General features: G+C 38.6%; 1 protein-coding gene across 3 annotated transcripts; it reads left to right on the top strand.

Annotated features, from left to right (window-relative positions):
* The first annotated feature begins 36,347 nt into the window (after positions 1 to 36,347).
* On the top strand, positions 36,348 to 129,349 carry UGT8 (UDP glycosyltransferase 8). Of its 3 annotated transcripts, none has more exons than XM_043971816.1 (6): positions 36,348 to 36,677; positions 71,810 to 72,633; positions 115,665 to 115,807; positions 118,798 to 118,874; positions 125,160 to 125,379; positions 126,968 to 129,349. In XM_043971816.1, exons 1-6 carry the CDS (start codon positions 36,557 to 36,559, stop codon positions 127,329 to 127,331), a joined length of 1,749 nt encoding a protein of 582 aa, XP_043827751.1. In that variant the 5' UTR covers positions 36,348 to 36,556; the 3' UTR covers positions 127,332 to 129,349. The 3 variants fall into 3 exon arrangements, with proteins under 3 accessions (XP_043827751.1, XP_043827754.1, XP_043827753.1); XM_043971819.1 differs by lacking the exon at positions 36,348 to 36,677 and adding an exon at positions 36,825 to 36,895; XM_043971818.1 differs by lacking the exon at positions 36,348 to 36,677 and adding an exon at positions 38,944 to 38,964.
* The last annotated feature ends 14,830 nt before the right edge of the window (positions 129,350 to 144,179 follow it).

Genomic DNA, 144,179 nt, shown 5'->3' with positions numbered 1-144,179 from the left:
CTCAAAACACTCCTGGAAGGTGCTTGCTATGATTATCACCATTTTATAACTGAGGTAGATGCATGTTAAATGACTAGCCTAAAGTCACAAGGCTAGTAAGGACCTGAGGCATGATTTGAACTCTCATCTTCCTGACTTGAGGCCTGGCATTCTATCCATTGAGCCACCTACCTGTCTTTCAGGGCACAATAAAGAGTAATGGTGACCATTAGTGATATGACTACAGAGAGTGGAACACAAAGACAGGAGGCAACAGAAGATGAGGTAAGACTACAGAGAGTGATTGAAAGAAACAAACATGTGAGAAATGTATTTGTTTCTGTACTGATGCCTCTCTATACTGTTACAAAACCTTTTTTATAGGTCAAACTCCTCATAATAAGATTCATTTAGTATTTCAATAGCTAAACTCTCCTGTCTGAGGTCCAGGATGCTTCCTTTATGACGTTGGAATACACTCTAATGTAAACACAATGTTGTAAAGAGGTTCTAGGAAAGATTAATGCCATGTTTGTAAAGTTCCCACATATAGATGAATCAGCTAGGTTTTTTTTCCTTTAAGGAACAAGTTCTTCCAGTTTACTTTGGAGGGAAGGGAGCAAGGGACCTCAGACCAGGAAGATCAAACAAGGAAAATAAATTGGAAGAGATGCCTCCTAATGTTGAGATTTTGGCTCTTGTTTTTTTTTTTTTTCCATTAACACTCCACTTACATAACAATAATCCTCTTAAATGTGTCAAACTGTCAGGTGTGTATTTGGCTCTGAGATTTCACAAGTTATAATAAGCAATTTGTAGATACAGGTGTGGTAAACACAGTAAAAGGAAAAATGAATACAAATACTCTGGTACCAATCTAATTTTCCATGATCTTTTCTGCCTTCCATTCCAAGTAATTTCATTCAATATTGGCCCACGTGAGGTTGTGTGGCTTTAAGACACATCAGGAATTGTGGTGAGGAATCAAAGAGATGAGTAAATATGAAAAACACAATATCAGTTATGTGATTTCCTGACTGCCCTGGGTTTAATTATTTTCATAAAGTGGAAAGATTCCCAGTGATAGCACCTTGTTTTTGTTGTTGTTGTTGATCATTTTCAGTCATATCTGACTTTTCATGACTCCCTTTTCTTGGCAAAGATACCAGAGCAGTTTGCTATTTCTTCCTCTAGCTCATTTTGCAGAGGAGGAAACTGAAGCAAACAGGGTTAAGTGACTTGCCTAGGGTCACACAGCTAGTAAGTATGTGAGGTCAGATTTGAAATCAGTTCTTCCTGACTCCAGGCTCAGTGTTCTATCCATTGTGCCACCTAGGGGCAGCTAGATGGCGCAGTGGATAGAGCACTGGCCCTGGAGTCAGGAGTACTTGAGTTCAAATCCGGCCTCAGACACTTAACACTTACTAGCTATGTGACCCTGGGCAAGTCACTTAACCCCAATTGCCTCACTAAAAAAAAAAAAACAAAAACAAAAACAAAAACAACATTGTGCCACCTAGCCACTGTTGTGATAATATTCAGAGCACTTTAAAATGTGCATCTATTCTGAGGTTTTTCATGAGATCTATTCTACAATTTTACATGTAAGAGGCAAATATAGTTCATTTATCAATTAAATTGTGTCTTGTTCTTACTAGAGTAAGAATATATATAGAGAGTAAGATATAGATATCTTAGAGAAGCAGCAAAACATAGGACACACAAGACCAGAATATGACTGACCTAGGGTCAAAGAATATAAAAATCCCTAGTCAGAATGCATTTGGGTGATCACATCAATGGCAAAGAAGTAAGGCTGATAATGACCCAATGAATAATGAAGAAGCATTTATTGAACTCTTACTGTCTACCTAGCACTGGGGATATGAAAATTAAAGCAAAGTCCTCCTTAAGAACCTTACAGTATAATACCAGGTGACAATACTTATTATGGGAGTTGTGACTATGGAGGGATATTTTGATTTGGAAAGCCACAGGGAGGGTAAGCAGAGCTATAGGGAAATGGGTTGATAGTCTCTTCCTAGTAGCAATGGTAATATTGATTTGACTATGGTTCTAGAGCTAAGGATGGGGTGGGGAGTTGCAGGGTGGGATAATGAACTCAGCAGTAGGCAAGATGGCCAAGGTGGAAAGTGAATTAGCCTTGTGAGACATTAACCAGCCAGAACCATGGAGACCTAGGATGGAAGTTCCAGGATTGAAAGGTTTAAGACGGCCACAATGTCCTTCATATATTGAAGTCTAGCCAAAGTATCACATGTTATGAATGACCTGGAATTTCCTTCAACCTTATCACCAAGATGGGGCACAGTATAATGGAAAGATTGCTGGATTTGGAAACAGAGAATTCAAGTCCTAATTCTGGTTCTTCTACTTTCCCTTTATGACTTCTCAGCTTTTTTTTATTATCTTCTGTAAAAGGAAGGCATTGGGTCAGAGGAAAAATGCTTGGTGATAGATGTGGTAGGGTATAAAGGGATAGGGATGGAAGGAGCAGGTAAATGGTCCAGCCAAAAGACGTGTGTCTTCAAATCTGAGGACCTCAGTTCAGGTCCAAGTATCCTCACTTTCAACCAATTAATAAGCATTTATGACTATGTGCCAGGGACTGTGCAAAGGGCTGGGGACTCAGAAACAGTTCCTGTCCTCAAGAAGCTTACTTACTTACTAATTAAGGGGGAGATGTATGTGTGTGTATACACATATATGTATATGCATATATAGGTATCTATATACATACATGTGTGTGTATATATTCAATATATTGCACAAGATACATACAGTATAGAAGTGGAATGGGTGGAGGATGGGGTTCCTGCCCGTAGAAGGGAAGATCTGCAGAATGTGGCATTTTAATGATAGCTTTCAGTAATTTAGCACTTACTATGTGCCAGTGCTTTAAAATTATTCCCTCATTAATTCCTCACAACAACCCTGCAAGTTGGTACTCTTAGTATCCCCATTTTATATATGAAGAAACTGAAAACAAATGCTAAATGACTTATAGCTTGTAAGGCCAAATTTGAACTTAGATCTTCTTGACTCCAGGTCAAACATTCTAACTGCTGTGCCCAGAGTATCAAAGGAAGAAAAGGATGTCAAAGGGAGAGAGTTAAGGATGGAGAATAGTACAGTCAATGCTAAAACACAGAGATTACAGAAGGAAGAAAAGTAGGCATTGTATTGTTGAAATAGAGTAGGTTGAGGAGAGTTAAGCGTGAGAGGACTGGAATGATAGGAAGGACCAGGTGACAAAGAACCTGAAATGACAAACAGAGAAATGCTTGTTTGTTCGTTTTTAGTGTTGGAGGTAATGAGGAGTCAGTAGAATTTATTATGTAGGAGCAAAACAAAGTCAAACTGAGCTTTGAGGAAAATCTCTTTGACAGCTTTAAAGGATAGGTTAGAGGAAGGGAGAGTTAGAAGACTGTTTCAACAGTCTAGATGGGAGGTAAGAGGATCATAGATTTGGAGCTGAAAAAGACTTTAGAGAGCATGGAAAAGAGCCTCTCATTTTATAGATGAAGAAAGTGAATCCAAGTGGTTGCCATTCGCCCCTAGTCACACAGTTAGTCTCTGAAGTGGTATTTGAACCCAGGTCTTTCTGACTCCAAGGACAACTATCTATCCACTTAGATCACACTCTGTCCTGTGAAGAGGTCCAAAACTAGGATGGGAGCCATGTTCATAGAGAGAGTAAGAGAACAGAGATGTTGTGAAGGCAGAAATGACAAAGTTTGGCAATAAGAATTGATATGTATGCTCAGTGAGGGTGAAGGGTCAGGATGATATCAAAGTTATGAACTTGAGTGTCTGGAAGTATGATAGCAATAGGGAAGTTTAGAAGAATGGACAGGGGCTTTTTTTGGAGGGGGAGGAAATGAAGAGAATGAGTTCTAGTTTAGACATAAGAACTTTGAGATGCCTCAAGGACACTCAATAAACAACTGGAGTTGCGGGATTGGAGCCAAGAAGAAAGACAACTGTTGGATGTGTGGATATGAAAATCATCTGCAAAAATATTATAATTTAACCCATTGGAGATGATAAGATCACCAAGGGAGATAGATAAAGAGGTGATAGAAAAGAGCCTAGAACAGAGTTTTAGGTACCACCCACAGTTAGGGACCATGACAAGAATAAGAGCCAGCAAAGGAGCCTAAGAAGGAAAGGTAAGACAGGTTGGAAGAAAACCAAAAGAAAGAAATGTCCCAAAAACTCAGAGCAGAAGGTATGTCCGGCAAAAGATGATCAATGACATCAAATGCAGCAGAAAAGTTGAGAAAAGTGAAGAGTCAGAGACATCATTGGTAACGTTGGAAAGAGTAGTGTCAGTTGAATAATAAAGTTGGAAATCAGACTAGAGAGTTTGGAAAAGAATGAGAAGAGAGTGAAAAGTAGGATCATGTTAGGTAGGAGGCATTCTCAAAGAGTTTAGCAGAGAAGGGAAGAAGAGATATAGCATTAAAGGTAGGAGCATTGATCAGTTCAAGTGAGAGAGTTTTTTGAGGATGGGGATAATGAGTTGGATAATTTTGGACAGAAGGAAAGTAGTGGGGGTTCTAGTGGGGGGGGGAAATTTGATGGAAAAGATGGGAGAGGATGGCATCGAGGATGCACATAGTAGGGTTACTCTTCACAAGGAGAAGGGATGCCTTTTCTTCCGAGAGTGAAGTAAAGGAGCAAGTGGTAGGAAGTGATATCAGTGGATTGTGAGATTAGAAGGAAAGAATATATATGTGTGGATCCATAATATATTATGTTGGTGTATATATATGTATATGTATATGTGTATGCATGTATATATATATATATGTTTATGTGTGTACGTGTGTACGTATACAAGCATATATACATATACATGCTATATACAGTGTGTGTAAATTATCTTCTCCAGTAGAATATAAGTTTTTTAATGGCAGAAATTGTTTAAAGTTTTGCTTTGTATCCCTAGGTCCTACCCAGGATAGTGCCTTGAATGTAAAAAATTCTTAAGAAATGCTTGTTGATTAATTGATCAAATCTTTTGAACTGGTAGAAAAGTCTTAACCTGTAAAGAAGTAAAGTCCTTTGTTTCTTCTGCTTTGTTGCTACAACAAAAACTAAATCAGCGGCAATTGTGGGTAATACAGTATTATTCCATTGACTAAATAGGATTAGTCTAAAACAGAAGAAAACCAAGCACTGAGGATCCATAGTCTATATATGTCCCGCTCAATATTCATAAATGAGCAAAAAAAGCAGGATATTGTTCTTGTGTTGACATATCTATTCATAATTGATTGTGTATTTAACTGATGTCATCTGTCTTCCATAGGGCCTCTTGGTACATCAGAATTGTCTGTTGGTCTTGGAAAACAGTAATAATGAGTCTCATTTTATACCTGAGAGAATGAATTGCCAGAGAGGATAAGGGTCAAATGATATGTCCAAGGTAACATAGCTAGTAAATAACATAATTGGAATCTAGAGGCAGGAGTTTTGACTCCAAATTCAGTTCTCCTCTGATAATACTACGTTGCCAATTACTCTTTTGCTCTCAGTAATAACTAACATTCATATAAGGCTATAAGGTTTATAAAGAGTTTTGCATATGTTATTACATCTGTCTATCACAACAGTCTTATCAGCTAGGATATTGTTATTAACAAATATTTTCTATATATGCAAAAATATACATATGAAATACATGAAAATAAACATATACATACATATATTATGCATATTATTAGTATTCCTCATCTTCTAAATGTAAAAAGAGAGACTCAGATATTAAGTGAGTAGCCTACAGCCCATTGTTTTAAAACCAGTTAGGGGGCAGCTAGGTGGCACAGTGGATAAAACACCGGCCCTGGAGTCAGGAGTACCTGAGTTCAAATCCGGCCTCAGACACTTAACACTTACTAGCTGTGTGACCTTGGGCAAGTCACTTAACCCCAATTGCCTCACCAAAAAAAAAAAAAAACAGTTAGTAAATCTAAGGGGTTTAAAATCTATATCTCTCTGGCTTCCAGGTATAGAGGTTTTTCCATTACATCATATTACTTCTCATTATGTGTTGTTCTTGAAGGTGACTGCTGAATTTATAACAATTTTTCAATGTATTGAGTTCCTAATTAGGCTAACTGAATAGCTAAGCCACAGGATTGAGAATATGTGTATTAATCACTAGAATCATAAAACTATTAGGTTTGGCAGTCTTCTAGACCAATTCACAATTTTTGCAGATTTAGGAAATGAGGCCCAGTAAGTGCAAGGTCACGTGGTCACAAAGTGGAAGAGCCTGACCTTGTCTGTTTTTAACTGTGGTAATGATTACTAACTCTGGCTTATTTACTCCAGCTGAAACATGATAGATTCTTCATCCCCCTTGTTTTAATGTTGTGGAAATTTTTGTGTTACAAGAGTGTTTCTTGTAAACAAGATACAATTGGATTTTGCTTTTCTCTATATTTTGGATCATGCTATCACTTTTCACCAGGGTGAACTTAGGACTTCCCAGTCACATCCCAGAATCCTCTTTATCCTGGAAGATTTCAACCCTGGAATTCATACTTCAGAAGTACTCTCCACATATGTGGGCCGCTCCCTCTTGGATGGCTTTTCCTAGAACTTCTTTTAAGGAGGACGGACACCTAGGCCAACCATCTATCTATTTCATTTCAATTCATTTACTAAGCATCTACTACATGTCAGGTACGGTGCTAAGCACTGGGGATACAAAAAGAAACAAAAGACAGTCCCTGCCCTCAAGTAGCTTACAATCTAATGGAGAGTTTTTATTTGGGGGCTTCTTTCAGAAAGTAACCAGTAGATTCTTTTTATTTTCCCTTTGTCCTCTGGTTGTAATAGATCTGGACAATTTCCATGTGTGATTTCTTAAAATATGGCAAGAGAATGACGGAACATTGATCCCATCACGCCATTGTACATACCCTTAGCTATTCCATGGCAATAAACTAGAGAGAGAGAGAGAGAGAGAGAGAGAGAGAGAGAGAGAGAGAGAGAGATCTATATATAGAGAGAGATATAGATATAAATATAGCTGAAGGGTAACTTAAGGTCCTTCAAACTCTGAGTAATTAAATAATGTGTTAGAATAGATGAAGCTAACATACAAGAAGTTCCTTCAGTATTTAGGGGAACATGAAAGGGTATTTCAAGCTGTATGGTCAGGCAACTGAATCTTCTTTCCCTTTCCTTGAGAGCAAAGACAATACTTCTTTAGTTTTTCCTACATTTTCCTATAGCTTAGGACTATATACTTATGGGTGTTCAATAAATACTTGTTGGGCCCCCTTTTCAAAGTTTTACATGAAATCCCCAATTCAGACTTATTATGCTGAATACAAATCTGGTCAATTTAGCCTTTTTCACAAATACAAGCTTCTGTCTTTTTCACCTGATAATTTTGGTGGAGATAAAGGAGTGGCTCAGTGGTTGGACTATCATACAGAGAGTATATCATATACCTTTAGAATACAAAACATAAGTCATAGTGGGGTGACATGCAGAAGGTGGTTGCATCAGATTTCTTTCATCCCTGTGTTTGGTATTTACAGTAGATGTATTGTGTGACAAGTTCATGAAAGACCTATTGTAATGGGTATGCTTGAGGGAGTTAACAATGCAGTGGGCTATGACTCCACATTTCCTGGTTTTTATGCAACTGGAATTGCAACTCAAAATATTATATTAATAAACTCTATTTCTTTAAGTAGTTCTTTACATAATGCTATATGGTCTATTGCTCCAAGTACTGTTTTGGAAACATCGGGTTTAGGTTTCCAGGTCTAGCATTAACCTACTGTGTGACTATGGAAAGGTCTGTCCCTGGCTTCCTAGGCTATAGTTTGTAGAATTCTCTTAATAACCCCAAAGTATTCCCTTGGGAATGAGGAAAAAAATGTTTATTAAAGTTCTCTGGGTGTTATTTTTTTTAATGAATCACAGAGTATATAATATGCATATAAGAGGGCATATCCTTGTGCAAATGAGAAATTATGAAACTAATTATTGTGCATTCTCAAATGACAACAAGAAGTAGAATCCTGATTGTCTTAAGAAAAAAGTATTCTGGGGGCAGCTAGGTGGCACAGTGGATAAAGCACCACCCTGGATTCAGGAGTACCTGAGTTCAAATCCAGCCTCAGCTTTGACACTTACTAGCTATGTGACCTTGGGCAAGTCACTTAACCCCCATTGCCCCACAAAACAAACAAAAAAAAAAAAAGAAAGAAAAGAAAAAAGTATTCTTTGTCAAGTGTGTAAGTCCACCAAATTATGTACTGGTACAAAAACTCATCGTTTTAGTTGCAGTCTAATATACTCTACAAAAAGACATTCTGAAAGGATATTAAATACCGCATTTTGATAAGAAATAAACATATACACTTTTTGTATAGGCTATATATTACTTTTAGGCCAAGTCTAAAAACTAATCCTATCTTCTTGAGTCAAATGAAAAGTAATTTAAAGCAGAAGCAGTTAAAAAAACAAACCCTGTAGAATACCTACCCTATCAGGAAGCAGAATAAACACAAAAAATGTGACTGTTTCCAGGTGCAGAATGCTTCTAAATTGTTCATTTTGCATGAGTATAAACAGAGAAGTGGTTTGAACAAACATTGTCATCAAAGAAATCAGGTGACTCCCAATGGCCCAAGAAAAGGAGACATTGGTGTAAGGTGGAAGAGCACCCTTATTTTGTAGTACAAGGACCTGAAATAGGTAAAAGGGGCTTTGGAGTGGAGTCAGACCCTGCCTCTATCATTCAGGTGACTGAAAAAAATCATTTGATCTTCCTTCATTTCCTCATGTATCAAATGAGGGAATTAGACTGGATCAGGGGTTCTTAACCTTTTTGTGCCATGGTTCCCTTTGGTTTGGTAAAGTCTATGGACCTAACCTCAGAATATACTATAAAATGTCATACATAGGATTACAAAGGAAATCACTTATATTGAAATACAATTCTCAAAATACTTTTTTAAAAAAAGTTCATGACCCCTAGCTAGGTTGAGCAGTGGATAGAGCACCAGCCCTGGAGTCAGGAGTACCTGAGTTCAAATCCGGCCTCGGACACTAAACACTCACTAGCTATGTGACCCTGGGCAAGTCACTTAACCCCAATTGCCTCACTTAAAAAAAAAAAAAAAAGTTCATGGACTCCAGTTAAGAACTCCTGGACTAGAAAGATGGTCTTTGAGGTCCCTTCTAGGCCCTAATCTATATTCTTTTAAACTCAGCTCCAAACATGGCTCTCTCACTTATAAGTCATGTATCTAGGCTTCTATTTCCTCTTCTGTAGAAAGAGGGGATTGGACAATGTGACCTCTTGTTGCTTAAAATCTATGGTCTTATGAGCACCAACTCTATTAATGTCCTTTGCTGTATAAATTACAAGATTAAAAACAATATTTGGGGGGAAAGGAAATAGCTATGTTATTTTACCTTATTTCCATGCCATGTTAAATTCAGGAGCAAAGCTTCCAGACTTCCCTCAGGGATCTCTGATTTCAATGGCATGTGGGGTAACACTCCACTAAAGTAGATTAAAACTCTACTGTGATTTAGCCTTTCTTGCCAGTTTTTGGGGAGGGATGGGGTAGGGTGAGGAGGAAGTTCAAGACCTATGATTTCATTGATATAGAGAACACCTAGTGGAAAATCTCCCTGGGCCAATGCAAATATGCAGCTGCTTTGCACATTTGGCCTAGGGTCACTGGGAGAAGGAAGGTGCCCAGGATCACACAGCTAGTTTATATCAAATCCGGGTGTTATTGACTCTGAGACTTTGTCACAATCATTTCCTAAACTGAACTGAAGATAAATGACAAAATTAGTTTGTCTACTTAAGATGTCTAATTATGTTGTATTGTGGATCTTGAACATGGGATTAATGTCAGATTTATAATGAGATGTGGAAGTCTCTGGCAATAATGAGCTGGTATTTAGTCTCAGATGCCTTACAGTAATCATGATTAGAGCATATTAAATATTATAGTAGGTAATAAACACTCCTCTAGAGTCTGTCTTATACAAATACAGAGCCTTTTAATTAACTGAATTTTTGAGCATGTCGATTGATATAAGTAATTTATTATTTCAGCAATTCAAGGTTGCCCACTAGAAGAAAAAGCTGGGATAACTCTGGATCATGCTAGTTGGAGAGACAACTTATTTAGAGAGCTGTCATTCTGTCTTAGTTCTTCAGGGCATATGTAATTAGGTAATTAACAATGAGTACCAGAGTTGCTCCAGACCTGCAAAATTGTGGGCATTCATTAGTTGCTATTGCATAAAGAGGGCCCAAGTTTAAACTAGGCTTTGCCACTTACTACCTTTGCAACCCAGATTTAGTCTGTTAGCTTCTCTGGTCTCAGTTTCCTCCTTTGAAAAATGAGGGAATTGGGCTAGATGAATTCTAAATTCCTTACTAGATCTGTATCTATGATCTTGTCATCTTTAAATAGGATATTAAATTCTGTGGCCTTGAACCAAAGGATACCCAGAGACTTCATGAAAATCACGGTAGTGTTATAATTAAAGCAAAATAGTTTCCTTTCCCTTTTTCTTTTCTTGAACCTCAGTTTATAAATACATGAAATGAAAGAATACACTTCTCATGATCATTCCAAGAACTTTAAAAAAAAAAAAAACAGACCTGTGATTTCATCAGTGTAAGAACTCCTAAAAAGGAATTTCTTCTATCAATTAAGAGTTTCAATTTCTCTGGAGCTAATAATCTTTTTTTTTAATTTAATTTTATTTTACATATAAGGTATTTTATTTTTTCCGTTACATGTAAAGATAGTTCTCAACTTTTGTTTATACAAGCTTTACGATTTCAGATTTTTCTCCCTCCCTCCCCTCCCTCCCCCCTCCCCTAGACAGCAGGTAATCTGATATAGGTTATATCTATATATCTATATATCTATATACATATACATATAGATCTATCTATACACACATATATATACACATAATAACATTAATCCTATTTCTGCATTAGTCCTGTTATAAGAGAAAAAATCAGAGCAATGATGAAAAACCTCAAAATAGAAAAAAAAAACCACCAGCACCAAAAACAAAAGAAATAGTATGGTTCATTCAGCATCTATACTCCACAGTTCTTTTTTTTTTTTCTTGGATTTGGAGATCCTCTTCTATCATGAGTTCCCTGGAACTCTTCTGTACCATTGCATTGGTGAGAAGAATATAGTCCATCACAGTAGATCAACACTCAATGTTGATGATACTGTGTACAATGTTCTTCTGGTTCTGTGGAGCTAATAATCTTAAGAGAGTTGCTTAGAGAACTGAAAAGTGAAGTGAAGTGAGGAAATAAGTATTTATTAAACACTTACTATATGCCAGGAACTGTGACAATTTAAAAAGTTTGAAGAGACACAGTTTCTAGATAATTTAATCATTTGTTTAATACGGCCAGCATGTTTATTAATAAAAGGATGGTCATTTAGCCATCTCTCTTGGACCAAAGACCCCTTGTGCCTGTGGGTTCACAGTTTACATGCCCTTTGAAGAATAGGGGCTCCTCAGGAGTGGCAATCAACTCTGATTGGTTCCAGTTAATGAGAAAATGAATATTAGAATGAGAGGCTGGGCTATATTACAGTGAAGGTCTTGGGGTATGTGACTTGGGTCACCCAAATCTTGATCAAAGGTCAATTTCCATATCACCTATCTGGCAAAAGGGAGAATCAACACTTCCCCAAACCTTTCTGAGCACACACAATGAGCAAGAATTAACTCATTAGCCCAAACTTAGAATTTCTTTTACTGTCTGATTAGATCTTGGCCTAAGTAAATCTCTGCCTAAAATTTCCCACACTAGCTGATTTATGGATGAAGAAGTAGAAAAGGGAGAATGCCTTGTTCTTAATTATTAAATAAAAGAGAAAAATATTCATTTCTCACAGCACTATGGTAAACCCTTTACAAATATCTCATTTAATCCTTACAATAACCCTTGGAAGTTGGTGTTATTTTCTCCCCCTTTTTATACTTGAGGAAACTGAGTCAGGCAGCAGTTAAGTGAATTGCCAAGGGCACATGGGTAGTAAGTGTCTGAGGCAGAGACTTGAACTCAGGTCTCTCTGAGTCTAAGATTGTAAAATAGCTATAGATATAGATATAGAAAAATATTAGAGATAGAGAGATAGATATAGATATATCTCACATATACTACAATCTTAGAGTATATTTACATAAACATATATCACATATACACACATACATATATACATACACACATATATAAATGTATGTTTATACTTTACTGTGCTACCTATTCTTAGTATTATGTGGTAGTGATAATATCATAAAATAAAAAATTAGATAACATTCTGTAATAAAATATTCCTCAAAGACCTTGTCTATTTGAGGAAATATGATTATTTTAGGGTTAAAAATGTCAAAATAAATCAAAGCTATCTATAGTCATATAAAAAATGTTCTAAATAACTACTGATTAGGGAAATGCAAATTAGAACAAGTGAGGTACCACCTCACACATGTCTGATTGGCTAATATGACAGAAAAGGGAAATGACAATTTCTAGAGGTGATATGGAGAAATTGGGACACTAATGCACTGTTAGTAGAGGTGTGAACTGATCCAACCATTCCATTGACAATTTAGAAGTAGGCCCAAAGGGCTATAAAATTGTGCATACCCTTTGACCCAGAAATATCCTTACTAAGTCTATATCCCAAAGAGATAAAAGAAAAAGGAATAGGTCCTGTAAGCACAAAAATGTTTATGGAAGCTCTTTTTGTGATGGCAAAGAATTGAAAACTGAGGGGATGCCCATCAACTGGGGAATAGATCAACAAGTTGTGGTATATGATTGTAATGTAATTTTATTGTGCTATAAGAATGACAAGCAGTATGCTTTCAGAAAAACCTAGGAATGCTTAGATGAACTAATGCAGAGTGAAGTGAGCAGAACCAGTAACAGTGATATTGTACAATGATCAACTTAGCTTTTCTCAACAATACAATTATCCAAGATAATTCTGAAGGACTTACAATGAAAAATGCTATCCACCTATGGAGAGAGAACTCTGAGTCTGCATATATGTCAAAACATACCTTTTTACTTTATTTTTCTTGGGGGTAGGGGGTTGTCTGTTTTCTTTTTTCAACATGGCTAAGATGGAAATACGTTTTGCTTAACTGCACATGTATAATCTATAGCAAAGTGTGTGCCTTTAGGAAGAAGAAGGGGAGAAAGGGAGGGAGAGAATTTGGAACTCAAAACTTTTTAAATGGATTATGAAAAAGTGTTTTTACATATAATTGAGAAAAATTAAATTAAAAGAAAAGAAAAATGGCAAAATATCCACTTGATAGTTGGAGCATATTTGAGACATTGAGACATTGAGCTGGAACCTGATCTTAGATCTTTCTGCCTCCTAAACTGGTTCTCTATCCAGACTGTTTCTCCTTAGTAGATGCTTGGTAAATGCTATTTGAATTGGAGTCCTGAAGTCAGAGCACCGATATTCTTACCAGGCAAGACCCCAAATGGCTTTTGCCCCTTTCTAAAAACTGAAACCACCTCAGAGGCCAAATATTTGTCAACACTAAGAGTATTGGAAAGTAGATTCTGGAGACTCTAAAAGCAAGTGGCAAAAAATGTTTTGACCAACAGCAAGCAGCATTATTGAATGTGTCTAGCCCCTAGAGTAAACTATTTAAAACTAACACTCATGTCAGTTTATAAATTCTTCAGGGTTTGCAAATAAATCATGTTAAAAATACATAGGTATACCTCATATATGAGTAAGTGGCACTTTGGAGTATAACCCCAATTTGAATGAACATATTCTTTGTACTCTTATATTGGATTTATCTAAACTTTGAGGAAGCCTTCTTCTGAATCTGAAGATCCAGGTATAGAGATGTTCACATTGTGACCCCATTTGGGGTTTTCTTGGCAAAAATACTACTGAGGGGGCAGCTAGGTAGCATAGTGGATAAAGCACTGGCCCTGAATTCAGGAGGACCTGAGTTCAAATCTGGCCTAGATACTTGACACTTACTAAGCTATGTGACCCTGGGCAAGTCACTTAACCCTCATTGACCAGTGCAAAAAAAAAATACTACTGTGGTTTGCCACTTCTTTCTCTAGTTCATTTTACAGATGAGGAAACTAAGGCAAGTAGGGTGAAATGACTTGCTGAGGGTCACACAGCTAGTAAGTGCCTGAGGCCAGATTTGAACTCAGGAAGATGAGTCTTCTTGACTCCAGGCCCACTGCTCTAGCCATGGCACTACCTACCTGCTCCTTGGGAGGTTATGGTGCCAAAAATTATATTAAATGAACATTGAACAGAAGCTGCATTCATTAGCTCATACCTACCTGAGAATATATATCAAAGGGAACTCTGAGGTGCTGAGACAGTTATTAGAAAATCCTGTAAGTCAGCAATACAATGATCCAAGACAACTCTGAAGGATTTATGATGAAAAATGCTACCCAACCCTGGACAAAGAACTGATGGTATTTGAATACAGATTGAAGCATTTCATTTTTTACTTTATTTTTCTTGAGGTTTCTTTTGGAGGAGGGTTTATGTTTTCTTTCATAACATAACTAATATGGAAATATGTTTTGCATGACTACACATGTATAACCTATATCAAATTGCTTGCCTTCTCAATGAGGGGGGTGGGGAAGGAAGAAAAGAGAGGATTTGGAACTCAAAATTCTTTTTTTTTTTAATTAATAAAGTATTTTATTTTTTTCCGTTACATGTAAAAATAGTTCTCAACTTTTGTTTATACAAGCTTTACAATTTCAGATTTTTCTCCCTCCCTCCCCTCCCTCCCCCCTCCCCTAGACAGCAGGTAATCTGATATAGGATATATATATATATATATATATATATACACATAATAACATTAATCCTATTTCTGCATTAGTCATGTTATAAGAGAAAAAATCAGAGCAATGATGAAAAACCTCAAAATAGAAAAAACAACAGCGTCAAAAACAAAAGAAATAGTATGGTTCATTCACCATCTATACTCCACAGTTCTTTTTTTTTTTTTTTTCTTGGATTTGGAGATCCTCTTCCATCACTAGTTCCCTGGAATTCTTCTGTGCCATTGCATTGGTGAGAAGAATATAGTCCATCACAGTAGATCAACACTCAATGTTGATGATACTGTGTACGATATTCTTCTGGTTCTGCTCATCTCACTCATCATCAGCCCTGGCAAGACCCTCCAGGTTTCTCTGAACTCCTCCTGCTCATCATTTCTTACAGCACAATAGTATTCCATTGTATTCATATACCACAACTTGTCTAGCCATTCCCCAATTGATGGGCACCCCCTTAACTTCCAATTCCTTGCCACCACGTAAAGAGCAGCTATAAATATTTTTGTACATGTGGGTCCCTTTCCCCTTTCCATGATTTCTTTGGGAAAAAGACCCAAAAGTGGTATTGCTGGGTCAAAGGGTATGGACAGCTTTATTGCCCTTTGGGCATAATTCCAAATTGCTCTCCAGAATGGTTGGATCAGTTCACAGCTCCACCAACAATGGATTAGTGTTCCAATTTTCCCACAGCTTCTCCAACATTTATTATTTTCCTTTTTTGTCATTTTAGCCAATCTGATAGGTGTCAGGTGGTACCTCAGAGTTGTTTTTATTTGCATCTCTCTAATCATTAGAGATTTAGAGCATTTTTTCATGTGGGAATAGATAGCTTTGATTTCTTCAACAGAAAACTGCCTGTTCATATCCTTTGACCATTTCTCAATTGGGGAATGACTTGGGTTCTTATAAATTTGATTTAGTTCCCTATATATTTTAGAGATGAGGCCTTTATCAGAAGTACTGGCCTCAAAAATTGTTTCCCAGCTTTCTGCCTCCCTTCTAATTTTGGATGCATTGCTTCTGTTTGTACAAAAATTTTTTAATTTAATATAATCAAAATCATCCATTTTGCATTTTATAATATACTCTACCTCTTGTTTGGTCAAAAACTGTTTTCCTTTCCAAAGATCTGATAGGTACACTATTCCTTTCTCTCCTAATTTACCTATGGTATCACCTCTTATGTCTAAATCATGTATCCATTTTGACCTTATTTTAGTATAAAGTATAAGATGTTGGTCTATGCCTAATTTCTGCCATACTATCTTTCAGTTTTCCCAGCACTTTTTGTCAAATACTGAGTTCCTATCCCAGAAGCTGGAGTCTTTGGGTTTATCAAACACTACATTACTAGTGTCATTTACTACTGCATTTCCTGAGCCCAGCCTATTCCATTGATCTACCACTCTATTTTTTAGCCAGTACCAGAAAGTTTTGATGACTGCCGCTTTATAGTAAAGCTCCAGGTTTGGTACCGCTAACCCACCTTCCTGTGAATTTTTTTTCATTATTTCCCTGGATATTCTTGATTTTTTGTTTTTCCAGATGAATTTTGTTATTATTTTTTCTAGCTCTATAAAATAATTTTTAGGTAGTCTGATTGGTATGGCACTGAATAAGTAAATTAATTTAGGCAGTATTGTCATTTTTACTATTTTAGCTCTGCCTATCCATGAGCAATTGATATCTTTCCAATTATTTAGATCTGATTTGATTTGTGTGAAGAGTGTTTGGTAGTTGTGTTCATAGAGTTCCTGGGTTTGTCTTGGCAAGTAGACTCCCAAGTATTTTATATTATCTACCGTTACTTTAAATGGAATTTCTCTTTCTATCTCTTGCTGCTGGACTTTGTTGGTCATGTATAGAAATGCTGATGATTTATGTGGATTTATTTTATAATCTGCTACTTTGCTAAAGTTAATTGTTTCAAGTAATTTTTGAGTTGATTCTCTAGGATTCTTTAAGTATACCATCGTATCATCTGCAAAGAGTGATAGTTTTGTTTCCTCCTTGCCTATTCTAATTCCTTTCATTCCCTTCTCTTCTCTGATTGCTAAAGCTAACATTTCTAGAACAATATTAAATAATAGGGGTGATAATGGACATCCCTGTTTCACCCCTGATCTTATTGGGAAGGCTTCTAAGTTATCTCCATTGCATATAATACTTGCTAATGGCTTTAGGTAGATACTGTTTATTATTCTAAGGAAAGCTCCCCCTATTCCTAAACTCTCCAGTGTTTTTATTAGGAATGGGTGTTGTATTTTGTCAAAAACTTTCTCTTCATCTATTTAGATAATCATATGATTTTGGTTGGTTTTCTTATTGATGTGGTTGATTATGTTAATAGTTTTCCTAATGTTGAACCAGCCCTGCATTCCTGGTATGAATCCCACCTGGTCATAGTGTATTATCCTGGTGATCACTTGGTGTAATCTCCTTGCTAATATCTTATTTAAGATTTTAGCATCAATATTCATTAGGGAAATTGGTCTATAATTTTCTTTCTCTGTTTTTGCTTTGCCTGGTTTTGGTATCACCACCATATTTGTGTCATAAAACGAATTTGGTACAACTCCTTCTTCACCTATTTTTCCAAATAATTTGTATAATATTGGAATTAATTGTTCTTTAAATGTTTGGTAAAGTTCACCCATAAATCCATCTGGCCCTGGGAATTTTTTCTTAGGGAGTTCATTAATGGCTTGTTCAATTTCTTTTTCTAATATGGGTTTATTTAAGAATTTTATTTCCTCTTCAGTTAACCTGGGCAGTTTGTATTTTTGTAAATATTCATCCATTTCATTTAGATTGTCAAATTTATTGGCATACAGTTGGGCAAAATAATTCCTAATTATTGATTTAATTTCTACTTCATTGGTGGTAACATCCCCTTTTTCATTTTTGATACTGGTAATTTGGTTTTCTTCTTTCTTTTTTTAAATCAAATTAACCAATATTTTATCTATTTTATTGGTTTTTTCATAAAACCAGCTCTTAGTTTTATTGATTAATTCTATAGTTTTTTTGCTTTCAATCTTATTAATTTCTCCTTTGATTTTCAGGATCTCTAATTTAGTATCTAATTGGGGATTTCTAATTTGTTCTTTTTCTAGCTTTTTAAGTTGCATTCCCAATTCATTAATCTCCTCTTTCTCTTTTTTATTCATGTAAGCATTTAGAGCTATAAATTTTCCCCTAAGCACTGCTTTGGATGCATCCCATAGATTTTGGTATGTTGTCTCATTATTGTCATTCTCTTGGATATAGTTATTGATTGTTTCTATGATTTCTTGTTTGGCCCATTCATTCTTTAGAATGATATTATTTAGTTTCCAATTGATTTTCATTCTACTTTTCCCTGGCTCTTTCTTACATGTAATTTTTGTTGCATCATGATCTGAAAAGGATGTATTTACTATTTCTGCCTTTCTACATTTGACTATGATGTTTTTGTACCCTAATACATGGTCAGTTTTTGAAAATGTGCCATGTACTGCTGAGAAAAGGTATATTCCTTTCTATCCCCATTCAATTTTATCCAGACATCTGTCATGTCTAACTTTTCTAGTAATCTATTCACCTCTTTCACTTCTTTCTTATTTATTTTTTGGCTAGATGTATCTAATTCTGAGAGGGGGAGATTCAGATCCCCCACTAGTATAGTATTACTGTCTAATTCCTCTTGTAACTCATTTAACTTCTCCTCTAAGAACTTGGATGCTATACCACTTGGCACATACATATTCAATATTGATATTACTTCATTATCTATAGTACCTTTAAGCAAGATGTAATTTCCTTCCTTATCTCTTTTAATGAGATCTATTTTTGCCTGTGCTTTGTCTGAGATAAGGATTGCTACCCCTGCTTTTTTTACTTTAGCTGAAGCATAATATATTCTGCTCTAGCCTTTTACCTTTACTCTGTGTGTATCTCTCTGCTTCAAATGTGTTTCTTGTAAACAGCATATTGTAGGATTCTGGTTTTTAATCCACTCTGCAATTCGCTTGGAACTCAAAATTCTAAAAACAAGTGTTTAAAATTTTTTTACATGTAATTGGGGGAAATAAAATACTAAATAATTTTTAAAGTTAAAAAAGGATAAACAAAACTAGTATAACAAATATACACAAACATAAATAAAACAAATTTCCACATTGGTGAAAGAAAGAAAATAAGAAAGAAAGGAAGAAAAGAAGGAAGGAAGGAAGGAAGGAAGGAAGGAAGGAAGGAAGGAAGGAAGGAAGGAAGGAAGGAAGGAAGGAAGGGTGAGAACCAGGATGCCTCCCCTGTCAAGAAAGACATCATGAGATGACCTTTTTCTATCTATTCCGTTTTATTTTGGTTTTCTTGAAAATATCTTATAAAATCCCTTGTTTCTGCCCTACAGATTGTTCACTTTTTAAGGAGTTCCTGACTGAAAAAGAAAAAAAAAAAGAAATGACTGCCTTGATAGAGAATCACTGAAATAAGATATCAAGGTTGAGTGTAGAAATGTTACTCAGGGCAGCTAGGTGGCACAGTGTATAGAGCACGGGTTCTGAAGTTGGAAGGACTTGAGTTCAAATCTCACTTCAGATACTTCTAAGTTGTGTGACCCTGGGCAAATCACTTAACTCCAATTGCCTTAAACATCCGGGGCCATCTCCAGTTATCCAGATGTCACTGGACCGAGATGACTCTGGAGGAGACAGTAAGGTTGGTGACCTTGAACAACCCTTCCTTACTTAAATCCAATTTAGTGCAAGCCATGACAACATCCAATATCATGGTCCTCTCCAAGAATGAAGGGCAAACAACAACAGACATGTTATAACATATTTTCCAATGTCAAGTTTAGGATGCTTATGGGACTTCATCTTGAAAATATCAAATAGGCTCTTTGTAATAGAAGACAGCAGAGACTGGCCAGATATGTAGATCTGGGAGTCATCTACATAGAGATGAAAATTGAATCTATGGGAGCTTGAGACAAACGGGGGGTCATGATCAGGGCTAGATCCATTGTCTGTATGTAAACAGAACTCATTATCTCCACCAGCACCTCCAACTCACCCCTCTTCCAAATTTCTTTATTACTGTCAAGGGTAACCTGGTCACCCAGGCATATAATTTTGGTTTAATCCTTAATTCCTTATTCTCACTCACCTCATATATATAGTCAATTGCCAAATCTTTCTACTTCTGCTTCTCTCTCACTTGCATATATCTCCTTCTCTCAATTCACACAGTCACCATTCTATTCTTGTTCCATTCACCTCCCTCCTGGACTTTTGAAATAGCCTCTCATTTGGTTTCCCTACCTCAAATATCCCTACTCCAATCCATCCTCATAGCTTCCAACTTTATATTCTTAAAGTGCAGAACTGGCACAGCCTCCTTCAACAAAGAGACACTCAAAAAAAATCCAGTGCTTCTTTTTTACTTTTAAGATAAAATATAATTTCCTCTAGTCAGCATTTAAATGGATATCTTCCACAACCTGCCCCCTTTCTACCTTTGGTCTTTTTGTACATTATCATCCTCCACGTAATAATAATTTCAGTCCTGTTTTCTTTTCTACACACATGAATCTCCATCTCCAGTCTCTACACCTTTGTATGTGGCTATCCCTCATGTTCAAAAACTGCTCCTTTGTCAAAAACTGTCCTCCTTTTAGGAACCCCAGTTCCCTTCAAGATTAAGTTCAAGTACCACATTCCACATGAGGCCTTGTCTGATTTCTCAGGCTGTGGGCATTTCTCCCCACTCCCACCACAATTACCTTGAATGAAACACCTTCAAAAAAGGATCACGAGAGAGAAGAGTTAAGAGGAGGAGAGTGGACTCCTTTCTTTCTTTCTTTCTTTCTTTCTTTCTTTCTTTCTTTCTTTCTTTCTTTCTTTCTTTCTTTCTTTCTTTCTTTTTTTTGCAGGTCAATGGGGGTTAAGTGACTTGCCCAGGGTCACACAGCTATTAAGTGTCAAGTGTCAGAGGCCGGATTTGAACTCAGGTACTCCTGAATCCAGGGCCGGTGCTTTATCCACTGTGCCACCTAGCTGCCCCAAGAATAGACTCTTAAAAGGTGGACTGAAGCCCTGGAACCAGAGGTAGGCAGGGGAGCTAGCTTCCATCATGACCTCTGACTTTCAGCACATGTATGTATGTATGTATGCATGTCTAAAAATTAGTCTCCTCTTTGTAAGATTATCCTCCTCTCCTGTAGAGCTAAAATCTTAACTCATTCCCACATTATTTGAATTTACATAACCCATTTTTTATTGAGCTGGAGTCAATTAGAATATTCAACATAATTGTTACTATTAATAGTGCAAATTCAAATACATTTGACCACTTTGAAAGATTTATTATTCACTCTAATCCAGATCTAAAAGTATCTGCAGCATTTGAGCACAGGGCCTGGCCTATCATAGGCCTATCATAAATACTGTTGCTCATTCCTTATCCTTTTGACCTTAGACAAGAGTTTTCATTTCTCTGAGATTCAGTTTCCTCATCCACAAAAGGGGAAAAATACTTACCACATTGGGTTTTGAAGAGACTGCCCCATTTTGAACCTTAAAGATCCATTTAAATGTAATTTAATATCATTGACCAGTTTTTATTCCCTTATAATATAAATCTAAAGTTCCATGTATGCCTGTAATCTCATCTGAGATGGAGTTGGGGAAAATGGAGGGGCTGGCTGGCAGATCTCCTGAGTTGATGAGTGCTGAACGTCAGTGGACGATGCCAGACTGAGTGTGGGCACTCAAGTTGCCTAAGGAAGCATGAACCAGCCCAGGCAAGTCACTTAACCCCCATTGCCCCACACACACACACAAAAATCTTCACTGATACTTATGTAAGAGGCAAAACAATATAATAGGGCTGGTGAAGTGTAGTTAAACTATTACTTCACAATTTTGCATAATGTCAAACCTGGCTAAGTTTCTAAATGAAATAACAAACATGAGCATCATTACATGCAGGGAAAAGGAAAGAAAACAAACAAAAAAACATCCTGCACCAGGAATCAGGACCCGGGTTCTCTTTTTGAGAGTTGTGTGGCTTTGGGCAAATCACTTCTATCTCCCTAGACCTGCCTCTTTATCTGTAAAATAAAGGAATTTAGGTTCAGAGGTCCAACTCTGAGTCCAACCCCTTTCTTTTTTACATGAGGAAACTGAGGGCATGCCTGAGGTCATATCAGTAGTTAACAGAAGAACTGAGATTTAAACTTGGACCCTATGGATCCAAGTCATCAATGCACTTTCCACAGCACCACAATGCCCCCCCCCCATCAAGATCTTTTCTGATTTAAAAATGCTTGTTTAAGAGTGAGCTGGGGGGGGGGGGGAGGGCAGCTAGGTGGCCCAGTGGATAAAGTACCGGCCCTGGATTCAGGAAAACCTGAGTTCAAATCTGGCCTCATACACTTGACACTTACTAGCTGTGTGACCCTGGGCAAGTCACTTAACCCCTGTTGTCCTGCAAAAAAAAAAAAAAAAAAAAAAAAGATCTGACCATATAGGTAGTGTGTATGTGCACATGGGTTATCTAAATAATTATGGGGAATCCTGGATAGATAGTATGAAATCTTGCTCATTCCTTTCCAACAGAGACCTTGATTCTTGCCTTCTGTTCTCCTCTGAGGTGGGTGGGAAGAAAGTGCCAGACTAGAATTATACCTATCCTCCCTCTTTAATATTGTTGATGTAGTGGAATGATTTTGGGCTTCCGGCCACTGCTATAGGCACTATTCCTTAATGGAGGAGCATATCCCAAATGCATATTGACTGGCTTGGTCCCTTTTCTCTGAAAGATAGTTACATAAAAGACCATAACCAAGAGGATCCAAACAGATAGCAAACAGAAATTGAAGAAATTCTATAGATTTTTTCAATACCAGAAAATGCACAAGAGTGAATGAGGTTTTTTTGTTTGTTTGTTTGTTTTTGTTTTTTGTTTTTTGAATGAGCTCTTTAGATGGGAACTAGATTAGATTTTCAACCAAGAAAGAGCCCCCAATCTCAGTGAAATTCTTCACTCTCTAGGGAGGCAATCTGTTGAAAAAGGAAATAGGAATGTCTCTTCAAAGCTCTCAAACAAATGTTTTCTCTCAAATAGCACAACAACATCGAGTTATTATGCTCCATCACAATTAGGAAAGTTATATGCCAAGTAGTTAGCTGACCAAAAGCTTGGCATGACTTGAAATGGAAACCAGCCTTTCCCAGGACCACTGTTGACTCTTCCTCCTCCTGCTGTAGCCTGAAGATCATTGTGTTCAATGTTCAGATGCCCTGAATGTACCCTTAATTTTCCCTAACCATGTTTCTGTTGTTCAGTCATTTCAGTCATGCCTGACTCTTCATGACCCTATGTGGAGTTTTCTTGGCAAAGTTACTGGAACAGTTTGCCGTTTCTTTCTCCAACTCATTTTACAGATAAGGGGACTAATGTAGTAAGGGTCTGAGGCCAGATTAGAACTCAGCTCCTCCCGACTTGAGGCCCTATACTCTATCCATGCCCTATACCACCTTTTCCTACCTGCATAATTCTTCTTGATTACCTTTTTCCCTTTCTGGGTGTCTCACTTGGGACCTTTGGCTTTCCTTTGTGTGAGCTGATACACTTGTAATAATGGTCTGATTCTTTTAGTAATACTGGCTAGTTTGCTTCTTCTATGATAGCCTCTATGTTCCCAAACATCTAGAACAGAAGACATTAGTAAAGAAATTGTAGTTGATAGTGTGGGAATGAATGAAGTCACAAGAGAGAGCATAGAATAGGATTCCTTAATCTTTTGTTGTTGTTGTTTCGTGAACCCAGGAGTCTGGTGAAGCCTATGGGCCCCTTCTCAGAACAAAGTTTTTAAATGAATAAAATAAAATGGCATTACAACAGAAGTCAAAGTCTATAAATTTCACCAGACAGCCAAAGGGTCTGTAAAACAACAATAAACAAGGTAAAGAACCCTTCTAAAATCTGGAAGAAGGACTAAAGCCATATCATGGGAAGAGTGGTGAAACATGGGCCTGGCCACCACTCCACTTTTTAATTGAGTTATTTGGACAAAGTAAGTCTAATGGGAAGGAGGGGTGTTTATTCAGTAGCCATTATATTATACTTGTCTTCCAGGGGGGATCTAAATCACAGGGTGATCTTCTAAGTCTTATAGGGACTACATAAGACCCTGCAGAAAGGGTCTTCACTAAGATGTCAAAAGGATACTCCACTGGCAACTCCAAATTCAGTTCCTAAACTAGGCAGCAAAGTGGTACAGTGTTTACAGTGTTCCACCTGGAGTCAGGAAGGCCTGAGTTCAAATTCACTCTCAGATGCTTACTAGATTGTCATCTTGGGCAAATATTATTTATTAAAATAATTTTATTTAATCCTCATAGCACTTGCCTTGAAGGATTGTTGTGAGGATCAAATAAATAATATTTGTAAAGTGTCTGGCACATAGTAGGCATTATATAAATATTTGTTCCCTCCCTTGTTTTTTCTCCCAAGGGGATTTAGTGTACTGTTTGAATGCTTTGTGTGTTTCTTTATCTGTTTATGCGTTATTGTCCTATTTATTTTCTGCATTTTCCTGTGGATGCAATAGTGGACATCCTGATTATATACAATGATACTTGCAATGCCTGTATGGGATCTGGGTACCTTGTTAACCAATTCTGTGGAAACCCAGACCTTAGCTTTACCCTGGAAGTTTCCTGGAATAATTCTACATGTGTGTGGGTGGAGAGGCAATAAACTCAGAAGAGAAAATAATTTGTTTTAGAATCAATTGAGAGTCTTGAGTACATGGAGGTAGAGGTTAACTACACTAGTTAATGAAGACAAAATTTTTTCATAAGTGATTAATTAGGTTAAAAAACACATTTAATTATTTATGAGCTGTTTTGTATCATTTCATTCTTCTTTTTATGTTACTTAGAGTTTTTAATTCATATCATCAGGCTAAACTGATAACAATATATGCCTCCATTGAAGACCTAAAAAGTCAATAATGAAATGAGCTGCCTCATGAATTGTGACATCTATCTCTGAGAGTATTCAAGATGAATACACAATCTACCAGGCAGGTTATAAACAGAATTTCTGCATGTTATAGGACTATTGAAGTAGAGGATCTCTAAGGTTTCTTACCATCCTTAGATTTTAATTTTTCATATTTCTTTAGTCCTCTCTTTTCTCCTCTGCAAATAGAAGCTTTTAAAAACCCTGAAAATTTTATGATCCTCTCTAAGTTCAGAAAATGTAAATAAAATTATTTATTATAGCTAGCATATTTTTAAAAATTAGTAAGTTTATGATGTAGAAGAGTTGTACTTTTATGTGCAGTGTGTATTCAGTATATTGGTACTCACAGAGATGGAGGACATTGTCCCTAGCTACTACTGGAGTCTGGAGAGTCCACTTGGAGGTTAGAAAGGCAACCAATGGGGTCTCTGGGCAAGGAGACTATCAGGGAACTAAGGCAGGAGTAATATGCCTATGAAAGGAGCCAGTTGGCATTAGAAAAGTAAAGCACAGGTCAGTTGATTAGGCAAACTAGTAGGTGGGTATGGGATATGGGGTATGGGACACCAGGGGTGTCTTGACAACAGGTAAGTATGTAGATTTACTCAAGCAAATAGGCAAACAGAATCATTTAAGTATGACAGATGAGTGTACCAGAAGCCAGTAAATGACATCCTGTCAGGTTGGTGTCTGATGACAGATTACTTTCAGAGATGCAGGAAAGCAGTCAGTCTATTCCAGGGAAGCCAAACAACAAACAGGACGGCTAAGGGGACTGCATTCAAAGACAGGATACAATTTTTGAGAGGACTGAGGAAAGAGCAAGACTTATAACTGGGTTACAGATCAGGTAATCAAGGAAGATAGGGAGCTAATTGCTGGAATGACACTATAGGCTGGGGTGTGATGTCAAAGAATAAAGTGAGAACCTTGTTACTAGGACCTAGTCTACTTGCTGCTTTCTCAAATTGGAAAAAAAAAGTGTTTTCTGAGATTTACATGAACTGATGCTGAGTGAAGTGAGCAGAACTAAGAGAACATGGTACACAGTAACAGCAACATTGTGTGATGATCAGCTGTGTTAGACTGAGCTCTTCTCAGCAATACAATGATGCAAGACAAATCCAAAAGACACATGATGGAAAATATTTTCCACATTCAGAAAAAGAATTGTGGAGTCTGTAGATCAAAACATACTATTTTCATTTTTGTTTTTTTTTTTGTTTTGTTGCTTCTTTCTTGTGGTTTTCCCCTTTTGTTCTGATTCTTCTTTCACAACATGACTAATGTTTAACATGATCATACTGTGTAACCTATATTATATTGCTCACTATCTTAAGGAGGGGGGGAGAGAAGGGAGGGAGAGAAAAAAATTTGGACCTCAAAATTTTACAAAAATGAACACTGAAAACTATCTTTACATGAAATTGGGGGAAAATCCAACAAGATAAAATACTATTGGGGGTGGGGGTGGAAAGTTAAGTGTTTCCTGAATTCCTCAGTTGTTAGCTGCACCTCCCCCCATTATTCAGTATTTATCTTGCATATGTAGTATTTATGTTAACATTTGCATCCCTCCAAGTTGATGTAAGCTCTGTCTTTGTATCCTCATTGCCTGACACAATGTTTAGCATAAAACAAACACTTAATAATAAATGCTTACTGCAGATTGACCATAGTTGATTTCCGTCCTCTTGAAGATGACCAGGTCCAAAGTTCTGGTGACTTCTCAGGTGATAACCTTGATTGAATGCCATGTTTGTCTTTGAATTCCTCTGGGTATTTAGTGAGAAACCAACAAACTATTTTAAATTATAAATAATAACGTTTATAAAAAGACTAGGCCATGAGCATCATAGAAATTCAGGAAAGCTGACTATTGGAGGGTATGTACAGAAAGTTTAACAACAGTAACACATTTATATAGTATTTTAAGATTTACAAAGTGATTTTCTTGCCAGAAAAAAAAAAGATTTAGATTCTTTAGCCAATCAAAGAGCAGCTTTAAAATTTTCAGACAAATGAGAATTCTACTGACACAACCTTGGCTAGATTATCAGGAATTGCCACAAAAACCTAACCTAAGATAGTACAGCAATGGAAAGGACATTGGTTCTGGAGCCAAAGGAGCTGAGTTCAAATCTTAACCCACCAACTTACTACCTACATGACTTTGATCAAATCACAACATCTCCGGATGTCAGTTTTCCCATTTGTAAAATGAGGGGAATTATACAGATGACCTCTAAATTTATGAGCCTAAGGATTAGGAAAGAGCAAATGTGATGTAAATTAGAAAAAGTACTGAGACAAACATTTAACGACATTAATGTTCTAGAGTGGATAGAATACTGGGTTTGGAGTTGGAGGACTCGGGTTCAAATCTAGCTTTAGTATTTTAGTATTTAGTATCTTTGTGACCATGGTTGTAGGGACCAAATTTAATACAGGGAGAGTTAATTGAATGTCTCACCATAATATTGGGGTCCCAGAAATAATGAGGGACCTCTAGGTCCAAAGCTCCCTCCCCTCCGAACTGCCTTTTTAGATATTTCTCCCAGGCCAATGAGAAAGGAGCCAAACAGCCTCTTTTCCACAAATGAATCAGGTTTTATTAATGGTAATGAAATAAACAGCAAAGGTGAAATTAATAAAATCAAAGACAAGGGAATAGGGGAAAAGAAATACAGATAATTCTCCTAACTCTAACCTAAATCTATACAATTCCCAAACTCACTTCCAGTTCAGCTAATTCAAAAGAGCAGGGCTTGTATGTTAATTCACCACCTGGGGTCTGTAGCTTCAATGGGAAACAGCCAGGGCTGCAGGACAAAACTACTAAGAAAGAACCTCTTTCTCATCTGCTCCTGCAGCTCGCCCCACCGGAAAGAAAGTGACTCCGGAAACAGACTGAGCTCCCCTCAGCAAGCGTTTACTCTCCCTCCCCCAAAAGGGGAGGTACTTCAAACTGCCTGTGGAGAGCGGTTTCTCTTGCTGACATCAGCAGCATACATCATTCAGGGCAGGCCAGATGCGGCCCATCCCAATCAGTCTGCCAAATTCCAGTATTTTACCACATTCCCCCCTTTGTTTCTTTGAGGAACACAGAGTGTTTTTTGATGAAACAATGGACAAGTCACTAAATGTCTCTGGGGCTCTGTTTTCTTATCTGAAAAATCAAAAGTTGTATTAGATGTGTGAGGTTCCTTTTAGTTTTTAATTTTGTGATAACATATTCCCATTTTATTAGTTCAGGAAGAATATGAGAATGCTTCTAATGTCTTCCCCCTATATGTTTTTATAAAGTAAATCTTGTATTCATTCTACAAGTATTTATTAATACCTACTATGTGATAGAAATTTTGCTGGGGTGGGGGGAACATTAGACAAAGACAAAAATAAAACAATTCCTGCCCTCAAGTGAGTTAGAAAATAATGACAGACACATGAAAAAATGTTCTAAATACTCTAAATTCTAAAAATGCTCTAAAATGCACTATTGGGTAAATCAAAACAAGTCTGAGGTACCACCTCACAACTAGCAGATTCGCTAACATGACAGAAAAGGAAAATGACAAATGCTGGAGGGGATGTGGAAAAATTGGGACACTAATGCACTGTTGTTGGAGAACAATTTGGAACTACTCCAAAAGGCCTATAAAATTGTATATACCCTATGACCCATAAATACCACTACTAGGTCTGTATTCCAAAGAGATCAAAGAAAAGGAAAAAGGACCTATATGTACAAAAATACTTATTGCAGCTCTTTTTTGTAGTGGTAAAGAATTGAAAATTGAGGGGATGTCCATCAATTGGGGAATAGCTGAACAAGTTGTGGTATATGATTGTGATGGGATACTATTATACTATAAGAAATGATAAACAAGATGGTTTAAGAAAAACCTGGAAAGACTTCTATGAACTCATTCCAAGTGAAAGGAGCAGAGCCAGAAGAACATTGTATATAGTAACAGCAATACTGTAAGGATAATCAATTGTGAAAGACTTGGCTACCCTGACTAAAACAATGACCTAAGACAATTCCAAAGGACCCATGATAAATGCTATCCACTTAACTTCTTTATTTTTATTGTTTTATTGTGTTTATGCTTTCTTTTGCAACATGGCTAATATGGAAATGTTTTATGTGACTTCACATCTATAATCAATATCAAACTGTTTGCCTTCTCAAGGAGGGAGGACAGGTGGAGGGAGTGAGAAGATTTGGAAGTCAAAATTCAATTCCATGTAAAAAAAGTTTTACATGTAATTGGAAAATATTTGATGAAATAAAAATAATTTTTAAAAGAAAGGAAAAAAGAAAATAGTGTTAGAAGGTGAAAACAGGAAACCAAGTTTTAAAAAGCATACACTGGCTTTCCTTTTCTCAAAAGGTATATAGGGAGTAGATGTTATCACATCAGCAGCTATTCTGAGCTGCATTTTAAAACAAAACAAAAAATCCCTCTGTCACCAGAGTTCTTAATTCTTTTGGGGTTTGTTGTTGTTTTGTCATGGACCCCTTTGTCAGTCAAGTTAAACCTATGAACTTCTCAGAATAATGTTTTTGCTTTTTTTAATACATAAAATAAAATACATAAGGACACCAATTATATGGAAATAAAGGTCTCAAAATATTTTGCTTTTAAAGGAAGTTCATGGACTCCAGGTTAATATCTCTCCAGGTAATTCTTGAGAATTGTGAGATAGGTGGGGAAGTGCCCAATGACCTGGAAAGGATTACTATTGCACAACAGTTTAACTGTTCAATGTTCAATAATTTTTTTGGAATGGATAATTGCTTCACGTGCATCCAATGAAATGGTTTTCATGACTTGCCATGGTTAAACATTTCAACCACTCTACATCCAACCTGATGATCCTTTAAGAACCTAGCTTGGCTGGGTCCTCAGAAAACAGGCATATAGACTGAGACTTTGCTGAGACTGAACTTGAATTCCTTCCTTTGATCCCAGTAGGATTTACCACAAGTTGTGCCCTGATGATGGGGTCTTTGAAAAACCAGGGTCACCTCCAAGACACAATGAGTACTGCTTCAGAGCATTAAAAAACCTTTAGATTTACTTAACATCTGGATGCTGAAAGAATCCAGCACTTTAGAGGAGGGAGGAGATTTAGAGATTATCTCACTCAATCCCATCATTGAGGAATATGAGGTTTAGGGAGAATAAGTGATTCGCCCAAGGTCACTCAGTTGTCCAAGGTCATGTAGACCTGGCTCCTTGCCTGAGACTCTTTCCACTTGACTGTGCTTTCTTTCATAATAGAAGAAAAAAAAATTCTCATAAATATTTTCACAGTGTTTTACAGATAATGGTTTTCTTCCCAAGGAGCAAAACTTGCATGAATCTGCTCTCTTTTTTTAAATGGAGACAAAGTGACTTAGAAAATTAATTTTACTTTAGCAAGTCTATTATTTTGTTATATCTTGCTCAAGGAATAGAGACATTTTACTGAACTGGCTTAATAGTCATACTGTTCAACACTTTTTAATAATCATAGTAGTCACTGGCACAAAACAGAATCACAGTATAATAATAATGAAAAAAAATCTTCTGACTCAGTTAACCTATGAAGCACCCATATGCCATGTTCTGTATTAGACTATGGGCAAACAACGATCAAAATGAAGTGGTTCCTGCTTTCGAGAATGTTATACTCTACTAAATTTCTATTCTTACCTTCTCTGAAGCCCTTGTGATTTCTCCTCTCCTTTCTCAGCAGGGGTTTTCCTCTCACAGAATTACTGGAGCATAGATTGAATACTGCAAGAACTCTTGGGAGATCAGCTACAGTCAGAAGGTAAGATCAGGAGCCAAAGTGCAAGAAATTGAGGAGGGGGAAGGAAATAGAGGCATCAGAGATCCATTTCTTAGAGTTTGGCTGTGGAAAGAGATAAGAAGATGGTAGGGTGAAGTAAAGGTTTCCTAAGCATAAGTGGAGATGTTTGTAGATAGATAGTCTAGACAGTAAATGTCTAGAGAGATGGAACATTGGATAGGTGAGGAGGGGGACCAATTGATGGAGTAAATTTAGGGAAGAAGGAGGTATAGAATGGATTGAGAGTACAGGGAAAAGAGTTGGCCTTGGGAAGAAGGCCCACCTCTTCCTCCAATATAGGAGTAAAGGTGGAGGTGATGGGTAAAAATGTAGGTAGGTTTTACAGTAGGGAAGATGAAGTGACTCACATTCTATTTTAGTGAAATAGAAGGATATAGAAGGTCAAGGAGGAGGTCATTAGCAGTGATCTTTTAGTTGCTTAATCATATCTTTTTTTGCAGGGCAATGGGGGTTAAGTGACTTGCCTAGGGTCACACAGCTAGTAAGTGTCAAGTGTCTGAGGCCGGATTTGAACTCAGGTACTCCTGAATCCAGGGCCGGTACTCTATCCACTGCACCACCTAGCCGCCTCCCATATCTTCTTTTATCTAAAGCTTATGAAACCACTGGCCACACTCTCTTCCCTTGGCCTGTGGGCCTCTTCTCTCTCCTAGTTCTCCTCCTACACCTTTAACAACTCTTCAGTCTTGTTTTTTTGGATTCTAATCCATATCTTTCCTTCTTTTTGTGAGATTCTAAAGAGCTTTCTCCAGCCCTTGACTCCTTTATCTCTTCACTAACTCCCTAGGAGACCTCATCTCCTCTAATAGATTGAGTTTTCATCATGCATTTCTTTATGTTCATCAGGAAAAATGTACGTTCTTTGAGGTAACAGACTCTTATTTTATATATATATATATATATATATATATATTTTTTTTTTTACACCACTCAGTTCAGAACCTCACTCACAGTAGGCTCTTATTGTTTGACAATTGTTGACAAACAATACTCTGTCAAGTGTGGACAATATTGTTGAACTGAAATTTTCCCATCAAACTAGTTGGATATTACTCATGAATTATCCAGTTCTGGAATCCATATTTAAAGATGAAAGGGTCTGGAGGTGAGTCTTAAAGATAGTTAAAGGTTTATAAAATCAAATCCATAAGGATGGATTTAAAAATAAAGTGAAATCTTCCTTAACAAAAATCACTTCCATAGTACTTTTATTATTTAGACCAGACTTGTGATTTCTTTGGTAATAGGTTATTTTTGTGAGGAAACTCCCTCTGCAGATGCAGAGTTGCTTGGGGGACACAGAAATTAAGTGACCTGCTTCATTCAGTCACACAGTCAGTTTGTGTCGTAGGGAAATGTTAAGCCCGTTTTATAGAGGCTGGTTCTTATAATTTCACATTTTAAATGTGTGAATCTCACTTCTTCCAGATGTTATGGTTTGCCAATATAGTGAAGATTAGAACTATGGGAAATAAGAGAAGACATATTCTCTGTTATGGGAATGAAGTGGGACCCCAAGAAACCTAAAGCTCCCAACTCTATAAGGAATCCTTGAGCTCTCCCAGGGGAGGGGCAGCTCTGTCTCCTACCTCAGGAATGGGTGTTGCAGGGCAGAGCCCTGGTACACTGATATGCAAGCTATAGATGGGTGCTACATATCTTACAGATGCTGAATTATTCCAAAATCTGCTCCCAGCATTTCTCTCCTACTTCTTTGTAATGCCCTTCCTTCCCCTTTGTTTTGCAAAGATATAAAAGGCTCATCTCTTACTCCAGAGGTACAGACACCAAGATGGTTCCCCAGTCCTCTCCTTTTATCTATCTATCTATCTATCTATTTATTTATTTATTTATTTATTTTTTGCAGGGCAATGAGAGTTAAGTGACTTGCCCAGGGTCACACAGCTAGTAAGTGTCAAGTGTCTGAGGTCGGATTTGAACTCAGGTCCTACTGAATCCAGGGCCAGTGCTTTATCCACTGTGCCATCTAGCTGCCCCCCCCCTTCCAGTCCTCTCCTAATAAATCTTTTTTTTATTTTATAAGATTTCTGATAAGCCTCCAATTCTTTGGGTGAACTAGCCCCCCAATCCAGGTCACAAGTTCCCCCAAACCTGTCCTCAGGAGACTTGATATCTAGAGGTGAAAGTGGGCTTGCACATTAGTGGTGAGAACTACAAAATTTACTGAGAACTGATTCCCCACCCAGTCCCTTCTTTCCCAGACAAATTAATTGCCTGGGGCTGACTGTCTTTGTCATTTCCAGACTCTTGATGGACTTATGGACCTTCCCCCAAGCAACTTATCCCCTCCCAATGTTCCCCTGGACTTTATGGTATTATGTAAAAAGGGTCCACCTATATTAAATAGTTTCTATTCAGAGTCAGTAACACCTATACTTAACTTAGGAGCAGTTCTATTATTTCTTTTGTCAAAGGTTCATTTACATTAAGTAGCTATATGTCACTCTGGAGCATTCTTTTGGTTCCCTTTTCTGTTACCCCATAAAAACCCTGTCCTCTGTTCCCATCTTTGGGTATTCCTAGCTTCTGAGCTTTGTGATACCACAAGCTATAGTTCCTCTGTTCTGATTAAAGACCTTATTTCTCCTATATTGATTGTTTCCTTAATTTCCCGGTTAACAGTGGACATACTCATAAATGATTATCTCATATAGTAGTATAATCTTACCTTTCTCAAGCATAGCTGAGACTCTGTAACTAAGTGGGGTGGGGTGACAGAAGACGATGACCAACCAGCCAAACTAACAAACTTTGAGTAACCAGGATATTTAAAAGTTCGTGTCAAGTTGTGGTATATGAATGTAATGGAATTCTATTGTGTTGTAAGAAACGATGAGCAGGAGGAGTTCAGAGAAACTTGGAAGGACTTGCATGAACAGATGATGAGTGAGATGAACAGAACCAGAAGAACATTAAACACAGTATCATCAGCATTACGTGTTGATCAACTGTGATGGATTAGATTCTTCTCACCAATACAACAGTACAAGAAAGTTCCAAAGGACTCATAATGGAAAAGCCTCTACAAATCCAGGAAAAAAAAAAAAGAACTATGGGATATGGATGCTGATTGAACCATACTATTTCTTTTGTTTTTGGTGCTATTGTTTTTTTTTGAGGTTTTTCCTTTTTTTGCTCTGATTCTTATAACATGACTAATACAGAAATATGTTTAATGTTATTGTATATATATAACCTATATCAGATAACCTGCTGTGTAAGGGAGGGAGGAGGGAGGGGAGGGAGGAAGAAAAATTTGAAATTGGAAATCTTATATAAACAAATGTTGAAGACTATCTCTGCATGTAACTGGAAAATAATAAAATACTTTTATCAGGAAAAAAAGTTCATGTACTTTACTGATTGTTGAATCTAAAAAGTTCTTACTCGGACAATTTATTTCTGCTTCATAAGCAGTATTAAGCAGTTTGGTTATCTGGTTTCCTAGCTAAGAGATCGAAACAGCAAATTTTTAAAGTTGTATTGGTAGCTTAGGTAGAGCCATAGTGCATAGAGTTCCATACCTGAAGTCAGGAACATACATCTTCCTGAGTTCAAATCTGGCCTGAGACACTTGCTAGCTATGACCTCGGGCAAGGTTAACCTTATTTGCTTCAGTTTCCTCATCTGGAAAATAAGCTACCACTACAGTATCTTTGACAAGAAAACCCCCAAAATAGGGTCATGAAGAATAGTAGAATAATAGGAGACTGAAATGAAAAATTGGGCCTAAGAGATTCAGGCACAAAATCACATCCATGAGGGAAGAGATGAAAAAAAAAGTAAAGCAGTAACATAACCTCCCCGCCCCGGCTCCCGCCCCCCCCCCCCCAAAGTAGAGTAGTCTGGAGTTATTTTGGAATTAGGACAAACATCCCTTGGCATCCCCTGAGCCAGTGGATACTCCAATATTTAAAAAGCAGTATGAGGTAATTACACAGAAGTATGAAAATTTCTTTTGTGATTTCCAAAACAATGGCTTTGAAGGAAATTCCAACAGAAGTTTCAAAAATGTTCTTATGACAGCACTGCTAAAATAAGTATACAGTGTACCAAATTGATATTGTTATTTCCACTTACTAAAGCAGATTGAGTTGAAATTACTTGCTCAGCATCACACAGCTAATAAAAATATATGAGGTCAAATTTGAACTCAGGTCTTCCTGATGTACTTTTTAAAAAATGAAAACTGCATAGTGAATTTGTTTAAAAAACAACTACAAAACAGTTTCATTACCTTATCAATGCTTTGCAGAAATTGCTATTCACAATGATGACATTTATAAAAAGGTTAAATTATATTCGGCATGTTCTATTTAAGAGAACAGAGTCCTTTTTTGAAACTACTTTCAAATATGAAAAATGAGTAAAGGTTTTAAAAGGTTTACAAGTGAATCTTGTAGAAGCTGGCAAGTAAATGAAGTGTTTTGAAAAGAATCTCACAGAACCACTTGGATAGGTTTACACATTCATTTTCAAATGCATTATGCTTGATGAGCTATACTTTAATGAACTTTAGAGAAAAATAATTTAAATATATAGTTAATCATAATGCTTTTACGTTTGGAAATTGACCAATGCATACTCAAACTAGTTGTTTTTCTGGCCCACCTGCTCCAAGTGATCACAATCACATGCAGCAAGTTCTGTAGCAGAAACCTAGAAATACCGTACATACAAATGTAAGTAATTTGGGAGATGGGGAAATCAGTGTCACAGGGTTTCAATTTTGTCCAACTCTTCAGGACCCTTTTGGAATCTTCTTGACAAGGATACAAGAATATTGTGCCCCTTTGTTCTTCAGCTCATTTTCCAGATGAGGCAAACAGTGTCAAGTGACTTACCAGTAAGTGTATGTCCGTGGTTCTATGTGGTGGAAAATCTAGGTAAGGTCTAGTAATCCTTACACAAGGGCAATGGCCTCAAATGCCCCAGGTTACAAAGGAGCCTGCAATATTTTTTTTATATATACCCCAGTGATTTCCTTAGGACATCATTAATGATTGTTAAAAATGATTTTAAATTCTTTTAATGAAAACTTTTTTTAAAAAGCTAGAAATATTCTCTGACACGACAGAATTAGGAAATTTATTTATTTAGTGAGGCAGTTGGGGTAAGTGACTTGCCCAGGGTCACACAGCTAGTAGGTGTTAAGTCTCTGAGGCCGGATATGAACTCAGGTACTCCTGACTCCAGGGCCGGTGCTCTATCCACTGCACCATCTAGCTGCTCCGGAAATTTATTACTTTCAAATCTCTAATACATAAAACAATAACAACATTTATACAACACATTAAGATTTTGGTGCATCAATTCTCACACTTCCATTACAGAAGGGTCCCAGGCCAGGCTTCACTGTCCCTTATGGACTTTTTTTTTTACCAGTACCTTCCCCAACTCTTCCTTTGGTTTATTGTCTTTTCTCTGGAAACTATAAGCCCTTTGAGGATAGAACTGTCTCTTTATTTGCATTTGTATTGTGTATTTGCACTGCATACAGTGTACTGGCTGGTTGGCTCTTAACATTTACTAAGATTTGGAAAAAAATTGCTTTCCAAACTTTAACTCCGTTTCTCCCTACAGCCACGCTGGGAGGCCAGGTGCAGTTAGGAGCAGTCCCGTTTTACAGAAGAGGAAAGCGAGGCCGACTTGGCCCAGACCGTGCGCGTCTGCAGGCGGCACCCTCATTTCGTGATGCTTTGCACGGGTAGGGGTGCCTCTAAGCCCTGAAACCCAATGCTCGTCCGTCCTGACCCTGGCTGTGGAGTGATGGAGGGAACTTTTGCCCAGGGCCCTGTTCTCTGTGAACCTCTTGTCTCTCCGGGATGCCCAGGCCGGACCCTGCTCTTCTCCCCAGGCAAGGCTGCGCTGTCGCGTCCGAGCACCTCGCCGGCCCGCGCCGCGGGGGGCGGGGGGAGGGGAAGGGGCTGCCAGCGGAGCGCCCCGCTCTGGGGGCCGGTCGGGGGTCGGCGCGCGTTCCGGTGCGGCCACCGCCCGTCGGTGACGCCCCCCGGCACCAAACGAAGCAACGGGAGAGGGTCTGGAGCTTGACGCCTAACTTTGCCGGAGCCCGGGGTAAGTAAGCGAGGGCAGCCTCCCAGCCCCCTCCCGGGGCGGACGCCAGCTGAAACTTCGCCAACGCCCCCGATCGAAATCTGAGTCAGAGTCGGGGTCAAGATCCGAGGTGCGCGCGCCCCCGCCCCGCCCCGCCCCGCCCCGCCCCCAGGGGGCTCCTTTCAGTCTCTTCAGGAAACTTTCCGAGGGGGGGCGGGGTAGAGAGGAATGGGCAGGTAGAGGGAGCCGGGGAGGAGGGCTCGCCTCGCCAGGTGAGGGGCTTCTGGAAGGGACAGGGGCGGGGGGGTAAGAGAGGCGAGCGTCGGGAGCGGCGCGGTGGCCGGCGGGGCCAGGACCCGCCTCGCGGGGGTGGGGGCGGGGGGCAGGGGGCGGGGCCTCGCGACTGTCCCAAGGTTCGCGGCAGGGAACGAGTCGGGGGCTAGACTCTCGGAGCAGCTCCCTGAGGGGGCGCGAGGGGCCAGTGCGGGCGCACCTCCTCCTCTTCCTCCTCCAGCCCCTCCTCCTCCCGGGAGCCCCCCTCCGTCAGTCCGTCCGAAGGTCCGTCGGAGCTGCGAGCGGCCGAAGCGGCGGCGCGGGCCGGAGCGGAGCCGAGTCCATGCGCCGGGCGCGCGGCGAGGCTGCGGCCGCGAGGAGCGCCGGCCCCCGGGGGAGGCGCCGCTGAGCGCCCGCCGCCGAGCCCCCAGCCGCGCGCCGTACGGAGCCGCAGCCCGGCCCGCCGGAGGGGCCGCAGGGCACTGGGGGCCAGGGTCCCGGCGGCACAGCAGGAGGCAGGGCCGCCCAGCCGCCACCCCTTCAGCTCCCGAGCTGCGGGGGGCGGGCGGCGACGCCTGGAACCCGAGCCGGGGAACGGGCGCCTCCCGTCCCGGGTTAAGATTACAGAGGCGGGGGCCGCGGAGCAGCCTCAGCGGCGGCGGCGGCGGCGGCGGCGGCGGCCGGGAAACGAGGTGAGGAGGGGAGCGAGACCCCCCACCCCGCCCACACCTGCGGAGGGCGCGCGGCCTCGTCCCCGAGCCGTCGGCCTCGGGGAGTGTGTGGCGACAAGTCGGATGGAGCGGCTGCCCGGCGGCCGCTGTCACCCCCACTCCGCCCCTCAACCCGGGGGGACTTAAAGGGCCGCCCGCTGCGGCCAGGCTGGCGGCCCCGGGCGCGAGCAGTCCCTCGGGCGGGACGCACTCGTGGCCGCCCGGGAGCCGAGGCCGCGGGTCAGTCAGGCCCGCTTCCCCGAGGGCACGTCTGAAGTTCCAGGGTCCCCCTGCTAGAGGGCCTGGAGGGGAGGCGGGGCGGGGGGGGCGCAGAAATTAACCGAGGAAAGCGAACTAGCCCCAAACTCTCTACTGGAAACTCTGGGGAGCAAGTTCTTGGGGGCATCGTCCTTACTAATGCTGTTTATACCGGCATTGGGAAAGAGGCCTATTAAAATGCACGTGGGCACGGTCGGGGGCCCCGGAATGAGCGATGGGAGGAGAGGGCCCAGGTCCCTTGGGCGGTGCAGAGGTGGCGGGGGATGGCGCAGTGGGAGAGGGGAGGGTGAGGCCGAGGCCAAGATGCTCCCGGGCTGCGGGGCGTGAGGGCAGGTGGCTGCTCGGGGGTCCTGCGGGGGACGGTGCTCAGGGCTTCCTCGGGTGAGGGGGCCCGGTGCCTTCTCCCGGGATGCTGCTTGTGCCGCTGGTCCGTCCCTCCACCCCTTCCCTCGTCCTCCCGTGAGAAGCCTGTCCCCACCTGTGGCACGGATGCTCATCAATTTTACGGGCACACCTGTATGTCCCCCCTCGGAGCAGGCTCTTTGCCCCCTAAGGGCCTATGGCTCCTAAGCTCGAGTTTATGCTTTTCCTCTTGGAGCCCCTGCTGGGCCCCCACCCTTTTACATGGGAGGAAGTTGGTCGGGAAGTGGTTTGAAGATTCATCGCACTACATTCCTTTTGATGGAAAAGCTCAGAAGGTGTGGCTATTGGTGACTTGCCCACGGTGACCGAGATTTTTTTTTTTTATTTGCGTTATGGTGTTGGTCAGTGCTGTCCTTAAAACTCTCAGGAACTGAAGTGAGCTGCTCCCCAGGAGAAAATTTGTTGGTGAGTTTGGTTCATAGATGGAGGAAGGGAGGAGAGCACTTCTTTAATGAGTGTCTTAGCCCTATGAGGAGAGACGAGCCTTGATCCCTTGTGGCTTTTAATTACTTCCAGATTTGTATGCTCTAATGTGGCCGTGTGGGAGACATAAGTTCATTGTTAATTTAATTAAATGTCCCTCCAGGTCCTTTCCATCTCAGGGCTGTTTAAGCAACAAACAGCAAGTTAAGCATTGGTTTTTCCTTAGCCATTTTAGGTGGTTTTAATATAACAGGGTGTCTGTGTCGGGCAGTCATGATAGATAATTCCCGTGGGAAGAGCTTATTATTACTTGTTATCTATGAGTGGAAAGTAACAGTTATCATAGTGATCTGGTAGGCAGGAAATTATTATTAGTAATAATAATAGCATTTGTGTAGTGCTTGAAGGTTTGTAAAGCATTTTTAATATATTAACAAATTTGATCCTCACCAACAACCCTCTAAGGTAGATGCTGTTTATCATCCATCCCTACTTTACAGGCGAGGAAACTGAGGCTGAGATAAGCGAATTGCACAGGGTCCCTCAGCTAGTAATGTGAAGCTGGATTCAAATTGGGGTTTTACTAATTTGAAGACAAGTGTACCACACTCAGAAAACCGACCATGAAAGTATGGTCCCACCATAGGACATCCAGAAAATGCTTGAAAATTGCTTCTCAACTTGTTTGTAAGGCAGGAAATAGTTTTCTTGTGGAAGGTAATTGAAATGGTTCATCTTTTTTTTTTTTAAACAGTTAATTCTCAAATAGTTGGTGCCATTTCCTCTTAACATGACTTATTTAGTGATAGGCACAAATTCAGTGACTAAAAATACTAATAACATACCCTGTTTTAGTAAAAGACATTTTTGAACTGGGCAAAAACAGAAACAGTCCAGGGTTTTTTAAAAACCTGGGATCCATGAATTTTCCATTTTGATAACTTTCAATCTAATTGATTTCCTTTGTAATTACATAAATTTTATTTTATACACTCAAAACATTATTTTGAGAGGAGGTCCATAGGTTTCTCGAGAAGACCAGAGGAGTCCATGACACATTCCACAAAAAAGGTTTAAACTTCGTCATCTAGTGGTCTGAGGGCTGGACCTGGAGTTAAGAAATAGGGGTTCAGATCCTTCCATCAGACATATGCTATATAACTGTGGGGCAAGTCACTCTGTCTGAACTTCATTTCTTTACTCATAAAATGGAAATAATCAGTCATATTTGTATCAAGTTGTAGAAGAGGTACTCATCAAGAAATTGTTTCCTTCCTGGGAGTTTTGTACACCAGGAAATAAAAGATCCAATCTAAAAAACAAACAAAAACTTGCATGACTTTCTCCAGGGTCGTGAGAAAATTGCTTTGTAAACTTTGGAGTCTAGGTTAGACTTGTGATTGTGATTTCTTTGGTATAGGGATCTCTCAAGGTAAAAAAAAAAACAAACCCTCCTTATCTATTTACTATGATTTATGGCCTGTATTTGAATGTTACTAGTCTGGAGAAATGCTCATGGAAAGACTGATGGATTTGGAGTCTGAAAATGTGGTTTATAGTCTTGACTCCGCCACTTAGTACCTTTTTGACTTTGGGAGATTTTGTTTAATCTCCCTGGGCCTCAGTATCTACATCTGTGAAACAAGGATGTTGGACTGCAGAAATCTCTGTGACCCTTTCTATAATAAATTTATGAAAATTTAAGACTCAGTGCAACTTTTTGGGGGGGGGGCGGGGCAGTAAGGGTTAAGTGACTTGCCCAGGGTAACACAGCTAGTAAGTGACAAGTGTCTGAGGTCAAATTTGAACTCAGGTCTTCCCGAATCCAGGGCCTGTGCTTTATCTACTTCGCCACCTAGCTGTCCCCCCGACTCCATGCAATCTTGAGAAAAAAACTGAATCCTATTAAATTCCATCAACATTTTCAGGAAAGTTAAAATAAACAAACACCACCCCCATACCCTTCCCCTTAAATGCACAACCCTTATTCGAGTACATTTATTTAGTCCTTTTTCTATTACAAGTGCTTTCCTAGGTTGATTGAACATTTTCTTTTAACTTTTACTGTCAAAATACAACAATTTTTCTTATTTGTGGACTCCTAGGACTACAAATATTTCCAGATAACTAAAACAGCCCCATAAAGACCCACAGCTTTTCTTTTAAAAATAAACATTTCTTGGGGGCAGCTAGGTGGTGCAGTGGATAGAGAACTGGCCCTGGATTCAGGAGTACCTGAGTTCAAATCCAGCCTCAGACACCTAACTAGCTGTGTGACCCTGGGCAAGTAACTTTAACCCCAATTGCCTCACTTAAAAAAAAAAATAAACATTTCTCATGGAAATTGTTTTTCCTAAAATATATTACAATCTGAACCTTGAATTTTTATAACACAGTTTAAACTTTTTATGACTCAGAATCATTATGAACAACAGGTTTTTTGAATTGTTTGCCCCTATATTAAGTGGCTCCAGTTTTTAGTACTGCAGTACTAGAAATTGGACATAGTAGAAATAGTCTGCTCTTTACATTTTTTTCTGTTTCCCTTGGTAACCAGATGTGACTGCCCAGATGATGCAATCTTCCCCACCCACTGTTGTGTGAATGAGAGTGGGGTTCTCAGTCACCTGTAGAGCTGAGTACACTAACGTTGTGACAAAAGTTTGTTTCCATTATTCCTTTTAAGCTCATTTTTAAGGTGGAGGTATCTATTGCGGATATCAAAGAATTCCAGATAAGTGGAGTTAGGGTACTAATTTTTGGAAGTATTAGGTTTTTTTTTTTGCTACTATGTCCATTCTTCATATGGCTCTCTGATTCCCTTAAATAATTGATCAGTCATTAAACATTTATTAAGTGCCTATCTTAGCCTGTTGCAAGCAAAAGAAAAAGCAAAAGACCTGACCTTAATGAGCTTAAAATCGAATGGAGGGGACAACATGCAAACAAATACATTCAAAGCAAATTATGTATAGGATAAATAGAAAATAATTAACAGAAGACCAAGAATCAAGAGGGTCAGGAAAGGCTTTACATGACAGTGGGGATTTTAGTTGGGATTGAAAGGAAGCCTGAGTGGTCAGTAAGCAGAGCAGAGGATGGAGGGAGAATGTTTAAGGCATGGAGGGCAGACAGAGAAAGCCTGGAGCCAAGAAATGAGTTTTTTGTGGAATAACCAGGGAGCCAGTGTCCCTGGATTGAAGAGTACCTGTCAGGGCATAAGGTATAAGAAGACTGGAAAGTTAGGAGGGGACTGGGTTATGAAGGGCTTTGAATGGCAAACAGCATTTTGTATTTGTTTCCAGATACAGTATGGTTGCCCTGGAGTTTATTGAGATGGGGGGGGGGGGCGGGTCTGGTAACATGATTGCATGTACTCTTAGGAACCTCAATTTAGTGGTTGTATGGAGAATGGATTGGACAGTTAAACAGTTAACATAGTTTTGGAAAAGATAAATCCTTTCATTATTAGGATCAGAATAATAGAGCTACGTATTTTATTTGTTATCTATCAATATCTTCCTTTTCAAAGGTAATAATATATTTTTATAGAGTATGTAGAGAGCTGGAGCCAGGAAAGACCTGGGTTCAAGGTGCTATCTTGATTGTAAATAACATCTGTGTGACCCTAGGTATGTCACTTAACTTCTCAGTCCTAGGCAACTCTAAGACAGTGAGCTACAGAGAAGCTGCTGACCTGAATTTAGAGTTTCTTCATCTGGGAGTTCCCTATCAGTGAAGTCCCTATCAGGAACTTAAATATAACCTTGTGTGCATAATAACCAAGGCTAGGCCTTTCTGTCTGTATATCTATGTATACATACATAAATATGTACATATATGTTCACATGTATATGTAATACAAACAGGAAGAAACTAAAAAATTTACTAAGGCTTGTGTGTGTACCTATGTAGAGATAATACACATGCCACATTTACATTATAACTACATGTACAGGTTCTGAAGAAACTTAGTTTGCAGGATGTCTCTAGTTAATCAATTCAGTTCTCTTAGATGCTTTTTTCCATATAAATATTTTATTTTCCAGTTACATTTAGAGATAGTTTTCAACATTTTTTTTTTTTTGGTGAGGCAATTGGGGTTAAGTGACTTGCCCAGGGTCACACAGCTAGTAAGTGTTAAGTGTCTGAGGCTGGACCTGAACTCAGGTACTCCTGACTCCAGGGCCGGTGCTCCATCCACTGCACCACCTAGCTGCCCCAACATTTGTTTTTATAATATTTCTAGTTTCAAATTTTTCTCCGCCCCTCCCCAAGACAGCAAGTAATCTGATATATGTACAATCACAATAAACATATTTCTGCATTAGACATGAGAGAAGAATCAGAGCAAAAAGGAAAAACCTCAAAAAAGAAAACAACAACAAAAACAATAGAAATAGTATGGTTTGATCTGCATCCAGATTCAACAGGTTTTTTTGTGCGTTTGTTTTTCTGGATTTGGAGAGCATTTTACATCGTGAGTCTTTTGGAACTATCTTGGACCATTGTATTGCTGAGAAGAATCTTAGATGCTTTTGTAATGGGAGAAAAGATTATTTGATTGAATCCCGCTAAATGTGTTTATTTATAGACAAAACCTGAGTTTGAATAATTTGGCTTATCTAACTTTATACATTTTTGTTCTCTTATATCATAAAAGTGATGTTCTAAATTTCTATTGTGAATTTTAACTAAAACTGGGCCCTTGAAGTCAGCATGTATAACCCCTAATACTATAGGCTTAAAACAGTAATGAAATTTAACTTTGTCCTACCTACAGACGAATGAACAGACTACAGAAAAACATATACATGTAGCAGTTTATTGTTGGTGGCGGTTCTTCCGTTCTGGAAGAGGACCATAACATCAGGGTGATGTCATCGCTTGCATTAAATTGGATTTAAGTGAGGGAAGGTCGTACAAGGTCACCAACCTCATTCTCTCCTCCAGAGCCATTTGGGTTCAGTGGCAAGAGATATCTATATCTATCTCTATCTCTATCTCTATCTCTATCTCTATCTCTATCTCTCTCTATCTCTATCTCTATCTCTATCTCTATCTCTATCTCTATCTCTATCTCTATCTCTATCTCTATCTCTATCTCTATCTCTATCTCTATCTCTATCTCTATCTCTATCTCTATCTCTATCTCTATCTCTATCTCTATCTCTATATCAAGACAACTGGAGATGGATGGCCCTGGATGTTTAAGGCAATTAGGGTTAAGTGACTTGCCCAGGGTCACACAGCTAGTAAGTGTCTGAGGTGATAATTTAACTCATGTCCTCTTGACTCAGGGCCAGTGCTCTATCCATTGTGCCACCTAGCTGCCCCAGCTGTTTATAATGCATTTAAATTGTGTCTACATACATAGACTAGTTTCTAATCACTCTTTATTTTGTAGTTGCTTTCTCTATAGTGTAGTATTTATATAATTTAATAATCTTGCCAAATGAGCTGATGTTTGTAAAGCACTTAGCATAGTTAGTACCAGAAATGTGGTAGGCATAATAAATATTTGTTTCCTGATCTAGTAGAGAGGGGGGAAATTTTCTTTACCCTTCAGAATAGAGCTTTTTGGGGAAATCTTTCTTGATTTTTGACATTGACCTGATGATCAGGAAGCAATTTAGAAAAGTGGTGTGGATGGTTCAGTGGATAAAACAATCTAGGTCAAAGGATCTGGGTTCAAATCCTGCCTCTGCCACTTATTTCCTATGGGACCTTAAGAAAATTTATTCTACCTCTCTGGGTCCTTGTTTCCTCATTTGTAAAGTGATGGATTAGATGACCTCTAAAGCTCCTTTCAGATGAAAACAAAAAACCAAAAGAAATTGTCATTTTAAGATAAACTATGAAAAGGTCTCTGGTCTTTGCAAAATGTATTTTGAAGGTTTAGTATGGAATATCCTGAACATGTATGTCCTGCACTAATATGCAGTAAAAACTACTTTGTTTCTTTTTGTTCAGTTATTTCAGACTTTTTGTGACCCCATGTGACTGGAGTGGTTTGCCATTTCCTTTTCCAGCTTATTTTACAGATGAGGAAACTGAGGCAAAGACAGTTAAGTGACTTGGCCAGGGTCACATAGCTAGTGTCTGAGGATAGATTTGAATTCAGGAAGATGAGTCTTCTTGAGTCCATGCCTGGCACTCTTATCCACTGCACCACCTAGATTCCCCTTTGTATGTTTCTCCAAGAGAGAAAATTGTTCAGATGCAAAGTATAAGAACCTTAGACAGAAGCCTAGATAAGAAATCAGGTTTGATCTATACAGAAGTACAGCTGACCCAGCCAGTAGTGAAAGTTCTCATCTTTTTGGAGAATGAAAGATTTGGAAGGAGGGTAGGGTATAGTTTGGATGATTCTCAGTGGCTGCATCCATGGATTGACACTGTCTCATGTTGAACGTTAAACTACACTGTTCCAGAAGGGCATTTGGATGAGGTATTTTACCACATTCAACTCATAAATCTGTCACTTCCTTGGTTCAGTCAGTGATGTGCACATTCAGGGAAAGCTAGCAAGCATCTTTTAGGGCACTAGTGTAAATGAAAAAGGGATGTGAAAGTATATTTTTCTCTTGACAGTTAAAAAATTTTATTTTTCAACAAGGACAGTTTTTAGGTAAACATTTTGGGCAAAATTAATTTGTAAAGTTGGCTGTTTAGAAAAAAATTATTAAATTTAAATGAGTTAGGGGCAGCTAGGTGGCGCAGTGGATAAGGCACAGTCCCTGGATTCAGGAGGACCTGAGTTCAAATATGGCCTCAGACATTTGACTAGCTGTATGACCCTGGGCAAGTCACTTAATCCTCATTACTCTGGGGGAAAAAATTAATGAGTTATTATGAACTAATAAGGGCAATTGTGACATAAATAGATGCCTTTAGATTGATGTAGATATTGGTTCAAGTTCCCTGGTGACATTCTTTGTGCCACAGGATTCCCCACGAAACTATAAATTGTAGAAAACAGGCCAACTTTCATCAGCTGGAGTTTCCTCTTTGAGAGTTTTCTGCATCAGTAAGATCAAGATCATAGATTTTGATCACTTAGAAGTGATCTAGACCAATCCTCTTATTTTGTAGATGAGGAAACCCAAGGCTCTGGTCTAAAACATTTTTTTCAAATTATTGTTTGAATTCATCCAGTAGATTTGGAAGAGTTCAATATAGCTTTAATGTTAAAAATGCAATTACATTTACATTGTTCAAATTTAAGACCATCTTGTCACTTCATTTGCAAGTAAAGATAAACAAGTCTTTTGCATATCTTTTGGGAGGCAGTGTTGTTTAATCAAGAGCATGGGACTTTTAGGTCTCCGGACCTGAGTTCCAGTGCTAATTCTGCCAAGTAGGGTTTCTTCTATACTTTGAAGCCCCAGAGGTTAAAGGAGTTGTCCAGTTTCCTCACCTCCAAAAAGAAAGGGTTGAGATGGTATTAGTTTAGTGATCTTTACATCACTTTGAACTCTAATTCTTTGAGTATATAAAATAGAAAAACAAGATTTATTGCATGAGAAAATGCATTAGGTCTTCATAATAACATTGCTAAGTTTTTTTTTGTTCATTTGTTTCAGTTGTGTCCAACTCTTCCAGGTTCCATTTGGGGTTTTCTTGGTAAAGATACTGGAGGACTTTAACATTTCCTTCTCTAGCTCATTTTACAGATGAGGAAGCTGAGGCAAACATGGTTAAGTGACTTGCCCAGGGTCACACAGCTAGTTAGTGTCTGAGGCCAAATTTGAATTCAGGTCTTCCTGACTCCAGGACCACTAAGCTGCCTCCTTACAATGTCGGAGGTGCCTAAAAAAATAAAAAAAAAAATCACTTAGTAGCTTGGTGACCTTTAAGTGAAAGTTGATAGAGGTACTCAGTGAACCATCTGTATTGAATCAATTATTGAACTATCTGGAAGAGAAAGTATTGATTAATAAGGAGTTCTGACTTAATAGAATACTCGATAATAGTATTTAATATACTTCTGATGGTGATAGATATCCATGGTTTTCCTTTCAATAAATTAATGTGGTTTTTTTTGTGTGTGGGGGCGTTGGGGATTAGTGAATTATTATTAGTGAATTACTGGATTTATATATTTTAAAATGTTCATGAATCAATTCCTGGTACTTAGGACACATGTAGAATGTGTATACAAACTTTGAATGATCATCTTGATTCCATATCATCTTTTAATTGATCCTGTTTACAGTTAATTGAGTTTGTCCTGTAACTGCTTAAATTATGGTTGTCTTTAATCTGTCCTGTAACAAGTTAAATTTAGAAACCCAGTTCCCCTGCTAATCACTGTTGTATTCTGGCTGTGAGGAAATCTGCTGTCCTTGAAGGCTGTGGATGGACACCTGGGAGTCTGTCTGGTCCAGTGTCTATATACCACTGAGCTATCCTTCAAGGATGTCTGATTTGTTATCTAAAGAAGACAGCTTCACTATCTCTAACCTTGCAGGTACACTCAAACAATGAATAGTTACTAGCTCCTCATTCTCAATTTCCAATCATTCATGTTAGCTATACTTCAGTTCGGTAAAGAATCATTGATTTCACCATTCATGATGTGCTTGACTTTTTAACCAATCTTGTTTGTTCTGTACTCATCAAAACTATAAAAAAAAAAAAAAGAATTGTCCCCCTCATTTAGGGTCTTAGCTTTGCTAAGGGAGCTGAGATCCCATTTATTGGTAAATTAGTGCTTTACTAATAAATTGATTATATTTAGAATTTACCCCTACTTTCAATCATAACTAATAGAGAATAAAATTTAGACAACTGGTGATTTATCAAAGTTTATCACAGCTTTCTAACTGGTTAGAAATAAATTGTTTGATTAAACAAATTCCCACCTCCTCTACCTTGTTGAGATGTGTATAAACATGTTTTTATTCTGGTCTCCCAGAAACACTACAGGCCTGAGAGTCAGAAGACTTGAGTACTAATCATGGCTTTGTTCTTATAAAAAAAGTTATCTGTGACAATCTTCTCTAGGCCCCAGGTTTCTCATCTGTAAAAGGGGCTCTCCCCTGAGGGCTATGATGCTGAGTCTTTAGAGGAAGAATTAAGTGGTGTTAAGGGCTAAAATTCTAGCTAAACTGTCTAAAATATCTAATGAGTGGTCGCCAATAAATTATAAGCTTTAGCAAGAGTTAGACTTTTAAGCATTTATTAAGGAGAATAAGAATTTGGTAAAGAGAGAGAAAAAGGCCTAGATTTCTATCTATTAAAGGGAGAACACATTTCTAGCTCCCTTCTCCACCAGAGTCCAGAGGAAAAGGCCCCAGAGTCAGCGCCAGTCTCTTCCTTCCTCCTCCCACTAGTCTGCGTCACTTCCTCCCGCCAAGAACTCTTCTACAGTAAGTATCCAGCAGGTGGCGTCATTCCAATTGTTACAGTCCCCCCTGTTGTTCCTCAAGAAACAAAATGTTTCCTTGACGGAACAGTAAAAACAATATAATAACTATTGCTAACTAATAATATGTGAACAACAATATAGAAAAGGAAGAGAGGAAAGTTTTGTCCAGAGGGGCGATTTTTTTTTTTCTCATGAACCGACGCTTTGACATTAGTCTTGCAAAGGGAGGGCCTCTGCAGAGAATACATGTTACAGATGGTGCATATTATAACAGAAAGAGAAAAAAACCAACAAAAAGAACAAATCAAAACTGTTCATTTAAAGTCTCTGAAAGTCTTTTCTCAGATGTCCTCTAGGTGTAGTCGTGGAATGGAAGTCTTTTCAGGGGTTGATGTGTGGATGCTGGTAATCAGCCAGGAAAATTTCCTACAAAATTGAGCTTAACAGAACTTTAAAATAGCTTTGTCAATAATCAAATCAAACAATGAAAGTTCTCAAAAACATGTCTAAGGGAATTCAGAATCTTAGTTGTTACACATGAAACATATAATAAAACAAAAATTGAAACATTCTTTAAAATTATAATCTTACTATAGTCCCCCCTCATGGAGGGTAATTGAGAAGACAATTGCTGCAATATTAATTAATAAAAATAATTTTTATCTTTGTTTTATCACTTTTTGCATCATCTGCCTAATTATCCTCATGCCATTATGAGAAATTTAAAAATCTAATATAATTGGTAACAGGTGTCAAGGCCAAATTCAACACTGTATTTATCATGACACCTGAGATAATTATGGGGGTTACCATAAAAGAACAGAGAAATGATGGGATATGAGCATTCCCACACTTGAGCAATATATACTGCCCATACAGTATGCCAGGCTTAAAATAGGTGGATGGAATATATGTCCATGCCACCGAACATATTGGAAGAAACTGAGTCAGACTTAATCAGATGCATGGGATTGAGATGTCCATGGCATCAGGCATATAGGAGGGAGCATAGAAGCCAGGTGTAGAAGTGAGATGGGTGGGATGAATACTTCCAGCCATCTGTACAATATTGTGGGGAAAAATAAAATAAAATATTAAACCAAGAGAATCCAACCTCAACATTTGTCAAAAGCCGTTCCCTCGGCCATACCTTAACTTCGTGCATGTCTCCCCTCATGTAACAGTTCAATGTCTGCTCTTTGCATGTATTCCTCTTGTGATTGGATGGCATCTTGGCCAACTGGCATCTGATAACTCAGAATAAAGGCAATTAATGTCTTAAATGATAAGTTCCCATAATCCAAGTCTCATATGGATTTAAAAATTGAGGATAATAAATGATTGCAAAAAATGTGAATACATCTTAACTCAGAACACAATATATAATTATGCAACAATTTCAAATAATACCCCTTTTTTTTAACTTAGTATACAATTACTTTTTTGAAAAATCTGAACATATTTAAATACAAGTTAAAGCACAACAGAATCTCAAAGAACTTTTTTTTTTTTGAAAATAGAAAACTTTTACAAATGTTCCCCTCTTTTTTTTTTTTTTTGGAATATGCTTATCAAAAATAATACTTCTAGAATCAATTTACACTTGCCATGGCAAACAATTTGCCAGAGAAATGCTTTAAAGAGTTTGATCAAATAATCAGTTGAGAAAAAAAAATAACAAAAACAAACAACTCAGAATATGGGAGCACAATACTCCTAGAATTAACATTGTATTATGAAATCAAAACCATCTTGCAATGTTTCAAAATTAGATAGACAAATGAATAGAAGAAAATACACATGGAACAATAAAAGACAATGAAATTCAAACTAAGGAAGTCTAAATGAATGTGAACTTAATATTAATAAGAGTATTATAAAATATAAACTTGATCACATGACTATAAAAAGCTTTTACAAATATTCTCCTTGTTTTAAAAACTAAATATAAAACACAATCTCAAAAGCATGAAAATCTCTATGAAAATAAACCCATACCATTAATTTCAAAATGTATATGTAATAGCATAGAAATCCTATGTAACCTCTGAACTGATACTATTAATAATCTGAGTGAATTTAGAACACTTTTGATTCCGATATCTAAAATCCCCAATACTCATATCAATACCTTGCTGCTTACTTCTACATTTCTGTAAAATATATACCCTTCCATGGCAAAAGAAGCGGAGTCTTGAACTATGTTGATGATTGTCATTCTTATTCGGCTTAAGTTTTTCTTCTTTAACCCCTCTATATTGTCTGTCAGTCTTTTCACCATACAAATGCTTTATAAGATTACTAATGAAAGACAAAAGCAGGTTAGCAAAATTATGAACAAAACGAGCATATCTGGAATTTAAAGAGTTTTCTAAGATTGTCTCAAAAGCACAGCCAGGGCGGGGAAGGGCTGAGCCTGAAGCTGCAAATGCAGTTAGAGAAAGTTGAGCATGCGCATTAGATCTTTGGACTTCCCGGGCCAGGGAAGCAATGGGCTTGGCCATGGGAGGAGTAGAGGGTGGGGTTTGGAGAGGAGGGGAGGGACCAGAGCAATTAGAATCAGACTTGATTTTGAACTCAGGCCTGGATTCCTCTTCCCCCACTTGGCCTCCAGGTGCTAGGGGATTAAAAGCTTCTAGAGGGTGGGTCATTGCCTCCAGGCATGCAAAATTAAAGCAACAATTAGTGTTAGAACTGGGAAAAGCTGCAGGAATCTCTTCAGGTTTCTCTGAAAAAGCATGGTTGGGAGAGGGAGAGATATTTCCTTGTGTGAGTAAGTTGCTGGCTCTTTTAACAAAAAGAAAAAGAAAAATAGAAAATCCACAAAAACAAAGCATTAACATGATCTTATCTCCCATTTGTCTGGTTAAACAGACTAAAATCAAAAATAGGGTAATTAGGGAGTTTAAAAGGTCCATTCGAAAAAATTTAAAGGGAAAACACAGCCAGTGCGCCAGTACTTAGCAGTTTAAAGGGTAGGGGAAATTTCTTACCCAGCCAGAAGATCAGAAGACAGGTTTAGCTTTCCTCTTCGTGGTCAGCCATCTGTTAAGGGCTAAAATTCTAGCTAAACTGTCTAAAATATCTAATGAGTGGTCGCCAATAAATTATAAGCTTTAGCAAGAGTTAGACTTTTAAGCATTTATTAAGGAGAATAAGAATTTGGTAAAGAGAGAGAAAAAGGCCTAGATTTCTATCTATTAAAGGGAGAACACATTTCTAGCTCCCTTCTCCACCAGAGTCCAGAGGAAAAGGCCCCAGAGTCAGCGCCAGTCTCTTCCTTCCTCCTCCCACTAGTCTGCGTCACTTCCTCCCGCCAAGAACTCTTCTACAGTAAGTATCCAGCAGGTGGCGTCATTCCAATCGTTACAGTGGGTAGGTGTTATTATGTGAAGCATATGTTCCCAAAGGTTTGTCAGGAGTAGTTTCCTACTATGTTTTGGTGATGTACCACTGTTACTTGGTTAACCAATTTATGAAATAATCCTTGTCTGTGGGCATTCCGATGGCACTTTATGTAATTGTTCTTCCGGCTCAACTTCAGCTGAGTGGTGCAGTAGCTTCTAAAGAAGATGATTGATGAACTGCCATTTAAGGTTGCCATTGACTCATTCATTATGCACCTTTTAAACACAGCAATCCATTCTTGGGCAGTTTTCTTCCCCCTCCTGTGCTCCACACTCTCTTGTGATGGGTAACATGCCAACTACCTATTGATTTAAATAGGAGTGACCTATACAGATTAGCATTGAGGAGTACATATCTGAGGAGAAGAAAAAATCCCTGGGCTTTCTAGATTTATGAATGGAATCATGAACAAGGTAGTGTAACTGAGCCAGTACCTTTTGAGACTTATGTAGTATAGTGATATTTGGATCAGAGCCAATCATTGTGTAAGCGGGAAAATTCCATGGGCAGTGTGTGGTTTTCTAATGGCCTTCTCTAAAATGGTTACTATCTTGATTGATTTCCACTAAAACGACTGACCAGTTTTTGGGAACTTTTTTTTTTTTGTAATTGTACACAATTTAAGGGTTGTAGTTTAGTGATATTAGATATGTAACTGCTTTTGGAAAAGTCAATTTGATGTTTTTTTGAATATCAGCAATAAATACAAACACATACACATTTAGTTTGCTGTGACATGCAATAATCAGGTTATTGTTAACACATAGAGGGATATATGTATTAAATTGAACTTATTTTAAATAAACATGTTATGTTAAAGACAGCCTGGTGTAGTGAGAGTTGATCTTGAAGTCAGAAAGACCTGGGTTCAAGTTCTTCTATGGAATATAACTTGATATTTGACCCTGGACAAGTAATTTAGTCTTACAGTGCCCCAGGTACTTCCCAGAGCCTAAATGGAAGAGCAGAAAGAGCAGATTGCTGCGCTGGCACAGGGAGTTTCTTTACTGGAAGTTTCTATAAATCATTGAAATGACAGGTCTCGTTTCCTTCTCTGAGCCCCTGCCCCCAATAAAAATTAAAGGCATCCTTCTAAACCAGATTTTAAGTTAATATTTACTTAACTAAGAAACTAAAATTATAATTTACCTCAATTTTAACGAGTTCCTGAAAAGAATTCTGAACTTTGTTAAAAAAAGAAAAAGTTACTCTGAACTTACAGACCAAAATAATGTATAGGGGCTAAAATTCTAGCTAGTCTGTCTAAAATATCTAATGAGTGGTCACCAATAAATTATAAGCTTTAGCAAGAGTTAGACTTTTAAGCATTTATTAAGGAGAATAAGAATTTGGTAAAGAGAGAGAAAGGCCTAGATTCCTATCTATTAAAGGGAGAGCACATTTCTAGCTCCGCTCTCCACCAGAGTCCAAAGGAAAGAGAGCGAGACTGATCGCCAGTCTCTTCCTTCCTCCTCCCACTAGCCCGCGTCACTTCCTGACGCCAAAGAAAAGACTCCTGGTCTTGCCCTCAAAGACCTTCGCTTCATGGGAGGAACTCTTCTACAGTATAAGTCTCCAGAAGGTGTCGTCATTCCAATCGTTACAATAATGAGCATTTCCATTTAGGTAGAAAAAAAATTTAAAAAGATAACTGAATCTATGTTTCATACTGCTTTTTAATGTAATAAATTTCACGTTACCTTAAAAACTGCCCTGCTTGTATCTTAAGTTTCTGATCTCTTCTGTGTATTTTTTAAAAAAAAGTTTCCTTGACCCTCCCCCCCTTTTTTTGGCTGCCCTATTGCAAACCTCTTTTTTTTTAACATCCATTTAAAAACCAAGAGAAAACACGCACAAACACACATACATTCAACATTTTAACTAATAAACATAGTCCAGCAAAATGAAGATTCATGGTTTCCAAATACAAAACTATCTATCTCCTTGTGGCACTTCTCTTTCAGGTGGGTAACTCGAATCATCTGGAGACATGGTTGGCCACAGTGTGGGTCAGAGTTTTTATGTCTTTCAAGGTTGTTTCTTTTCTTTACACTGTTGTTTTAGAAATTGGTCGGCTAGTTCTCGATTCAACCAATCAATGAACATTTTAAAAAAATCTATTCCCTTAACTCTTTGAGTTCGTATTACCCAGAATTCTTTAAAATCATCTCTTGTCACTTCTTCCTATACAGCAAGATGCCATTATATTTATATGCCCCAATTTATTCAGCCATTCCTCAAATGATGGGCAGCTTTGATTCCAGTTATTTGCTCTCCTACTCTTCCCTTCCCTCCCCCCTTGCCCCTTCTAATTCCTTCATTATTGGGAAGTTTTTCTTTGACATTAGGTGAGGCACTACTGGAACTTTGGGGGGTTTCTTAGAGGAGGTGATCACTATATTCTTTCTTTGTGCTCTAGTTCTAAAATATCTGGCCATTTTCATCTACCATTTCTTGCAATTAGTGTCCTGCCTTTTCTCCCTCCATGTTTTTCTAGATCAGTTGTTTTCAACATCAGATGCCTCATTTTCTTCAGTCTCTTTTGTTTTGTTCTATAATTTCTTTCTGTCTTGTAAAATCATTGATTTCTGTTTAGTCTTATCTGGTTTTCAAGGAATTCATTACTTGAATCACTTTCTCTTCTGATTTATTTTTCCTTTTCCTTTTTAATCTCCTGCTTCATTTTGTTTAGGTATTCATGTATTGCTTGTAGAAAATCTATTCTTTTAATCTCAGCTTGCAGTCATTAATTATGTAGTTACTTTCCTCTTCTAAGCTGTATTTGTAGGCATCTCTAGATCTATAATAATTTTTATACACATTACTATCTTAGCTTTAATCATTTTTTTTAAGCTTAAGTTTCTCAATTGGGGTTTTGTGCTAGAGGCAGCATGATTGGCTCAGCTTGGTCTTGCCCTGGGTACATGTCCCTGACCTTTGCCTCTGGGGTTAGATGACCCTCCTTCTCCAATCTTTGAGGTTCAGACCCCCTGGCTAGTTAGCATTATTTGTGTGTTTCAGGATAGAGTGCTTGGATTGTCCAGGTATGAGGAGTGGTTCCTGTCACACTCTAGACTTCCCTATGGATTTCTGACCACCCTTGACCTTTCTTGGTCATTATTAAAGGAGTCTTTCATTCTTGCTGCCTCTGGACAATCAGCCTTAAAAGCTTCATTTTTGATGGTGTAGGTCTGTGGGACTGCTTTTTGACCAGATAAATCCAGTTATTCCTTTTTTATTTACTTTGTAGTTTTCAGGACTGAATTATTACCCTTCCTTACCCATGGAGAAGGCAAGAGAAGTAAAGCTCGTCACAGATTTGTATAGGCATGCAAAACAAATAATTGTGTTAAACCAATAAGAAAATATGCTTCAGTCTTTACCTCCCTATCTGCAGGTGGATAGTATGCTTCATACATAGTCTTTTGGAATCGTGATTGGGGTGTGTGTGTGTGTGTGTGTGTGTGTGTGTTGGGGGCGGGACAGCTATGTGGCACAGTAGACAGCATGCCAGACCTGTAGTTGGGAAGAGCTGAGTTAAAATCTGACCTCAGACTCTTACTAGCTGTGTGACCCTGGGGAAGTCACTTAACCCTGTGTGCCTTAGTTTCCTCATCTATAAAATAAAAGGAAATGGCAAACCAGTCCAGTATCTCTGCCAAGAAAACTCCAAAAAGGGGTCATGAAGGCAACATGACTGAAACGACTAAACAATTGTGTCAATCAGAGTTCCTAAATCTTTCAAAGCAGATTATCTTTACAATATTATTATTGTTAATATATTGTCCTCCTAGTTCTGCTCACTGTAATTTGTGTAAGTTCATACAAGTCTTCCCTGGTTTTTCTGAAACCATCCCTTTCATCTTTTCTTGTATCACAGTAGTATCCCATCACTTCTTCATTCATTCCCTAATGTATTGATAGCCTCTCAGTTTCTATGTATGTTAGCCTCCACAAAAGAAGAACTATCGATATTTTTGTATATATCTGGTTCTTTTTCCTCGTTATTTGATTTCTTTGTGACATAGACTGAGTAGTAGTATCTCTGAGTCAAGTTTAATAGTTTTTTTGGACATAGTTCCAAATTGCTTTTCAGAATTGTTGGGCTAGTTCATGGTTCTACATGTGCATTAAAATACCTATTTCCCCATAGTTCCTTCAGCATTTGTCATTTTCCTTTTTTGTCAACTTTGCCAATCTGATTTGGTACATAGTAGTACCTCAGCATTGCTTTAATTTTCACTTCTCTAATTATTAGTGTTTTTAAATTTACTGAGGGAGCTTAGTCCTTTTTTTTTTTTTTTTTTTGCAGGTCAACGAGGGTTAAGTGACTTGCCCAGGGTCACAAAGCTAGTGTCAAGTGTCTGAGGTTGGATCTGAACTCAGGTCTTCCTGAATCCAGGGCTGGTGCTTTATCCACTTCACTATCTAGCTGCCCTGAGCTTACTGCTTTTGTAAAATGAAACAGTCAGCCTCAAACTTACCTGTCTTATAAGTTCATGTTTTCATTTGACCATTAAGAAGAAAAAAGGAAAAAACAAACCAACTGTGGTGTACCCTCAATTGCCTTTTGAATGCAATTTAAACTTTGAGAATTACTTCACTAAAAGTTAAAATAAAATATTTTTTTTTTTTTTAGTGAGGCAATAGGGGTTAAGTGACTTGCCCAGGGTCACACAGCTAGTAAGTGTTAAGTGTCTGAGGCCGGATTTGAACTCAGGTACTCCTGACTCCAGTGCTGGTGCTCTAGCCACTGCGCCATCTAGCTGCCCCTAAAATAAAATCTTTACTGCTGACCCTGTGTAAAAATGGAGCCATCAAGCATGGATGGAATTGTTCTTGAGTTTCTATTGCAGCAATGCCAGGAGAATATTTAGGAGTAAATGCTTGTGTTGTGAATGGCCCACTCTCCCGTTACCCCACCTCCTCCATCAAAAGAACATTCTGGATTCAGTGGTCTTTCCTCCTCAGGCTTTGAATAAGTTACAGAGCCTTTGGTGCTTCCGTTTAAGCACTTACAATCAACACTCTACTTATATAATCTGCACCACCTAGCTGCCCCTAGACTCTCTTGTTTTTATAATAAGTGCAAGATAGTTGTGTTAGTTATTTCTCCCTAACTATACTATGTGCTCCTTGAGGGCATTGGGATCTGCTCTGGATGAAGAGGAGAAAATGTCCCAAGCTTTGGGTTTTTTGTACTTCTGTTTTCGGAGCTTGTTCTGGCGATCTGTAAATTTTCATTTCTTCCAAGGTAGTATAATCTAAGGAGAAGTGTGTACACTCCTTTCCTGGCCTATGCTCTGGTCTCTGAGCTACCACAAGCACTCTTTTCCAACTTGGAACTGTGACTCAGTTCCTGCTAGAGCTCCTTCTTGCCCTAGGACTCTGACCTGGAACCCTGTATGGGCAGCGCAACATTGTCTTGCACCCAGTGCCAGGAAAGGTTCCCCAGTAATCTTCTGATCAGTTGTTTGACTTCCTTAGCCTATGGGCTGAGAGATCCAGAAGCCACTGCTGCTGATTCAGCCGTGCCCAAGGCCTGCTGCTGGTTTGCTGGGGGTGTAGCCTGTGCTCCACTCTTACCCCACCCACTGAGAAAGACTTTTCCTGCCATCTGCCTTAAGTTGTCTTGGGCTGGAAAACTGTTTCACCCCGTCTTTTTGTTGGTTCTGCCTCTTCAGAGCTCATTTTGAGGTATTCTTTCAACGTTGTTTGGAGGAGAATTGGGAGAGCTCAGGCAAATCCCTGCCTTTATTCTACCATCTTAACTCTGTCCCCCTCAACTATCTTCTCTATGCAGATGATTTCCGGATATATCTATCCCTCATCTCTCTTGTGATTTCCCATCAGCAACTGCTTTTTGAACGTCTTGAATTGACATCCTGTAGGCATCTCTAACTCAATATTTCCAAAACGAAATGCACTATTCCCTCTACCATCCATCCCTTTCACTCCAATTTTAGACATCCCCAGGATCTCCCCAGTCACTTAGGCCTTGCAATTTCAGTGTCATCCTGAAATCTTCACTCCTCGTCACCTCATAATTCAGTTTGTTACCAAATCTTATTTCTGCCGTCACAACATTTGTGGTTATATATCCCATTCTTTTTACTTAAAGAGACAGCAACCTAAGTCTGCATGATTTAAATAGTCTTCTGGTTGGTCTCCCTGCCTCCAAGTCTCTCCCCAAACCAAACAATCCTCTATTTGACTCTTTTTAGCACTCCATTTCCCCAGTGCTATACATTTTTCACTAGGTGTGGCCCATGTCTGGAATTCCCTCCTCCCTCACCACCTCAGAAGAAAAGGATAAAGTCAAAACAGCTATGTTCAGAACCTCAAAGAAAAATGTGAATTTGTTTCAGGCCCAAAAAATTTCCAGGAAGAGCTCAAAAAGGATTTTAAAAGCTGAGAATTTATTAAAAAATAGAATTGGCCAAATGGAAAAGGATGTACAAAAATTCACTGAAGAAAATAATCCCTTAAAAATTAGAGTTGGGCAAATGGAAGTTAATGGCTTCATGATACACCAAGAAACAATGAAACAAAAGAAAAAGAATGGAAAAAAAATAGAAGAAAACATGAAATATCATTAGAAAAAACAAATGCCCTGGAAAATAGATTGAAGAGAGATGATTTAAGAATTATTAGACTACCTGAAAATCATCGTCAGAAAAAGATGATGGTTGAACACATGAGATCTGATGAGATCACCAGTTTATATAACTATCAATGAAAGTATAGATCCAGTTCCTTTTAAGACTAGGGCAGCTACCATTGTTGAATGATAGTAATGGTGATCACCAAATTGTCAGGCTAGTAGGGGAGAGATTTCTGACAAGTTAGGGATTGAGATGCATCTGAAATCATACTTTGTAAGTGGTTACCCAATCTGTCTCTTGTGGAGGCTTACATACTTCTAGTTATTTACCTCTATGAAAATAGTATATAGTATATTTTCCTACTATAGAATCATAAATTGATAGAAGGGATTTTAGTATCTAATTCCATTCTATGTGCATGCATTCTCTTGCCATTAAATGATCTGATTGCTGAACATTATTAAATGAAGTGAATGAAAAAGCATTAAGCACTTGCTTATTAACTAAGCACATTGTGCCAAGTGAAACTAATTTAATCATGGCATAATTCCTAAATTCTACTTTGAAAAAAATTATTAATATATACTTTTTACATTCATGTTTAATTTACATATATTTTTAAACTGAAAAAGTATAGTATTAAGAAACTCAGGGTAGTAAAATATTTTCCATAATTTGCCTAAAGGCAATGTTGAGTTATAATTCTGTAGTCTTAAGCCACTTCCTAAACTTAATCCCAGTGTTATTGTTTTAGGTTAGGTGCCCAAAGATATGCTACTAATCAGTTTTTTTGGTTTAACCTCTCAAATATTTTTTGAGAAGCAAATGATATATAGTGACATGGCTTAGAATTCATGAGTCCTGCCTTGTTCCAAATTGAACCCCTAACTACCTATTTTACCCATAGCAACCTTTAAAAAATTAAGCCTTGTTTCCCTATAGATATAAGAAATGAACTAGATGATCTTCCCCAAACAAAAATGAGTGTCTCCCATTATGCTTGTAAAGTTACAGGGCTCAGAAATCCTCATAGGCAGTAATTTGTTTATACTATTTGACATGCATTCCTTATAATATGAATTATTGACATTTATAAAGTACCTGATGGGATACTCAACACCGATTGTTTTATTTGATCCTCACCACAAGTCTTTGTAGTAAGATCCCATGTTTTTCAGATGAGGAAACTAAGAGCTTTCCCTACAACAGCCTCGTGAGGGGGTACTGGTTAACCCTCAACTAAGAGGAAACTGGTTGATAGAGGAAAATAAATTTTACTGGTCACGTAAAAACACAGTGGTATATCCAGAATTTAGGTATATTTTTCACCAAATCTACTATACTTTCCATTGAGCCACATTTCTGTACCAGTTCAGTGAAGATCCAGAGCAAGAGTTTTTAACCATTTTTGTGCCATGAATCCCTTTAGCAAGACTCATGAAACCCATAGACAATTCTAGCATAATGATTTTAAATACATAAAAAAGTAAGTAGAATTGCAGTGGAAGGAAAATCTTTGCCATCCAGGTTCATGGACCACCTGAGATCTACCCATGGACACCTCAGCCTGTGGGCCTGAGGCCCAGAATGGAACCCAGCTGTATCAAAAGAAAAAATTAAAACAATCCTGTCATTAATAATATAATACTTTGCATTTAGAGTTTGTTTTTCTGCTTATAGGACATATCAGAATCTGATCCTCAGAGGTGCTCAATTTGTTCCTCAGATCCATAGCATTTTTCCCTCCAGTTTAAAGAGCAAAGTAATTGGAATAGATTCACAAATGATGTTCATTCATTAAGAAAAGCACTGATAATTTCTGAGACTTTTCATGAAGTAGGACAAAAGAAAATATGGTGTGATGCTATTTCATGGTGGGGGATATTGTTGGTGGTGTTTGTGTAGAAACTGATAGGTCCATACCTGGTATTAGCAGGGCAAAGTAAAGTGAAGGCCTTTTTTTTCTAATTTATTTAGAAAGTAGATTGCCAGCCTGGATAATTTAGGAAATCCCTAAAAGCTATTGAGATTGGAGGGTAGAAGGCAAATAGAGCACTAAAAAAGGACAAAGCAAATAACCTTTGGGGGTGGGGGGAGGTAGAGCTTTCAAAGAAAAAAATGATTAGTAACCATCATAGTGATTTTAGGGAAAAAAAATCTAAGTATTGAAAATCAAAACTTGAAAAGATCAGAATACTGTTTGATGGGGTAATTAGATTATTTTTGGAGAATATGAGTTTTTGGCCAGATTTTCTCTTTTCCCCAGAATACTTCTGGCTTCCCAAAATGATAATACTGACTAAGGGGTTTGAGGAGGAAGACCAAGATCTTGCCAGAGATATACTAAAGCAACAATCCTTTTAATTATTTCTTTCTAGTTATAATACCTGATAGAATTTAGAATACATTATTTCGTGAGTCCATTCATGTGATTTATTAAAATTTTTTTGTCACAAGATGACATCAGAAGCTAAACAAAGACATTCTTTATCATTCTTTGAATGCTTGACAGTCAATGATTGTGTGACATAAGGATCACTTGTACCAAGCTGGTCCTAGCTGGGGGATGGGGGTGGGGACAGAAGCTGCCTGCATCTTATTCTGTAGGGTCTGCATATACAAACACACATATACCTACATATGTGTGTATAGTGTTGTATGTAATAGCTTAAAACAACTGATTTTTCTAACTGTATATGCATAATATGTATATGTGTGTACATGTGTGTTCATTTGAGTAGACAGTTATAGAATATGAATGCATAGATACATGTGCCTGTGTGTCTACACATGTATGCATGTATAGAGCCAGTGTAATAATTTATACTTGTTCATCCTGGATTTTCTTGGTATGTTCTGACATACAGTCCATAGGAGATCTAACTTACATTCTGGGTGCCATTCTCTGCATCTCTTGACTTTGCATGGATACCAGTAGACATAAATGTCAAACTCACAGCATCCAGGGAGCCTCTGGTGGCCCGAATCATCTTAAAATATAATTGAGAAATTTTTAACAAAATACAATACAGCATATGTAATGCTAATTGGACTCCTCACCCTTTCCATAAAATCTTCTAGATGGCTTTTAACATCCTTCATAATCTGTCCCCTTCCTACCTTTCCAGTTTTCTTACATCTTACTCCTCTACACCTTCTCTGATCCGGTGACTATGGTCTCCTTTCTGTTTCTCACACAACAGACTCCCAATTCCAAGCATTTTCCCTGGTTGTCCCTCATGCCTAGAGCTCTGTGATCTGTAAAGCTCCCTCCTGGCTTCCTCCAGGTCTCAGCTAAAAAGCCCCATATTCTGCAATAAATCTTTCCTGGTCCTCAATTCCATTGCCTTGCCTTTAAAAGTTTATCCTGTGTGTACCTTATTTGTACATAATCATTTGCATGGTAGCTCACTGTGTTCCCTCTGCTCTTTGACTCAGACTTAACTGTTAAGGCTAAAATTCTAGCTAAACTGTCTAAAATCTCTAATGAGTGGTTGCCAATAAATTATAAGCTTTAGCAAGAGTTAGGCTTTTAAGCATTTATTAAGGAGAATAAGAATTTGGTAAAGAGAGAGAGAAAGGCCTACATTCATCTGTCTATTAAAGGGAGAGCACATTCCTACCTCCCTTCTCCGCCAGAGTCCACAGGAAAGAGAGAGTCAGAGCGTCAGACTCCCTCTTCTTCCTCCCACTAGCAAAGGTCATTTCCAGATGACAAAGAAAAGACACATAGTCTTGCCCTCAAAGACCTTCACCTCATGGGCGGAGCTCTTCTACAGTAAGTCTCCAGCAGGTGGTGTCATTCCAATCATTACATAGCACAGTGCCTGTGGGAACAAATACTTGCAAACTTAATTTGTAATTTGGCTTTTTGTCCCATTGCTTAACAGAAAAACTACTTTCCTCAAATTGCCAATCCAATTGGGTCTGATGATTTTTTTTTCAGTCTTAATCCTTCTCAACCTATTTGCTGCATTGGAAAGTGTTGGACACCTCATCCTGGATACCCTCTCTTTCTCTGAATTTTTGTAGTGCTCTTTGGTGTGTGTGTGTGTGTGTGTGTGTGTAACTTTGGTGAATACCCACAGTTAAGGGTGGATGGTGGAGATGATGAGTCAGCAAAGGACACTGAGAAGGAGTGGTCAGATAGGTAGGGGTCAATCAGGAGTACATACTACTTACACAGAGCTTAGGTATTTTCTGCATGTAGCCATTTGTGATTCTCCCAATAGCTCTCCTCCAAACACCTTATGTTTGTTACATTGTGTGTAAATATTAACTTTATGTTAATTTTATACTTTTATATAGACTTTTTATCTCTGGCCCTGCTTTTCTTTCTTTGTATATACTAATTTTTTTTTTTTTGTGGGGTAGTGAGGGTTAAGTGACTTGCCCAGGGTCACACAGCTAGTAAGTGTCAAGTGTCTGAGGCCAGATTTGAACTCAGGTCCTCATGAATCCAGGGCAGGTGCTTTATCCACTGTGCCACCTAGCTGCCCTATACTAATTTAAAAAATCTTTTTATATGCACTTTTCATCTCCCCCTTTAGGATGCAAGTAGGATTTTTTCATTCTTTGTAATTGTAATTCAGCATCTAACACAGTGACTGGCATGCAGTGGGTAAAAAAATAAATATTGATAGAAATGTTAAGGGAGACAAGGACTGAGAAAATGATATTAAAGCTCCTCATCTGAGTTGTTTTGAGGATCAAGTAAGATGATATATGTGAAAAAGTCTGTTACTTAAACCTTAATTTATAAGTAGTAGAAGTTGTTTAATTTTCAGTAAGAACTCCCCCCCCCCCCCCACCTCGGCTTCTGTGTTTCCAAGATGACATCCTTATATAGCAGCATCTTGAGGAACAAACTTCAGGTGGCCCTGACATTTTATATTCTGTTGATTTTATTTTGTTGTAAATATTTGTATTTCTCCTTTTGAAAACTGGGTAGCATAGCAAGCACCTCTGACTGAGAAAGGGCTGCTACATCCCATGAACTCCTTTTATTGTCCTGACCCCAGTCCTTTTGTCCACAGCCCCCAGAACACCTGATTGCTTTTCTAGCCTGGAAACTGAAAATATTGAATCATGCAGAATTTTGTAGAAAGATTCAATCATTTATTGCAGACTAGATTTAATCATTGGCTGAGTAGCCTTCAAATGTCCCAACCTACAGATTTATTGTGTACTGATTGAAATCAATTCAGAAAATCTTAATGAAGCCACACCATCATTGTTGGAGGCAGTCTGCTGGATTATCAGTGGAGAGAGATAATTCTTAAGTGCTGAAAGGGTATCTTAAATGAAATTTTCTTGTGCCTATTTTTTTGTATGCTTAACATGGTGTAATGGAGAGGAAGGGAACTTTTATTCTGAAGTCAGCTACTGGGTCGGTGTCTTGACTTTGCTACTTACCACTTCCTTAGTGACCTACACTCCTAAAATCATTACCTGTGTTACCGTGAGTAAGTAAGTTGTTAAACTCCTCAGAGCTATAGTTTACTCATCCATTGAAAGAGGTGATTGGTCTAGATATTTTCTATAACTCTTTCTTAAGATCTCTGGTTCTCTACATGCAAATTTATCAGAGGATGGGCCTTTTTGGGAATCATCCAAGTGTATTTATTTTCAGATATAGGTGGCCTAACCTTCCAGGCCAGCTTATAGTATATGAATTTGGAAGGCTTCTTGGCTGCAGGATACTATATAATCAGGAACCTAACCCTAAAAATAAGGACATTTCCTAAGGGATTGATTTCTTCATTAAAGCATTCTAAAGTAATAATTGGTTTCAGATTTACATATATGAAACAAACCCTACTCAAGCCTCATTAATCAGATTTCAGGACTGTTTCCCAAAAGCATGTTTCAGGAATTTGAGACCTTTAAAAATAGTTTTTATTTAGTCGTCTGATTAGTCATTAAAACACGTTCAACCTTTACAGCTCTCTCAGTGTCCAGTTAATGAGTCAATAATAAACCTGATGCATAAAATCAGTCATTCTGCAGCAAGCCAGTTTACTCTATCTGGAATTATGGGAAGGGAAGCTCTTGGCTTCATTTGTGTAGTTAAAAAAATAAATGTATAGTTTCATAAGTTTTGTTGTGAAGACCACTTTTATATATCTTGGAGCAAGTAGGAATTGTAAAAACAGATATTTGCCTTCTTTGGTGACTTATTTTACCAGATAGCTGGATGGTGTACTTGTTAAGAGTGCTGGACCTAAAATCAGGTAGACTTGAGTTCAAATCCTCTTTCAGAGACACTTGCTGTGTGATCCTGGGCAAGTGACTTAATTTGTTTCAGCTTAGTTTCCTCATCTATAAAATGAGGATAATAATAATGTACTATGGTGGTTGTGATGATTAATTGAGATAATATTGTACAGTGCTTTTCAGAAGCTTAAAGTGATATATAAATGCTATTGTTATTACTTTATTAACTAAAGAGCTTTCCAGAAAGACCCTGTCATGATACTTAGTACAATGCAGAAAATATTTTTAAAGCATTTACTTTATACAGAGGTCTGTGCTAAGCTGTTGGGAAAGACAGAACATTTAAATATGACATTGCTTCTCTCCTCCAGAAATTTAAAATCTTGTAGGGGGATGTGACTCATGCAAAAATGGCAAATATTCAGAATGACATGGTTAAGATAATTAAATTAGGCAATAAAATATTATATGACATTAGGTGGATGGTTCTTAAAGGAGACGGATTTTTTTCCTCCACTTTAAATTTTTATTTGAAAAATAATTTATTATTCACTTAATTTAAGTTTCAACAAGTCCAAATGAGCATACATTTACAACTAGTTATTCCTATCTTTAAACATAGTAACTCTAAGTATGTTTTATTTTTTTATTTAAAAATTTTTTTTTGTGGGGCAATGAGGGTTAAGTGACTTGTCCAGGGTCACACAGCTAGTAAGTGTCAAGTGTCTGAGTCCACATTTGAAATCAAGTCCTCCTGAATCCAAGGGCCAGTGCTTTTATCCACTGCATCACCTAGCTGCCCCCCCTGATGTTTTATTTTTTAAAATTATCAAGCATTTATCTTTCTCCCCTGCAACTGCTGATAGATGGAGTGGGGAAGAAGGAGAGGGAGAAAAGGAGAGAAAGAGAGGACAAGGAAAGGGAAAGAGAGAGACATAGCCACACACAGTGTAGTATGTAAGAATCGTCAAGCAAAACAAATGATCATAATTAATCCATCACTTCTCTGTCAAGAGTTGAACATTTTTTATAAGTTCTCTGGAATCATAACTTATCATTGCTTTATTTATTGAGTGTTTAAGTCTTTCAAAATTGCTTTTTTAAAAAATCCCCAATATTGTTACTGTATATATTGTATTCTTGGTTCTGCTCATTTCATTCTGCATCAGTCCATGCAAGTCCTCTAGATTTCTCTGAAAATATTCCTTCATTTCTTTAAAAACTCAATACTATTTAATTATATTCCCATACCATAATTTGTTCAGCAGTTCCCAAAAGAGGAATGAATGGGTTGTATGGGGAGGAGAGCTAGCAAAAGACATTTAAGTTGGGTTTTAAAAGCTGGTAGAAATTCATTAAGACCAAAAGGGAAATAATAGTTGTCCTATGGAACAGTTACTTCTTACAACAGTAGGAAAGAATGGATTGGAGTGGGGAAGGAATGTAGTGTTTCATCAAGGAAACACTACGTGTTCCTTGAAGGGTGGAATGTGGTAAGATTATTGGAATTTGGCTGACTGATTGGGATGAGCCAAATCTGGCCTGCCCTGAGGGAGGTGTGCTGCTGATGTCAGCAGGAGAAACCACTCTCCACAGGCAGTTTTTTGAAGGACCTTCCCTTTTGGGGGAGGAAGAGTAAACCCTCTCTGAGGGGAGTTCAGTCTCTTCCGGAGTGATTTTCAGGTGGTATGAGCTTGACTGAAAAGCTGTTTTTCCTTTGAAGCTACAGACCCCAGGTGGTGAGTTAACATAGGAACCTGCTCTTTTGAATTAGCTGAACTGGAAGCGAGTTTGGGGATTGTATAGACTTAGGTTACTGTTAGGAGGATTATCCGTACGTATTTCTTTTTCCCTACTCCCTTGTCTTTGATTTTATTAATTTCACCTTTGCTGTTTATTTCATTCCCATTAATAAAACCTGATTTGTTTGTGGAAAAGAGGCTTTTAGGCTCCTTTCTTATTGGCCTGGGAGAAATATCTAAAAAGGCTGTTTGGAGGGGAGGGAGCTTTGGACCTCGAGGTCCCTCATTTCCGGGACCCCAATATTATGGTGAGACACTCAATTCTCCATATATTAAATTTGGCCCTCACAGTAGTCAGGAAGAAATGAAAGCAGCCTATTGTAGCAGTTTGGTGGTAGGGAGGAATTTCCTAGGATGGTGAGAATCCGGATAGAGAAAGAGAGGGTAAGCTTGCAAGACACATTACAGAGGTGGAAGCAATAGGTCCTGTTCAGCAATTAAATAGGAGGTGTTTGGGAGAGGGAAAAGCCTAAGGTAATATAAAATTTCAAGCATGGAAAACTGGGAGGTGCCCTAATCAAAGAGAGGAGACTGTTTGAGTTTACTCTTAAACGTGTTAAGTTTGATATACTGGTGAGAATCACAGAGAACTATTTAGTAATGTGATAGAGAGAGAGCTCTGAAGAAAGATTAAGTCTGGAGGTAAACATTTAGGAGTTATGAATGTGTGTGTGTGAGAGAGAGAGACACACACACACACACACACACACAGATAAAAACAGACACATAGATTGACTCTGGGTATTATAGGGTTATGGATGGGTGTTTGGTGAGCATCGATTTGAATGGGTTGAGGGGAGGATTAGTGATAACAGCAGGTAGACTATTTCTGTCCAGATGAAGGAAACATTAGGGGTAAGCATTGTAGAACTCATTTACTATACTCAAATTGGATAATTAAAGTGAAATAAGCCTTTAAAAAACCTCATTGCTAACTTGTTCTTTAAAAAAAAAGTGCCTTTGCATATGCAGGCCTATTTAGTTTTTTAATTTTTTTTTTTTTGGTGAGGTAATTGGGGTTAAGTGACTTGCCCAGGGTCACACACACAGCTAGTGTTAAGTGTCTGAGGCTGGATTGAAACTCAGGTCCTCCTGACTCCAGGGTCGGTGCTCTATCCGTTGCACCACCTAGCCGCCCCCTCCTATTTAGTTTTTGAAGAAATATGTCTTGGGTAACTTGTATCACCAAAACCCTCATTAAAAAAAAAAACTGTTTCTACCATTTTCTTCTTTTTTCTTGTTGCTTCCCTCTTCTTCCTCCTCCTTTTCCTCATTCCTTTTTTTTGGGGGGGACATGATGACTTGTTAATATAATTTTCCATTATGCCTGAAAAAAAACGGGCCATTAATCTCCTTCCCAGACTCTGATCCGGGCTAAATGGGTTGACTTGCTTTTCTCTGAGAAGACTGGTACTCATCATGGTTTTATAGAATGCCTCTTTCCAGGCTCTGCCTAAGGGCCACCTTTGACATGAAGCCGACCTAAACTCTGCTGCAATTGTCTTCCCATTCAAAGCTGCTTGGCTTTTTTTTTCCTATTTATTTAGAGATGCACTTGTGATTTTCCTCAAAAGAATATAATTCCTGGAAAATAGGAATTACTTAATTGTTAATTACTTTATCACTTATAAATTAATGTTTATAATGCTTAGCTTATAGCAGGCAGTTAATAAATACTGGGATGAATTAAAACTTTACGATGATACATAAAATAATTAGAACTTATTCATCAGGAAGAGTTGGAAACATGGGAATTATATTTTCAGTAGAATGTTAACATATTAGCAAGTGCATATAATGAGTGCTTTTATTATGTTTTTTTTTTCATGAAAGCTAAGAAGAATCCTCAATTATTTCTTCAGTAGAGATAATAGAATAGTGCCTCCATCATCAATACATGCTAATGGAATCTTTAGCATTTATTTTTAGCTATATACCAGGCTTGGAATCAGAAAGATCCAAGTTCAAATTTGGCTTCAGACACTTCCTACCTATGTGATCATTGGCAAGGCCCAGGGCTGATGCATGGCTCAGTTAATATGATAATTGTAAAACACTTAGCAATGCGTACCACTGCCAAATCAGGATTTTTTTCCTGATTGCTGGTGACGGTGGCTATTGATGTTCCTGTTGCTTCTATCCCTTTTTCCATTGTTGAGGTTAGCATTATAACTGTTTGGACCCCCTACCTTTCATTGCCACTGGAATGAGACCAAGGATAGCTGCAGGCAGAATGATAGCATGCAGGGAAAGGAGAAGAGGGTGAGGAAAAGTTTTACCCCATTCGCTTCCCCCTTTTCCCCTCTACTTTATTTGTATCTCTATCCTACTTGTCCACCTTTGTGGTTTGTAATGAACTGAATGCATTTCCATTGGACCAGCTATTTACCATTAAGAACCTTCTTGTGTTTTTTGGGTTTTTTTTTTGCAGGGCAGTGACTTGCCCAGAGTCATACAGCTAGTAAGTGTCAAGTGTCTGAGGCCCGATTTGAATTCAGGTCCTCCTCACTCCAGGGTGGTGCTTTATCCACTGTGCCACCTAGCCACCCCCAAGAACCTTCTTAATGTGTATTTTCACAAACGTGTATATTTAGCTAACCTGGTCCTTACTGTGTCCCAGGCGCTGTGCTAATAAGTGCTTTACGGTTAGTATTTCATTTGATCCTCACAACAGCCCTCGGAGGTCGGTGCTGTTATTATTATGCCTGTTTTGCAGATGGGGAAACTGAGGCAAACAAGGTAAATGACTTTCCCAGGGTCTCACAGCTGGCGTCTAAGGCCAGTTTGAATTCAGGTCTTCCTGTGTCCAGGCCCTTGTGTGGGGCATTCATTTATTTAAATTGCTGTAAAAGGCAGTGTCATTATATCTGAATAGATAAAGCAGCTATTAAATCCTTACTGTATTGTAGGCACTGTTTGAAACTCAGGGTGTCGACACAAGTAAGCCAGACAGTCCTGGTCCTCAGGGAGTTTTGTATTCTGTTGGGTGAAGGCACCGGACATGAGAGAAAGCTGTGGAAAAGCCTTGAGGAGGAGGCGTGATGGTGTTATGGGGGAAATGGGGTGGGGGGTGGGGTGGGGGTCCTTAGGAATTCCTCTTTAAAGAATTACACCCTCTTGCACACAATTCCAATAGAATAAGATAATAGTTTATTTAGGGGCTGGGGAAGGAAATCCTTGGACTTCTTCTCATGGGGAGAAGGCATGGCACAGAGCCTGACTCTGAGATACCGATCTCCTCGAGCAGGAGACAGGCAGATAAGAGGACTGATGGGAGTGATCATCTGGCTGTGTAAAGTTCTCTTATTGAGGGAGGACTATCCCCCACTGGTGGTGGCTGGGGGAATTGGGTGAGGGGCTACTGCGGATCTCTCAAGCCATCTATCTCCTCCAGCAGCCACAAAGGCAGCAGCCATATCTAATCTTATCTCCCCAGGGGTGAGGGAGACTGGAATGAAGAGTGGTCGTCCGGGAGCTAGCTCAGTCCCTGTCTTACCTCTTTAGGTGTGTCTGTCCTTTGGTTTAGTTTCTCCAGGAGAAGGTTCTTTGATGCACCCCAGAGAACTTCTGGGGTGGCCTGGGCCCATAACAATGGGGAGGCCTGATTCTGGGCAGCTAGGTGGCACAGTGGATAAAGCACCATCCTGGATTTAGGAGGACCTGAGTTCAAATTCAGCCTCAGACACTTGACACTTACCAGCTGTGTGACCCTGGGCAAGTCACTTAACCCTCATTGCCCCACAAAAAAGAAAAAAGAAAAGAAAAAAACTGAGATGAGGATCACTTCTCAGAGTTCTGCGCTCTAGGGGAGGTCTTTGAGGAGGATGGCTGAGTGCAGGTCTCCTGGTTTGGAAATGACCTTTTTTGGAGTCTGTTTTTGGTGTAGGGTGAGAACCTGAGGTGAAATTCAGTGGCCATTAAAGCCTTAGTCAAATGCCTGCTATTGCTTGTCTCCTAATGTGCTAGAGTTCTACCATGTAGAGAAAGAAAGTAGAGCTACGAAGAACGTACGTGACAGGAGTCAGTGCAGTTAGGGGATGTATGTATACAAAAATATTTTTAAAAACCTTTCCTCATCCCCCAGAATTCATGTTTATGCATGTGTATATTTAATATGTGCCCATACCCATGCACACATACATGTGTATGTGTACATGTATGTAGACATTCTGATTTTTAGGTAGAGAGAAGGCACAGTACCCTCCTTGTAATCTCCTTAGAAAGAGAACAGGATATTTGCTGTTCGAATAGCCACGGGAATGTTTGCCGTGTCTTTATGTAACCTAATCAGGTGAAGTGTGGAAAAATAAGGCCTTCTGGGTGGAGAACTGCCCTCCTGGGCTTTGTTTGTACCTTCGTCACAAACAGGCCCTTTAAGGGCATGTAGCTGGGGGGCAGCTGTGATCAGTAGCGACACTATTCAGCTTCATTCCTGGATCCATGTCCAGAGTTATGGGTTTATTGACATAAACGCTAAAGGGGGAAATGCCAGGGCACTAATAGCAATCAGGAGCGACTACAGTGCGTTTTAGAGAACAAAGTCAGCTTGGAGTAGTGGATAGAGCTGACCTCAAAGCCTATAATATCTGGATTCCAATCTCGCTTCTGACATAGACTGCTGTGTAACCCTGAGGAAGTCATTTAACTTCTACAATTGTTTTTGGTAGAAGGAATGTCCTTATCTGAGAGTCTCTGTCTATGAAATTACAAATCTTAACCCTGTTCCTGAGTAGAAAACAGCTTTGGGTATAGATACACCACTGTTAGAACAGGTGAACTTTGCCCTTCAGCTATGACCCATAACTATCCCTATTTTGAGAATTTGTTTGTATAATCTCAGAATAGCTAGGAGTATAGCTGTTGATTAAATGTAAAAATGGGAAAGATGATTCACAGGCTAGAGATAATTGAATAAATCTTGTGAATAATATGAAAATAAGAAATAATTTGAAATAATCTGAAAAATCACAAATTGTGGATTTTCTTCCTCATTAACATTTATGTTCTCTGTGACAATGAACAAAGTTGTTTATTATTTAAAATACTTATCTGTGGATGGAGGAATATTGTGATGTTTGTTACTTAACATTGAAGGTCAGCATGTTTTTGTCTTTTGTGGGGAAAGGGGGAGTGTCAAGGTGCAAAACTTATATGGATACACACAAACTATGAGTATGTTTTAGTTTGTGACAGCTTTGTCCCTCATAAATGTATTTAAATTTATGAGGCTAATCTGATATATTAAGTTAAATATTTATAAGGGGATAAAAACATTTGTCCTTAGAGGATAAAATACAGTCACTTTATCTGAAATGCTGTGTCACTGGGAATGTCAAAACTAATTCTGTTGTATTATATTTTGAAAGTCTCAAGTCTCAAGAACGGTAAACTGTTTTAAAGTTATTTTCTGGTTGTCATTTCAGCTATGAAGTCTTACACTCCATTTTTCGTACTCCTGTGGAGTGCTGTTGGACTAGCAAAGGCTGCCAAAATCGTCGTTGTGCCGCCAATTATGTTTGAAAGCCATATGTACATTTTCAAGACCTTAGCCTCTGCCTTACATGAGAGAGGCCACCAGACGGTGTTTCTCCTGTCCGAAGGCAGAGACATCATGCCATCTAATCATTACCGACTCCAGCGCTATCCAGGGATCTTTAACAGCAGCACCTCAGATGCTTTCCTACAGTCAAAAATGCGGAATATTTTCTCTGGGAGACTTACAGTAATAGAACTATTCGACATACTGGACCACTATTCTAAGAACTGTGAGATGATGGTTGGCAACAGTGCCTTGATGCAGGGCCTGAAAAAAGAAAAATTTGATTTGCTGCTGGTCGACCCTAATGAGATGTGTGGATTTGTTATAGCTCATCTTTTAGGGGTGAAGTATGCAGTATTTTCCACAGGTCTTTGGTATCCTGCTGAAGTGGGGGCTCCTGTGCCATTGGCTTATGTTCCAGAATTTAATTCGCTTCTCACAGATGATATGAACTTTCTGGAAAGGATGAAAAACACCGGCGTTTACCTCATTTCCAGATTAGGGATCAGCTATCTAGTTCTTCCAAAATATGAAAGGATAATGCAGAAGTACAACCTGCTGCCGGTGAGATCCATGTACGATTTGGTTCAGGAGACCAGCCTGTGGATGCTGTGTACAGATGTGGCACTCGAGTTCCCAAGACCCACTCTACCTAATGTTGTCTACGTGGGAGGAATTCTAACCAAACCAGCCGGCCCACTACCAGAAGTAAGGTTTGCTGAATCCTAGGGTAATTTTTTCCTACTATAAAGGTCAATTTTTGAGGATTGGTGGTATGGGAGATTCTTAAAAATGTTTTCTAGAGTGTTTTGTCAGGAAATTGAAAGGGATAATTGTGATAGCAACCAGGGACAATTTCTAAAACAGGGATAGACAGCATAGAGCTTCACAGAATCCACATGAGTGCTTTTATTCATAGCTGCTTACACTCGTCCCTGTTCTGAAAGAGGCATCTGTGTAATCCTGAGGCTCTGCCGTGTGCTGGATTGGCTGGGTCTCAGAAATGAAAGTGTCCTGGCCAAGTAAAAACTCATGTAATGAAAGGGGAATGTGACCATTGGATGGATGCTTATGTGTGCGTACATGTGTTCCCCCAAACCCCCCCCCCCCAAAACCAACCCTCAAACCACAACTGTTGTCGCCAGTTATGGCTCCCAAGCATCATTGTCCCTAACTTAAAAGTTGAGAGTAACATGATCCTAAGAATATGTTGACAGTTGTACAAATTGTAGATTGGAGGGAACAGAGACTGAAGGAAGGGAGGCCAATGACTATTTTAATAGTGAAAGTGAGAGGGAATGAGGGCCAGAATTAGTGGGTGTTTGCAAGAGCTCCTGGACTCAGAAAATTAATCTTCAAGACTTGGCAATTGATTGTAGGTGGGGGAGGTCAGGGAGAGGGAAGCATCACAAATAATGTCTCTTCTATCAAGAGCAGGTGCTTGGGATTACCTTGATGGCTACTTTACCAGGGGATTTGGATGTATGGAGGGGGTCAAATGTAAGTAAGAGGGATCAAATTGTTTGCCTTCCTAAGGAGCGGGGTAGGAGAAGGAGGAAGAGAATACAAGACTCAAAATTTTTTTTACAAGTTAAAATTTTTGTTTTCATGTATTTGAGAAAAAATAAAAATTAAATGTTAAAAAAAAAAGATATAAGTTACCATTTGACCATCCAGGGTATTGCCATCTGGCTTTTGCTGTTTTTGGACCTCCTCCCCCCCCCCAATCCAACATTTGTGACTATATGAGAAATATGAGAGCCTAGACTAATATAAAATCTGGGAATAATGCACGGGACATTACCTTGAATGCCATTGTTTCTGAAGAAAAAACTTACACAGTTCAGAAAATACAGTTCCCAGACAATTTGATTAAACAAATAAATGTGAAGAACCTGTTCTTGTTTAAGGTGAGAGGCAGTTTGCTGTATTTGGAGAATGGGCCTCATAGTCAGGAAGACCCAAGTCCAAGCCATGCCATTGACAGCTATTGGCACTGATTCTGAGCAAGTCATTTTAGGCTCTCAGGACGTCTAGGCCCTATTGAAAGGGGAACATTATGGAACATTTCCTTATCTCCTTTAGAGATCAGAAAAATTTGTGTTTCTTTATCCCATGGAATCATGGGTCCAGCCAGACTTTTAAAAAAATTGTTCAGCATCTGTGATACCTACTAAAGGCATGTCCTGGTTAAACGTTTAACAGCTAGCCTACTGAAAAAGAAATGTGTGTGTGTGTGTGTGTGTGTATATATATGTAAGACACTGAAAAAATGTGCACAAGATATACTTTTTTTGGGGGGTAGGGTGAGGCAATTGGGGTTAAGTGACTTGCCCAGGGTCACACAGCTAGTAAGTGTTAAATGTCTGAGGTCGTATTTGAACTCAGGTCCTCCTTACTCCAGGGCCGGTGCTCTATCCACTGTGTCACCTAGCTGCCCCCACAAGATATACTTTTGAAGTTTGTTTTACATTATTTCCATTTTCTCTCATCCATTCTTTTTTTGTTTTTGGTGAGGCATTTGGGGTTAAGTGACTTGCCCAAGGTCACACAGGGAGTAAGTGTTAAGTGTCTGAGGGCAAATTTGAACTCAGGTCTTCCTGAATCCAGGGCCAGTGCTCTATCCACTACGCCACCTAACTGCCCCATATCCATTCTTAATTATAGATACTCAGCAAAACAATAAATCAAGACCTCATTTGTAAAATTTTATGATTTCTGAAGTGTAAATGCTTAACAGTTGTCTCTCTTGAGTAGGTTTGAGCTGGCTCAAGCATGTAGGATTAAGTTTTTACCAAAAGATGAAGCTTGGCTTGATGGAGCATATATTTTATTTGTGGTGAGATTTGACTATGAAGTATATCCAAGGGAATATAATATGAGGCAAGATGATGAGGATGTGTGGAGTAGATCCATATAAATTATTATAGGAAAATTTGAGGGGTAGGAGTACACAATCAGCTGGGGGATCAGACATAGGCATAAAATAAAATGCATAATATCATAAAGGGAAACTGTTGAAATACAATTATCAGAATATCTGTGAATAGAAATTAATGTTCAGCTCCCCAGGTTAAGAACCCCTGTCGTAGAGGTCAGGTTTATGCTAGCTTATTTTGATAGCCATTTATGGGTCTCCTATTCATGAACATTTTGTGAAATAAAGACAAAAAGCTGCTCCTGTCTTCCAGGAGATTACATTTTAATCGGGTGAGATAACACGTAAAGTGGAGTTCGTGTTCAGTTCATGGCAGATGTAAAGGCCAGGTAGTACCTACAGACAGATGATAAGGCCCATAAGATCTTGTGGAGACATGGCTGGACAGATGGTCAGCCACCTGCCAGTAACTGAAATGAGGCTTTGTATATTCAGTTTTGTGAACTTGGGAAATTGAAAATTAGTTGTACTACATTTGAAGTAGACTTTGGTGTCCTTGGCATCATTAATGATCAATGAACTAACTGCCATATGAAGATTGGTTGAAGGAATTTAATGTATTTTGGTTAGAGAAGATCAGGTTTAGGGTGGATAGAAAGAAAGATAACTTATGGTATTTAAAGAGTTATTATATAGAACATTTATATAGAACAGTAAACATTTATTAAGTTCCGACTATGTGCCAGGCACTGTGCTAAGCATCAGGGATACAAAGAAAGAAAAAAGGGGAGTCCCTGAGGAGCTCACAGTTTGGAAGGATCAGATTTGTGTTAGTATCTAACTATGGGAAGCAGAATAGAAAAGAAGATTTCTGTTCGATGTAAGGGAAAGCTTCCCAGCAACTAGAGATATCCCAAAGTGTGGTGAATGTACTCTAGTAGAAAGTCAATGAGCTCATGTTCTGTGTCCAAGGTCTGTCTGTCTGTCTGTCTGTCTTTATTTATTTATTTATTTACTTACTTATTTATTCATTCATTCATTCATTTATTTGTTTGTTTAGCGGGGCAGTGAGGGTTAAGTGACTTGCCCAGGGTCACAAGGCTAGTGTCAAGTGTGTGAAACCAGATTTGAACTCAGATTCTCCTGAATCCAGGGCCGGTGCTCTATCCTCTGCACCACCTAGCTGCCCTCATGAGGTCTTTAATCCAAGATGAGATTGCCACTTCTCAGGGATGTTGTAGATAAGGATTCGTGTTTTAGCTCTAGATTGAACACGGTAAACTGGAAAGGGTCTAGGATTTGGAGTCCGAAGTCCTGAGTTTGAATGCTGAGTATACCACTTGCAAAGTCACCTTTGGCAAATGACTCAGGCAAGACCAGACTGGATTATTTCTGAGATCCATACCAAATTTAAATCTGTGTGCCTATGAAACTGATATATTATTCCATCAAGGGAATCAAGAATCCAAGTGGGAATTTGGGTACAGTGCTTATACATAAAAAATGCTGATTTGTGGGGCAGCTAGGTGGAGCAGTGGATAAAGCACCGGCCCTGGATTCAGGAGGACCTGAGTTCAAATCTGGCCTCAGACACTTAGTAGCTGTGTGACCCTGGGCAAGTCACTTAACCCTCATTGTCCCACAAAAAAGAAAAAAAAAAGATCTCATACTACCATGGGGCAGCTAGGTGGCACAGTGGATAGAGCACCGGCCCTGGATTCAGGAGGACTTGAGTTCAAATCCGGCCTCAGACACTTAACACTTACTAGCTGTGTGACCCTGGGCAGGTCACTTAACCCCAATTGCCACACACACACACACACACACACACACACACACACACACACACACACACACACACACACACACACACACATATGATTTGTGAGAGCATCAGATCTAAGAAATGAAGACCTTTCCAGCCAAAGGTGCTCCATTTCTAAATTATTGTACAGAAATATTAGTCACAATGTAATTGAAATTTTTTTTGGGGGGGCGGGGCATTGGGGGTTAAGTGACTTGCCCAGGGTCACAGAGCTAGTAAGTGTCAAGTGTCTGAGGCTGGATTTGAACTCAGATACTCCTGAATCCAGGGCCAGTGCTTTATCCACTGCACCACCTAGCCGCCCCCAATGTAATTGAATTTAAAGATGGAGACACAAGTGTAACACATTCTACTCAAGGCACTCAATTACGAGCCTCACCTTTTTTCCCCCCACAACCACTTTCTTTAATACTTATTCCCTTCCCTTCCTCCCATCTTGAACTACCTGATAGCACCTTATTGATAATGCAAAGCTGTACCTTTGTGCTTGGCAGTATTATTAAACAGTATTTGCTAAATGCCCTCATCTACATATACCTTCTGGTCTTTCTATTAATGATTAAACAGAAAGGCTATATGGTCTGTGCGAGCCTGTTATTGTGATAACCTTACAAAGTTCTCTCTGGTTGAAAAAGATTCTGGCATTTATTTTGACTGAACAGAGATCAGGATTGAAGGTTTAAGTTGCTGTTTGGAATTACTCATGAAGTGGTGGAAATTTCTCTGACACCTGTTAATCAAATGAGATCATATTTGTAAAGTATTTGTCTTGGCATGTAGTAGGTGCTTTATAAATGCTCATTCCCTTTCCTTTTCTCTTGGTAATGCATGGTTGTATCTTTTGCTAATTTTATTGTGTGAACTTGGCAGATTTTACATAATGGCAGAGAGTTTTGTGGGTTTTTTTTTTTGTTTGTTTTCCTGTTTTGTTTGTTTTTCCATATGGGGGTCAGGGGAAAACAGGACAGTTGATAAGAGCATGGGAGCCCTGGACACCTGCCAAATAGAGAGAAAGGCAGTGGAAAGGACTGCGATTGGGTGCTAAGGGCTACTTGGCTTTCCTCACAGTTTTATTGGATGCTGGCCATGTGATAAATCACTTGGCAGAATCTCACCATGTTCTTCAGGATTGCTTGAAATTTTGTTTATAAGTGATGAGAGAACGGACTCATTTTTCTTTGTCCATCCATCCTCCCATGGAAGGAATTCTATAGTGCAAGGGGCAGTGGTGTATGCTTTTATATAACATTAAGCCCTGGACTGTGGCTGCTGCAGATTCATTGATTTATTCCAGCCTTACAGTGTTAGTAAGACTTTAGAGATGTAGGAAGAATCTGTGCAAGGCTGCCTACCTTGTCTACCCCAGGCTCTCCATTGCTCCCTAGCAGAAGGGATTGGAATAATGTTTTCAAGGCAGTAGAATAGAGGTAAAGAACAGCCATTGTAAGACAGTGAAATCTGATTTGCTTGTTCTACTGTTGCTCTGCCTGTCATCCATCTCATTATATTGTTTATAGTCATTAGCTGAGTGATTGCAGCTCCAGAACTAACAAAACAATCCTTTGCTTTTTGGTAGAATGTATGCTTGCGCAGCACAGCAGTCATGGTAGGCAGTACTTTCCAGAAATCTCTTCCAAGGAGATCCTTGAATCTGATTATATTGGTTAAAAATACCAGTGCATGTCAGCTGGGATAAAGTACAAAGGTGGCGAGTTTAAAGACAGATAAATAGACAGATAGACACACAGATGGGCAGTCTGTGGGCCTTGTCTTTAAAGAGTTGATATAAAGCATTATCAGTTGCTATAAAAGTGGTCAAAGATTATTAATTTATAACTTGTCTTTATTTAAAGTACTTTTTGGACTAAAGAAATGGAGGGGAGGATAGAGCTTGGGTATTAGGCCCCCACCTTTCTTTGGAAATAGGCAGGCATGTTATTTACTTCATAGCCTTGAAGGCAATAGCTATATCCTTCTATATGAATGTACATTTTCTAGGAGATCCTGCCCTGATAATAAGCTCTTAGTGTCCTCAAAGTTACCATAAGGTAAGTTATTACTTTGATTTTAAGCGATTCACAGCAGCATAGTCATGGATACAGCCAGCCTTCTAATCAGAAAGGCCTGGATTCAAGTCCTGTCTCTGCCAAAGAATAATTGTGTGATCTTGGGTGAGTCTCTCTACCTATGGGGTGGCCTAGACAACTTGTTTAAAATTGTAAGTTGCAGAGGAACCTATGGAGGAGATTTCAACACTGGGAGTAGACCCTTATTTCCCCTGCTGTTCCTTCCTCCCCCCTCACCCCCCCCCCAAAAAAAAATTCCCCAAGAGGAGTTATTTATTACTATGTTTTCTTTTAACTCCAGGTGCCTAGCTTTGGTTAAACTATTAACCAAATATTAATTAACCATAAATTTATTTGGTTAATATATAAACCAGTTCTGGTGCTGGTGGGTGTCCCCATCCTGTTGTAAGTAGTAGAAACGTTTCCTCACTTAAGTAAGGGATGAAAAGTGGTTCCTAGGATCAAAGACTGGATAATTATAGTAGGTGTGACTAGTGATACTTTATTGTTAGTTTTCTGCAGAAGATGGTGAGCATTTTAAAACTTATGATTAGATAACAATTCCCAGCAGCAAATATGCAGTTCACATCTTCCAGTCAACAAGCATTTATTAAGCACTTACTGTGTTCTCTATGCTTACCTGTCCTACTGATCAGAAAGCTGAGAGAATCCAAAGGATCCTGAATGCCTTCTTCTGAGAGATGCTGTCGGCATATATCCAGGATATATTGCTGCTTAGCTTGGGGAGCTGGTGGAGGTTCTCCTGGGAAACATAGATTGAAGAGATTATATGGAAATGTTTACTCAGTATCTGGGAAATGTATGGTTAGTTTCTTGAAAATGAAAAGATTGTAGAAGGTGTAGTGAGTTTTTTGTTTGTTTTTAATGAGATACTGGACAGTTCATCCCTCAGAGCTTTGGGTATTTTGGCATAATTTTATTTCACACCGAAGTATATGATTCTGGTGGTGAGAAAGGAGACGCTGTCCCCAATACCTGCCAAGCTCTAGCACCTCATGTCAGGTGTCTGAAAGTGGTGATTTCACCTGGTGACCAAGAGATTGAAGAAAACTTACCCAAAGAATTTAGCATCTATGTTTTTACATCTTAAAAGTTTGACAGACAAGTAATGACAAGAAGTCTGAGGAATAGCATAAATAAAAGTATCAAATAAATTTTGATTATGACATCTTTGTTACTGATTTGTAAGGCAGAAATCATCCAGTTATCCTGCTGATCATTTTCCCAGTTATGTTTCTTAAGTTCTTTTTATCTACAATTTCAGCAAAAATTAACAGAAGGAAAAAAAAAGGTGGAAGAATCATATTATGGTTAAATGGAATTGTGCTCTTTGTTCTGTGTGTGTATGTATATATGCATTTATATTACATATATTTTATAGAAAATTGAGTAGAGTAATTAAGCTTTCACAGTGAATTTTTAAAATAGTACATAGTAATTTGGTAATTTGAATAACAATTAACTTTAATTTTGAAAGCTTGTTAATTCTCCTGAGTTTGTTCTGAAATTAATTTCCAAATATTTCCCCCTAATTAAAATAATGTTATTGGAAATCATAAATTCAATTTTGATGTATTTTTCAACTTTCTTTAAGTAGAAAGCATCAGTGTTAATAGATTGCAAAAATCACTCAGCTCTCACCTATTTTCTTGAGTATGTGTCATTGTCCATAACCAAATTCAGAGAAAATACATTGATAACACTTTACTTTGGACAGCTCAGCAGTGAAAACCTTGAAAAGTTTTACAGCCAGTTATGTTTGTATTTGTGCACTTTTGTTTATCTGGGAGAAAAAAAAATCAGTATTAGGCACTACTGGTTACTGCCAGCTGAGGCTTCACACGAAGGCTACAGCTGTGCATTTAGTTTTTAACCATGCTAAGAATAGCTAATTAGGAAAATGAAACAGAACAAAGCTCACATAGTGGCATTGGTACAATACCATTTTTGTTAGCAAATCATAAAGGAGAAATTATTTTTCCATATATTAGTGGCTTTAGTAATGAACACTTGTACTAAGAGGACAAAACAGGCAGATGTTAAGAAAGTGCTATCTTTTCAATAACATGGTCTTTCTTAGACGAGCATAAATTCAGGGCTATCCCTGGGCAAAATCTGGAAATTTGTCTGTGGCCTTGTGGCTACCTCCCCTTTCTATACTCTTTCTAATTTGGACCCCATACTTTCATTCTCTCACCCTTCCCTAGATTTTAGCAGCCTATCCAATCTACTCTGATTGTATTTCCAGATTAGTTCTACTTTATCAAAATTCCTGTTCCCCAAGTGTTTGAACTCATCTGGCTGTCACACATAGGGGCTGCTCATCATCTTATGCAGATAAAAGCATTCATGATGTATTAACTCTCATGGAATCAAAATGTAAATATGATAGAAATTTGAGGCAATGTGTGGTACAGCTGTTGGGGAAACAAGGGGGCACATTTTGGCTCCTTTTCAAATGGGAGGACATAGGCCTATTCATAATGCCAGCCCTATAGGCATATCTTTAAGTGCATATGGTGGTTTTTTGAGCCATATATTTAAAAGATTACCTGGCTGTAAGTCTCAGAAGACCTGGGCTCTTGTGTTTCCCTTGCTGCTAGCTTGCTTTTTTCAGAGGTTAACTCTTCAGGCAACCTCTCTAGAACAAAGCTGAGAACCAATAGCAGAAAAGTCTCTCTGAGCCCTCCAAGTTGATATCACAAAGTCCTTATACTAAATAAAGCACATGTTCTCTCTTTATGAGAGTTCCTCAGGCTCTTACTCAGAACTAATAAACAGTAGCAAATGAGGAGGGATGAGATGGGCTGTTGGAACTTTAGGGAGAAAAATTGCATGATTTCAGGGCAGTGATTCCTAATATATTTTGAGTTGGAAGATGCTTCTGTGTTAGCAATCCTCCATGTGAAACTAGTTGTACTCTCTGAAGGGGCTGAATGAGAAAATTCCCAGTGACCAAAAGCTATGATGAAATCAGTAGAGATGGAGACTTGGCCTGTGGTTTCAGTGGTATAGGAACTCCTGGGTGAGAGAGCTCCCTGTGCCAAGGTAGTAGATGCTTTCTCTATGACTCGAGTCTTACAGCTTCAGTTGCCTGCCACTCTGAAAGGTTACTTGGTCAGAGTCACAGAGGTATTAGAGTTCAAAGGGGAACTTGAACCCAGGTTTTCCTTCCAAGGCCAGGTCTCCATCTGGGATGCTATGCTACCTCTCAGTGGGACCTTTCAATGGATTTGCATTTTTTAACAACATGGGAACGTTTGAATAATAGTAACATATATTCTCATGAAGTATTAGTATACAGAGAATATTTATTATACAAAGTAATTTAATGAGATGGCCAGTACTTGTTTTGCCACTTTTAGAGTCGTAGTATGGTTGAAATGATAAGAGTTTTGACCAAATAGCTGATTTTACATTTTGGATTTGCATGTCTTGTAATAACTTTCCAGTTCCCCAGTTGGGGGGAAGTGGAGGAGGGGGAAGGTCTGCAACTATTCTGTGGTATTTACAGCAAGACAAAATATCCCTACATATTAAAACAGTCCTTGAAATTGCCATTGGGTAAAAATTGCCAAAGATGGCCTCGTGTCTTATTGGAAAGGTTAAAACATGTTAAATATACTTAACTTTCTTTAATAAAGCAGTGACCTCTTTAATACCTTTTAGAGAAAGTTCTAATAAAAGTTTTTTTAAAAAGTTTAAATGGTTAAAACATTTCAATAAACATTTTAAATGTTCAGCTGCCTAGAAGCATTTCCTCTCCAGAATGACATTTTCCTTTAGAGATTCAGATAACTGAAATCACACTACATGGGCATGATACCAGATGAGCCTGTCAGCCACTGAGCTGGATGCTAGAGATTCAAAAACAGAACGAGACAAAAAACTCCAATGGTCCTGCCTTCATGGAGCCTACACTCTAAGGAAGAGACCACGGGATGCATTGATGCCCAGTTTTCTGGTGTTCCTAAAATCACTTTCTAGTGGGGGAAGGTCAAGCCTTTTCATAGTGGGCCCTGACCTTGCCACTGCCAAAGCCCTTTCCTTGGTCTACCAGAGGCTTATTTCTGCAGGAAGGAAAGTCTGCAAGGGGTGCAGTGGTTGACTCTAGGATGAAAAGGTTCGTGCTATCTTTTGGATGCCAGTAAAGGGGAAGATAGGAATTCATTATTATTATTTTTGGTTTATTTAGCATTTTATTTTCCCCCAATTTTAACATCCATTTACAAAACTTTGTGTTTGAAATTCTCTTCATTCCCCCCTCCCTTTAAGAAGTCAAGCAATTCACATGTATAACTTACATTCATTGAAGTTAGGAATTTTCTAAGGAAGATGAATCACAAAACCATGTGTTGTCACTAGTGGTGTTATCTGGGTTGGGTTGGCCTTGCCTTTTATAGTCCCATTCTCTGGCACCTTGGCAGGTATGTCTTATGGCCTATTCTATTCCTATATATATATATATATATATATATATATATATATATATATATATATATATATATATATATATATATATTCCTCTGGCATATGTGAGTTGTGTTCCTCTCCTGTTTTGAAATTAATAATAATGAAGAAGATACATTTAGACAGTGCAAGTCACACTTATTTCAGTTATTTTGTTTCATGCCAAGCCTAGAAGGCTCTATTCCTATGAAGGTGCAAGCAAGACATATAACTCTGTATTGGAGACCTTAACAAGAATAGAGGAGTACAACAGAACTTAAAATCATGGTTCTGGGTGGGGATATTCCTTATCCAGAGCTTTTCTTGGCTAAGTAACAAAGTATGTTACATCAGAGCTTCTCTATTTATTTTGCTATTCTCAGGGACTTACTTTCTTTTAACAAGATTTTCCTGGTACTGAATTCTACTTTCCTGGGATTGTCAGATAGCAGTCAAAACACTTTTCTTTATTAATTTCAACTAATATTATCTAATTGAATCATTCAGAAAGAAGTTAAAACAAGTTTTTTTTTTTTAGAACAAATTGATTGAGAATAAAGATTTTGATAATCAAAAGGGAGTTATTGTCTGTCCTGGGTTTAAGTCATCCACAATAGGCCAATTTTAATTATCCAAAGCAGTAACCTTTTTAATCGTTTACTCTCTATTAATGAAGCTTCTTTTTGGACTTTTCAATAGTTCTCATTTGATGAGGTCTTCCTTCTTCCTTGCCTCCATCCCTTCCTTTCTTTATCTTATCATCCTTCAAAATCACCACAGTAGTACCCTCATAATGCTATTGCCATTAATCTATAGAGCACAGTCATTCATTTATTCAGATAACATTTATCAAGCAACTATATTGTGCCAGAGCTACAAAGAAAAAGAAATGAAGTAATACCTGCCCTCAAGGATCCTACAGTGTTTTGGAAGAGAAGCACCATGTATACGTACAAAGAAGATACAAAGTTATTTGGGGGGAAGAGCCCCATGGATGGGCTCAAGATGGGCTTCCTGTAGTAGGAGAGACTTTTGAGTTGTGAAACAAGTTATGGTTCTGTGAGGGATAGATGAAGAGGGAGGAAGTCCCAAGAAGAGGGACAGCAGGCTGGAGATGGAAGGAAAGGTTTGTGGAATAGTAGATGGGTTATTTTGGCTGGCATTTAGGGTATGTAAAGGATGTTAATGTAAAATAAATTTTGGGAAGGTAAATGAGCCAGATGTTAAGGGCTTAAAGTGCCAGATAGAGATATTTATCCTTGAGGCAAGAGTGCTTCTTAGAACAGTGCCTGGAACTTAATAAGTGTTCAATGATTAATTAGTTCTTAAGCTGGGTCATGATAAGGTCAGTCTTATGCTCTTGGATTATCAGTGTGCTAGCTGTGTAGAGGATAGATTGGAGGGGAACAGATGAGAGGATCCACATTACCTCTCTAGCTGTGGACATGGAGTGAGGCTAATCTCTTACTAATTATTACCAAATGTTAGACTAAGAGAATGACCATGGGATTATAGAATCATACACCTAGAGTTTGAAGGGACATCAAAAGCCATCTAGTCCAGCCCATTCTGCTCTTGAGGGAACTGAGAAGTAGGGAGCCTAAGTAATGAGTTGGTATTTATATAGTTCTTTAAAGTATGAAAAGTGCCTTGTAGATTTTGTTGTTGTTGAGTCATTTTTCAGTAATGTCCAACTCTTTGTGACTCCATTTGGGGCTCTCTTAATGATACTGGAGTAGTTGCCATTTCCTTCTTCAGTTAATTTTCCCCGATGAGGAAACTTTAGGCTGACAGGATCAGGTGACTTACCCAGGGTCACACAGCTGGTAACTGTCTCAGGCCAGAATCAAACCCAGGAAGGTAAGTCTTCTGTCTCCAAGCCCAGCATCCTATCCACTGTGTTACCTAGATATATATATGTGTGTGTGTGTGTGTCTGTGTTTCTGTCTATCATCTTATTTGATCCTCACAAGAATCCTCTAAGGGTAGGTGCCATTATTATCACCAGAAGAAGAAACTGAAGCAGAGAACTTAAATGGCTTGTCCAGGGGTTATACAGTTAAAAAGTGGCCAAGGCTCCATTCAGATTTAAGTTGTCTTGACCCCTGAATCCAGTGCTCCACCAGCTACTGGCCTAAGGGCACCCAGGGAGTAAGTGGCAGAGGGCAAGATTTGAACTTGGGTTCTGTGACTCCTAAGCCAGCACTCTTTCTACTCTCTGGAGTTAAAGTAGAAATTTAATCATTTTTACCTCCTGAGGAATCATCTGTTTTATTGAAGTGATAAATGGAACTTTGAAAGGATGACTTAGAAGCAAAATGGTCTATAAATACTCAAAAAGAATTTGGCTTTATCGAATTCTTAAGTTTAGGAGTTTCAGTTCCCTAAATTATATTTCTCGTCCTCCTTTGCAATATGGGAAATGCTTGTAAAAACTAATCTTCACTCCTCCTCTGCACACTAAAAGAAAGATATCTGAGTCATTCATTCAGTCAGTAAGCATTAAGTAATTGCCGTGTTCCTGGGATACAAAAACAAGCAAGAAAAAGACAGTTCCTGCTCCCAAGTAGCTTATTTCTAATGGAAGACAAAAAGTAGAAGGAAATTGGGGTGGGTTTGGGGGAAGGAAAAGGAAGAAAATCCAGAATGTATTCTGGAGAGGAATGAAGACCTGGCTGGCTGGTTTGGTCACCCTCTTTAATGGAGAGTGTGGATGGAGCCATTCAATTAGAGGGAGAGGTCCAAACATGGAGTGTACTTCCAGGGTCTGAATTTCAGTACTGGAATGAGCCTCCAGGGTAAAGAGGTTTCTGGGGCATGATGGAAAAAGCCCAGAGTGGAGCCTGGAAAGGAATGAAGTTGAGAGAGAGAGAGATCTGATATAGGAATCTCTGTGATAGACTATAAAAGGAAGGGCTTGAAAAGAAGCAAGCGTAGGAGAATTCATTGAACAAGGAACATACAGCAGGGGAGACATGATGGGTGGAGAGTAAAGGACCCCTTCTCAGTGGTGTTACCCTGGGTAAATCACTTGTCTGGTCCTCATTCTTCTCATTCGTAAAAACCAGGGCATTGTACTAGATTATCTCTAAGGTACCTTCTCCTCCTCAGGCTCTAATCTCTCAAACACAGGAATTAAAGGATATTCTTGGTATGATAGAAAAAGAGGAGGACAGCTAGGTGGCACAGTGGATAAAGCACTGGCCCTGGATTCAGGAGGACCTGAGTTGAAATTTGGCCTCAGATACTTGACACTTACTAGCTGTATGACCCTGGGCAGTCACTTAACCCTCATTGCCCCGCAAAACCAAAAACAAACAAGAAAAAGAGGTAAGAATTGGATGTCATGATGCTGTCAAAATCGAACTGGATATGTAAACATAGGAAGAACAAACGAAACATATAGTAGGACTTCTATTGGGCAGTGCTTTACTGGAATACTTTCAACTGTGGGGGGCCTTTCTACTAGGTAGCGATTTACTAGAGGGGCAGCTAGGTGGCCCAGTGGATAGAGCACTGGCGCTGGAGTCAAGAGGACACGAGTTCAAATCTCACCTCAGACACTTACTAATTGTGTGACCCTGGGCAAATCACTTAACCCCAATTGCTTTAAACATCCAGGATCATCTCCAGTTGTCCAGATGGCTCTAGAGGAGAAAGCAAGATTAGTGACTTTGCACAGCCCTCCCTCATTTAAGTCCTGTTTACTGCAAATCATGGTATCACTGCCTGATGTCATGGCCCTCTTTGAAAATGAAGGACATACAACAGTAACAAATTTATTGGAATATTTTCACATGTGCAAAGCCTTTCCATTGAGTAGTTCTTTACTGGGGCCCTTCAGACTGATGAGTCTATCTTAACTACTCTGCTCAAAGCCACTCTGCTCTATACTGAGCATATATCAACTCAGAGCTTCAAAGTCATGGCAGAGGACAGGGATCAATAACCTTTTTCCCATCATGGACCTCTTTGTTAGGCTAGTTAATACTTTTCTCACCTTTATCACAGAATGTTTTAATGGACAAAATGAAATACAATTGATTTCTTCTGTAATCCTATGTATTGAAAATTGTTAACAAAATATATTTTTTTGGGAAAAAAAAAAACAAAACTTCACATACCCCAAGTTAAAGAACTCTGCTTAGAGCTTATACTAGCTCTCAGAAACTCTGATACCAGGCAAGTTTATTAAACTTTCACTTTTAACTGCAGCTAGGTGGCACATCAGAGCACTGGGCTTGGAGTCAGAAAGACAAGTGCAAATCTGGCCTCAGACACTTCCTAGCAATGTGACCTTGAGCAAGTCACTTCACCCTGTTGGCCTAGCTTTCCTCATCTGTAAAATGAGGTGGAGAAGGAAATGTCAAACCATTCTAGTAATTTTTTTTTTTTAAGAAAACCCCAAATGGGGCCATGGAGTCAGAGAGGACTGAAAAATGACTGAACAACAAAACTGTGATTAATCTTTTTCTTTTCAGTTCTCTGTTCATTTATTTAAGTTGTAGATAATTGGAAAAGGACATACTCTTCTTCTTCTGTGTGTTAGTGCAGTGTGAAGAGCAGGGACTGGTTTTAAATTTTTTTGCCTTATACCCTATAGTTGGACCAGTGCTTTGCAGATACTTAGGTGGACTCTTGATGAGTGGAATTGAATTGAATTTTTGGTTTGCATTTACTTCAACAGTTTTTTTTTTTTCCCCTTTCAAGAAACCAAAAGGTTTCTTACAAGAGAACAAATAGTGGGTAGAATCAGTTGGTTCAAAAGGAATTTATATTTCTATTGATCGTTTAAAAATAACTTTCTTATCCAGAAAGTGGTGTGGATTATTGCCTTTGTTCCTTTAGGAATATGTATGTAATAACTGCCCACTATCACTGCTACTTAACAAGAAGAATGAAAGGGGTGTGTGTGTGTGTGTGTGTGTGTGTGTGTGTGTGTGTGTGTGTGTGTGTGTGTGTCTGTGTGTGTTTTCCCCTCAAAATATATTGAGATTTTGTTTGAAGCTTTGGAAGAAGAAGAAAGGCTTTTTTTTTTTTTTCCCATGAGCTGTAGGTTTGTTTTTGGTTTCAAATACTTTGGTACCACTTCAAAGAGTGTTCCTCTTAATGCCTGTACTGGGAAGTGAGAAGGTGAAGGCTGAGGTCCCCCGCTAAAGATGCACAATTAGCCTTCTCCAGCTTTTCCCGCCTACATCTAGTTAGGAAGCAGACCTTGGATAAACGAGCACAGTAGGGTGCGCCACAGCCCATGTGGACTCTGGTTGATTAGGAATTTTACATGTTCTGGGGACTAGGGAGGAAATGTCGTTTTTCTGACTTTTCATTCTCACAGAGACTCCTGAGATTTGGAAAACTCACTGCCGGCTAAGTCAGTTATCGTGGCTGCTCAGATCAGAGGAGTTAAAAGCAGGCAGCCAGGACCATGGTTGACTTTTGCTTCTTAGCCAGATCACCTTCCATTCGGTGCAGATGAAGAATATTTGAGGATTAGCCAGGGGGAGGAGCACCAGGACTGCAGCATCACATTTTCCTGCCTTGGATAGTGAAAGTTGGCACCTTGGTAGTTTCGCTTATTCTAAAGACCTTCAATATTTCAGAGGAAAATGTTGTTTTATGTTTTAATTAGTATTTTTAAGAGGGGAAAAAATGAGCAACTTTGGGACAAGATTCTTCACACTTTTTTAGTTTCTTGAGGTCATGTAGGCATAGGAGGGACCTCAGAGTCCATTGAGACCAGTGATAGTTGAAATCTTCTGTAGGTGGGCTTTCTAATCTCATCCCAAAGGTAGGGTCCCCAAATCAAAAGAAATTTCCACAGTGGGCTATAAAGCCAGATCCCCTGACTCTCCAGTGTTCCTTCTTCTGTGCCACATTGACCCTTATTGATCTATTTCTGATTCACCAAGAGCAGTCTGCATGTCACTTTATTTTATGCTGGAGAAGTAGTAATGGTGCTTTACACAGCATATACCGTGTGTGTGTGTGTGTGTGTGTGTGTGTGTGTGTGTGTGTGTGTGTGTGTGTATAGATTGGTGTGTATGTCTGTAGAGTATATATATGTATGTATGTACATATATACATATGTAAACTTAGCACGTTAAGGTTTGTAAAGCATGGTACAAATATCATCCCCATTTTATAGATGGGGAAACTGAGGCAGACAGAAGTAAGTAACTTTCACAGGATCATACAGCCAGTAAGTATTTAACACAAGATTTAAAGTCAGGATTCCTTTATTCTAGGTCCACTTCTCTATTCATTGCAACATCTAACTGCATAAAGGCTGGAAATTTGGTAAAAGTCACTTGCAAATATGGGTTAGCAGAGATAGAAGATAGGTGTCCTATCCTGGAGCCCTTTTGAGTTGTGGCCTCAGAGTTCACTTGGTTCTTAGCTATTAACCTTCTTGACTCTCTGTTCTAGCTCATGCCCAGCTTGACCCTTGACCCAGGCTAGAGAGCTCTGCTTGCCTTAATCTCAAGGGCCCTGTTTTTAGATCCTGAGCGTGTACTTGAGAGACATGATGGTATCAGTGAGAAGACAAGATTTGGGGTCAGAGGATCCATCAGTAGACGTGCTTATTTACTGTTCTTTTCTTTCTTTTTAAAAATGGCTTTGCAGATCTCATTACCTTTTGTTTTTCTGTCTGTTTAAGTTAGAAGCCAATAGTCAGGGACGCACAAATAGTCTGCTTTTGACATTCTCTTCCTGTGAAGGTCCTCCAGGGCAGGGGCAGTTTTTCATTTTCTTGGATACTTTCTACCTGGCAGATTGTCTGCTCTTGCTGAATCCTTATAGAGCTCCCTTGAATCAGTTTTGTAGTTTTATTTACTTCAAAAGGTGGGTTAAAACCCCCTTTTTTTTTTTATTCTTTCAAGAGAGTAAGAGAGATGTACCATGTCAGAGAAGAAAGGCGGGATGCATGGGTGGATAAGTTAGAAATCTTAGAGAATCACGCTTTGAATCTCAGTGCATCTCTCTTGGAGGGTGTGAGCCGCCCTGGGCTGGTTTATGGGGTAAATCTCTTCTGGACCTCCGTTCCCTGATTTGAAAGCTTTGGACTAAAAGGTCTAAAACAAGTTCTTAATTTAGGGTCTGCTAATTGGGTGGTTTTTTAATTGATAACTATTTCAGTATAATTGGGTTCCTTTGTAATCTTTTAAAAATGCATTTAAAAACATTCTGAGGAGGGTTTTTCCATATTGCTAAGAGTCTGTGATCCAGAAAAGGTTAAACGCTCCCAGCTGTAAATCCTGTGACCAAATTTTACTAAGCTATTTCTAAGCCCTTCTTGCTTCACCCTACATCTACTGAAAGCTTCCCCAGTGATCTTCCTTTTGTCATTTTTATTCCCATCTTTCTTCCAACCTACAAGCACGTTAGTTTTCCTAAAACACTACTTTCAGCAAATCCACAATGTATTAAGGGCCTACTTTGTGCCAAGCACTGTACTAAGATCTAGAAATACAAAGATAAAAATGGAAAAATTCCTACTTTGAAGGAACTGAAGTTCTTCATTTCATGTACTCATAAAAGTGTGTGGACAATAAATAAATATGAAATGAATGTCACTGGGGTGCTGGAAATGCTGGATCTGGAATGTTTTCCTCCTGATCTGATAAACTTTTAAACATCTGAGATGCAGGGGGCTGAATGAAATGAAAGCATCTACAACAAAATTAATTCAAAGAAAAGCTCACAAATACCAAGATGAATCATTAAACAAGATGACATGACAGTGTTTCTCTTACAGTACTTGATCTTGGAAAGGATCACAGAATGTCATTTTTATTTTTGTTTTGTTTTTGTGGGGCAATGGGAGTTAAGTGACTTGCCCAGGGTCACACAGCTACTAGGTGTCAAGTGTCTGAGGCCAGATTTGCACCCAGTTCCTCATGAATCCGGGGCCAATGCTTTATCTACTGCACCACCTAGCTGCCCCAGGATCGCTGAATGTTAGAGCTAGACTCCACCACTACCCCTTCATATTGTAGATGAGAAAACTAAGGCCCAGAGTCACTGCTGATGGTGGAGAATTTCAGTTAGGTTATTGGAAAACTTTGCACTGTGCCAAATGCCTTCAGTAAAGGCTTTTCCTCTGTGCAGGATTTGAAAGGCTTAACATTGCAATCAAATATTGACTAGTAGTAGTAGTAGGCTTCCGCCAGTCTTGGGCGACCATGGATCAGCGCCTTGAAGAGCCACAGGCCACAGTGTGGCTGTGCAGTCCAATATGGGAGCCGAGGTTCCTGCAGCAGCGAGGACATCTGAAAACTGCGCTCTCTGTTGCCTGTTGGTTCCTGTGTCTCATTCGTTTTTCTTCCTCCTGAGCTTGAAGGCCCATCTCAGCTGTGTGCAAGCTGCTCCTGAGTACTGAACTCCATCAGGCGCAGTCCTTGGCCATTTCCTCCCAGCTGCCTGTGTCTATTCCCAGAGCCCTCAAGTCTCGCTTGCATACATCTCTGTAGTGAAGCTGGGGACGTCCAGCAGGTCTTTGGCCTGAGACTAACTCGCCATAGAGTAGGTCTTTAGGAATGCGCCCGTCTTGCATGCGGTGCACGTGACTGAGCCAGCGCAGCCGTCTTTTTTTTCAGTAGTGTGTAGATGCTTGTTTGTTTGTTTGTTTTTTTGTTTGTTTGTGGGGCAATGGGGGTTAAGTGACTTGCCCAGGGTCACACAGCTAGTAAGTGTCAAGTGTCTGAGGCCGGATTTGAACTCAGGTACTCCTGAATCCAGGGCCGGTGCTTTATCCACTGTGCTATCTAGCTGCCCCACTGTGTGTAGATGCTTGGAAGTTGCAAGCGTTGGAGCACTTTTGTGTTGGTGATCCTATCTGACTAAGATATGCCAAGGATGCACCAAAGGCAGCACATGTGGAAGTTGTTAAGCTTCTTCTCTTGTCTAGTATATGCAGTCCATGTTTCGCTGCCATACAGTAAGGTACTCGGGACGCATGCTCTATAGAATGCAAATTTGGTTCATCTTGTCAGTTTACTGTTTGCCCAGAGATGCTGCGGCGGCACTGGTGCCAAACTACTGGCTCTGCCTCTCCTTTGGATCCACCTATGTCACAGAGAGGGAAAACCTGCTGCATGGGCAACAGCTTGTTTTCCATATTGATCTGCCCAGGCCAGTGCCCTGGAGAGGACACTCCAGCTACTCCTCATGGGGTAGATAGTGGGAGGAATGATAGAGTTCCACTGGACAAGCTACTGCCCGCCTTAAGCTGGGAAAACCCCAGCCAGTAAGGTGTTGTCCCATCACGGTTCATCTTCCTCAGACAATAAAGTTAACTCACATTCCAAGCCACCTGCCCTAAAGTTGGGCAGTTGGAATGTCCAGACTACGATGACCAATGACCTACAAGCAGTCAGAGACTTTCAGAAAACAGTGGTGATAAACAAGGAGCTATGGAGACAGGAAACGCGAATTGCAGATTCTGGAAGGCTGAAGGAAAAGGATTACACATTCTTCTGGAAGGGCAAAACTTTGGCAGAACCATGGGAACATGGTGTGGGCTTTGCTGTGAAAAACACATTGCTGAAAATGATTGAATTGATCGGCAACAGTACTGAGAGACTGCTCACACTTCGTCTGAACACAATCAAAGGCCCTGTGAACCTTATCAACGTATATGCTCTGACATTAACAGCTTCACAATAGACCAAAGATGAGTTCTACAATAAGTTGAAAGCAACGCTAGGAGTTTTCCCCGGATATGAATTCATCATTCTTCTGGGTGATTTTAATGCAAGAGTTATATGTTTATTTGTTTATTTGTTTGTTTTTGCAGGGCAATGAGAGTTAAGTGACTTGCTCAGGGTCACACAGCTAGTTAAGTGTCAAGTGTCTGAGTCTGGATTTGACCACCTAGCTGCCCCTCGTTAGTTTGTTGTAAAATGCGGCTCCAGCCCAAAACATTGCATCACCTTAAACCAACAGGGCGATCTCTTATTGACGCTAGCAAAACCATGAATCTCAGCAAGGTGGATCAATTTTTGAGATCTCTCAAGAATGCATTGATCGCGTCTTGAAAAATGGAAACAGATACATGAGAATGTCCATAGACTTGCTCTTGATGTCTTTGGAAAGAGGACCAGCAAAACGAATGACTGGTTTGAAGCCAAGTGCAGTGAAATGAATCCTGTCCTTGAGGCCAAGCACAGCATACTCATTGAATACAAATGCTCCCCGAATGAAAGTGCTCTTCAGGGGCAGCTAGGTGGCTCAGTGGATAAAGCACTGACCTTGGATTCAGGAGGACCTGAGTTCAAATCCAGCCTCAGACACTTGACACTTACCAGCTGTGTGACCCTAGGCAAGTCACTTAACCCTCATTGCCCCCGTAAAAATAAATAAATAAATAAACAAACAAACAAACAAACAAAAAGAAAGTGCTCTTCAGAAACTGTGCTGCGAGAAGAAGTGCTCCGAGAATTGAGATTGAGAGGCGGTGTGTGAAAGAATATTGGGTTGAGCTCAGCGAGGGAATACAGGTTGCTGCTGACACGGGAAACTTAAGAGGAATGAACAAAGGCATCAAGAAAGCTTGCGGACCCACGCAGAGCAAGACAGCTCCCCTCAAGCCCGGCACTGGAGAGTCCGTTACGGACAGAGTTAAGCAAATGGAGAGATGGGTAGAGCACTTTTCTGAGTTGTACACCATCGGAAATTCTATCACAGAATCAGCTTTAAACATCATGGAGTCCTTCCCTGTACTACAGGGGTTGGACAATGTACCCACACCTGAGGAACTTGAGAATGCAATTAGCTCCCTAAGATGTGGAAATATTGACTAATCATTGGTGAATTCACTCTTTGACTTTGAAAGTCCTTTGAAACTTGACCCTTTCTTACCTTTCTGGTTTTCTTATGCCCTACTCCCCTCTGTGATCCAGTGACATTGGCCTCCTTTTTAAACAAGCCACTCTCCCCAAGTCATTGTAATGCCCTTCCTCCTCACATCTGACCCTGAGCTTCTATGGCTTTCTTCCAGTCTCAGTTCAATCCTACCTTCTGCAGAAGGCCTTTCCCAGTTCCCCTTAATGCTAGTGCTTTTCCTCTCTTGATGGCCTCCAACCTCTGTACCTATCTTGTTGAAACCCAGTTGTTTGCCTATTGTGTGAACTTCTTCAGGCTAGGGACTGTTTTTGCCTTTCTTTGTATCCCTAGTGATTAGCATGGTATCTGGCTTATAGTAAGTCCTTTATAGATGGAAAATTTTAAAATCTGCTGACTCTCTTTTCACCTGCCTTAGCCTTTTCATAATTTAGCTTGATCTCACCAGGCCTGGATATAAACAACTGTTTGGGGGTTTTGCTTTATTTTGTTTTCATTGGAGATAGAAATCAACACTTGCTTTGTAATTAGATGTTAAATGAATTACCCAAGAGTTACAGAGTCAGTGTATATCTGAGGCAGGATTTGAACTCGTGTCTTCCTGACTGAGGTCAGCTCTCTTATCATTATGATGTTTTTATTTTGATGTTACCTATAAAGTAGGCAGGATAGAGTACTTGGCTCATTGGTCAGGAAGGCTCATTTTCCTGTGTTCAAATTTGACCTTGGACACTTACTAGCTGTTTGACCCTGGGCAAGTCACTCAGACCTGTTTGCCTCAGTTTCCTCATCTGTAAATGATCTGAAGAAAGAAATGGAAACTGGAGAAAAATGTCAAACCACTCTAGTCTTTGCCAAGAAAACCCTAAATGGGGTCATGAAGAGTTAGACACTACTTGAAATGACCTAACAAATTTCAAAATAACCTTGATTCCATCATTGCACATCTTCCTCCCACCACTCTACCTTCTCTCTTCTAGGCCTTAACAACCCTTTTATAGTTTTGAAGGATCAGAGCTTTAGAGCAGGAAAGGACTTTAGGTTAAATCCTTAATGCACACAGAGAGAGGTCCAGAGAGAGTGAGAGACTTATTCAGAGTTACACAGGGAATAAGGCAGAGTGAGATTTTGAACTCAGATCCTCAATGCTCTTTACTTTCTAACACTGTCACCTAGATGTTCAGCAAAAGTTAAAAGTTTGATAAGGCAGCAAAAAAGCTAATAACAGAAATTCCCACGAGAGATGCATCCATGTTTAAACAACCAAACTGATAGGTAAATTTGTTTTTAATTTTTGTTGAAAGTTGATACTTTATATGATTTATCACCAGTAGAATTTAATTTACTCTGTGTGCATATATGCCTAAATAAATAAAGCAAGCCATCTGTCAAAGAATTCAGAAAGATGACTTTTCACAGAGAATGTAGTGGATACAGGGATGGAGTAGAAGCAGTCCTGGCTTTGGAGTCAGGACCCGACTAGCACATTTCTAGCTTTGCTAGTTGAGCTCTTGTTACCTTGGATAAATTACTTCATTCTTCTAGGCCTGAATTTCCTGTAAAATAAGGGATAATCACTAAGGTTCATTGTAAATTTGACATCATTTCTTGAGAAGAGACAAAAGAATTGACTCAGTTATGCACTAGTTTAGGGGTTCTTGACCTGTGGTCTATGGACTTTTTAAAAAAGAATTTTATATCTATTTCAGTATAATTGATTATCTTTCTAATCCTTTTTTATTCTTTTGTATATTTAAAAACTTCTGAGAAAGAATCCAGCCTGCCAGTGAGGTCCGTGATATATCTGTCCATTCATCCATCTGTTTACTTAGCAGTCTTTTCATCTGTCTGTCCATTCATGCATCCATCTGTCTATCCATTTCTGTTGCCTTAGTTGCCTGTTGCCTAGTCATAGGAAGGATCATTGATCAAGAGCTGCAAGAGACCTTAGAGGTCAAGTCCAAGTCTTTCATTTTATAGAGGAGGAAAGTGAGTCCCAGAGAGATTAAGTGATTGGCCCAGCATCACACATTAGTAAATACCAGAGACATGAGGTCTTTCAAGTGTAGTGCCCTCAATCCACTGTGTATAGAATAATGAATTGCTTTGTGATCATGAAGGTGACATTCAAACTCAGGTCTTAAGACTCCAAGTGCCAGGACTCTTTGCACTGCCCCAAGATACCCCTGCATAAGATGATACATTGGCTACCATTCCAAAAGTTTCTTTTTAATATAGTTCTTTGAAATTTGGGATTTGGAACAATAGGAATGAGTTCTGATTTCCTCAAGCATCAGTATTCAAGGCACTTAGGAAAAAAAAGCTTGTTTAATTAGAGGACGAGGTAAATGAAAACTTTTTCATAGTTTTTTCCCCACTTTTAAAAAATTATTTATTTTTAACATTTTTTTTTGAAGTTTGAATTCTAAATTCTTTTTTCCTCTGAGAAGTCAAGCATACAAAATAATATAAAACATATTTCCATATTATCCATATTGCAAAAAAAAAAGTTTTGTAGATTCTTGTGTGTGTGTGGGGGGGTGCAATGCGGTTAAGTGACTTGCTCAGGATCACACAGCTAGTAAGTGTCAGGTGTCCGAGGCCGGATTTGAAGTCAGGTACTCCTGAATCCAGGGCCGGTGCTTTATCTACTGTGACACCTAGCTGCCCCCTAGTTTTGTAGATTCTTAAAGAAATTTCTGCATGTTTTCAAGGATCTTTAAGGTTGATGGCCTGGGGTTCTTTATTATCACTAGTTTAATTTCAAAATTTATTGCTTTCTTTTTCCTTGATCTAAGTACCTCCTAAGGACTGTCATTTCATTTATCAGCCAGGATCTTTGACTCAAAAATAAAAAAAGAATAGTAGAGAAAAGCAGAGGAGAAAAAGAATATGTGCTTTTGGGAAACTTTTCTGAGGTAATTAAAGAAAGGATGTCCAAAAAAGTGCATTTTGAAGAAAAAATAGCTGGAAGTGAAATTATAATTAAGTAATTATAATTGTAATGAGTATAGCAATGTTAAAATACCATATTTCTACCCTCACTATAACCCTGAGAGGTATGGGATATTAGTATCTTCATTTAATTAATTAAGAATCTACAAAACTAGGGGGCAGCTAGGCAGAGGTTCAATGAAGGTGTGGTCTTTCTGATTTGTGGGAGTTCTTTTAACTGAACCACCCAACTATATTCATCTGCAGAGAGAAAATAAGGAGCTGGCTGCTGATAAAGATAAGAAACAGTGAGGAAAAGGTCTTGGTGTGAATAGCTGTGTGTTTCTGTCTGTCTGTGTTGTCCCCCCCACCCCTCTTTTTAGTTTAGTTTAGCCAGTTTCTGGCTGAAAAGGGAGTTGTTTTAAGAAAGACTTGAATAGATAGATGAGTCATAGAGAGAGACAATGTAGGGAGCTCACTAGGCTCAGAAGCTGTGCTTTCAGATCCATCTGACCTAAAGCAATTTCTTGCATTTTAGAATTTAGTCATTTTGTTCTCACTCATACCTAGAACATTCCACTTTCCTGCCACCTCAGCTATCTATTGAGCAGTCAAGAAACCCTTAAAACTTTATTTATGTAGAGAAGAGTCCTTGAGCCATTTATAGGCCCAAAGACAGCATTGTATGCAATATACATGATGTGTAGGGATAGATTTAATTGATCAAATTTATCTTGAGGAGTCCCAAAGAACGCCCTTCAGTGAACAACAAAATGGAGGCTCCAGGCCTTTTTATGTTCTAACTCGCTGGCCCCTTTCCTTCACCAATTACTCAAGGATTACAATCCATGTGCTAAAGCAGGCTAATCTGAACATAGTATTCCTTAGCCAATGCGGGAGGCAATACAGGGACAACTCTTCAACTACTCCCCCACATGGACACAGCTCAGGAGCAGATCTAATTGTGACCAGCCTAGGGCTTCCCTGAATCATGTGATTTTGTTTGTTGGAGTGGGGGGGAGAGGCAGACCATTTCCTCAAACAGGTCCAGATTAAGAGGAGCCCAACCCCCATTTCCTCACACCATGTCAGTCATTTTTTTTTATAAGAAACCTGGAATAAAAGAAAAAAAAAGAAAGTGAATAATAGCATGCTTTAATCTATGTTCCATCAATATCTGGAGGTGGAAAGTGTTGGGGGGCAGGTCACTCAAAGAATTAGAGGCTCATCATGGATCTTGTAAAATAAAAAGAGATTTATTAGGAGAGAGGAATATATGGGGAATGGGGGGTGGGCAGATCACTATGGAAAGCTGTCCTACTGGAGTAAGAGAAGACCTGGTCTTTTGTATGTTTACAAAACAAAGGGGAAGGGAAGGGAAGGCCAAGATAACTGGGAGGGGATTTTTGAATAGTGGGGTATCAGTAGGATATGTAGCATCCATCCACTTCCTGCATATCATCTTGCAGACTTCGGTATTGCTTGTACCAGGGTCATGCTCGGCCACTCCTTATTCCTGAGGTGGGAAACAGCTGCTTTCCCTTGGGGGTTGGGATCTTTAGGTTTCTTGGGGTCCCACCAAATTCCCACAAGAGACAATATACTTCATCACTAGTCTTTTGGGATTGTCTTGGATCGTTGTATTGCTGAGAATAACTAAATCATTCATAATTCTTCATCAAACAACATTGCTGTTGCTGGTTCTGTTTACTTCACTAAGCATCAGATTTTTCTGAAATCATCCTGTTTGTCTTTTCTTATACCTCAATACTATTCCATTATGATCATACCACAGCTTGTTTAGCCATTCCCCAATTGATAGCCATCCCTTTGATTTCCAATTCTTAGCCACCACAAAAAGAGCTGCTGGATGTATTTTTGTACAAGTAGGTCCTTTCCCTTTTTTGGGGATGTCTTTGGTATTGCTGCATCAAAGGGTATGCATTGTGATAGCTCTTTGGGCATAGTTCCAAATTGCCCTCCAGTGTGGTTGGATCTGTTCACAACTCCACCAACAATGGATTAGCTTCCCAGCTTTCCCACATGCCCTCCAATATCCAACATTTTAGTTTTTTGTCATATTAGCCACTCTGATAGGTCCTTGCTTTTTCAGTCATTTCCCCTCCTAGTGTCGTAAAAGAGGGAGTTAACTTTGTTCTCTTGGCCGAGGGCAGAACCAGGAGCATGTGTAGAAATTACAGAGGCAAATTTAGGCTTGAGTTGGAGTGAAACTCTTGAATGGCCAATGTCATTGTTATTTTAAATTCATTTTTGTTTATATCTTTATTATCATATATTCATCCTAACAATTCGAGCTTCTCTAATGGGCTGCCTGGAGATGTGGATTTTCTTTCCTGGGAAGTTGTTAAGCTGAGGCTGGATGACATGCAGAGTATGTTATAGTGGACAATCTTTGGGTGTTCCATAGATACCTCTAATTCGTTTGGTGAAATGGGGATAAAGAGGGAGTTTTCCTTTAAAAACAAAAAGTGGAGGGGGCAGCTAGGTGGTGTAGTGGATAAAGCACTGGCCCTGGATTCAGGAGTACCTGAGTTCAAATCCAACCTAAGACACCTGACACTTAATTAGCTGTGTGACCTTGGGCAAGTCACTTAACCCTCATTGCCCCCCCCCCAAAAAAAAAGTGGTTTTTTATGGGACAGCTCTCTGCCAACAAGTAGGGGAAGGGATACTGGGAGAGATGCTGTTGATATAAACAATAAGCAATAATAATTCATTTTTGAAAAAGATGCTGGTTCTACTTGATTCTACTCTTCATTGCATACAGATATCTATAATATTGTTTTGATTCTTCAATTTACTAATTGCCAGAAAAAAAGGAATGAGATCCATCCAACATGACCTCATCTTGATAAAGTCATTCTGGTTCTTTGGGATTATATCATTTTTTCCCTCTCCTAAATATCCACAAACTTTCCCTTGAATCAGACCATCCAGAATGTTTCCTGGAATCAAAATTCCCTGGCCTTTGCTTTGTGCCTTTCATTCTGTTCTCTCTTCCCCTCCCCATCTTTCTTTTTTTTACCCTCCTTTAATTCTTTCCTAACTTTCCCATTCTCCACCATCTTTTTGAGATCGAGACTGACTCAGCTGTCAATCCATTGAGTCTCCTAAGATCTAATTCATCTGGCCTTGGTGATTTGAACACTGACATCAAGGTATTATCTTACTGCCTCCTTGTCTCACGTTTCACATACCCATGTACCATTTGTCTTTCCAAGTCCAGAGATCATTCTTCTTTGCCAAGCATACAGAAGTAGAACAATTGACCGGAAGCTCCATCTTTTCTGTCACCGTTCTGATGGTCCTCTCCTTGCCAGTGATCTTATTTCTCCTCTGTGCTGATTCTTTTCCCCAAAATGGCTTAAAATAACCCAGTTTTTGTTGACTCAAACTTTCTTTGCAAGCCTCAGCTCCTTCTGACTGTTGACAAGCCTGACTGTTGTTTTAGGAGCGGTTTTGTGACTTTCCTCATTATCTTCACTTGTTTTTGTTTTGTAAAAGCTAAATGGGTTGATATTCTATACATAAAAATAGAAGCCTTTAAGCATCTCTCCTCCTTTCTTTTTTCCTTTGAGGAACTAAGATACTTCTGTCAATTCCCCTGATCTGACTGCCTAGAGAATTTTAGGCCAGGGATGGATGTAACCTGTATTTTCTCCAAACCCTTTGATATTTCAAATTGATGGTGCATGGCAGATTGGTGTATATTCCCAGCTTTCCTCTCTTTCTCTATCACAAATCCCAAGTTTTTTTCCTCCCTTTTTGAATTAGAATGACGTATGTATTACTTTTCATCATTTCCATACTAGCCACTAGTTTTTCCTTGTTGGTTCTTCTACCTTTGGAGGTATGAAATTATTCTGCTTGAGATTGTGAGTTATAATGACCTCTTTGGTTTATGCTTATCTTCATCTTCAACCTAAACCTCATTCATTGTGTTTCCCCTCTTTGCTTTTGGGATTTCCTTTTGTGAATTTACCTTCTTAGTATACTCTGCTCCTTCTCTTCATTTATTCTTTTCCTTTTAAAAATAAGTTATATCCTGCCTATCAGAGCCATTTTCCAGTCCTGGGTCTCATCCTACCAAGTCTTGTGTTAGAATTTCTAGTTTTGCCAACCAGTACATATAAATTTACTTTTTTGTCATATTAGCTACTCTGACAGGTCCTCTCCTAGTGTTAGAAAAGAGGAAGTTAACTTTGTTCTCTTGACCAAGGGCAGAACCAGGAGCAATGTGTAGAAATTAGAAAGAGGCAAATTTAGGCTTGAGTTGGAGTGAAACTATCTTGAATCACCACTGTCGTCATTGTTATTTTAAATAAATTTGTGTTTATATCTTTACTGAGAGCTTCCTAACAATTTGAGCTTCTCTAAAGTAGAATGGGCTGCCTGGAGAATTTATATTATTTGTATTTATATTACAGGTTTTTCTCTCCAGTGAATTAATGCTGTAGTGCAGCTTGGGCGGTGGGAATCAGGGGAACCTGAGTTCAAATATGACCGTAGACACTTAATAGCTGTGTGGTTCTGGGCAAGTCACTTAATCTCTGACTGCCTCAGTTTTGTGATAATAATAGCACCTACCTCCCAGGGTTGTTGTGAGGATAAAATGAAATCATATTTGTAAAAGCTTTGCAAATGTTTGAACATTATATAAATGCTAGGGTTATTTGCTTTGTTTTGGTTTATGATCTCTGGCTTGGAGAGAATGTGTAGACAGCTTTTTCTTTTATCCTTCCTGGGAAGTAGAATCTCAGGGTTGTTTTAATATGAATGTTTTTTATTATTAGAGATCCATTTCTGTGTTTTAAACTATGATCCAGCAATTTAGATTTCATTGTCAGAAATAAAATTAATTAATTATGCCTTAAACAAATATGCCTTTCTCTAATGAATCCATTCATTGCCTTTGATCAGCATCCATTAAAAGACCACTTGTGTTATACATTCTCAATTTCTTGCCCAAGACTTGATATTGTTCAGCAGTACTTTCTTGATTTCTTCTTGCAGTATCTAAATGTGCTCATGTTTTTTGGATGTTGGCCATCCATTTAGAAAACTCTACTCAAATTTTGGGTTTCATCCTGAGTCCATATCCTGGGGAAGATAGGAGACTTCTTTTATTTTAGTTGCATTAGTAAGTTGCTGCCTCATTAACTCTCAGCTAGAGTCAGTAACCACCATCACTTATTTCTTTTTTCTCTTCCACCCCATCATTTTTCAGAATTCAGGCTGCTTCCTTTTTAGAGAGTCTTGCTTTCTCCTTAACGAGAAGAGATTTATATTTGTTTCTTAGCTTCATCCAAGTAGTCAATAATCTTCTTTCTTTTTCTCTTCTGTGTCTCATAGTCCACCCCTAGTTTTACATTTTTATGCTTTGATGATTTTCCTAATACATACCCCTCCTCCTTAGGGGATTTCCCAACCTATCTGCCTTTTCATCCTGTGCCTCTCTTGCCCATGACCTCTTTGGAGTGCAGTGGTTAAACATTCTATTTGGCTTACTTGTCCTTGAAAGTATCACTGCATCATGTCATGATGCATGGGTTACTTTTCATCTTGAAGAGTCCAAGTCATCTAAAAAAGCTTTAAATTATCTTCTGTATCATCACCTTAAGAAGGCATTGAAATCCGCAATACATATTAGATTTTCAACAGTAAGGGTTAGAATTTTAAAGTTGTCTCATTTTTTAATGGTGTTCAATGAGTTGGTTTTTTTTTTTAGCTCTGGAAAACACTTCAGGGGGAAGTACAAGACTAAAGACTAGACATGTTATCATTTTCTTTCTTTTTTTTTTTTTTTTAGTGAGGCAATTGGGGTTAAGTGACTTGCCCAGGGTCACACAGCTAGTTAAGTGTTAAGTGTCTGAGGCCAGATTTGAACTCAGGTACTCCTGACTCCAGGGCTGGTGCTCTATCCACTGTGCCACCTAGCTGCCCCTATGTTATCATTTTCTAATCAGTAGCTATTTAATAATTTGTTTAGTATCTGTTCTGGCAGATAGACACCTTCTATGTAATTTATAGTTTGGAGTGTTCCCTGTGACACTGGGAAAGAAGAGTGACTTAACATTGAACAGCTAATCTATGTCAGAGACTTTACATTAAACCAGGTCTTCAGACTCCATCCCATCATGCTGGTGCTCAGCTAGCAACATGCTTCTGTCTGTCTTTCCATATGGGTGTCTGCCCATAAAACTATTACTGCAGTTTTACTGGCATAGTGTCTCCATTCTCAATACACTGTAAATTTTTTAATGTTTGTTCTAATTTTAGTAATCTTCAACAAAAGCAAACCTTCAAATACCCTCAAAAGTAAACTACTGTTTTTTACAAGTTGTTTGAAAAGAAGTATATATTAATTGTGAGAGAATAAGGGACATGGCCCATTTGCTTCCCTGCACAATTCAGAACATGGGCAACTATGTTGCACAGTGGATAGAGTGCTGGAGTCAGGAAGACTCATCTTCCTGAGTTCAAATGTGGCCTCAGATTATTACTAACAGTGTGACCCTGGGCAAGTCACGTAAGCCTGTTTGCCTCAGTTCCTCATCTGTAAAATGAGCTGGAGAAGGCAATGGGAAACCACTCCAGTATCTTTGCCAAGAAAACACAAAATGGCATCATGAGGAGTCGGACATAGCTGGAATAACTGAACATTCAGAACTCATTGCTTTTTTCCTTTGGTGGATTTTGTTGTTACCATCCTCCTCCTCCATCATTTTATATCTGTAGTTAATGTGTATGTTGCTATTTCGGGCTCTTCTGTTTTTACTTTGTATCACCTGTGCTCATCCATATTTCTTTGTCTTATTCATATACATACTATCTTATTGTCCGGTACTATTACCTCAAATTCATTTGTAATGATTTGCCCAGTTATTCACCAGTTTTTGAAGTTGTATCAAATGAAATGATATATGTAAATTGCTCTGGAAACCTTAAATCTTAGCAATTGTTATTATTGCTATTTTGTGAGGCTTTTTGGTTTTATGAACAGTGTTGCTCTGAATACTTTTATATAGCTAAATAAGCTTTTTTCCTCTTCTAATTACATCCTAAAATCCTTAGGGACATAGCCCTAACCTTAGATCAGACCTGCCATTGAAAATGAAGTGAAATTTACTCTGCTATTGGGAAAACATTATTAAATCATCCCGAAACATATTTAAGGTAAAAGATAAAAGCAAGAATAAAGATACCAGTTGTCCTTTGAATGCAGGATAGGGATTTCATTTGTGCAGAGAAATACTAGGTGAAGAAACTCTAACAAGTGTCAAGTGTCTGAGGCCATATTTGAATTCAGATCCTCCTGAATCCAGGACTGGTGCTTTATCCACTGTGCCACCTCGCTGCCCCTGGCTTTATTACATTCTTGCAAGAATGGGCATGCCCTATAAAGAAAAGTGGCATACTTTGCCTCAGCAAACTTCTCTTTTTATCCCTAAACCTAACACAAAGGTCACTCCCCTCTTTGCCTCAAGGTGGACAATCTTCCTAAAACATCTGTACATATTTCCCCTTAAACATGTCCCCCCTTCCATTATATACATTACATGTTTGAAAATGGTGGCAGTCTAGCCTTTGGTGTGTTGGCAGTTAATATGCATAAGCTAATTAAGCTAGCTCAGTAGAAACTAGCTTTAACCCGTTAGCTCACCTGGACTAGGTAGACTACTGGCCTTGGGGCATTCTATAATCTACTTCTAGCTGCCTAGAAGACTGTCCTTTAGCCTCAAGGCCCCTTTCTGCAAATTCTCCTTCCAGACTCACTCCCTCTCTCGTTTTTTCTAAGATGACAGCCTTTTTCTGGTGTGATACTATTTCATTTCTCTCATCAGTAACTTAGTGTTAGAATTGCCTAAAACATTAGAAGTTTATTTGACTTGTCAAGGGTTTCACAGTTACAATATGTGACACGGTGGGTCTTGAACCCAGGTCTTCATGACTCAGATCAGCTTTCTATCTGCTATACCTCACTGCCTCCGAAAAACTCAAGCTTAAAATGATGACTTAAGTTTGTGAACCTGGATTTTAGGGCAGGATTATAATAAGCCAGCTAGGTAAATAGGGATAATTTATATGTAGACTATGAGGCTCTTATGTAAAATGAGCATAATAAATACCTGCAATATCTATTTTAAGGAATTGTGAGGAAAAGTTTTTGCAAATTAGGACATTCTATGGATATGTAAGCTATTGTTGCTATTTTTGTAGTTGAAAATAATGGCCATTGAGAAAATGTTTAGGGTTTTCCTTTTTGTTTCACACATTACTTAAAAAACCAAACAAATTATTCTGTGCATTAGTCATTTTCAAGAGTTTGAAACCCACCTTAGGTCTACTCTTCACATTTGTTTCTCTTTGAAATCTTCACAATTTCTGTTTATTATCAATGTTAAATATTATTGAGATGAAAACACTAAAAATGTACATTTTATGGTAAAATCCATGGCTTATATATTGTAAGTAATTTTATGAAAGGCATTATTTACAAAATACTTAGACATCTATTGATTTTTGTTTTTGAGCCCTTGTAAACATTTTTACCATAGATAACAAGAAGGGAGAGAGTTGTTAAACATGATCATTAAAACCCTGCTGTAGATGACTATAATGCCCTTACCAGCTCACTTTTGGAGGGAGGACAATGTTATCTAGAGGTTTATGGTTCAACAGCTGCCTGTTATATGCAAATTTATAACTGATAAGTATGGATGTGGTAGGAAGGATAATCACATTACAACCAAGTATTTATAAGATGTCTCCAAAGAACATTTTTATACAAACCGAAGAAGTCTGTTACATGATAAAGGAATAAGGAAGTACATTTAGCATTTAAAATTAATCTTGGGCATGATTTAAATATAGCACACCCAATGCTATGTATGATTATCTAGGACAGTAAGTACATTTACTTCAGAAAATATTTATAAATGTATCCTTTCCCCTTATCCAGTCTTCCAATTAGCTAAGGAACATTTAACATGAAAAAAATGAAGACTTTTTCAGTTAAGCCTAGGAAATATTCATTTAATAAAAGCTAAGTGTACAATCAAGAATTATTACACATCAAAAATGTTGCGGTCCATCATTGCATTTTCATCTTGACATTAACTCCATATATCTATTATCATTTGTAGATCTTCCTACTCTTGAAAAAAAGGTGGAGTCATTTGACTCTGGGATGGTTGTCTTCTGTACCATGTAGGGCAGATTTTCAGAATGTAAATCTTTGCCATTATCTGAATTTTCTAAGAAGATATAAAAACTAGAGTTTGCTTGGACTGTTATTTTATTGTGATTTGTTTAAGGAGCCTGGTTTTAAAGATAGGGATACAGGTTTGTTTTCTTCTTTTACAGTTTCATCATCTTTATGGCCTGCAGTACCAACTTTATCTTGTTTTCTGAATTTGCAGTGTTTTATTGATGTGTTAGATCATAGGATTATAGATTTGGAGGTGGAGAAGTCTTAGATCTGAGGTATATTCCAGGATTTTATAACCAGTAAACAAGTGTTAGTATATATCTAGAGAGCCAGCAAAGTTTTGGGTTTTCTTTTACTCTTTACTTTGTCTTCCTTCCTTTTCCTTGGTGATATGCATATAAATGAATTTGAGTTTCTACACCTTATTATAATGCACATGGTATTTTCCTTTATGGGTTTTAAGCAAGTCATTGTCATAGGGAATTGGTGTACCCTGATTTTGTCACAGAACCCATGTATGAGACTTTTATTTTTCCAGTCTAAAGCTTTCTGTCATCCATTGATAACTTCCAAACCAAGTAGTCTAAAGCTTTTGTGGCAAGACAGCTGGATTTGGAGTCAGAAGACCTGGATTTGAATCCTGCCTCCAGCACTCAACTACCTTGGAACCTTAGGTAACCTAGGGCTTAGTTATCTTTCTCCTATATCTGAGGTTCATAAAGAGTGCTTCAAGATTGCAGACAGATCCTCCACTTGTAGAGGAATTTTGCAGTTCAACAAAGTAAAGATGGTAAGTCCTAGGAAAGGTCTGGGGTATATGAAAGCTATTTTCAAATATTTGGAAGATGGATTAGCCTCATTCTTCTTAGCCTCATAGTATTATAGTCAGTGTATGGAAGTTGCAAAAAGGAAGATTTAGGCTCAACATGGTAAGTTGAACTGCATGGTGTTAAGGGCTAAAATTCTAGCTAAACTGTCTAAAATATCTAATGAGTGGTCGCCAATCAATTACAAGCTTTAGCAAGAGTTAGACTTTTAAGCATTTATTAAGGAGAATAAGAATTTGGTAAAGAGAGAGAGAAAGGCCTAGATTCCTATCTATTAAAGGGAGAGCTCCCTTCTCCGCCAGCGTCCTCAGGAAAGAGCCCCAGAGTCAGCGCCAGTCTCTTCCTTCCTCCTCCCACTAGTCCGCGTCACTTCCTCCCACCAAAGAAAAGACTCCTGGTCTTGCCCTCAAAGACCTTCGCTTCATGGGCAGAACTCTTCTACAGTAAGTATCCAGCAGGTGGCGTCATTCCAATCGTTACAATGGTTAGTCTGCTTTGTCCCCATTTGACCACTTCTCTTCACTTACTGGTCCCCTTCTGTCTTTTTATCAATCTCATTTTTATCACCTCTGGAAACAGATTTTCTCCTCACCAAATATTTACTTTCTGTCCTCCAAATATGACTCATGCTGATGTGCTTTGGAATCAAAAATTGTAGAATATTAGTGTTCTGGGATGGTTCTAATTCCTGCTCAAAATTTACCTGATCTAGGAAACCTACTTTGATAAGCTGTATTAGATTCTGACTACTGCTTTATTCAGCATTACCTTCAGTCTTATGTAGTTAGTTTGTGATAAGTTAATTTGTAGTCTGTGTTTCTGTTAGTATACAAAGCCATTGGGGGCAGCTAGGTGGCGCAGTGGATAAAGCACCGGCCCTGGATTCAGGAGGACCTGAGTTCAAATCCGGCCTCAGACACTTGATACTTACTAGCTGTGTGACTCTGGGCAAGTCACTTAACCCCCCCATTGCCCTGACAAAAAACCCCACAAAAAACAAACAAAAAAACCCAAAACCATTGAGAGACTTCATTTCCAGAGATTACAGAGAATAACCTAGAATTAAATTAGAGATAGGCAGGGGTTGTTCATATAATAGTATACATTTAATAAGCCAGAGCATAAACAAATCCAAGAGGGAAAATAATCATAATCAAGGGCCAGTAGAAATGTGAAGGTTCTTACTAGGGAGGTTGAAAGTACGGGTCAACAAAGAGACCATCAATTTAGGCAAAAGTAAAACTCTACTGGAGTTCGAGTTAAGGTATGGTGATTCTGCATTATGCATTATTTTCATCTCTCCTGGTTTTGGTGAGTGTGTTTACATATGCATTTTTCTTGCTATGAGTGATTTGGAACATTCTTTCATATGGTTGTTAATAGCATGTATTTCTCCTTTTAAAAACTACTTGTTCATATTCTTTGACCCCTTTTTTATTGGTCAGTAAGAGAATCTTGTCTGTAATTTATACTTCTCCACAATCCCAATTGAACAATTTCTTTGTATTTTTTTTGGGGGGGTGAGGCAATTGGGTTAAGTGACTTGCCCAGGGTCACACAGCTAGTAAGTGTTAAGTGTTTGAGGCCGGATTTGAACTCAGGTCCTCCTGAATCCAGGGCCGGTGCTCTATCCTCTGCACCACCTAGCTGCCCCTGTATGTATTCTTTTAAAATAATACCTCTCCCATAGCTGTTTAATGTTGCATATTTTGTACTATCCCATCCTTTGGGGAGGAGATCTCATATAAAAAGCAAATCCTAAACTTAAAAAAAGTAGATTTTAATTAATTGTTTTTTTACATCAGCTAGATTTTCCTGTTTCCCTAACTTTCACCTCATCTTCTTCCTAGAGAGCCATCCATTAGGACAATTTTTTAAAAGGAAGAAGAAAAAAATATTAGTGAAATTGATCATCTCAGTAGATCTGACATTACATTCACTGTTGGTATCCATGGATATTCACTTTTGTAAAGGTGTGGGGAAGTTATCTTCTCATCTCTTTTTTGGGGACCGTGCTTATCTTTGTAATCCTGGAATATTTGCCATCAACTGTTTTGTAGTATTTATGTTTCCATCCATATGTTGTAGTCATTATACATATTTTTTTTTCTTAGCCCTTATTACTTCACTCTATAATTTCACAAAAATTCTTCTAAGCTTCTCTAGCTTCTAAGCTTCTAAGCTTCATCATACTCATTTTTTTGCAGTATAATTATAATTATACTCCATTACATTCATTTATTGTATGGCAGAGCATCTATATTCTTTTCCACATCTTTGCTGCCACAGAAAATGCCACAAAATGTGTTTTATATGGATGGGCTTTGGTCTTTTGCCATTGACCTCCCTGAAGTATATGAATCGCTACAGAAATTCTAGATAGTTTAGTTATTCTCTTTGTATAATTACAAATTACTTTCCAGAATTGTTGGATCACTTCACAGCCCCATTAAGAATGCATTAATGTAACCTATCTCGCATTAATTATTTTCATCTCTCCTGGTTTGGTGAGTGTGTTTACATATGCATTTTTCTTGCTATGAGTGATTTGGAACATTCTTTCATATGGTTGTTAATAGCATGTATTTCTCCTTTTAAAAACTACTTGTTCATATTCTTTGACCCCTTTTTTATTGGGGAATGACTTTTGGTTTTATTTATGTAGATATTAGACCCTTATCAGAGCTATTTGAGATAAAGTTTTGTTTTATTGCCTCCATTTGACCACTTCTCCTCTTACCCTGGTTGCATTAATTTTGTCCATACAAAAGGTTTTCAGTTTTATGTAATGAAAATCAATTTTTTGATCTTTTGTAATTATGTTACTCCCTAATCATTGCTCTATTTCTGTTCTAAATTAATAACCTTTAATATTCAGGTCATTTATCCATTTTGAATTTATTATGGTATGTGGCATCTATTGTTGGTCTTAACCTTATATCTGCCAGACTGCTTTCCAGTGTGTCCAGAAATTCCTGTTAACCAAGAAGTTCTTTCCTAGATAATTTGTCTGACTCTTCCTTGCCTAGCCTGTTCCATTGATCTTTTAAATTTTTTAGTCAGCTGTATATTTCTTGCTAGTTCTTCAAGGACTTTTTAAAAGGTTGAAGACCGCATGGAATATTGAAAGAAGCAGTAAAATTAGAGTACGATTCTGGTTCAAATGCTTTTTCCATTTTTTAGCTGTGTGATTGTGGGCCAATTAACTTTATAAGCTTTGGTTTCTTTCATGTGTAAAATGGGAATCATTGTACTTCATACTCTCCACCTCAGGTGGAGTTGTGAGAAAAGTCTCTGTAAATAAATGGGAACAATTAAAAAAACAAAAAACTACAAGTTACACAATTCACTTTGACAGTCATATGTAGAATGGGCTTCATTGGTGAGGCCCTTGAGTCAGGAGAATTAGGAGCTGTGTTGCAATAATCTAGGAAGGAGAAAGATGATGACAACCTGAACTATAAGGTGGTAGCTCTGTGAGCCGAAGGGGTCAGATGCAAAAGATGTTGTAAAGGTCCATGCAGCACATATGCCCACCTCTCACTTCTGACACTGCCATTACTCTCATTATTTTAGAGTATCACTTTCCTCCTGGTCTATTGCAGTAGCCTACTAGTTGGTCTACTTGGCACAGATCTCGTCTCCATACCAGTACATGCTCCCTTCAACTGTCCAGCGGATCTCCTAAAGCATAGGTCTGACCATGTTACCCCACAACATGATCCCCCAGTAAAATCTCCAGTGTTTCTTTGTCGCCTCTAGATTTAAATATAAAATCCTCAGTTTGGCATTCCCAGTCCTTCACACTCTGTCCCTTCCCTGATAGAACTTTCCAGTCTTCTTAACTTTTAAGTCTTCCTGTTAGTCCTATTTCCTTTGCTCTTACTCAGACAAAGCATGTCATCTCTCAGATCCATGCCTTTCATTGACTTACGATGCATGGGATGCTCTCTTTCCTCAGCTCTGCTTCTTAAGTTCTCTTGGCTTCTTCCAAGTCCCAACTAAAATCCCACCTTCTACAGGAAGACTTCACCAATCTCTCTTCATTCTCTGGCCTCCCCTCTTTTTTCTTATTTTGTTGTATGTCACTTGTTTGCACACATTTGTATATTGTCTTGAATCATGAGCACCTTGAGGGCAGAGACAGTCATTTGCCTTTCTTTGTGTCCCTAGTGCTTCACGGGGCCTGGCACATAGGAAGTGTTTATTGACTGACCGACTCTCATCAATTCTCTTTCACTAAGTGACGGGCTTATCTTGTTTTCTGGTCATAATTTCCCTGATGATATCCATTATACCATTTTACCTGGGCCAGCCTATCATTCAACTCTCCATTATCCTTCAAAGGCTGTGCTTCACAACCTCCCAGGAAGTGGTAGCAAAATAGAAATGCCTCAATAAAAAGGGTACCACTTTAACCCTCATTAACAAAGAGAGCACTGTGAAAGGAACATGAGAGCTCCCTGTAAAGAAAATCGGTCTTGGCCCCATTCTTTATACTGCTGATTGTACAACATGTAAATAAAATGAGCTATATTTTACTTTCAGAAGAACTCATAAATAGTATGTATAGAATGCTTTCTCTCTCTCTCTCTCTCTCTCTCTCTCTCTCTCACACACATACACACACACACACACACACACACACACACACACACACACACAGGGGTACACATTTGTGTCTCATGGTATTATTTGCATCCAGAGCAGGAAGAGAAAGAAAAATGTCACATGATAACTTTATTATATATTTAAAACGTATAGCAAGTAGTACATAATAAATTTGCAATTTCATGTACAATCATTTTTTTTCTTATTCTGTGTTATGGAAATGCTGTTTTATTTCTTAAGTTCAGAATAAAGTGTGTTACCTTTTGGCAGAGATTTATTTCATTACTTCATGTTGTCATTACATACCTCAAGGCTTATTTGAGGATAGCACAGCGTTGCTCATAGTGGCACAGGCTGCTTCTTTTTGAAGTAACAGAATTATGAGGCAAAGAATTCTTTTTGCTGAAGTTTTTGTCACTGTCAAATGGTTTAGTATCAGAAACTGGAATCATCTGGTCAGTGGAAATGACACTAAAGAAAAGGCATCACCATTTGCTTTGCTGCTATAGTCTAAGGACCTTGGGACTTTTACATCTGACTTGCCGCTGAAACCTTCCAGATGTGTTGTCTTCCCCTATTAGAATGTGAGCTTCTTGAAGGCAGGTACTGTCTTTCTTTTCTGTTTGAGTCCCCAAGCTTTAACTCAGTATTTGCTAATATTTAACAACATACTTAAATTAGAATTTTGGCAGGGGATGGACCAGAATGCAGAAGAAAGACTTATAGGTCTACCAAGTGCAGCCCAAACCAGATTGAAATGTAATTGGGGAATGTTTAACAAAACAAATAAAAATACAATGTCAATTTGTGGTTTTCAAAGTTGATGTGTGATGGGCTGGTATCTCTTTCTATTTGAGTTTTGCCACCACTGGCTTAACCTAGACATAAACACAAACAGATACCCAGATGCTAAGAAAGATTTGGTCAGAATGAATTGAGATCAGGCAGTAATATAGGATGTTGTTTCTTTCCTCTCCGTGTGCTTTTCCCATTTTTTCCAAGAAAATGAAACTTTATTGGGATGAAGCTGCTTTTTATTTGTCTTTTTGCAAAATATCTGACATAGCCAAAGTCTAATCCAATGTGCTCAGTATCAGAAGAGAGTGAATATGGCTGAAGAGCCTTGTTTCCAGATAACTCAAAAGAGGAATAGCAGTTGTTGATCCATTTCCACATTTCTTAGTTGCCACAAAGATATGTGCCCATCCCTGCCTACGCACATATAACATACAGAACATGTACCCTTTATGTGCAGGAAATTGCTGTGGAACCAGTGAATTGTCATTACCTGTGTCCATGCTGTCACGTTTCTTTCCCTGTTCAGCACATCATGAGATCCTGAGATTATTGATTTAGACGTAGGAGGCCACTTTAGAGTTTATTGAGTCCAGTCTCTCTTGTTTTTCTGATAAGGATTCTGAGACCCAGAGAGCTAGAAATTGTTCACGGCCGAATTTGAGCCTCCGTCTTGCTGACTTTTGGTCTAGCTCCCTGTCCCACTATGCCTCTCTGCAAATGTAACTCGGCTCTTCCTGGGTAAATTAGAATGTGGTCTAGACAATCTTAGGCTGGATAAGATAAAACGATTTGTTGTGGAAGAGCTTAAAGTAGCACTCAAGGATCCCAGTTCTCAATTCAGTCTTTTTAGTAAAAGCAAGGGTACTTCACTGTTTTTGGTATCATACTCCTTTTTAATCTGAGAAAGCCTGTGGATTCCCGAAAAAAAGTGGTGGTGGTGTCTTAAATGTCTAAAAGAAGAAAGTGCTAAATTAAAATGAGGGGATAGTAAAAAAAAAAACACAAGTGGAACACATTCATTGATTTTAAACATGAATTCTACTTATGCTCCGCCTACCCTGGGGCTGTGCAATAGGTCCAGCCATTCTGGAAAGCAATTTAGCATTATATACAGAAAGTATTAAAGAGTGCAAGCCTTTTGACACAGCTCTGTCACTGCTAGAACTGTAGCCCCAAAGAGATCAAAGGAAAAGGAAAAGATCTTATATGTAAATAAAAATGTGGATAGCATATCTTTCTGTAGCAGCAAAAAATCTGGAAATTAAGGGGTGTCCAGCAGTTGAAGAATGGCTAACAAATTGTAATATATGGATGTAATGGAATAGTATTGTGTGGTAAGAAATGAAGAAAAAGATGATTTCAAAGAAATAGAGACATACAGAAAAATAATTTCTATTTTAACATCAAACTTATGAAACAAACAGCTTTGAAGGTTTATATAAATTCATGGAGAATAAAGTGAGCAGGTCTAGGAGAGCTATTTATATAGTAACAACAGTATAAAGACAAAAAACTTTAGGAATCTGAAGAAACCCTACTCATGAGCATCCATTGTTACCCACCTCTTGACAGAGAGGTGGTGGGTGCAGGGTGCACAGTATTTGGGGATATAACCAGTGAGGGAATTTATTTTTGTATCACTCTGTGTATTTGTTTTGTTCCTGTTGGGGTAGGGGGTTGGAGAGGGGGAAAAATACACTTCTTTTACTTGTTTTATTTAATATAAAAGCAAAAACAAACCAAAAAAGATAGGTAAGATACAAATGTCACTCCCCCCTTTCCTTGTACGTGGTAAGCATGGTGCTTGTTATGTTGGTTTGAATAGTTGTCATTCTCAGAAATCAGCCTAGACTGACTTCTAGCAGTCTAAACAAACTAGCATCAATTGTGAATGCTGCTGGAAGCTAACAGGATGTCAAGTATTTTAACTTTATCTGTCCCTAAGCATTAATTGGGCACCTAATTGCTACAAACCTAACGAAGTCCCAAAAGCCATTTCTTTAATGGCCAGAATGGAAAGCCAGGGCCGATTGAAGGGGTGGAGAGGTTGGTTATGGGACCATGGGACCTTCTCATGGTGAAGGCCTTAAACCATTCCATATAAGGAGAAGCCGAGGGAGCTAAGAGGAGCCTCAGCCTGAAGGGGAAAAGATTTTGGTGTCTAGTGTCCCTCATTCCAAGGACTGGTTCATGAAAGGATTAGAACTCTTCTGGGCGACTCTAGAGGGAATTCAGAACAATGGGTAAAATCTGTAAAGAGGCAGAATTCAGCATTATATAAAACTAAATAAAACAAAACAAAGTTTCCAGCAGTTTGCATTATCCAAATGTGAAATAATCTGATTCCAGAATTAGTGGCTTTATCCTCATTGTAGGTCTTTAAGCAAGGGTAGATGATTACTTATTGAGTATAGTGTAGGGGCTGTTCTTGTTCAAATACAGGTCATCTTACATCAGGGATCATCAGACTATGGCCTGTGTGCCAAATCTGGCCCATCCACCCACTTTTTTTTTTTGTGAGACAGTGAGGGTTAAGTGACTTGCCCAGGGTCACACAGCTAGTGTCAAGTGTCTGAGGCTGCCTTTGAACTCGGGTCTTCCTGATTCCAGGGCCAGTTCTTTATCCACTGCGCCACCTACCTCCCCCCCCACACACACACACTTTTGAAAATGTAAAAACTATTCTTGGTTTGTGGGCTGTACAAAAAGAGCTAGCAGACCAGATATGTTTTGCCATCCACTATCACTGATGGTTTCTGAGCTCTCCAATTCTGAAATTATATGAGTATTTTTTTCTGGAAATCTTATCTATAGGTTTTGTTCTTGAAAATATGTGCCATCAGTTCTGGCCTTTTGACATCACTGATCTCTTGAGCACCAACTGCTGAAATTGTGTTCCTGTGTCATTACATCATGCAGTAGTTGTGTTTCTCACCAGTTCAGATTGATATAAAACACGAGTATATTTGTTTGTCACTTTGCTGATCTTTTCCATTTGAGCATTTGCCCTTCTTTCTTTATATGGAATCATCAAGATGATTTCTTTTGTTTGAAGTCAGATCGCTGCAAATATAACTGTGGGAAAACTCTAGTCTCTTGTTTGTTTGAATTCTCTGCTGTACTTTTGGGGAATGTGTCTGAGCACTTAAAAACTGAAGTGATGTTATATCCCAGTACAGAAGCAAACATCATTCACATACTGATCATTGGATTATCTGATGTTACATGAAGTTAACTGATTGTTTTGTATTAACAGGATCTCCAAAGATGGGTAAATGATGCTAATGAACATGGTTTTATCCTGGTGTCTTTTGGAGCTGGTGTAAAGTATTTATCAGAAGATATCACCCGAAAACTGGCAGGAGCCTTGTCAAGGTTGCCTCAAAAGGTGATTTGGAGGTAAGGCATTAAGAAAGCCAGAGAATGCTTATATGCCATTGATTTACATGGCCCCTGACCCATCATTGAACTCTCGGTATCCAGTAACATCCAGTTTGCTGAGTCACCAACAGTGAGTAATTGTTAGCTTTTTCAAGGTTAGATGGTAACTCAAATCTTCATTTGACTTCTCATTGAATTGAAGTTTAAGGGAGAGCTTCATGCAATTATGCAATAAATCTGTAACTAACAAAAGTTGGCATAATGACAACGTAAATTCCCATAATGGGAAATGCTCAAATTTATTCTAAACTTGTTTTCTACCTGTGAAAACACCTTTATTTCATTTTAAGTTTAATCTGAACATTGATTTGAAGCATTGAGGCAGCCAGGCAATGTAATAGACAGAGTGTTGGGCTTGGAATCAGGAAAACAGGTGTTCACGTTCCACCAGACAGTCGCTGGCTGTGTGATCTTGGCAAATCCCTTAACCTCTTTAAGCCTCAGTTCTTTCATCATAAAATGGAGATAATAATAACACCTACCTTTTAGGGTTGTTGGGAAGACCGAGCAAGATAACATATAAAGCATTTTGTAAACTTGAATAAATATTTTAAATAAACACTAGCTATTATTATTGTTATTATTGATTAAATACATATGTACCAGGCACTGTGATAGGTGTTTGGGATACAGAAAACGACAGAATCTTTGCCCTTAAGTCACATACACACATTGCTCATGTAGATGTCCTAGTCTGTTGCAACTGCTTTGGGGGCACTTTGATATTTCCAAACTAAGAATATTAATAAGACTAACCGATGTTCTCTTTTGTTTTCCATGTAGGGATAGCTAGGTTGCATAATGGATAGAGCACTGGGCTTAGAGTCAGTTCAGAGCTCAGATGTGACCTCAGACACTAACTCTGTCACTTTAAGCTGTCTGCCTCAGTCTCCTCAACTGTAAAATGGGGATAATAATAGGATCCACTCCCCAGGGTGGCTCCTAAGGAGCTAGCATTTGTAAAGTGCTTAGCTTGGCATATGGGAGATTCTTATTACTTCCCCTTCACTTTCCCATTAGAACATCAACTCCCATGATTAGCAGAATGCTGACCCAGAATGAGGAGCCAGGGATTCCACTGACGCTTACCAGGAAGTAGAAGGGGTTATCTCTAGAGTACAGATAGCCTATTGTCAGAAAGTCTAGACACAAAAATCCAGAGACTTTTTCTGGATGACCACAGTAGTAAAATAGGCAGCCTCCTTTGAAAGCACGAGAGCCAGACCACCAGATCATGCCATTCTCCTTGCCTTCTCCCCCTCTTAGTACTCTCCTCCATTCCCTCTCCCCATCTTCTTGTCATCTCCTCTATATACTCTACCAGCCTTCTGGATTTCTTATTCTGGGAGCTGTAATCAAACCAGTACTACCATTTCTCCTTCAAAAGAACATGTTGGTTGAATCCTCTATGACTCCACTCACCTTCCATGTGACTTTCCAGAATAACACACCTTCTCTGCCTTACCACTCTTCTATATGGATATTATTTCTTCCCATTAGATTGTAAGTTCTTTGAGGCATGTCAACTCAGTCAACTGACATTTATTATAGTACTTTTTATATGCCAGGAAGCATGCCAGGTGCTAAACAATTGTGTTTATATCACCCTTGTGTAGCACAGTTCTTGACACATAATAATATATGTTTAGTAAATGTTTTACACTAATTCATTCATTTATTGATATGGACTGACCATGGCAAATTGTCATAGGGGCCAATACCAGGGCAAGAAATCCACATGAGGGGCAGCTAGGTGGCACAGTGGATAAAGCACTGGCCCTGGATTCAGGAGGACCTGAGTTCAAATCCAGTCTCAGACACTTGACACATACTAGCTGTGTGACCCTGGGCAAGTCACTTAACCCTCATGCCCTGCAAAAAAAAAAAAAAAAGAAAAAGAAACAGAAATCCACATGAGATGGGCTTCTGGATTTCTCTCACTAAGGATTGGGCCTAGTTCGACTCCATCCTTATTCTTTCTGGGCCATATAGAATGATTCTCTAAACACTTCATCAGTGCTCATGATTAGTGAAGATGTGTTCTATAAGCATGTCATATGAGAATTAGCTCTTGACTCCTGCTTCGTGTGCCTCTGAATCTGGGGGCAGCAAAGTCCTTCTCTTGGTCAATCCCATGTAGAAGCAGAGATGGAAGAGATGAACTGGTGCAGATTGGGAAGAAGCCTTTGTGATTCCAGGGAGAAGAAACTTAGAACTTATTTGACAGAAAACTGCTGAGAGAACTGAAAAACAGTATGGTGGAAATTAGGTATAGACCAACATCTTATACCATATACCATGATAAGATCAAAATGGGTACATGATTTAAACATAAAGGGTGAAACCATAAGCCCATTAAAAGAGCAAGGAATAGTTTACCTATGGAATTTTCTTATGAAAAAGGGAAGAATTTATTACCAACCAAGAGATAGAATGCATTACTCTGGGGTGGGATAGTAGTAGCATAAGTGGTTAACATTTGCCTTCAAATCAATGGTTTTTCACAAGAAGAGATTCCCAGGCCCTGCTGCATCTTTGATTTTGTTTCTCTTAGGAAAAACCCTTTGTGATTGATTCTAAGCCCATGTCATTCCCCTTCCTTCCCTCCTTTCCTTTCTCTCTTCAAACATTTATTGTGTTCAGAGCACTGTGCCAATCATTGGGAAAGATAAAAAGTTTAGATAAAGCATACTTTGTCCTCATAGACCCTACAGCCTATTTGGGCAATAAGGTGGAAGCACAGATATCTTTTTTGTCATACCCCAAATAGTGATAGTACAGAAAAGTCCCCTGACTGAACTTCATTGTTATAGTGTGTTTGAGCATCATTGTGTAAAGGACTAATATGTTAAGCTTCATTTATTTTGTTTTACATCCAGTGACATAAATATGAGGTAAATTTTCCATATCTCTATTCTGAATGGTTTCTCTTCTGCTGTGTGTTTTAGGTTTTCTGGACTCAAACCAAAGAATCTTGGGAATAACACAAAACTCATAGAATGGCTACCCCAAAATGACTTGCTTGGTGAGCCTGTTATTGATATTGCATTTACTTGTTGTTTGTTTGTTTTGTTTTGTTTTGTGGGGCAATGAAGGTTAAGTGACTTGCTCAGGGTCACGCAGCTAGTAAGTGTCAAGTGTCTGAGGTCAGTTTTGAACTCAGGTCCTCCTGAATCCAGAGTGGGTGCTTTTTCCACCGTGCCACCTAGCTGCCCCCTTATTTGTTGTTAATTGTGGAGATGTAAGCATTATGTTTATACCTTTAAAATTGTGCATAAATACAGGTTTTTTCCCCAGATAGTTTGATTCTTGGATTACTGGAAGTTTATGATAAATTAAACAAATAATTTGACTCTTAAATTGCTTATAGACTTCCTAAATATTCTTTCTTATTATCAAATTATTGATTATATCTGAAGGGTGATAAAAACAATTGATTGAGAACTGACTTCCTCTAGTTTCCTTCATAGCCAGTGAATTGCCTGGGACTTACCAAACTTTTGTCAATTCCAGACCGATTATTTTGTAGATCTCTGCTCCAGTGATTCCCAAGCTATCTTTTTGTACTTTTGCATGTTATGTAAAAAAAAAAAAAACAACTTAAGAATTTATGAGATACTTAATGCTCACAAAGGTAATCTCATCACTCTGGTTGTTTTGTAAAAGAATTGAGCTGGTGAAACTAACAGGTAAGTTAACCCAGAGGTAACCTCATCCCTTCTGCATCTGGGTGGTACAGTGGATAGAGCACTGGCCCTGAAGTTGGGAGGATCTGAGTTCAAATCTCACCTCAGGCACTTATTAGCTGTGTCACCCTGGGCAAGTAATTTAACCCCAATTGCCTTAAACATCTGGGGTCATCTTCAATTGTCCTGATGTATATCTTGCCACTAGACCCAGATGGCTTCAGAGGAGAAGATGAGGTTGGTGACCTTGCATAGCCCTATGTGGCAAATAAAAATTTATGGGATCGCCCTATAATTGTCCCAAGTTTAGGGAATGTAGCTGGGGTTTATCATATATTTGTTACTTAGAAATTAGAGGCTACTGCACCAGATTTGGGGTCATTAAGCATTTATTAAAGCATATTAAATATTAGTGAAGAGATTCAGAGCACATGGCTCAGAAAGGAGAAATAGCAAGGAACCATAGTGGGCTATGTCTGGTCCCTCCAAGTTCCCCAGCCAAGAGAGCAAAACAAAAGAATATAGTAGAGTGAGTGAGGTAAAACTGTAAGTTACCCCTCTGATTCTAAGATACTTAGTTTTACATTGTGGAAATGCCTTCTCATCTTCTGTGTCTCTTGTCTGACTTTCCAAATGTTTGTTGGAGGGAATCCACCCCAGTGTGCTGGAGGCCTTCCCCGATTTGCCCCAGTATCGCAGGGGTACCAGAGGAGCACGCTGGCTGTCTGCCCGTCATCTTTTCCTGTGTGCTCGGCTCCTCTCTCCCAGTTCCTCGGTGACAGACTTTGCTCTTGTCTTTCATGGGTCTTTATTGGTGGTATGTCGCAGCCCATCATACCTGCCGTGGGCCTCCTCACTGCAGCTTTATGATCTTTAAATCAAGGTTCATGCAAAAAGGACAACCATCCCTTACCCTGAGCATCCTACACTATACTGGGTCTGTTCCTAATTGCTCCACATCCCTAGCCAAGTATATTTCATTTATGTGTAACCTGCAATGTTCTCTCTCTTTGACTCACACCCCTCTCAACATTGCTTCGGTCACTTGTCTTTGTGTGGTGGGCCAGTCCCATCCCACTCCCTCTCACTCCTTCTGACTCACATCCCTCTCAGCATCACTTCAGTTGCTGTCTTCCATTCTCTATTCAATAAAACACCACCGTCACACATACTGTCCAAACAACCAGGGATCAACCTCCTGACAACCTGGTAACCAGTGTCAGGAGAACTTTCTGAGTGCCCCTTAATATCTTACAGGTCATCAATAACTACAGATAGCTCTTTGATCACAGGGACCATTTCTTCAAATTCTATCCATTTGCCCTCTGTAGCCAAGAATGTACTTTGGTGGGGAGGGGACTATCATCACCTCTCCCTTGCTCACAGCAGTAAATTTTATATTAGAATAAGGTTTCCCTCTGGCTGGATATTTTTCCACATTCTGCACATTTATTCAGGGTCTCTACTCCTCAAGTTAATCACTGCCTGCTCTATCTTTTTGTTTGTTTTTGTTGTTGTTGTTGTTGTTTTTGTGTGTGTGAGGCAATTGGGGTTAAGTGACTTGCCTAGGGTCACACAGCTAGTAAGTTTTAAGTGTCTGAGGAGGGATTTGAACTCAGGTATTCCTGACTCCAGGGCCAGTGCTCTATCTACTGCGCCACCTAGCTGTCCCTACTGCCTGCTCTATTACTTTTTTCTTTTGTTATCAGTCTTTCTCTACTTGGGCTTCTCTTCTCTTCATTACTCTCCCATTTCTTAATGATCCTCACTTATTTTCTCTTTAACTTTTAGTCTGAATATTAAGAGGTTAAGTGATTTGCCCACATTTACATAGCTAGGAAGTGTCCCCTGGGGAGACTTGAATACAAGAGTCCATGTGAATGTCATCATTTCTCAATTAGAGGGCACACTCAGTTGTGTGCAAATAAATGTGTAACTGCTGGCTTTCTGAAGCAAAAATGTTCATATGATGCAATTAAATTTCATAGGCCATGCTCACATTTTCTCAGTCACTTTTATAAATCCTCACTCTGCTTTATCTGTGAGATGATCTCTTAGCTCTTGCTCTTTTTCCCTGTGACCCTGTGGCTTTTAAAACAAAGTGGAACACACTTTGAACTCTCCCCTTTCTTCTCCTTCTCCTTTTTAGCTTGAATCTTTCCCATCCGAGACTTATTTTTCCAACTCTTACTTCTACTTCAACCAGTGGCTTCCTTGAGGCATTGAAAAAACAACTCCAGTCTCTCTTAGGTCCTTTCCTGATGCCAGGGCCTATGCAAAGTAATTTAATGTTCTGTGGCCCCTTTAGGTCCACAGAGACCTGATTTGGTTTTGCATGTTGTAGTCTGGACAATCTTCTTTGAGGGTCCCTCTAGTTGTTCCATTTGATCTGGGCCTGTTGGTAGATGGGTTTAACCTACTGAACCACAGGATAGTAAATGAGAGGTAAGCTATTTTAACACTAACCTGATGATGTGGTTGAACTGCCTAAATTTCTCTGGTGTTTTCCAAACTTGATATAGGAGCTGGGTGCAAATCCTGACTCTTCTACCTGACTCTGATTTGGAGCAGTTTACTAAGCCTTTCTGTGTTTCAGCTACTTCCTTTGTCAAATGAGGGGGGGTCAGACTGGATGGCTTCCAAGGTCCTTTCCAGTTCTGAAATTGTGCTCTTAGTTTGGCCGTGGGACACTTTCATTTTGAAATATATTAACGGAATCTACAAATTCTGATTCAGGGATTTTAAGAATGCCATACCACCAGAATAGAAGGGATTGGGTACATGTGGAAACACAAAAGAGGAAATTAAATATGCCTTCCTAACACAAAACAACTGCAACATAATTGAAGATTTATGATCATGTGTAACTTCATATATGTTATTTTAGAGGGGAAAATGTAACTAGCATCAAATAATATTTTCATAAAATTCTTATTAACATCCCATAGTGTCCCATAGAACACAGTCTGAAAAACACCATGAAAACTCTACGTCTATTATGGAGACTTGACCTTCAAATTAAATATAAAATCAGATTTATTATCAGCTTGTTATACATATGGCCTGATGAAGTAATCTAACACTCCATTGTTCTAGTAACACAGATAATGAAAGCATAAATTATCATTAGTTGATAACTTCACTGATTTGGTAGTGAAAGCATAATATTGTACTCTTGCCTTTAAATATTTCCTAAAACCATAGAAAGTTAATAATAAGTTCTGATAGTAATTTGGCCATTTATTTCTTTTTTTGTTTGTTTTTTGTTTATATTTTTTATGAGGCAATTGGGGTTAAGTGACTTGCCCAGAGTCATACAGCTAGTAAGTGTTAAGTGTCTGAGGTCAGATTTGAACTCAGGTCCTCCTGACTCCAGGGAGTGCATGCTGAAAAGCATGATTCTTGAGCAATTAGAGCAAATTAAAGTGTTGAAAGTCAAAAACAATTCTAATTCTGTTTCCATGATTTTCTTGTGCTGCTTGCAATTCTTTATAAACAGTATTTCATAAGCATGACAGACTATAGACAAGTATTATTTATATATGATGAAATCTAGGTATAAAAAAACACAGCCTAAAAACATAATTGAATTTCTGAGATCTGACTTGGGGGGTTGTTGTTGAGGTTTGGGTGTTTTTTTTGTTTTTTGTTTTTTGCTTTTTGTTTTTCTTTTGTGGGTGGGGTTGGGGTTTTTTTTGTTTGTTTTGTTTTGTTTTTGTTTTGTTTTTTGCTTGGATTACTAGATTTCACACAATTTGGAAGGAAATGGGGGAATAAAACTTAGGCCTGAGCTCAGTACAAGAAAATGACTAACCTGTGCGTCCAAGCTTGTCTAACCATCTTTCACATTTTGTGCTTTATTGAGGAAGAGAGCTGCCTTCTCTATAGTGCAAATTCAAGCTTTTCACTTGTTTTCCTAAGTTTGTTTTTTTCATCCATATGAAGATCTCATGTGCTTACCCTGGAAGGACCAGAGTGGTATTAGACCAATTCACAACATTCAAGTGGTGTCAGCTTTCCTAAAGTCCAGTTTGTCTCTACCTGTTGGTGGAACGGAGATAAAACCAGACAACAAAAAGTATGAACTGTTAGGTCTGATATTGTGAGGATGGTCTACCACAGTGGTACCACTCCTGGTTCTTCTCAGATGATCACATCAGTATACTGTAGACTTTCTGGAGTCTCAAAGGTATAAAAAGGACATTTGTCAAGAAACCAAGTGAGTGAATGTACAGTTTTGAGTGCTCATACAGATCATAGCTTAAATCATGGTGTGATTTAGTAGTGCGCCCCTCCCCCGTTTTGTTAATTTTGTGCATAGTCAACCATCTTAAAAGGCTGTTGCTTAACCCAATAATGCATATCCCCAAGGACTGCTTTGAAAATAGGAATTGCCTATTTAGTGACTACTTATAAGAATACATGTGTGCGCGCATGTGCACACGCACACACGCACACACACGCACGCAGCATCCACATGTGACTGTTTCTTGTTTAACAATAAGAAGCAGTGCTGTATAGTGGATGGAGTACTGGACCTTCAGTTAGGAAGCCCTGGGGTCAAAGTCTAACTCTGGAGTCCGAGGACTTGGGTCCACATCATCTTTCTGATGCTTGCTACCAGTCTGACCACTTAAACTCCCTCATCCTTCATTAACTCATTAATAAAAGGAAGGCATTGGATCAGATATCTGTGGCCCTTTCAGCTCATGATCTCTGATCTCTTTGTGCCCAGGGCAACTCATCAGGGCTTTTCTTCTAAATCAGAGCAAAGGTAAAATCTGCAGTCAGCGTTGGTGAAGAGAACCCCCATACTGGGAGTTCTCCCAAATCAACAAAATCTCAGATCACTCGTTAACAATAAAATTGTTAAAAATGTTTCCTTAAAGCCAGTTACCAACAACCAAATGCCAATCTTTAACACCATTATGAATGATAAATAACTTACTCTGAACTGTTTCCAGTTTCTAAGAAACTTCTTGTGACAGATTTGTCCCTCTGCAGCAGGGGTTCTTTACTTGGGGATGGATAAGGGGGAGGAATCTGTGAATTTGGATGGGAGAACAATTACATCTTTGTTTCCACTAACTTCTAACTGAGCTTTTTCTTTTCCCTCATTTATAAATTTGTTCAACAAATATTCTTTTTTTATTATTAATAAAGTATTTTATTTTTTTTCCCGTTACATGTAAAGATAGTTCTCATCTTTTGTTTATACAAGCTTTACAATTTCAGATTTTTCTCCCTCCCTCCCCTCCCTTCCCCCTCCCCTAGACAGCAGGTAATCTGATATAGGTTTTATTTATATATATATATATATATATATATATATATATATATATATATATATATGTATATATATATGTGTGTGCATGTATACACACATATATATACATATATATGCATGTATATATGTGTGTGTAGATATGTATATATGTATACATACATACATACATATATACACATAATAACATTAATCCTATTTCTGCATTAGTCATCAACAAATATTCTAAGGGGTCCATAGGCTTTGCAATACTGGCAGAGGGGCCCATGACCCAAAAAAGGTTAAGAAAACCTCCACTCCACATGTAACACAGCTCTTTCATCATTGTTCCCTTCTTTAGGACACCCAAATATTAAAGCCTTTCTTAGCCATGGGGGCTTGAACAGCATTTTTGAAACTATGTACCATGGAGTCCCTGTGGTGGGTATTCCACTCTTTGGAGATCATTATGATACAATGATCCGAGTCCAGGCAAAAGGCATGGGGATATTGCTGGAATGGAAGTCAATGACTGAACAGGACTTATATGAAGCCTTGGTGAAGGTTATCAATGATCCCAGGTAAGGAGTCTTTCCTGGTGCCATTTATTACTGATGCAGATAAAATGAGCAGAACAAGAGGTTGTTCAGTCTCTGTGCAGACTCTCTTCTGCATAACTTCCTTCCATCATAATGTGGAAAAGCATTGCAACCACATAGCATCCATATCACAATTAGAAGTTGCCCCAGCCTCGGTCAGAGCAGTGTACCTGCCTTGGCCCTTCTTTGTTGGTGTCTTTACAGAAGGTGCTTGATCCATTCTGGGATGACCAGCTGCTGAGCCCTGGCTTTCAGGGTGGTTACATGTGTTACGGCATGCCATGAAGTCTCAGGCTTTACCCTGGGGGACTCCTTTCTCATTGCCTTTAGGGAGAGGTAATAAGGAAGGTGTTGCCACATTTAGGACCAATCAAGGTTGTCTCTTACCTTTGGGAACAATTTGTTCTCAGACCTTTCTCAGTGTCCTGCATAGCAATCTTGTTAAGGCCCTGACTCCAACTAACATGCAAATCTTAGTTCTTTAAATCTTCAAATGAATTTTCATCCAGATTTTCCATGAGCAAACGTAGTCTGTTGTAGACATTTCTCTTTGGCTTAGGCCTACCTAGAGGTTAAGGGGTGAGGCCCCTGAGACAGAACTAATTCTGTAGTTTTGAAGGAAGAACCAAGTGAAGTAGTGTGTGTATAGAGAGAAGAAAAGAAGGTAAAGACAACCCTGGGGGATACCTAGGGTTAGGAAGCATGATCCAGAGAAGGAAACTGGGAAGAAATGGTCAGAGGGGCAGGAGGAGAGCCAGGACAGAACAGTGCCCTGAGAACCTGGAGAGAAGAAAGAATCAGAGGAGAGAGTGACCAACAGTATCAGAGACTGCAGAGAGGTTGAGGAGAGTGAAGGTTGAGAAAAGATCTTTGGATTTGGCAACTAATATCATTGGTGACTTTGGAGAGAGGAAAAATGGGTAGAATGTTGAGAAAGGGAGCTGCATTATAAGGGGTTAAGAAGAGAAGGAGAAGAGAAAGTAGAGGCCTCTCATAGAACCTTTACAAGTAGTTTAGTGGAAAAGGGCAGAAGAGAGATGGGATAACACATCAGGGATGGAAGCTTCAGTGAGGTGTTTGCTTTTTTCAAGAATATATTTGTAGGCTGTTGAGAATGAACCAGTAGAGAGGGAGAGATTGAAAATAAATGATAGAATGGAGGTTGATAGAGGGGAATTCTATTGGTCCAATGCAAACAAATTAACCACAATCATTAAAAAAATTAAAAAAAATATTGTCGGGGGAACACTGTAAGTAAGTTAGGCACTTTGAGAAGTTATCTCCCACCAGCCCCATTATCTGAAACCACAGTCATGCCAAGAAGTCTATTAAAGGACATCTACTTGTTGTCTTGGTGTATTCCAGCTAGTTTATTGTGGGTACCTTCTTGTTACACGAAGCTACCATAACCATGCCCTCTGCAAATACCCTATCCCGTTTTGTCCTCCCTCCCACACATGGTGTACTTAGCCATTGCTTAGCCAGACAAAATGATATTATCAAGTCCCATTCAAGAATGTGGCATATTAACATTTTAAACCTTGTTTTCTCCTCACTTATTGCCACTCAGCTACCGTGCACGTGCCCAGAAGCTATCAGAAATTCACAAGGATCAGCCTAGTCACCCTGTCAATCGGACTGTCTATTGGATTGATTACATTCTCCGTCATAATGGAGCACACCACCTACGGGCCGCTGTCCACCGCATCTCTTTTTGTCAGTATTTTTTACTGGATATTGTCTTTGTGCTGTCACTGGGTGCTGCCTTACTCTACTTCCTTTTGGCAAGGATGGTCAAATTCACCTACAAACAAAGCACACGTCTCTGGTCTAGAAACGAGCATAGCACTATTAATGGACATTACCACAATGGAATCCCCAATGGCAAGTATAAAAGAAATGGCCACATTAAACATGAGAAGAAGGTGAAATGAGCCAACCCACCTGTGTTATCTCGAGGAATCGGTTCGGTAGTTGAATTTTTATCACTGTAACTTAGTCTAACAGCTACTTAAAGGAAAACCTCAGTAAACAAGTCTAACACTCCCCTATGTAATCTTACAGGATGACATTCTATGGAACTAAGATGTCTTTAAAAAAAAAAGCACAAACCTAAAATGCAAAAAAATGTACTTTCTTCTTAATACTGATGCAGAGAGGATATTTTGGCACTGAAATTTTTAGCCTTAATTGTTTGAATCAGTTGAATGACCCTAAGAGTTCTTAGTTATAAAAACATTGTGTATGTATGATCCAGGTAAGAAATTTTTTGTCCTCAAAACAGTTTTTGTTTTTTTTAATGCTTATCTCTTAATTGAGATATTTCAGCTAGCTACATATTAAATTTATTGAAGACACAATACTCCTAAGAATGAGACTGAGAATAAGGCCATGATCCCAGAACGTTTGGCACCCAGAAATTGAACAAGTTGTAGATTGAGACTACTATTATTGAAAGAATGTTTCCTTCCTAAACTTAACACTGAAGGAAAGAAAGAAATAGCAATGATCTTTTTATTATATATGTACTCTTTTGGCCTCTGCTATTGAAAACATGAAATTAAGTAAGGGTACAAATGATTGTCACTTGAAAGATGTACACATTTTATTTTCTTCTTGTGTTTTTCATTTACCAACAACTTTCCTCTGGAAAAATTTTATGATATTTTTAAAAAATTAATTTCAACTAAGAGCACAGACATGTTGAACAATACATAATTAAGAAGTGAAGCTCTGACAACAATGTCCTCACAGAAGGTTTGACATTGTATACATAGCATTGTGAAAGGTTATTCCCTCTCTCTTTCTCCATCTTTTTCTTTCTGTCTTTGTCTCTCTTTCCATTCCTTCCTTCCTTTCTTCTTTCTCTCTTACATTCTTTTTTTTATGGGGGGGATTGGTATATAAAAATATTTCACGTCTTTCCTATAATAGGATATTTATACCTAAAATTTGTTCCATTTGAACAGTTCTGTATTGAAGAAAGAAAAAAAAACAAGTAAGCATCTTCTTTGTTCCTTATATTGGTTCGGGCCACACTATATTCATTACATCATTGCCAATATTTATTGCTCTCAAAACAGCACAAGCAGTTCTCTTGGTCAGTAACTGCTTTTTGACAAGAGGTTTCACATCAAACCCTCTGTACCACATGTAAAGAGCATGGAGACATGTCCTTCTCTTCCCAACATGATCTCCTGTTGCCCCCTTCCCCTGACAGTCTCTTTCAATCATTGTGGCTGACATGGGACATCAACAGTATTGAATTGAGAACAGGGATGCAGGAAATTGGGCAGAATAAAACCCAAACCATCCATCCTGCTGAAACCTATCATGATTGGCAACTATGAGTTTATTTCCATGTCACTCTGTTTACTTGGTGTTTGCACTACAGATGCTGAGTGTATGCTTTATTTATATATAGTTTTAAATCCAGTGTCTCACCAAGGGGAGGGAAAAAGAACCATTTATTTAGTGCTGTTCACTAACATGGAAAATGTTATGAAAATTAGATAAGAGTATGGAAGAATCATCATACACAGTGACGCGACATTTCATTACCAATCCCACTAGGAGCCACCATCCCATTGTGCAAGTTCATGTCAGAAATAGGTTTCTGATGTACAGTGCAGACAAGTATGCTGCTTTCTGAATACTTGAAGAAATGGTATTATAAATAAGCCTATTAGCTTTGCTTTTTTTTTTCTTTTCCTTTTTCCTTTTTTTACACTCTTTGCATGATGGGACAATTACAAGAGCATGCACAAACACAGGCAATGATTGGTGGGGTGGTAATAGGACTTAGAGTGTATGAATGAATGTGCTGGTTTTACTGTTTTTGGTACTGAAGAAATTAGCTAGTACAAGCACTGACCGGATGATTAAGCCTGTTAATCTCCACTGTGATAAAACAAACAAACAACTTAATAAACGTGAATTTAATAGAGAAAAATGTTGGTATTAAGTTTTTATTTAGATGATTTTTTATAGAATATTGTGCGTCTACTCAACTCTCTTCTTGCTCCCTAGATTCTTGATGTGTGCAAGCATGAACTCAATACATCTGTGCATTGTGTATGCTGTCTGATGCATTTTTTGTCCTATAATTTGGGGGCAGGTAGTGTCAAAAGGCATAAACACATTTCTATACTGGAGCATCACAGAAGTAAAAATCCGAGGCACTGCTTTGCACTGAGCAGTTTTGTTTGTTCATAATAAGCTTATTGTTGGATGGTTTGCACACTTATTCTTAATCCTCCAATAAAGTACAATATTCAAGAAGCTTGGGTTGTCTCTCCTTAGGGAACAACAGATTCAAACCTCATAGCTTGCCAGGGGGTGTTAAAAACAAAAGAATTGTCTCTCCCCCCCTCCTTCCCAGGATCACAAGGTAGCATGACATAGAGAAAAGCTTCCTAAATTGTGGGTCATGACCTCACATGGGGTTGAATAACTGAATGTGGTTCCTGTTTTATATACCTACATACTTGGGATTGTGTACAAATTTCTTGGGCAAAAGAGGATCAAGAAGCTCTGACATAGAGGAAAGAGAGCTGGCTTTGAAGCCTACCTGTGTGACTTCTGGGCAAGTCATGTCCAGGGGTGTGCTGAAGCCAGCTGCGGCTGCGATCAGCTCCAGAGAGCAGATTGTTAAATTGTCATTTACACCTTGGACATTGGCAAATCTTTGAAATTAGGGGTTGATGTATTTTGCTGATTGTCTAGACCTAAGAAAGCAATGGAGAGAATATAATATAATGCAGATTAAACTTTAAAGCATGATGTATATGGAGAGCCAGTTGTTAAAATTTATCAGTTATAAATTGGTATAATTTGGGTATATAATTTCTTGGTGCTAGGCAGCTCTCTGTAAAGAGGAACTCACCGGTACTAGAAAGAGTTTCCTTAACTGTTAATTCCATATAGCAATGAAGTCACGGGTCTAGCTTCTGGCCCGGCTTTGAGAACTACTGACACCTGGTACCAAAGAAGGGAAGGTCTGACAGTGAACTGTAAAGGATCAATTGGCTCTGGGAGTTTACGGATGGAGAGAATGAGCTTAACACTTGTCTAAGTTTTTCCATCACTTTAAGTCTAGACAGTCAACAAAACTATAAACCAGGACATAGTTTCTAGCCTCAGAGGTGTAAATGCTCCCAACTAAAAATTGACTCTTGAGAGCTGATCTGAGCTGGACCCAGCACAGCCCTGCTGAAGGTCCCATAATAAGGGATGAAGAGGTGCTGGAGAATAAGGGACAGAGGGAGGAACTTAACAGAACTTAATCTTCACCTGCTTCTTTCCTTCTTTCTCATTGCCATAATCATGTCCCTCTGGGCTATTTAATCATAGACCAACTGTTGGCTCTGATTGCCTTTTTTTTTTTAAAACCACTACTTTTTTTACTTAGTGTGAATACCCTGTGGCCAATTCATTTTGTGATGTTGGGACAAGTCAGATCCTCTCCTAATCTGTAAAAGCAACAATGTTCACCTAGATGAGTTCTTTGGTTATTTACAACTCTTAAAATTCCATAAGAAATCACGGTCACATCATCTTATTTGTAATAACACCATCACTACCTCCAATCAGGGCTTTACATGTTTTCCCTGTGCAGGAGTGAATCCAGGTAACCATGTCTGTCTACCCTTTAGTTACAGGGATGGAAGCCTTAACTCAGTGAGTTGTACTAGTTCGTTTAGCACGGGCTTTTGAAATCTTTTTTTTTTTTGCATTAATAACAATAATAAATAGTAGCTAGCATTTATACAGTGCTTTGTTTATAAAATGCTTTTTAAAAATACCTCATTTTATTCCCAAAACAACCCTGACAGATATTATCTCTACTTTCTAGATGAGGAAACTGAGGCAGGCAGATTAAATGACTTACTTAGGGCCACGATGCTAGTATGCTAGTTAAGAGTAAGGGCCTGAGGCCAGATTGAATTTAGATCTTGCTCTAGGCCTAATCCTTTTATACTCTATTCAGGTATTTCTTTATGGAAAACTTTATTTGGACTATAAAGTTTTTTTATGGGCCTGTGGTTATTTCGATTGACTAGTATTTATTTTATCCCCATCCCCCCTTTTCCTCCAACTAGAAAAAAGAAAACCAATACCTTTCTATTATACATAGTCAAACAAAACAATTTCCCACATTGGCCATTGAAAATGTGTGTTTCATCCTGCATAGTAAGTAAGTCTGCTGGTCAGGAGGTAGGTAGAATACTTTATTCTTGGTCCTCTGGAATCATGGTTGGCCAGAGTTCTCAAGTCTTCCAAAATTATTTGTTTCATAGGATTTCACATAGTGTTGGGATTTTTTTTTTTTTTTTAGTGAGACAGTTGGGGTTAAGTGACTTGCCCAGGGTCACACAGCTAGTAAATGTTAAGTGTCTGAGGCCGGATTTGAAGTCAGGTACTCCTGACTCCAGGGCCGGTGCTTTATCCACTGTGCCACCTAGCTGCCCTGAGTGTTGGGGATTTTTTAATCACCTTGAATAGGTGTACAGGTAAATGATAATTTGACTTAATAATTAAAAGCAAATATTTTCTCAAGTAATTTATGGTGATTTTTCCTGACAATTATAACTTGATTCCTTTGGCTGTCTTTTGAATTTGTTTAAGTGGAGGATTTCCTGTCTCATTTCTGTACGTGAAAGTGATGATTAATTTGCCCGTTGGCCCTTTTCCCCGCTCCAAGCTAAATACTCTAATTCTTGTCATTAAAATTTCATTCACTCCACTTTGAAGATGAATAATTTTGAAAAGAATGTAACAGAATAAAGGACAAAACAGTCTCTAGGGCTAGGCCAATAATCAGCTTTATTTTTTTATTTAATACTGGAATCATTTATAAAACTATTTCAAGTATAAAATCACATGTGGATATGTTTTTGCAAATAGGATACTCCCTCCAAATTTGTCATCAGTTACTTTTGAATTCTTTTCTGTGAAGCAAACATTTCAGTTTTATATATTCAGTTTTGTAAAGTGTTCATATAGTTACTAAAGACTGTCCCCTTCTCCAGAATTCTGGAGCCCTGGAAGTGATTTCCTGACTAGGAATAAGACATTTTTGGGGTACATGGTGATTTAAAATCAGTGCCCTACTCTCTTCTGCTTCTAACCTTTGTACATACAGGGTGGGCCAAACGGCACAAAGGGGTTTTAATATTTAATACTTTCTTTAGTTTTTGTTTTGAATTTGCAATACCATGGAATCATACAGTATACGTAGGAAATGAATTTATATTATATGTGAAAACCCAAATCTCATAAATGGCAAAAAATAAAGAAGTAATAATTTTCAAAAAGTTATTAAAATATCGTGACTTTGGGCCCGCCCCGTACGTTCCAACTAAGGAAAATAGTCAATAATCTGATGGCAATAACACATTGGAGGCAAAATCCTGAAAGAGTTTGATTGGAAAGGTGATGGAGAGGCAAAACGGGGCTAGATGCCAATACTGGAATCCGTCAAAATACAGGAAAAACATATAAATTAATTTTATCCTCATCTTATTTCACTGGGAATTGAAGAGACCTAGTTTGAGAATAAATTACTTCCTCACTGTCTCAAAAAGAACTTGCTATAAATCAGTCTGGAGAAATACTGATATGCCAAGTCTATACTGTCAAAGCCAGATTGTGCCAAATCAGAGCCACTTAAGTTACAAAAGATTTAGAAATACATCATTCCCCCTTCTGTGTTCCATATGCCATCTTTTTATGCACTCTTATTGTTCCACTATTGATTATTTTGCTTTCAGAAGTCAGGGTTGTTGGAATCAATAGCATGTACATTTAAAATGGTTATATCCCCTGATTTATGGGCTCAGTTCTTCAGGTTTAATAATTTGTATCAAACTCACATTGAAATTCGTGGCAATCTCACCTGCATGTGCAAGGGAGACAATGTAAGCTTATATTTGAAACCCTTTATTCTAGGAGGTAAGTGTACTTGTCAGCAATATCTTGCTATGTTATGTATTGTGAATGATGCCTTCTAAACTATGTGCTACCCCAAATTAGGGAAGATTGTGTTTTTATTTCCTGGATCAGTCATGGTTAGATATGATCTTTCTTTAGTAATAGACCTCTAGTTTGGACTTAATGCTTCAGTTGTCTGCAAGGAACTTTATCTAAAAAGTCTCCTTCCTCTTCATTTAGTGAAGTAAACTCATGTCAAAAATTAGTTAATTTTAAAGGGGGAAAGGAGAGAAGAGAGAAAAAGAGAAAGCTTTGTGGGAAAGCACATTTTTGTTAATGTCATGTCACATTAAAAATCACATTTTATAATCTCACTTGCCTCTGGGTGTTTTGATATGTGGGTTAAAAATAATAGGCATTTGGACATACTCAAAAATTGCAATCCCTTGACTGGCATGAAATCCTGAATCTGCCTTTTGTAGATAGTGGGAGGAATCCAACCTGCAGAATAAGTTATTCAGCAGTACTAGACTCTCACATATGCCAACATGAGCAGTCACTTAATTCTCTGGCCCAACCTCCAGAAAATCAAAATGTGAATGTAGTATTAGATTAGAATTCCCAAGTTACAGGATTTTTCAGAAATCACTTCTTAGAATCATTGAATCCAACGGTGTTTCCATAACAATGTTTAGCCACATCATAGATACCTTTATGATTTTGGATGCTATTTCAGAACTAATAGCTATAATAAAATATTCCAAGACAATCATGATTTCATTGGTTTGGATACCAGCCTCCACCAACATATATGCTCAAGACTGATAGATTTTTTTATGAGTTGCTGTGGCAGTAGCCAGTGAATGACCAGTCTTCTGATTATAAGATGTCAAAATTAGATACATTGAATACAAATTAATGAAATTGCAATATTTCAAAAAGCATTCTAATAAAATAAATGAAATTATTTTGAGAAAACAAAGGAACTAATAATGTCGATTTTAAGGGGTCTAATAGAGCTCTATAACATCTCAGGTCAAATGTTGTATATACAGCAACAGTTATAAAATGAAATGAAGCCAATACATGTATATTGTTTGGTCTTGTACTCCATCTTTTCATTCTGTAACAAAAATTATTGAAGAGTTAGGTACTTACCTAAATTTAAGAATCATAACCATTACTAACAGCTTTTGCTCTGGAACATAGGGGGATCTTCCCTTTCAATTCAACAGGTATTTTTAAGGACCTAACCTGACACCCTACCATTCCCCCACCCTACCAATGCAGATACAAAGATGCCCTTCCTCTAAAGAACTTATATTGTATAGGGTAATACATTTAGTAAATTAAATTTTTTTTTTTTTGCCAGCATTAGAAGCCAAGGGGTTTTTATCTGGAAAGAACCTTAGAGATAATCCAATCCATCAACTCAATTTAAGTGGAAACTAAGAGTCAGAGAGATGGAGTCTTGATTGAAGGTCAAATGGAGAGCCTGCAGATCTGGTATTCAAACTTATATTCCCTGAATCTAAATTCATAGTCTGTGTATCACATCATTTTGCCACTTCTACCCATGTAATGTTGGACAAGTCATTTCTTTCTGGGACTTGGTTTCATGATCTGAAAAAAGCATAATGTAAAATGAGGGGACAGAACTAACTAATCTCTAAAATTCCTTTCATCTCTCATCTGTGATCTGTTGGCAAAGCCTGCCGACTTTGTACAGGTCTAGATCGGGACCCATTTCAGGTAAGTGTCTGTCTCCTGCTTCCACAAGCCAGGTCCCCTACCTCAGGCCTCCAGTCTTTTTCCAAATAGCCCTCACAGCACATTCACTTGCACTTCACAGCATTCTCACTGCCTAACTTGTACTTATACACTGTTGTTATACACTGTTGTTCAGCTGTTAAGTCATGACCAACTCTTCATGACTCCATTTGGGTTTTTCTTGGCAAAGATACTGGAATGGTTTGCTATTTCCTTCTCCAGCTCATTTTTTTTTCTTTTAATAAAGTATTTTATTTATTTATTTTTCCTGTTACATGTAAACATAGTTCTCAACTTTTGTTTATACAAGTTTTCCAATTTCAGATTTTTCTCCCCCTTCCCCTCCCTCCCCTAGACAGCAGGTAATCTGATATAGGTTATATCTATATCTTTATCTATGTCTATATCTCACTATATATGTATGTATATGTATATATATATAATAACATTAAACATATTTCTGCATTAGTCATGTTATAAAAGAAAAATCAGAGCAATGAGGAAAAACCTCAAAATAGAAATACAACAGCATCAAAAACAAAAGAAATAGTATGGTTCATTCAGCATCTGTACTCCACAGTTTTTTGTTTTTTGGGTTTTTTTTTCCCTGGATTTGGAGATCCTCCTCCATCACGAGTTCCCTGGAACCATTGCATTGGTGAGAATAATATAGTCCATCACAGTAGGTCAACACACAATTTTGATGATATTATGTACAATGTTCTTCTGGTTCTGCTCATCTCACTCATCATCAGTCCACGCAAGACCCTCCAAGTTTCTCTGAACTCAGCGCAATAGTATTCCATTACATTCATAGACCACAATTTGTCCAGCCATTCCCCAATTGATGGGCATCCCCTCAACTTCCAATTCCTTGCCACCACATAAAGAGCAGCTATAAATATTTTGTACATGTGGGTCCTTTTCCCTTTTCCATGATCTCTTTGGGGAAAAGACCCCAAAGTGGTATTGCTGGGTCAAAGGGTATACATACACTGCTTCACAGCCCTTTGGGCATAGTTCCAGATTTCTCTCCAGAATGGTTGGATCAGTTCACAGCTCCACCAACAATGCATTAGTGTTCCAATTTTTCCACAGCTTCTCCAACATCGGTTATTTTCCTTTTTTGTCATTTTAGCCAATCTGATAGGTGTCAGGTGGTACCTCAGAGTTGTTTTAATTTTCATCTCTCTAATCAATAGTGATTTAGAGCATTTTTTCATATGGGAATAGATAGCTTTGATGTCTTCATCAGAAAACTGTTCATATCCTTTGACCATTTCTCAATTGGGGAATGACTTGGATTCTTATAAATTTGATTTAGTTCCCTATATTTATATTTTTTAAATTAATAAAGTATTTTTTTTTCCGTTACATGTAAAGACAGTTCTCAACCTTTGTTTATACAAGCTTTAAAATTTCAGATTTTTCTCCCTCCCTCCCCTCCCTCCCCCCTCCCCTAGACAGCAGGTAATCTGATAGAGGTTTTATATATATATATATATACACACACACACATAATAACATTAATCCTATTTCTGCATTAGTCATGTCATAAGAGAAAAAAAATCAGAGCAATGATGGAAAACCTCAAAATAGAAAAAAGACAACAGCATCAAAACCAAAAGAAATAGTGTGGTTCATTCAGCATCTATACTCTGCAGTTCTTTTTTTTTTTTTTCCTGGATTTGGAGATCCTCTTCCATCACGAGTTCCCTGGAACTCTTCTGTGCCATTGCATTGGTGAGAAGAATATAGTCCATCACAGTCGATCAACACTCAATGTTGATGATACTGTGTACAATGTTCTTCTGGTTCTGCTCATCTCACTCATCATCAGCCCTGGCAAGACCCTCCAGGTTTCTCTGAACTCCTCCTGCTCATCGTTTCTTATAGCACAATAGTATTCCATTGTATTCATATACCACAACTTGTCCAGCCATTCCCCAATTGATGGGCACCCCCTCAACTTCCAATTCTTTGCCACCACGTAAAGAGCAGCTATAAATATTTTTGTACATGTGGGTCCCTTTCCCCCTTCCATGATCTCTTTGGGAAAAAGACCTAAAAGTGGTATTGCTGGGTCAAAGGGTATGCACAGCTTTATAGCCCTTTGGGCATAATTCCAAATTGCTCTCCAGAATGGTTGGATCAGTTCACAGCTCCACCAACAATGGATTAGTGTTCCAATTTTCCCACAGCTTCTCCAACATTTATTATTTTCCTTTTTTGTCATTTTAGCCAATCTGATAGGTGTCAGGTGGTACCTCAGAGTTGTTTTTATTTGCATCTCTCTAATCATTAGAGATTTAGAGCATTTTTTCATATGGGAATAGATAGCTTTGGTTTCTTCATCAGAAAACTGCCTGTTCATATCCTTTGACCATTTCTCAATTGGGGAATGACTTGGGTTCTTATAAATTTTATTTAGTTCCCTATATATTTTAGAGATGAGGCCTTTATCAGAAGTACTGGCCTCAAAAATTGTTTCCCAGCTTTCTGCCTCCCTTCCAATTTTGGATGCATTGCTTCTGTTTGTACAAAATTTTTTTAATTTAATGTAATCAAAATCATCCATTTTGCATTTTATAATATACTCTATCTCTTGTTTGGTCAAAAACTGTTTTCCTTTCCAAAGATCTGATAGGTAGACTATTATTCCTTTCTCTCCTAATTTACCCATGGTATCACCTCTTATGTCTAAATCGTGTATCCATTTTGACCTTATTTTAGTATAAGGTGTAAGATGTTGGTCTATACCTAATTTCTGCCATACTATCTTCCAGTTTTCCCAGCAGTTTTTGTCAAATACTGAGTTCCTATCCCAGTAGCTGGAGTCTTTGGGTTTATCAAACACTACATTACTAGTGTCATTCACTACCGTGTTTCCTGTGCCTAGCCTATTCCATTGATCCTCCACTCTATTTCTTAGCCAGTACCAGAAAGTTTTGATGACTGCCGCTTTATAGTAAAGCTCCAGGTTTGGTACTGCTAACCCACCTTCCTGTGCATTTTTTTTTCATTATTTCCCTTGATATTCTTGATTTTTTGTTTTTCCAGATGAATTTTGTTATTATTTTTTCTAGCTCTATAAAATAACTTTTAGGTAGTCTGATTGGTATGGCACTGAATAAGTAAATTAATTTAGGTAGAATTGTCATTTTTGATATATTAGCTCTGCCTATCCATGAACAATTGATATCTTTCCAATTATTTAGATCTGATTTGATTTGTGTGAAAAGCATTTGGTAATTGTGTTCATAAAGTTCCTGGGTTTGTCTTGGCAAGTAGACTCCCAAGTATTTTATATTATCTACCATTACTTTAAATGGAATTTCTCTTTCTATCTCTTGCTGCTGGACTTTGTTGGTCATGTATAGAAATGCTGATGATTTATGTGGATTTATTTTATATCCTGCTACTTTTGCTAAAGTTGTTAATTGTTTCAAGTAAGTTTTGAGTTGATTCTCTAGGATTCTTTAAGTATACCATCATATCATCTGCCTAGAGTGATAGTTTTGTTTCCTCCTTGTCTATTCTAATTCCTTTTTCTTCTCTGATTGCTAAAGCTAACATTTCTAGGACAATATTAAATAATAGGGGTGATAATGGACATCCCTGTTTTACCCCTCATCTTATTGGGAAGGCTTCTAAGTTATCTCCATTGCATATTATGCTTGCTGATGGTTTTAGGTAGATATTGCTTATTATTTTAAGGAAAGCTCCACCTATTCCTAAACTCTCTAGTGTTTTTATTAGGAATGGGTGCTGTACTTTACTTTGTCAAAAGCTTTCTCTGCATCTATTGAGATAATCATATGATTTTGGTTGGTTTTCTTATTGATGTGGTTGATTATGTTAATAGTTTTCCTAATGTTGAACCAGCCCTGCATTCCTGGTATGAATCCCACCTGGTCATAGTGTATTATCTTGGTGATCACTTACTGTAATCTCCTTGCTAATATCTTATTTAAGATTTTAGCATCAATATTCATTAGGGAAATTGGTCTATAATTTTCTTTCTCTGTTTTTGCTTTGCCTGGTTTTGGTATCACCACCATATTTGTGTCATAAAACGAATTTGGTACAACTCCTTCACCTATTTTCCCAAATAATTTGTATAATATTAGAATTAATTGTTCTTTAAATGTTTGGTAAAATTCACCTGTAAACCCATCTGGCCCTGGGGATTTTTTCTTAGGGAGTTCATTAATGGCTTGTTCAATTTCTTTTTCTAATATGGGTATACTTAAGGATTTTATTTCCTCTTCAGTTAACCTGGGCGGTTTGTATTTTTGTAAATATTCCTCCATTTCATTTAGATTGTCAAATTTATTGGCATACATTTGGGCAAAATAATTCCTAATTATTGATTTAATTTCCACTTCATTGGTGGTAACATCACCCTTTTCATTTTTGATACTGGTAATTTGATTTTCTTCTTTCTTTTTTAAATCAAATTAACCAATATTTTATCTATTTTATTGTTTTTTTTCATAAAACCAGCTCTTAGTTTTATTGATTAATTCTATAGTTTTTTGCTTTCAATCTCATTAATTTTTCCTTTTATTTTCAGGATCTCTAGTTTAGTATCTAATTGGGGATTTCTAATTTGTTCTTTTTCTAGCTGTTTAAGTTGCATACCCAATTCATTAATCTCCTCTTTCTCTTTTTTATTCATGTAAGCATTTAGAGCTATAAATTTTCCCCTAAGCACTGCTTTGGCTGCATCCCATAGATTTTGGTATGTTGTCTCATTATTGTCATTCTCTTGGATATAGTTATTGATTGTTTCTATGATTTGTTGTTTGGCCCATTCATTCTTTAGAATGAAATTATTTAGTTTCCAATTGATTTTCATTCTACTTTTCCCTGGCTCTTTCTTACATGTAATTTTTCTTGCATCATGATCTGAGAAGGATGCTTTTACTATTTCTGCCTTTCTACATTTGACTATGATGTTTTTGTGCCCTAATACATGGTCGATTTTGGAAAATGTGCCATGTACTGCTGAGAAAAAGGTATATTCCTTTCTATCCCCATTCAATTTTCTCCAGACATCTATCATGTCTAACTTTTCTAGTAATCTATTCACCTCTTTCACTTCTTTCTTATTTATTTTTTGGCTAGATTTATCTAATTCTGAGAGGGAGAAATTCAGATCCCCCACTAGTATAGTATTACTGTCTAATTCCTCTTGTAACTCATTTAACTTCTCCTCTAAGAACTTGGATGCTATACCACTTGGTGCATACATATTTAATATTGATATTACTTCATTATATATAGTACCTTTAAGCAAGATGTAATTTCCTTCCTTATCTCTTTTAATGAGATCTATTTTTGCCTGTGCTTTGTCTGAGATAAGGATTGCTACCCCTGCTTTTTTTACTTTAGCTGAAGCATAATGTATTCTGCTCCACCTTTTTACCTTTACTCTGTGTGTATCTCTATACTTCAAATGTGTTTCTTGTAAACAGCATATTGTAGGATTCTGGTTTTTAATCCACTCTGCAATTCGCTTCTGTTTTATAGCAGAGTTAATCCTATTCACATTCACAGTTATTATTAGTGTCTATTCCCCTCCATTCCATTTACCTCCTTTGTACTTTCTCCCCCTTCTTTCACCCTATTCCTCCTCACCAATGTTTTGCTTCTTAGCCCTGCCTCCCCCAATCTGCCCTCCCTTTTTATCACCCCCTTCACTTTTCTTTACCCTTTTCTCCCTTGCTTTTGTCTTCCCTTCTATCAGTCCCCCCCTTCCCTTCCCCTTTTACTTCCCTAAAGAATGAGCTAAGTTTCTTTATCCCAATGAACGTATATGTTATTCCCTCTTTGAATCAAACCTAATGAGAGTAGGGTTGAAACAATGTTCACCTCTCCTTTCTTTCCCTCTATTGTAATAGGGTTTTTTTTTCACCTCTTCATATGATGTAATTCACCCCATTCCACCTCCTCTTTCCTCTCCCCCCCATAGACTCCCTTTTTACCCCCTTAATTTTCTTTGTATCATCACATCAAAGACAATTTATATTTATACCCTCTGTGTATAGTCCTTCTATCTGCCCAAATACATTTACAGTTCTTAAGAGTTATGATTATTATCTTCCCGTGTAGGGATGTAAATAGTTTATCCTAATTGAGTAACTTTTTTTTTTCCCCTCTGTTTACCTTTTTAAACTACTCTTGAGTCTTGTATGTTAAGATCAAATTTTCTATTTAGTTCTGGTATTTTCCTCAGGAAAGATTGAAAGTCCCCAATGTCATTGAGTGTCCATCTTTTCCCCTGAAAGAGAATGCTCATTTTTGCTGGGTAATAGAAGCTGCAGTCCAAGCTCCTTTGCCTTCTGGAATATCATATTCCAAGCCTTGCGGTCCTTTAATGTTGAAGCTGCCAGGTCCTGAGCAATCCTGACTGTGGCTCCATGATATTTAAATTTCTTCTTTCTGGCTGCTTGGATTATTTTCTCCTTCACCTGATAATTCTGGAATTTGGCTACAGTATTCCTTGGGGTTTTCCTTTTGAGGTCTCTTTCAGGAGGTTATCGGTAGATTCTTTCAATGATGATTTTATCCTCTGATTATATAATATCAGGGCAGTTCTCCTTAATAATTTCCTGTAGTATGGTGTCTAGATTCTTTTTCTGATCATGGCTTTCAGGCAGTCCAATGATTCCCATATTGTCTCTCCTGCATCTGTTTTCCAGATCAGTTGTCTTTCCAATGAGGTATTTCACATTTTCTTCTATTTTTTCATTCTTTTGATTCTGCTTGACTGATTCCTGGTGTCTCATGGATTCCTTATCTTCTAACTGTCCAATTCTAATTTTTAAAGCATTGTTTTCTTCAGTGAGATTATGCACCTTTTTTTTTCCATTTGTCCAAATGAATTTTTTAAGGCATTGTTTTCTTCAGCGAAATTAATCACCTTTTTTTCTATTTGGACAGATGAATTTTTTAAGGAATTGTTTTCTGCAGTCAATCTTTGTGCTTCCTTTTCCAAGCTGCTGATTCTTTTTTCATAGTTTTCTTGTTTTGCTTTCATTTCTCTCCCCATTTTTTCTTCTACCTCTCTCAATTGATTTATTTTTTAAAGCCTTTTTTTTTTTTTTTTAGTGAGGCAATTGGGGTTAAGTGACTTGCCCAGGGTCACACAGCTAGTAAGTGCTAAGTGTCTGAAACCGGATTTGAACTCAGGTACTCCTGACTCCAGGGCTGCTGCTCTATCCACTGTGCCACCTAGCTGCGCCCTTAATTGATTTTTAAAATCCTTTTTGAGCTCTTCCAGGAAGGCTTTTTGTTCTTGAGTCCAATTCACCTTTCCTTGTGAGGCTTCACATGTAGGCAATTTAAGGGTATTGTCCTCATCTGAGTTTGTGTTAGCCTCTTCTCTGTTGATACAGAAGCTCTCAATGGAGAGGGCTCTTTTTTGCTTCTTACTCATTATTGCAGCTTATTTATTTATTTTTTAAGTTGATGTCTGCTCTTGGGGCACCCGGGTCCCTGTTTTGGGCTTCTTGTGCAGGGGTTATAGTTGCTGTGTGACTGGCTTTTTACACTGAGGCCTTTATGGTGTGTGCAGTTCACCCCCCTGGACTTCCTGTCTGAGCGCGCTAGGATCAGTGGGCCTAGTCACTCCTATCCTGTTTGTGGCCCTCCAGCTGGCAACTTGCCCTCTCGGCTGGTGCAGGTAGCTGAACCACCAGATTTTTGAGTCAGGATCCAGAGGCCTCAGTTGTTTGGCTGTGGCCCGCAGCTCCTGCTGACTTGCCCTGACCCCCTTGGCACTGGGCTGCTACCCTGTGATGTGCCTCCCTTTTGCCCGAGTCAGACCGACCTTTCCTGAAGTCTTCTAAATTATCTCTGGTTGGAAGTCTGTGTCTCTCTGTCTCCTTGCAGGTTCTGTAGTTACAGAATCCATCCAGAGGCTTGATTTAATGTTCTTTTTGAGGGAATAGAAGGAGAGCTCAGGCAGCTTGCTGGTTCCTCTCCACCATCTTGGCTCCACCCCTCTCTCCAGCTCATTTTACAGATGAGGAAACTGAGGCAAACAAGGTTAGGTAACTTGACCAGGGTCACACTTCTGGGCTGAATTTAAACTCAGGTCATGATATGTATGAGATTATTGATTCTAATTATATGAAACAACAGTAACAACAATAATTAGCATTTATATAAATGCTAGAGGTTTGCAAAGCACTTTATCCTTATGATAACTGTGAGGTAGGTACTATTACTCCTGTTTCACAGACAAAACAGGCAGACAGGTTAAGTGAATTAGCCACATGGCTATTATGTATCTAAGGTAAAATATGAAGCTAGGTAGTCCTGACTCCCAAGTCCAGTGTGCTATCTACTGTGCAATCTAGCTACTAACATTTGGAAATCTAGTGTTCCATGAATAAGCTGATAATAAAAGCATACCAAGTATAAATGAGAGAATGGCAAACTGCTGAAGAGATAAAAATACAAAAGTATTTGTGGACCAATTACTGGTTAGGCCTGGAAGTCATACTCCATCAATACCAATATGAGGTTGGCTCTTAAATCTCTCAAGTGTGTTGTGCTGAGTGTTGTCCATTTATTGCATCCCCTGTCACTCTGGATCTCAGCCCTGGTCCTAGAAATACACTGGGCACTTCATTTGGGAGATCAAGATCTGATTTTTCACCTCAACCCCCAATTTTGTCTGCAGCCAGTGGTGGTCCACTGGCCAAAAGAATCATTTTCTTGCCTCTTGAAAATTCTCTTACCCCATACACATTCACAACGCTGTCACTGAAATTCTTAATGGTGAAATTCTTTGTGGTGACGTGGATAAAGCACTGGCCCTGTATTCAGGAGGAGCTGAGTTCAAATCTGGACTCAGACACTTGACATGTACTAGTTGTGTGACCCTGAGCAAGTCACTTAACCCTCTTTATCCTGCAAAACAAACAGAAAAAGAGAGTCTTTACTACTTTGAAAACATCTAGTATGGGGAGCAGCTAGGTGGTGCAGTGGATAAAGCACTGGCCTTGGATTCAGGAGTACTTGAGTTCAAATCCGGTCTCAGACACTTGACACTTACTAGCTGTGTG

Source organism: Dromiciops gliroides, chromosome 6 (genome assembly GCF_019393635.1).
Source record: "Dromiciops gliroides isolate mDroGli1 chromosome 6, mDroGli1.pri, whole genome shotgun sequence".
Taxonomy (NCBI): domain Eukaryota; kingdom Metazoa; phylum Chordata; class Mammalia; order Microbiotheria; family Microbiotheriidae; genus Dromiciops; species Dromiciops gliroides.
Note: the sequence above shows the minus strand (reverse complement) of the source record. Positions and strands in the feature narration are given on the sequence as shown.

Bases quoted from the DNA above. Each gene is read 5' to 3' on its own strand.
- UGT8 (XM_043971816.1), top strand. From the start codon at position 36,557: ATGCTCGTCCGTCCTGACCCTGGCTGTGGAGTGATGGAGGGAACTTTT. The intron at 72,634-115,664 runs GTAAGGTTTGCT...TTGTATTAACAG, and splicing joins CAGCCGGCCCACTACCAGAA to GATCTCCAAAGATGGGTAAA. The intron at 125,380-126,967 runs GTAAGGAGTCTT...ATTGCCACTCAG, and splicing joins AAGGTTATCAATGATCCCAG to CTACCGTGCACGTGCCCAGA.